The sequence below is a fragment of the Larimichthys crocea genome, chromosome XVII (assembly GCF_000972845.2).
Source record: "Larimichthys crocea isolate SSNF chromosome XVII, L_crocea_2.0, whole genome shotgun sequence".
Taxonomy (NCBI): Eukaryota; Metazoa; Chordata; class Actinopteri; family Sciaenidae; genus Larimichthys; species Larimichthys crocea.
The window spans coordinates 10,153,369-10,297,132 of record NC_040027.1 but is presented as its reverse complement, the minus strand read 5'-3'; the positions used below and the strand labels follow the sequence as shown (position 1 = coordinate 10,297,132).

At 41.9% G+C, this 143,764-nt stretch overlaps 7 protein-coding genes across 10 annotated transcripts in view; 4 read left to right on the top strand and 3 right to left on the bottom strand.

Moving 5' to 3' along the window:
* The first annotated feature begins 27,519 nt into the window (after positions 1-27,519).
* Positions 27,520-74,827, top strand: exoc2 (exocyst complex component 2). 3 transcript variants are annotated; one of them, XM_019271996.2, is made up of 28 exons: positions 27,520-27,605; positions 39,626-39,788; positions 41,777-41,953; positions 43,072-43,198; positions 46,539-46,652; positions 48,250-48,374; positions 54,002-54,082; positions 55,777-55,922; positions 57,536-57,617; positions 57,702-57,804; positions 59,062-59,180; positions 63,415-63,528; positions 63,949-64,073; positions 64,870-64,938; positions 65,077-65,234; positions 65,793-65,914; positions 67,034-67,095; positions 67,288-67,368; positions 67,853-67,912; positions 68,443-68,504; positions 68,594-68,663; positions 70,170-70,286; positions 71,277-71,418; positions 73,299-73,354; positions 73,434-73,556; positions 73,780-73,841; positions 74,232-74,291; positions 74,383-74,827. In XM_019271996.2, exons 2-28 carry the CDS (start codon positions 39,671-39,673, stop codon positions 74,474-74,476), a joined length of 2,769 nt encoding a protein of 922 aa, XP_019127541.1. In that variant the 5' UTR covers positions 27,520-27,605; positions 39,626-39,670; the 3' UTR covers positions 74,477-74,827. The 3 variants fall into 3 exon arrangements, with proteins under 3 accessions (XP_019127541.1, XP_027146167.1, XP_027146166.1); XM_027290365.1 differs by lacking the exon at positions 27,520-27,605 and adding an exon at positions 27,691-27,709; XM_027290366.1 differs by lacking the exon at positions 63,415-63,528.
* A 4,215-nt stretch (positions 74,828-79,042) lies between these two features.
* irf4l (interferon regulatory factor 4 like) lies at positions 79,043-86,406 on the bottom strand. The gene is made up of 9 exons (XM_019277487.2): positions 86,248-86,406; positions 85,864-86,063; positions 85,141-85,327; positions 84,786-84,859; positions 84,109-84,247; positions 83,907-84,008; positions 82,794-83,171; positions 81,559-81,671; positions 79,043-80,110 (listed from the first exon to the last, which is right to left on the bottom strand). The coding sequence occupies exons 2-9, from the start codon at positions 86,059-86,061 to the stop codon at positions 79,946-79,948; spliced, it is 1,356 nt and encodes a 451-aa protein (XP_019133032.1). The 5' UTR covers positions 86,062-86,063; positions 86,248-86,406; the 3' UTR covers positions 79,043-79,945.
* A 1,268-nt stretch (positions 86,407-87,674) lies between these two features.
* Positions 87,675-99,339, bottom strand: LOC104932404 (dual specificity protein phosphatase 22-B). Of its 2 annotated transcripts, XM_027290378.1 has the most exons (9): positions 99,278-99,339; positions 99,076-99,162; positions 96,067-96,092; positions 95,942-95,975; positions 93,979-94,061; positions 91,436-91,485; positions 90,965-91,039; positions 90,242-90,413; positions 87,675-88,684 (listed from the first exon to the last, which is right to left on the bottom strand). In XM_027290378.1, the coding sequence occupies exons 3-9, from the start codon at positions 96,085-96,087 to the stop codon at positions 88,547-88,549; spliced, it is 573 nt and encodes a 190-aa protein (XP_027146179.1). In that variant the 5' UTR covers positions 96,088-96,092; positions 99,076-99,162; positions 99,278-99,339; the 3' UTR covers positions 87,675-88,546. The 2 variants fall into 2 exon arrangements, with proteins under 2 accessions (XP_027146179.1, XP_010745914.3); XM_010747612.3 differs by lacking the exons at positions 99,076-99,162; positions 99,278-99,339 and having other exon boundaries at positions 96,067-96,866.
* Positions 99,340-99,376: 37 nt separating this feature from the next.
* bphl (biphenyl hydrolase like) lies at positions 99,377-103,799 on the top strand. The gene is made up of 7 exons (XM_010747613.3): positions 99,377-99,568; positions 102,158-102,261; positions 102,357-102,523; positions 102,779-102,932; positions 103,038-103,169; positions 103,295-103,418; positions 103,513-103,799. The coding sequence occupies exons 1-7, from the start codon at positions 99,486-99,488 to the stop codon at positions 103,598-103,600; spliced, it is 852 nt and encodes a 283-aa protein (XP_010745915.3). The 5' UTR covers positions 99,377-99,485; the 3' UTR covers positions 103,601-103,799.
* Positions 103,800-105,062: 1,263 nt separating this feature from the next.
* On the top strand, positions 105,063-108,433 carry psmg4 (proteasome (prosome, macropain) assembly chaperone 4). The gene is made up of 3 exons (XM_019277501.2): positions 105,063-105,353; positions 107,178-107,253; positions 108,119-108,433. The coding sequence occupies exons 1-3, from the start codon at positions 105,177-105,179 to the stop codon at positions 108,238-108,240; spliced, it is 375 nt and encodes a 124-aa protein (XP_019133046.2). The 5' UTR covers positions 105,063-105,176; the 3' UTR covers positions 108,241-108,433.
* Positions 108,386-129,904, bottom strand: slc22a23 (solute carrier family 22 member 23). Its single transcript, XM_010747614.3, has 10 exons — positions 128,253-129,904; positions 126,054-126,157; positions 124,517-124,671; positions 114,406-114,592; positions 114,067-114,194; positions 113,181-113,283; positions 112,737-112,963; positions 112,030-112,062; positions 111,776-111,899; positions 108,386-110,338 (listed from the first exon to the last, which is right to left on the bottom strand). The coding sequence occupies exons 1-10, from the start codon at positions 128,673-128,675 to the stop codon at positions 109,918-109,920; spliced, it is 1,905 nt and encodes a 634-aa protein (XP_010745916.2). The 5' UTR covers positions 128,676-129,904; the 3' UTR covers positions 108,386-109,917.
* An 11,469-nt stretch (positions 129,905-141,373) lies between these two features.
* The window catches only part of dspb (desmoplakin b), a 23,959-nt gene continuing 21,568 nt past the window's right edge, over positions 141,374-143,764 (top strand). The window contains exons 1-2 of the mRNA XM_027290028.1: positions 141,374-141,829; positions 143,396-143,489. Coding sequence (XP_027145829.1) covers positions 141,507-141,829; positions 143,396-143,489 — 417 coding nt within the window. The 5' untranslated portion in view covers positions 141,374-141,506. The remainder of the gene's footprint in view (positions 141,830-143,395; positions 143,490-143,764) is intronic.

Below are 143,764 nucleotides of genomic sequence, written 5' to 3'. Positions count from 1 at the left end.
CAGAGCGAGTTTTCCTCAGCATACTGTACTCTCACTTTTCACTTCTGACCTCCGCTTTAATTTCTTTAGTTAGCTCCAGATAATAGGCATCAAAGCTCCCTGGGGATTGTGTTTACAAGGTATGTGACACTCTGGTATACATGACCCGCTTCACACGGCAACACAATTAAGATCAGGATGTGGCCTAAATTGGCAAATCACAGCTTGTACTGTAGCTAATGCGACATCCTTTCTATAGTACAGAGTGAATCCAGGATGTTCTTTGTGACGCGACAATAAAAATATGATCACTTTGTGCTTGTTTTGAATGCTGCAGACTAGTTTGGATGTGAATATCATTTCAGGAGCACGGACGATCTTGAACAATCTTGATTATTCATTAACTTCTATCGTGATTTCTATTTGCACAGATAACAAGATCAATACCCAATGAGAATTCGTGCTCTTGTAAAATTTATAAAATAAACACGGATCTCTGCAGTGACATTTGTCCATATTTGATCACCTAAGGTCTAAAACAAACTATCCCTGAATTACACAGCTATAAAGCAATCAGCGGGAGATAGCATGAGCCGTATTATCAGCCTATTGAGCAATTCTTCCCCTCACCGGGTGTGTTGCCACTGTGTTGGCCCGAGCCTGCAGGTCATCTGTTTCTCTGTCAACACTGATAGGAGCTTTCACAAGGCCAAAAACGCTGCCCCTCGCTCGTCAGCCGATCCATAATGGGAGCCAGGCGGCAGGCAAACTGACACCGTGAAGCCATGGCACACACACACACACACACACACACACACACACACACATGCACAGCTACCGGGTGTGATAGTGAAGCTGCTATTGATTTATATTGAGGTTTACTGCCATTGTTCTAATAATACTGAGTGTAAAAAAAAACTAAAAAAAAACAGCAGAAATGTTTCCTGATGTGTCGTTTATTTAAACATTATTTCTTATAAATGATTTAAAATAAAAATATGAACACAGGGAGTGTTAAATCAAAGAAAATATTCGATTTTTTCCTTAATTTGAAGTCATTTACACGGCTGGTTTATTGGTTTATAGACAACGTTTCAGTTCAAAGGCGGAAAAAATGAGATAACCTGCAAACCTGTTTTACAATAAAACAATCGCGTATAGACTGTGTGTTCACTCGATGTGACAACTTCATCGATTATGGATGATAAATGGTTTTAATGACTGTCTGTAAATGAATTAGCTTGTGGCCATGCATGACAAAGTTCAAAACTTTATCAAAATATGTGATATTACTTTACAACAGCGCTCCTCGACATGTTTGGCGGTTTGAAGCTGTTACATAACGTCTTACATGATCTTATAAATTTAAATAAATAACCTGACCTTAATTTCCTTTTTCCTTCTTATTACCTCAGACACGCCCAAACCTCAAAGGCACACAGTAGCTCTGTGCCAGCAGATTTATTAAAGACAGTCGCTGCATGATAACTGTCTTTTACCAAAGGTCAGTGTGCAGGGAAACACATTTGGGTGGAGACAGATATGTACTGAACACCAAGCGAGCTGTGGTGAAACCAAAAAAAACTAACTATCACTAAAAGGACATTTATTTTCCAGCGATTCAGCTCCAGTCAGCACAAACCCTTAAACACAGATTAGTTATTTGTTGGATAAACATTCATTCCAAAACCACAGATTGGTTAGCGTGTTGATAATGGACGTGACAATGGACGTGACACAGTCACCTCTTTTGTAACATTGAAGGTTAGGTAATGATTAAGTCGAAGCAACTTAAACAAGCTTGGTTAATCGGGGTGTGGTGGAGCTCTAATACAAATTACACCCAGATGTGAATCATCCGAGGTGTAGTTCGCTATCGCGTGATTCACCGATTGCCCGTGTTTAATCAACTTGTCATTTATTAATGACTTGATAACAAAATAATAATTAACAGTTAATTGAACCCACTGAGCGGAGAATGGCAGCACTTGATTTTACATCACGATGCATCGACATTCGGCACGCTCACTACCAACGTGTGTGTGTGTGTGTGTGTGCGTTGGCCTCGCAAATCTCAAGAAAATGATGCAACATCAGAAAAAAAAATGTAAACACAACAACTTAAGCAACAGAACGAGGTTGCAAAATTCATTCACGACCTGGGTTGTTGGAGATCAGCAGCCAGACAAACATTTGAAGGATGATTCAAGCGCTGTGGTTCCTCGCGGCACATCAGCAGCTGCTTAATTAGAACTGAGGTTTGAATCACGGAGCCACAGAGAGAAGGTTGCTGTTTCTGTTAACACGGTTTCGATGCAATAAATTACAGTCACATTGTCCTCCATTAACTTTTTGAGGGAACTTTTTTTAAGAAACCGCACAGGCCAGTTTTGGTTCTGATGACCCAGGAAGTATTTCAGTGATGACCATGACTATTTTTTCCAGAGCTTTCAACCTAAAAAAAAAAATCAAGGTTGAGGCTGGAGAGTTTACGGTAACTTCCAAAAGAAAGCAACATTTTCTGTCAGTCTGTTTCGCCTATTCTATACACTGTTTTTAATTTACATTGAGCTGCATGAGAGTTCATGGTGCTCAAAAACTCCTGCAGGGAAGTTATACAGAAACAGTGGAGGTTATTTTATCCCATAAAAAAAAAAAAAGTATATTTGTGTTTGAGCACGTTATGGAGTGAAAGCTGCTCCGTTTTGTAAGATTTGGTCGTGGGATTATTAAATTATCCATGCAACCGTAAATTACATAGTGGAAAATATACCAAAACACTATTCATCATCTTGCATTGCCTTTGGTCAGAATGTTTTTAATTGTATTTTTTGACATGGGTTAGAGTCCAGGTTACCGGGTGCTGTGCTGGCATTCGCCGGAGCTTTTCTTTAACCTCCCGTCAAGCTGTTATGGTTCTGCTCAAAACAATGAGTCAATCAGATACATTAGTCAGTTACTTGACTAACGCAAGTGTTTCAAACATTTGTCTTTCCACGCTGCTGTCTGGGAGGTGGATTAATGAAGCTGGGATACTCCCAGGTTTCACAATGCCTGGCTAGATATAGAGTATGGACGCCTGAGCAGAAGAAAACAAGAAGAAAACACATGTAAGCATCCAGCTGCAGCCAAGCTTTATGAGTCACCAAACTCTGGAACTTTTCAGAGCCTCGGGAGCTCGGCACAAACATTGATTAATTGGTTTGAGCGGTTGCACACTCTCATAACGTACACTCCATCTGTCGGCCTGGCGCTGCTTGTGACAGGCTGCCGTTTGACTGGACGTTGAAGAACCGAGGCTACTGTGAGGTCGGCGGTCAGAGGAGACGTTTGGGGGTGAAAAAGAAACAAAAAATGTGTGGGCCACTCTTCAAATAGCACACTGATGATGTAAATTGAGGGGAAGTGATTACAAGGGTCAGTCCGCTCATTCTCACTTACCTCAAGCACTGTCTAGCCATGTAGATAGTTATTTTTCCAATCGTTTAAACATCTGTCTCAGATTTCTGCCTTCATCCCAATGCGGAAGGGAATTTAGTTTGGGATGCTTATTGAAAAATACAACGACATGTCCACATTACCGTACTGAATAATGTTAACAGCTCTCGTAGGGATCTTTTACACTTAACGTTTTCTGGTAAATAAACAATGTGTCAAAGTGTTTCTCACTATGACACATTGTGAGATTGTTTCATTTCTAATAAAGCGTTTGCAGACAGTCGTCCTTGCTTTTGTCGCCGCATTACTGTCATCAACTGTCAATCATGGAACAGCCTAAAGCGACAGGACTGTGCGCTGTCTTACGTAGGCGAGCGTGTCTGCAAGAATCGTCCAAACAAAACATGAACCCGCTTCGCTCTTTAGCACCACTAGTGGTCAAAAACATCAAGCGCCATTGACAACCGTTACTATGTATTATCTGAATTATTAAAGGTGCAGTGATATTAACATATTAACACACACTAAAAAGGATGTAATGTCCTTATTCTAATGCGAGCAATAAATACAGTACATATTGAGGCTGTGGCAATATTATAACATTTACAGTATCAGGTGTTAGCTGCACTTTAAAGGGAAACTACGGTAACCATTCAGAGAGCCACTGACAGTTTTAACACTTTGGTTTGGATCCATAAAACTCAAATATACCACTGTTCTTGTCAGTGGAGTCTGCTGGCTTTCAACAGTGTGATACCTTTCCATTATGTTATAAGAAACAATAATAATCTGAGCCTCTCTGATCAAAACAAGCACTCTCGCTCCATACTGGACCAATTTGAAGAATTGTTGTTGTCATCATTAGTAATTAGTATTAAACACAAAAACATGAGATAATCCAGGTCCAGGTTGAAACGATTCATGGTTTGACAGGTGACCTGCAGTGCGTCTGCTTGTGCTCTCCACAACAGAAATATGCGATGTATCATATCACAGCGTCACGTTGCCGCACCATAACAGTAAGTCAAGATCAAACGTGTTTCTTCAAAGTGCGAATATGTCGAAACAGGGATGTTTCCGGAAAGAGTTGCAGCTGTTTATTGATGTGACAGAAGGCTTAACAAATGAAACCAAAACTATTTACATGGTTAGACACTAGACAATCTTTTATTTTATTACAACAATAAACAATACTAAATGTATGCTAATGCATTTTGTAGCGTGGGTGAACCAACTCTTTAAATCTCATTGATTCCCAGCCACCGAGTGGGACATAAATAGAAACAGACAAGGATGTTTTAAGCTTTAACACATGAGATTTGGATCATAGAAAAGATGCTGCAACTTAATGTCAACAAGATGCCTCTAATATTTAGCACATTCAGAGTGTACACAACTGTAAATAGTAGTTTTTTGTTGTGGGAGCACAACAATACACTCAGTCATTTCAAGAAGGATGAAACTTTAATGATCCTCGCGGGGAAATTGGGAAAATCACATTGTAAATATGAAAGGATGTTTTTCCGAGTTTATGAGGGCGCATCACGGCAACAACATAAAGAGCAACTTTGCAGGCTTTGTCATTCTAATATGGCTCGGCGGCGTGTAAGGGTTTGGAGTTCGTGAACAAATTTTCACTCCTTGTCATCGCCGTTGTCTGTTTACCCTCTCGGCTGCTCCTTCGCCCGCCGACTTCTGTTTATGCAGAAGTGGGAGCTCGGCTTCATCTGCTCCCTCACAAAAGGAGAACAGCTTGTGTCGCTCTCTATGTTAATGGCGCTCTCTTTGTGTGTGCGTGCCGCACGTCGATAACTCCCAGCTTTAATCCAGGCCTGTGTCTTGGGAGTGGAACATTCCCGGTGGCGTGCGTGCAAGGATTAGCCGTAAGGGTCGCTGTAACGGCATCTAATCTACAGCAGGCCTGTTCTTCAGCGACTCGCTCGCTTTGAATGCGTCTGTATAGCACACACAATAAGGGTGCTAGACATCCCCGTTCTGCATATGCACGGCTTTATTACCTCTCACAATGAGAGGCAGGTTTTTGTGCGGCATATAGCTTGTCATACGTTTCCAAAACAGTTAGCTGCATGTGTTCAGGTGCTTTCTGGCCTGCTGAGAGTGAGATATCAAATACGAAGGCTGTTTATCTGCGCAAACAATCCTTTCGTGACTGGATTTAGTGATATAATGCATGAGCTCATGCACATTCTCCCACTAACAACAGCTAAGGTCAGCCCTCTTGTGTTAGCAGCAGCAGATAGGCCTGAGTAATGACTGCAGATACACTTCATATAAGCCGTGGGTGTTACCTCCACCCTTTGTTTGCCCAGTCACTCAAACACTCGCAGGTTAAGTGGAGGTACATGTTGGTTTTGGTGCCCTGATTCCACCCCCTCCTCTTTGACTGATTGACCCAGGACCAGAAGTTCACAGATGCCCCTGTCCTGCAGGTGAACCATGAGAGTTGTGCTTGAATGAGGGTGTATTACATTGTAGAGATATTAGGTGTGTCTGAGGGCATCTGGAGTGTGAAAACCTCAGACTGACAGTCAGAGAAAGACAGTGCAAGAGAACACAGCGTCCCAGTCTTTATTTAGCTCAGCAGTTCAGCAGGTTCACCCTTTACCCTCAGGCCCAGCGTGCGTGAAGAGAGTGGAGACGGAGGTCAAGACGGAAAAGAGGACAGAAGGAAACATTCAAAACAAGAAATATTATTTGTGTTTATGTGTCCTGAACCTAATCAGTTTTCAGGTACAACTGGGAAGATTAACATGGAAAAATACTCCAGTGGTCACATGTAACTAAGTACATTTACTCAAGTGCTATAAAATGTACTTGACTCGACTATGCCTGTTTGGAAGCTGGTGACATCAGTTACTTTCAGACAAAATTCATGATCAGTTAATGAAATATGATGCATTGTTGTTGTGGATGAAACTACCCAACCGTGGCTTCCTGCATGAGCCATGCTTTCACTTCTGATAATGAATGCCCATTTTTCTTGTAAAACCTTTATTCATTGTTTGTTTGTCGTCTCTAAAATATCAGATAGTTGTCAACATCTTCCTTTTTTTTTAGTTGATTGTCTGAGAAATAGTCAAAAAGCAGAGAAGTTAAAGAGAAGCGGCGAATCTTTGGCACATTGGCTTTGAAATGACATAAACTATAAATTTATCAAAACATTCTTTCTGTCAATCAGCTGTTCATTTGATCAACTAATCGTTTGGGCTTTAATTGTGGTACTTTAACTTCAGTAAGTGATCAGAAGGAAGACTGCAGTCGATGTAATATTCCTGGATTTATTTGATTAAAAGTGAATAAATATTAGCAGTAGAATTATCCATCACATCAGCTGATGGAGGAAAAATAAAATAAAATAAAGAATGCTGATATCTGCAGCGTTATAAACGCTTATCTAATGTTGACAGTAAAACCCGAAAGTAAATCTGTGAGATAGTAAAAAGCACAATGTTTCACAATGTTTGGGCAGAACAGATGTGTGTTCTGTAGTTGAGTGGTCTGTCCGTTTCTTTCTCTTTCTCTGTGATGGAGATTAGAAATTGAACCGGGGAGGTAAACAGAGAAGCAGAAGAGCTGGAGGGCAGGGACGGAGTAAAAAAACCAGCAGAGAGAAGTTTTCGACACCTCTAAAGCAGCTGGCTCTGCCAGACACGCCATCCTGCGTGGGTTCACTGACATGCATTACTTCACCTGCCCTGTGGTTACCCAGCCAGAGACCAAACACACACACACACACATACACACACACACACACACACACACTCAGTCTTTAGCATGTAATACTGTCACATGGACAAACACCATCTGCTGGTTGATCACCAGAGACTAAAAGATTAATATCAAAGATCGTCGAAACTTCTGAAAATCTGAAAAACCGCTGTCTTAATTTAATGCAGCTCTCTGTAGCTGTAAATCTGATTTTGAATCAGATTTTTTGTGCCTTCAGGCAGTGAGGCAAATTTATTGCTTGTATTAAAAGAAGCTTTAAAAAAACTAATTTATAATGAGACAAATCACATCAATTGCAGGCATTAATATTCTTAAAATTGGGTCTAACAACAGTTTTTCTTTCCATTTTCTTTTCTTTTTTTTTGTCACATCAAACATTTTTCATGAATTATTTACTGACTGATTTATTTCATTGCACTGCACTGGATCCAGACGCACTCTTGGATAAACAACTGAACACTTCTCCTCTTTGTTACGTGACGCCTGTTTGTGGAGAAAGTGTTAAAAATAGAAATCATTATTTCACAGGCGGCGGAGGCCTCGGGACGTGGCAGTTACACAACATATAGACACATAGGCTCTCAGGAGACATCACGAACAAAGACGGCCTCTGGGAACATGACAGTTACACAATCCAGCTTCTGAGTGACTTCTAAGGTGTCACGTATACGTGACATATTATGTACCCGGTTATATAAATTATCTCCGTTACCTGAAAAAACAACACATTTGAGATGAGACTGTGTCATCTATATTGCCGTATCACTAACACGCCGGGTTACGTAAATGAGCATCTACCAACTCAAAAGGACTCCCAGGGGAATCAGTAAGGCGTCATCAGAGTGGTCTGTCAGTATCATGTTTATCCTGTTCAAACACAGTTTAGGTATCAGTCATAAAGATCTGTTACATTTTTGCATATCAACGGCACAAACTGTAATGCAGGTGTACGTAATGTATTGATTCAGGACCTTTGCGCACATGTCGTTTGAATAAATCAGAACCTAAAGGTGTCAAAAGCAAGTGAATAGAAAACATTCTGTAGCTTTTCTACATATAGATTTTAAATCATTTTGATGTGTAATCAGGTTTATGTACGTCTACGTCTGTTCTGCAACGATGTAACTTTGTGCTCCACCTGTGAGAAGTACGCAACGCTTTACAGAAGTCACAGCTGTTTCACAGATTTTGGTGAAACTGGATCATATTTTATTCATGTCATATTTTCTTCCGGCTGCTCCGCCTCAGCTCTCTGTGATTTACAGACTTTCCTGAAGGACGGTGGAGTTTTACAGTAGCTGCTGTAAGATAAATCTAGCTCACTTTGTAAGCCAGGAGTGTTGGTGTTTGTACCAGAGGCGTTTTAGACCACCGGGAAGAAGAAGAGGAGGTTTTCAGGCCCAGGCTGACAGGTGTTGTGCTAGAACCGGAGCTGGGCAAGCAGGCAATGTACCTGTGCTCAGCAGCCTCTATGGACATAATGACAGAAGGGAAGACCCAAGGTGACATTGACGGAAAAGGGTAGTAAATCTGAGACTAACTTTTAGTGGTTGGTGAGAGCTTGGTGAAATAAACGTCTAAAAGACAGATGCCAAGCTTGGCTTCTTGCTGTTGGATTTGTGAGTAATATTAGTCGTGTTTGATGTGTGGGAAACAAGTCATTTCTCAACCAGCTGGTATCTGGCCTTGATTAAAAAAAACAGCAAACAAGAACAAGCTCACAGGAACTACTAAAACCACAAAGCAACAGGAAAAAACAGACAAAGAAATAGTTTTGTATATCTGATAATGTGGATGTGGTGTAGCCCATTTTCATATCATGCTGCCTCACAAAGTCACCCTACAAGCTGTGATACTGCTGCTTGATGCTGTTTTCTAGCCAACAGGTCAGCGGCGTTGCGAGCGGATGAGCAGTTGCGTGACAAGCAGCACTTAATGTTAACTCGATTGTTTTGCAGGAGCTGTTGTAGCTTGAAATCTTTCTGTTTGCTTGTGCCCGTTTGCTGTTCATCTTTATCCGGCAAGCTTCTAGTTGCTGGTTGTCTTTGATTTATGTGAAGAGTAGCTTAGATAATAGCCTAAGGAAGTGGGTAGGGTTATATGAGGTTGCCAGGATTCAGGAAATAAAATTAATCTTTTGCATCGACGATGTTATGAGGCACTTTCAAGTCTTAAGATGTGATAGAAGAATCTACCGGTTGAGTCATCAGGATGAGAAACTGCGTTGAAAACAGTTTGGGTTCACGCAATGTCAAAGGTGCAAGACGTCCATAAAACATCTCGGAACAAAGACAACTCAGAGTCCCATGGAGCATTGCTGTAAAGTTACTTTCAGATAGCACTGCTCCGAACTGCTTTATTTTGAACATAGCAACAGCTGCTGTCGTGATTGTACACAGGGGAGGAAGATGCATGAACAATGCACCGGCAGTAAAAAAAAATGTTGGCAAGTTTCTTTAGCTTTCTAGGTATTATGGGAAATTATTATTCACTTCCTTGCCAGGGGTTACATAAGAATATCGAAACCCTATTGTTGGCAGCCAAGCAAGAAGCGGGGTAACAAAATCAGCCTACTAGCACCTTTAAGCTCACTAAGTAACACGTTACATCTCATTTGTTTCATCTGTTGCAGCTCTAATTGTTTCACTTTTTGGTCAGTTTTCAACTCACTCGTGTGTGTGTGTGTTACTCCTGTGGGTCCTATGGGAATTTGAAGCCATTCAACATGCCAAACTGACACTTATAACATAATTTAAAATATTATTATGACCTTATCATAACCCTATTGTTATAGTTTTTGATTATCCAGGATTATCTAGTGCAGTATCACACTTACAGCCATTAAGTCACACTACCTTTTTATAAAATAAAACATCCAAGCTTTCCCGTTAATTAATCACTTATCTTTACTGAAGCTCCAGGTTCAGTTTTGTTCTTATAAATTAATTAATTATTCCTTTCAAGCATCAATGCAACCAGGCGACTTGTGCGATATCAACTCAGCCTGCTCATGTACCTTACATCTATAGGCTACCCTGTGTCCTTACCTGCACTTTCCAGTCTGTGTTGTTTACATACGTTGCACCAAGATAAATCAGTAAATGAGACACGGCTTCAGCAGAAATATCTCATAATGGGTGTGTAGCCTTAGGGTTAGGCGGTAAACCATGTGAAAAAGGTCCAACCGTTACTGTGTAGCTTATTCCTGCTTTAAATGCTGATGAAAATATAGCTGCTGGTGCAGTCACAAGGCTAATTATGTATGTACATGTACTATTACATAGTGGTAAACATGTTTAAATAAGATTGGTGTATTTAATGAAAAACTGTTTGTCATCTGAGATGGATATTTTGAGTGAATAAGAAATATATGTACAACTTTTACAAGTATATTTCTTTCCATATCACAGGCGCAGTGTGCAATTTTTTTTCTTTCTTTCATGTACTATGTCGGTTTTATTTTGGCATTCAATAAGCATCCAAAAATATCTGTCTAATATGTTTATACAGATCGGTTCAACATCGTGGACTCTTATTTTTCTGTTATACACTAATAAAAATACTGTTGTGCATATTATTCTACAAATGGAACCACCTACATCTGACACACTGGACCTTTAAGCACACTACTAAATGAGTTGAAGTAAGCTCAAATTATAAATGCAGAGTTTCAAAGATGTTTTTTTATAGTTACATCAGTGTTTGCTAATTACTGTATACAGATTTGATAGTACAACTAAAACTTAAAACTTAAATCTTGTGTATTTGGGTGTGAGTTCAAAACAGGAAAACAAGTCTATTTTTTTGTTGAAATGAGACAAACAAAGGATGTACCTACTGACCAAATCCCTAGAACCAGATCCTTTTTAAAATCCAGCACGCTTTGGGCGAGGCATGGTGCAGCTTGGAAAGGTCACCAGTCTATCAGTCTACCAGTCAGGGTGCCTTGAGGATTAATACAACATGTTGACAAAAAAGAATGCGGTATCTGAATCTTTTAAAAGGCTAAATACACTCAGGCTTTGACTAAGATGAACATAATTACCATGATTATTTCCATGAACAAATCCTTTCTCACTAAAGGTCAACCAAGTCAAAAACATCTGAAACAATAAATAAATGTGTGTTCATATTGTACATATAAAAGCACTGTATATTACATAGTTATATATACAATATATTATAACAAAAGCACACTTTGAATAGATTTGCATATATTCAAATTAGCTTTGAATACACACAGCCCTTAACTGCGGTGTTAATAGACATTAGTGTAACACTCTTTCACAAACTTTAACACTTTACTAATTCTAAAGGAATCATTTGTAAGTACTAATTATACTTACACGTTAATGTTACAGACATATTACCGTAATAATGTCATTAAAAACTAATAAAAATGCCAAGCTGTAATTTATTCTCTAAATTCTTTTTCCTTGGTATAAAAGGCTATCCCATCATCTGTCAACATGTGATCATTACCGCTTCTTTAAAATTGCTAATTCATTTTACTGGAATTTTGTTTTTTTGTATATGTTTACAAAAGCAAAGACGAACTGGAAAACCGTCTGGATCTGAAGTGTGACCACTGGAGGAGTTTACTCGACGTTTTCTCGCATTGCGTGACTGCAGACTACGGAAGTGCTCTGACTGTAAACTGAGGTCACCCTGCGTGCTCGGGAACCTGGGCCTTCGCCAAGTAGTGGAGAATTCGGCAATACCTGTGGCCAACGGCGTTTGGGGCCATTAGTGCAGGGTGTGTCTGCATACTGTCCAATTTTCTGCTTTGTGTGAATGACTAAGCGTTCACATTAACCTAAATTAGATGACAGCTTTATGGTTGTCGAATGGAGAGTAAAATATTGATGCAATGTGGCTCTCAGGTAAGGAGCCACTTAGGTGAAGTACGTCTGAAGAGAAGTTCCAAAGTTCATTTTTTTGGTTTGCTGTCATCAAGAACTGAACAAAGTATGAAGTTATGTTGCACAATAGTCTCATACTGAAACTGTATATGCGTTTCAACGAGAATTTGGTTTCAGATTACTCAAGTTTCCACAAAAGCTTCAGAACACAATGCAGAAAATAGTTTATATGTGACTATAGTTTAACTGGAACAATGGCTGAGCTGGATAAGCTTTGGATCAATGTTGTTTCTTGTTTCTAGGTGTGAACATGTCGGCCTATCGACAATCAGAACTGTTTAAACGAGATAAAGGGGAGTCCATTACCAACTCAGGTGTGTAGCCATTCAAATTCGAGGCTTCCAGTCAACATGTGTAACACCTGTACTGATAAGCAACTTGAAAGTTTACCCACTAAAATCTTCAGACAAAGACTGAGGGATGAAAATGGCGTTCTTATCAGCATGTGAAATGACACCCATTTTGCTCCAGTGGCAGTTAATACAGTCTTTTCAATACAACCAGCATTCTTTGAGTAACCTTTGACCCCGGCTAATTACTGCACTACAGGTTCGTTATTGCTTTGTTCCTATGGTTGCGTGTTTAAAAGCTATTTACATTCCTTCCTTTTCACTTGACATGCAGGTACATAAGTGTGCGTGCTATAGATGAATATAGACAGACCCTTCAAATATATCTAATTTAGGAATTATGTCTGCATATCTGTCTGTTCCCCAGACTGAAACAGTTTTAAATAGCTGTCAGGCCCATAACTAATTACACCCTTGTGTGTCAGGTCATCAATCAACTCCTGTTTCATTAACTCAGCAAGTGTTTTTTTAAAATTGAATTTTACATGACAGTTGGCCGCAGTAAACGGATGATTTGTATACGATGCACACGAGCCCAATATTGGTGTCAGGAGCGTATTATCAGGGCGAGACATCTCACCTGTACATTCAAATACATGCAACGGCTCATTTCACAAGCTATCACCTGCTGTTCGGAAGACCACAGAGACCACACCACCACTTTACAACCACACACTCATTACAAGGCCGTTATGTGTGTGTGCAGCTACGCTACCAGATGATTCTGTTATATTCAAAGTGAGGAACAAAGACATATGGATAATTTATAACAACAAAAGAGGAAGTGCGTGCACGAAGAACAGGATCCTTTTCCAAACCAAAAAGACAAGGGCTCCTAATGGGAGTTGCATACATTGTATTGAGAGACAACAGGGTTGCAGAGTGTGCCTGTGCATGCTCGTATGAGCCACTGTATTGGAATGCTGGCCCCGGGCACTCAGCAGCTCACAGCTTTAACTTCTGTAAACAAACTAATAGCAGGAGACTGGAGGACCACACAGCCTCTCTGGTGAAACACTAACTGCAGCCCGTAGCTCCACACTGCTGCCGCTGAGGCTGCTGAAGAACACCAGAAGACTGGTGTTTTAACTGATTTACACTACTGAAACAGGCCTTGAGTACTGGCTTTAAATATCACATAATACTTCAGTTCAGTATTTATTATTGCAGTTTAATTATATACACCAAAGGCAAAAAGTAGAATCAGCTTACTGCTTTATGTTCCAGTACTGCAATATCTCTATCAGTCATGGATCTTTGTCAGACACAAAGTAAGACAAACATTTTAAATCATATGAATCCCCTCTTAGAGCCTCATCATACTCGAGTTTCCCCGGTCTATGCCTCACTGAACGGTCTCGCTGTATGTACCTGGAGGTGGAGGTGAAGTCCTCATGCGGTCAATAAAAACTAATAAAAGAAAAAATATTGAAAATCAGAGCTTTTTGCTTGTCAGGCGCGGCTGTTGTGAGCAAAAGTAAACTCAAACCATGCATGTGTTTAGAGAGCTGAACAATCTTCCAAGATGCGCCTCAGTCATTCCAATGAAAGTGGCTCATCGGCCGCATACGCCCATAAAGCACGAGCATCGGTGTCCTTCTCCTGCAGGCTCCCCACGCTGATTCACCCATCCAGCTTCCACATGCTTTTCAATGTTTATTAGACCTAATGTGATAATACATGAAGTCATGTCAGAGTGTTTGAGATGCCCAGAAACATTTATTTTATGGACGGCTCTTTAGCAGCGACCATCCAAGAGGATCAGCTTCGGAGCACCGCTCTTTGCTCTCACACTGCAGCTCTCGCCTGAGATGACTCATCCCAGAACGCAGCACAGGATGAATTTGACCTAAGGTTGCATTGTTTCATAGATCATGCTCAAGGCCTTGAAGGCAATTGGCTGCAACTTGAGGCAACAAGTTCATTTTAAGAACACAATGGAATAATCATTAGGTGTGAGTAACTGGTAAACAAACACAGTGAATATTAAAGGATGTCTATTTTTATTTTGAACATGATCAGGTGAATCTCCAAGAGAGAAATTTGATTAAAAACCATGAATAAACTAACAGGTTAAATGAATTAAAATCCAGACGTTGCCTGTTTTGGTTGTTGCCATTCAACAACAAACTCAAAAACACATACTGTCGGAGCAAAAGGTCGGAACAGATTATCGAGTACAACATTTACGCAGTCACACGCCCACATAAACACAAACAAACAAAAGAAAATGAGGAAATCGTATCACAAAAGGCTGTGTGTGTCCCAAAGCATACAATAAACAGCATGGCAAGTATTTTAGATATCTGTCAGGTGACTTTAATGGTGGAGTTTTCTTCGTCATTAAACTATTTAACGCCCATTTAAGTTGTCGTATTATTTTGGAGATAAAGTTATCGTCCGATAATAAGATAACATTTAAATAAAACTGTACTTTGTGCAGACAGTTTGTGTTTGATCTTTTTTTTTGTACTCTTGTACGGGCTGATCTCGGGTCAGTGAGCAGCCCACTGGAGGTGTCAGCCTGTCTCAATCCTGCCTTTGTTTGTCTCTCTGATAACAATCCAACTGTCACCTCATTATGAGCTGAAACAGGTTGGATGACATATTCAACATCCAAGAAACCTCCCTGTGCACTCGCCTTCTGCACAGCAGTCACACGCGATGGGCAACCCTTGTGTGTTTAAAGATCACAACGCGGCTCTGCCACTGTGTGTGTGTGTGTGTCTGTGTGTGTCTGTCTGTGTGTGTAGAGAGAGAGCATTGTCTACTGGCTGTAGACCCATGATGGATGCGCTTTGAGGAAATCATTAATCCACAGCGATACTCTGATTGTTACGCTTATGAAATGTATTAACCAATGCAAATGCCTCGCATTCGATTTCCTGCTGCACACCAAGGGGAGGGGGGGTAATTAAATATGGAGTGGTAGATTGATTTTGGAGTATCTACCTCTACTGTCCCATTATAAGGACACTTACAGTATCCTCAGGGGTCTTGTTGGGCTCCGTTAAAGGGATAGTACGGGTTGTTTAAAGTGGGGTTCATCCATAGTCAGTGTATCACATAGAAAATAGATTTACCTTCTTTAAAGCCACAAGAATTCATTGAAAACTTACTTCAGTTAATTTTTAATTAAGCAGCGATTTTACTACTGCTTCCTCAATCACTTCTTTTGTTTCTCTTATTGTCCGACTTATTTATTTGACACATTACTTCAGATCTGAACTAACTTTAGTGGTTGCGGATCAATGCAGTGATAGACCGGCATCTCCCATCTTCTGCAAGGTGAAATTATTCTGCCGGTTTTGGAGCGAGTGATTTAACTGCATCACTTTCCCGTGCGATGGCGAGGTAAAGCTGTGTAAATATTCTAAATATAGTGTACACTTATATGACTGATATGGATTTTTTGATCCACAGCAGTGCATTGCTTCACTTTCAGGCTTGTCTTCCTGTCTGCTTCTCCAAAACTGGGGGCGTATCAGCACCGTCTACTAACAGGAAGACACTGACTATGGATAAAGATCTTAACATTAACAAAGGCAAAGTGAAATAACACATAAACAAAAAAAGACCAGTAGAATTAGAAAAAGTTGATTTCATGGATTTCAAGAAAGTGAGTTTAAAGAAGATGCCAGAGCAAACATTTGAAGTTGTCACGGTAGAAAAAGCACAGACGTTACTAATACTGTGCAATATTAATGATGGCTCTGTTCTGTTCAAGTGTTAGCCACGACTGTGACAGCGAGCCAACATGCACCAGACCAGGACCCTGAAACTGAAGCAGCTAAATTAAAGTTTTATTATTTCCGCCTGTGCTTTTCCTACTGTGAAATGTCAAAATATCTTCTGTGCAATATGTTTCTTTTCTCTTTTCCTCCTGTTTTAGCATCACAGCCACATTTGAGGGCCCCACAGACTTGGGATAAAGTGGTTGATTGAATGGATTCACACAGGGCTTGTTTGTTTGTTTGTTTGTTTGTACCGTTTAGTAAATGTTAAATAATGTAATGGTTGTTTCTCGGGAAGCTGTATATTATATTACTTTAAGGGATTGGTGCAATGTAAAGAAGCTTTTCTGTGAAAAATTCTTGTACAGCCGAGTTTGCCTCTTGGCCGCAAACATCGAAATGTTGACAATGGCAACAGATGATTCAATGTAAACAAGAAATAGTGAATCCTGATCCTAAACTGTGTTTAATTTGCTAAAAGACAATTGCTATATGTAGTGTTACTAATATCTATGCTCCCTTCAGTGCAGCGTTCACCACAGAAACAGAGAAGTGCCACATCTTAATGTTAATTGATTTCATTTATAGAAATATTATTAATGTTTGTCTATTAACTGGACCCTGGGTTCCTCTTGTTTAGCAGCAGTGATCTTTGGGAGAGTAGCCGGTGTAAATGAAAGAGAGAAAAAAGCATGGACTGTTTTCTTTAGAGTTACTCAGTATAATTAATTTATACTGTAGATTTGATTTTACATACAAAGCACATGAACATCTTATTAGATATATTTAGATCATCCATACAATTTAAAATGGTTTTGTTCATTTCCTACAACAGGCAGGAATGTGGGATTCTATGTATTTCTTCTCTATAGAAGCCTCTGAAAGGGCATTTACGCACGAGTACTTTTAATTCATGAGTAGATTTAATTGAAAACATTTCTGTAGTGTACATTTCTATAAATAAAATTCTGAATGCATGACTTGTAAAGGAGTGTTGTTGGGTTTTTTGCATTGTTGCTTTTCTCCTTTTACTTGAATAAAGGACGTTTATACCCCTTTACTGGAAACATGCACAACATCACAAACGCCAGCGAAACCTATTTGCTGCTAATTTCAGACTTGTGTTATAAAAGAAGCTGTTTCTCTGTTTGATTGAATAAGGTCTTTTTTCTGGCCGTGAAGAAGTTGTCAGGGAAGATTAGTTTAGAAAAACCAAAGAGATCCCCAGCTGTTTGGACTTGTCTCATTATGTAATACAGCCGGCGACTCCATCCCCACTTCTACGATGCACGATGCAAAAAAGGTCACCCGTCAGTCGACGTTGTGTTTCTCTTCAGGGCGTAGTAGAAATTTGGGCGTGAGGCATCAATCATGGCTCGGCTCTAAATTAGCAACCTGATGAACAGCGACTATAAATCTTCTTTGCTTTTGTTTGTCATAATTATATTGTTTATGCTAACGTTAATCATGCATTGACTGTTTCAAAATTGCATTCCCTGTGTGCATGTGTCCGTACGCGTGAGTCATCATCGCTTTGCTGATTTGTATTGTAACAATAATAATACGATAATCTAACATCTGTTGTATTATTTACAAAGAATAAGGAGGCAATCTAGAAAACGCAGCGTCTTCTCGAAGCCTCTGTTACTGACGCACTAATTAAAGATGTGACGATGTGTTCCCACACAGTGTAAAAACAATTCAGACTGAATGGGTGCCAGATCAGTTCAATTATTCCCATAATGTCACATCAGGGCAGATAATCTCTCAAGATTTGTTTGAAGCTCCGTTTTATTTCACACATGTCATTTGCATCCTCCCACAGCTGTAATAGACCTCAACGCCAGCACGCACGCTTCACTTACTGTACGAAAATGTTACTGTGCATCTCCTTTTTTTTTCCCTCCATTTGTGATTAATCTAGCTCAGATTTCCACATGACTGTTTTTACTTGCTTCCACGTTTACAAACTCTCTGAGCTCTGACAAGAATAGATAAATGAAAAACATACAGGGGCATTTATGGTTTACTGGTCCAGTGTCAAACACAGGAAAGTGGCCCTCTATTAATCCTCTTTGTTCCTGAGCTCTATTGTATTTGAACTTATAGTTCCATCCTGTCATTTATGTTCCATGCGTGTCTGTTCTTTCCAGTACGAAGAAACGCTTTGAAGTATTTCAGCTCGGAGCAGAGAGGTGACGACAAAGAGAGAGATTGTAAAATGAGAAATGACGACAATCAAAACGAGGATGGATCTTATTTTACAGCCTGTTATTAGAATAACCGGTGTGTTGAATAATTTTGTGTTTTATCACAAGGCTTTTTTTATGCCAGTGTCTGTGTCAGTGATACTGGCGAGGTTTTACACGTGTCATGTCAGGTGATGCAGTATAAATAGTGACAAAGTCTCCGTGGGGAGGAGGTTGAACAAACACAGAACTTTGACCCAGGAGACCGCCGTGCATGTGATACCAAAAGTAACTTACCTAATCCTTTCCAAAACCTAACCAAACCGCAACCGCTTCACAGTGTTAACCCTGTGTTTATGACTGTTACCATGACGAGTGACTTTGTCCTTTCCTGCACATCCAAAACTATAAAGGCAACGTGATATTACATTAGATATTTTTATGCTTTTGGCCACCTTTTCAATTCAATTAAATTCAATTCAGTTTTATTTATATAGTCTCATGACACTTTTCATACAGAGCAGGTCTAGACTGTACTCTTAATAATGTTATTTACAGAGACCCAACAGTTCATATTCATTATGCTAATAATTTATTCACCAAGTCAGACAGTCAGACAGATCTTAAGCAAGTCGACAGTTTAGCCAGATTGAGTGAGCCGCTCTATGAAACACATGATCACACTCAAATTTTTGACAATAATCCCTCGACCAAAGAGTGCAAACACAAGAGTTTTTAGCACAGGTTCAAGCAGAGAGGCAAATATTTTATTTCATCATTCATCATCACTCTGAGGCTCCATCTCTCAGTTATCATCAGGTGATTTCACTTGAATTTGTTTCCTGTCATCCAACGATCATCTTATTCGAAAACTAATAGCGTTAGGGTCGAGGTCCAGTCTATTGTTCTCCACGGGGATCTCTACTGTACTCTATGTCTTCTTAAAATAACGCTTCTGCATTTTAGTTTTCTTGTGTTGTGTCTGCTGATTGAAGGTCAAAGGTTAAACTCTGATGTACATTTACAATCAACAGTTTTTGTACTGATCTTCCAGTTTTCCTCCCAGGTAACTTTAGTTCAACTTTGGCTTGTCTACAACTCGTCTGATTATCTGACTGCTTGTTGCCATGTTGGTCTTTCATACCTTCTCATGTTTGTAGATCTCTTGCCTTTGGCGACCAGGATGTTACCTGATGTTAACTGATATAAATGATGCTCAAAACATAAATCCCAGTTTGCAATAAGCTGAAATGACCAATAATAATCACACCTCCTGACTGGGAGCAGCAGCATCCCCACCTCTTTCCCATCGCTACGTTTGCAGACGTTGTTGAGACACATTAGTGACACAGTGAATCAAGTCTAAACATCATAATCCCATTAAGTAATTATTTTTTGATCACACGCACAGTGATTGACATGACCTTGGATGCTTTTGCAGCAGAGGGCCACACACACACACGCAAACAAGCCGATTGCTCCAGGCTTCGGGTCCGCTGTCTGACAGGTCGTGGGAGGATCAAAGTTCAGATTTTGAATGCACTGTGAAGGAAAACGAGGAGAGAGGGAGTCAGGGAAGAACAGATAGAGAGACAAAGCATTGATAAAGCCCAGCAGGATTTATATTAGCAGGAAAGAGGGGGGATGATTTACAGAGAGGCGTGGGCGAGGACGCGACCAGTGTTAGGCAGAGGAGAGGCGAGACAGATGGAAATAAGAGATTATCCGTGTAATAGAGGAAACAGTTTGTGCTGCATCAAGCCATATTTGTCAGGTAAGACAACCGAGGTCCTCCCCGCCTGCTTGACTCCCCCTTCCTCCCTCCTCGGCGAGGGAAGCAGGATGTCTTTCATCCAGTTCAGCTAAAGGGATCAAAGCTAAAAGGCTACTCGGCTGAAAATGACCTCAATTTGCACCGCTGTGCACTCCTCACCTCTCCAGCATACACAATCCTATAGTTCTCCTTACATCCACTCCACCACCTCCCACTGAACTACACACATGCTATTTCCTTTCCTGCATGCCACACTACCTCATCCACTTAACACGGGAAATCTCTCAGCGCCTCCAGCCCATTAATAGCACAATTTATAGCCTCCGCATGAACATATGCTGTGACATATTCCCTTTAATCTGCAGCGTTTATCACGTTATCAGACGTATGGATGATCAGATACGTCTCAGGCTGAACATAAAACTCGTGTTTGCGTTGCTCGAATAACCTGTTCACAATAGAATTAGCCCGCTCTGTACTTCAAAGAGCAGCCTGTGTTTAGCTTCCTCTCTGTGTCTTCTTTCTCACTGTTTTCACTACAAACAGACTCTCTGCCTCAACTCCCCACCCACACACACACTGTAATGTAATGTATACACATACACTATTTGTGTACACATACACACATACTCTATGCTGGATATACATATATATGTATGTATGCCCCCCATGCTGATTTAAAGGCACGTGATTGGTTGATTACACCTGTATGTAATGACTTTTTTTGCTTCCGTACATATATAGTATTATTTTTATTGTTTTCTATCTTTCTATAATCTACTTCATGTTTTTATTGTGTTTCTATTGTGTTATTTATTGTGTTCTATCTTGTTGTACAGCACTTTGAACAACCTTGTGTTTGCTAAAACCGTGCTATGTAAATAAAGTGGATTGGATTGTTTGCTAAAACCGTGCTATGTAAATAAAGTGGATTGGATATATAATCACAGTTTTGAATCATGCATGCATACTGAAACCAAAATATAGGCACTTATTTACTTAATTTGACGTGCTCCTGTGATCTTATAATATCACAGTTATAGGCTATATTTTATATAACATCACATGTAATAAAATGTACTCACTGATGCACTGAATGGACAAAAACAATCCACGCAGCACTCCTGCGATAAATCTCTCTTTGTGTTGGTTTTTTAAGTGGGAGTCAGAGAGGTGTGGTTGTTTTGTATAATTATTTGACCTTTTCATCTTGTTTTTAAAGATCTCTCTATTGATTTCATTTGTTTGTGTCTGAATTATTTTTATTTTTATACGACTCTTCTTTATCTTATCTCTGTTCTTTAAAATATTCTTATATCTTGCTACTGGACTTTAGTTTCCCCTTCACTTGATTGTTGTAAGAGCTGGATATCGAGAGGCTCAATACTTATATGTACCAAAATATGTCTACGTAGACTACAGAAAGTTGTGTCTGGTCATATTATTTGTTTCTGATTTAATTCCACATTTTATTCATTGTTATTTTGTAAGTATTAAATTGATTAAAGTTCTTGGACAGTGTCAGCTTCCTTGTTGGATTTTTAAAAAATGTTAATATTATTTATCATTTATTGCTCTGTGTGAGGCATTTTAAGAGTAGAGTGTTTTGAATCTGCACTTATTAAATCAAAACATTTTAAACAATAACCACTAAATGTGCTGTTGTTGTTAATGTATTGCATTGTCTTGTAAATTGTTCTCATTATTTTGTCCACCCCCCGTGTAGGTTCATTCTTACAGTGAATGTAAATACAAGGATCAGGTTCTTGTTAACCCTGCAATCACACGAGTCTCTCATGCACATTTTCCATCATCTTCAAACTTTCTGTGTTTGTCCGTTCACCTCTCATCTCCCGTACATCTGCAGCTCTCCTCCTCCACAAACAAGAACAAGAGGAGAAGCAGCCGAGGTCACAAATGACATTCTTGGGCGCCCCCTTCTGGGCTGCAGCCTCAATGTATTTCTCTTTAAATATCTGAACTGCAAGAAAAGAGGGGGGGAAACATAGTGAGGCTGCCGGCCAAGGCCTGAATCCTTACTGTCATTGATTTAACAAAGGGAAATGAAGACATATTTCTAAATCATTTGTGAGCCAATATGCCGCACATTGAGTCCAGTTAATATTCGCTGAGGCCAGTTCAGTTCCTCCAGTTGAGTGTGTTAAATCCTTACAGGCTGATCCATGGGATAGAAAACCCCATGTGTAGCATTAGAGGGCTCATTCAAGTTAAGACCCTCTCTTCCTTTCACACAGTGGAAAATAAAGATATAATGTGGTAATGTGGTGTCTCCTTAAATCCTCTAATTTTTCAATAGGTCCCTTATTTTCCAGCTATACTGTACTCTATGGTTTACTGTGTTATGTTATTGTGAGCACTTCTTAGTGCCTTACAACACTTTATTAAAATCCTTCATGCATGTCTTTCTCCCTCTTTTAGGATTTAATTTACATTTCTCCTAAATAAAAAGTATTTCTCATAAGAGGAATATGCTACAACAACATAATACAAACCTTCTAAAAGCATTTAATGAAGACTACAAAAACAAACAGGTGTCTAAACCAAACAAGTTGCTATTGAACTAAAAAGTTTTAATTTTATATCATAAGATATCATTGTGGTTAAATTAAGTCATGTAGCTGCAGCAGAAATGATATAATATTACAAAAAAACAAAAATATGGCAGCATCAGACCAAAGAAAGAGAGAAAATCAAATCATCTGACCAATGACGACAGAAAACAGAGCCCGAGCGTATAACATCAGCCCGGCCGAGTGTATGATTTTATTGTGCTCTCCTCTTGATTGCGATTGGCTCGGTCCCACGCAGCACACAAATAACCCCCAGCTGTAACCAAGTCAACCTGTTTATAAATACAAACAGTTATGAACACACTCCGACCTGTCACATCTCATCAGAGATAGAACATACACTGCAGCATGCATCGATGGCTTCAGCTGGCCCCTGTGGATGAAAGCTGTTTCCTCTCAGAGTTATGTTACTCATTCAAGGAGGGATGAACAGTAAAATATGAGGGGGGTGTTACACAACAACCTTTTTGGAAGACAATACGTGTCAGAGGAAGTCATTCTGGCTTTATTTTTTACGTCTCCAGCACATTTGTGGATTTTTACATTTTTACTTTCTAGACTTTTCCCAGAGAGTGTTTCTCCACATTTCTGAGGGTCAATCCGGTCTGTGCCTCCTGAGACACAGTAGCCTGTTGTCTGGCCTAAGGGGGGTCGAAGGAGTGGTGTTATGAGAAGGCAAGGAACATGTTGTGTTAACCTGGGTGGTAAAAGCCTGAACATATTTGGGAAAATGCCCCTTTATACCCTCTCACACCCAGTCTTTTTCTTTGGATTCTTACACCTAGCTGTGGGAATTCTCCAACCGTCATGGTGTCTTAATAATTAAAGGGTCAGTTCACCCAAGTTACAGAATACATTTTTTCTCAGTTTGTTCCTGTGGTATTAAATAGTTTTGGTTTAATTTAGTGAATGGGATTTCATTTGAGATACTTAAAACACAAAGACACACAATGACAATGTCCAAGTTTTCCAAACTACAGTTTGAGTAGTGATCTAAGGCACTATTAAATCTTCACATTTAACATATTTGGAGAAGTCGCCAGTTTGTTTAATTATATTTTGTCTAAATTTGATCTCCACATTGGTCCAATGTTTCAGATCCATTACGTTCGTCTGCTGGGCATTTAGTGCACAGTGTTTTTTTGCTGCTTGCTGTGGCTGAAAAAAATTGTGTAAAACCAAAACAATGAGCTGAAAGACAAAAACAGTTCGTGCAGCTGAGGGGTAGAGTTGGGTGATTAGTCTCTGTGAGTTTGTTCACTACAAGTAACTCCTTTCACATTAGACAGAATCATTTGATCATTTTTTTAATATGAAAACACTGACTGACACTTCTAGATCTTACAAACAAGGCCTTTAAATACTAGGAAAAAAACATGTGTACTGTAACTTCTCCTCAGGATGGTGAAGCCCACAAACTCCCAAAGACAATACCTTTGATGGTGTCTTGTGCCCTGGCTGGTACTTGCTATGGTCCTGGTCTACAGATCTCGCTATAAATAGTTTTCATCAGAACTGCTTTATGGGGAAACGGTTTCTGTGAAAACGGTTGACAGTAACAGAGACACTGTTTCTCGGAAGAGTTACTGTTGCAGTTGAATCTAAGTAAATACAGCCTCACAGAGTCAATAAATTGGCTGTAGGCATTACTTTTTAATATGGCATCTGCATGGCAAGGTACCATTGGGTAAATGAGAAAATGTGTTTTGTTTTTTTGGCGGGGAATTTTGGTGAACTAACCCTCAAGGTCATGGGAGAGATATCATCTGAGGCCACCTTGTTGTAAAATCATTCCCATACTCCCACCTCCCCCTCCTTCATCTTTCCATCCATATACTGGTTGTGTTATCCAGCGACTGTGTCAAGCAATGTGTCAGCACTCAGACTGAAAGGCTCTCTGTTCCCCTCTCCCATTGTGTTCATCTGGATGCTTTTCCAAGCTAAGCCTGGCACAGGCCTGGATTTCCGGATCCCAAAATGTGAGCCCAAGGAACTGGATTCCTTCGGGAAAGGGGAGCAGCGGGAGATGGAGCGCCACTCGGAAGCAAAACAAACCCAAATATCAGGGGTTTATTTAAGATCTCCTCGTCTTATATTAACAGCAGTGCTACAGGCTAGTGATTAGCCACACATGGGTCATGGGTTGCTCACTTAATTTCCCTTGGAATCCATATTTTGTGTATTTTAAGAGATGCAAAATACTGACAGGGATCGGATTCATGCCTTTTTGTTACTCAACAGCCACAGAGAAGAGCAGCTATGGGACAGGTGTGCTTAACATTCTTCTAATAAGAAAACATTTTGCTTTTTGATGGCACATATGTAGATATCCTGCTTCACAAAGAGCTAAGAGCTGCTCAGGTTATTGTAATGTCAACACTGAGCATATGATCTCACTGCAGCGATCTTTGACATTGAAGGATTCATACTTGTTTGATGTCTTACAGTTGAAATGCCCTGCGCAGGAAGGAAGTGCTCACCCACTGGTTGCCTGTTCCATCTTCAGGAGCTCTATGGGAGGGAGGGAGGATTTCAGTGCAATATTTACAGTGACCTTTTCCTCTCACTGGCCAGGGGCCCATGGGAAAAAACTGGAGAAGACAAACAATGAACAATAGGGTTCAGGGATGAGCAATGGTGCCAGCGCAGCATGTGCCATTACGGGATGTGGATTACAGAGGGTCGGGGGTCACAGCAAGGATCAAGGAACCAGCGGAGTCCCTCTGGAGCACACCTGGGACACCTGCTCAGAAAGCATGCACTATTTAAAAACACAATATGCCATCACGTTTTCCTCTGCTAAATGAGAATATTGTCAGCAGTGGGTATTGTTGTTTGAAGGAAAAGTTTGTGAAATATGCTTATTTTTGATGAGAAGATCAATACCAGTCTCTTATCTGTTCATTAAATATGAAACTACAGCCAGCAGCTCTAGACTTTATGCTCAGATAAACATCTCGTGGCTTCACCTTCATATTTAATGAACAGACGCATAAGTAGTATCAAATGTGAACTATTACTTCAACTAAAAACAACTTTGCATATGTAACTCTTGCTCTTCTGTACTGTGAAATGTTAAAATTGGCCTTGGTAGTTAATATAAACAATATTTTATGAATATATCCTCGTGCATTACATTCATATTTCAAAACATGACACATGTAATCTTTCAAATAACCCATTCATTTGTTGATTTGCCAGTTGGTATGTGTGATATGCCACTAATCTTCTCAATCAGTGGCAAAGGCTGTACCACTGAGACCAAGATCAAAATCTTCCAGCGTCATTGCTGTAAGCTGATGTTTATATAGACAAACAGCCCCTGTGTTGCATCAGCATCTGTGCAAACTCCCAAGTCACAGTTTGATCCCTCAATTATCAGATTACCCCGTCTAATTGGACAATATGGTTTCCCCGGGGATTGGGCCTTGCCTTATCACAGAAATTCTTTCTGCCCTGCACAATTTGGTGAGATAAATGTAATGGTATCAGTGTTCTAGTGTGTGCCTGGGTGGTCTCTGTTGCATTTCTAATGATGCTGCGCCTTTCCCAGAACAAGTGGAAATACCTCAATGATGCACCGTGAAAAGAGAGACGAGGAAAGAAGCAAAGCTCCCATCAGGGCTCAGAATTCTCACACAAAGGACATCCAACACTTCAGAGCAGCACGCAGGCTCATAATGCTGTTTTTACTGCATTTACTGTAGCCTTACATCCAGTCTGAGGACAATCCAAGTGACCCACAGACCAAACTGATCATTAGATGTTGTTACAGCACGTCAATATCTTACACTGATTCTCAGAGAAGAGCCAAATCAGAGGTTTCGAACCAACAACCCACCAAACAAAATGGCATAATGTCAAATGTGAAGATCATGGATCAGTCTGGTCAGGTAACAGTAGGGTGTCTGCAAGGCTGCAGTAGGAGAAGAAGTATTCAGATCCCTGACGTAAGAATCAGTATCAGTAATCAGTATTATTAGCAGATTGCACTTTGAGCTGCATTTTAATGAGGCAGAGCTCATTTTAATTGCTTTATACACTTTTGGGAAGTTAAATCAACAACACATCACATTTTAAAAGATGATCATATGATTTATCTGTAAATTCTTGAACTGTACAATAATTCCAAATGTCAAATAAATGTAGTAAAATAAAAAGTACAATATTTACCACTGGAATAGCAACATAAAAATAGAAATATTACTATGAAATGACTAAACCATAAGTTGAGTAAATGTACTTACTTTCCACCACTGCTGGACAGAGTAAAAGGTAATGTGGGGGGAAAAAAAGGTATACTCACAGTAAATTTCTGTATATTAGTGTTTCTATTCTTTTCATTTTAGCATTTGTTGTCATAAAGATTTATGTATGAAAATGGGACAAAGAATATGCTAAAACTATAAATGCTGAATACATACTCTGTGCTCAGTGTGGTGTGTCTAAATAGATAGATGTACAGACAGATAGACAGACAGACAGACAGACAGACAGACAGACAGACAGATAGATAGACTTTATTTATCTCAAGCTGGGAAATTACAGTGCAGCAGCAGCATTACACACAGTGACAATAGACAACATAAGAATAAAAATATAAAGAACAAAACTATACATAATAAAATATGAAAATAGCAATAGTAAATTGTACAAAAGTATATACAGCAATTTAGTAGTGTTGATTTGGTGCAAAGTGATAAATCAAATGACAGTGAGAAACTGGCAAATTAATTTAAAATTTGAAACCAAACTTTTATCACTCTGTTTATTTTTCATTATTGTCTTTTATTTTGAAGGCTCAGGCTGAGAACGGAAATCCCGAAGTAGTTGACAGGATACAGGAAACTGGTCGCTGCGGCTCGTCCGTTGTAAACTGTAAGTTTTCCGTGTTTTCTCTCAGGTATATTTGTGTATAAATGTTCACCGGACGGTCCCGGTGACTCACGGTGGGACAGGTGAGAGTACGAACGGTGTGTGAGGTGAGGACAGCCGTTAGTGACGCTTCCGGCGTAACGGACAGCTAACGGTTAGGCTAAGCTAACGGTTAGCTGTCAACAAAGACTCATATATAATATATGATAACATAAACAGCCTTAATGTTAAGTCATGCAGAGGCTCAGCTCAACCAAACTCCATTTAAATTTCTGTCGATTTAAGGAGATGTTGTTGTTGTTGTTGTTGTTGTTGTTGTTGTTGTTGTTAGTGAGGAGGAGCCTGTACCTGCTGTCCTGACTAGCTGTGTTTAATAACTGCTTCATCTTTCAAACGTACCACCTCACATGCCTCTACGTCTTTATTATTGTTCTGTAGTGTGCATGTCTAAATCAAATCAAATCAGGTTTTATTTGGTAAATGGTAAATGGACTGTACTTATATAGCGCCTTTCTAGTTATAGAAAGTGTGTAGAGCGCCTTTCAAAGCGCTCTACACTACATATCTCATTCACCCCATTCACACACATTCATACACTGATGGCATTGGCTACCGTGCAAGGTGCCAACTGCTCATCAGTTTAAGGATTTAAGCATTCATACACATTCATACACTGATGGCACAGCCTTCGGGAGCAACTTGGGGTTCAGTATCTTGCCCAAGGACACTTTGGCATGCAGACCGGGGAGCCGGGGGATCGAACCGCCAATCATCTGATTAGTGGACGACCCGCTCTGCCTGTGTATAGCCCAAAGTCACAAAGTACATTTGCCTCTGAGGGCTTTACAATCTGTACAGGGAGTGACACCCTCTGTCCTTAGACCCTCGGTTCGAGTGAGGAAAAACTTTTAACAGAGAAAAATAGGTGGAAGAAACCTCAGGAAGAGCCACAGAGGAGGACAGACAGTGCAATAGATGTCACGTGTGCAGAACAAATCAACACAAACATATTGTACAATTACAATGACTGACAAAATGATTACAGTAGCAGTGTGACCTGTGATGGAGATAGAGAGACACACAGATGCACAGCGGCGGCAAATCATCAACTAACTACAAACTGTAATGGAGAGATGGTAGCAGAAGTAGTGAGTCATATGAGGTTTATACACAGTCAGTGTGGTGTTTTAAAAAAATCATCTGTGTGCTCAAAGCACCAAGAAGTGACACCTGACTCCACAGCGACTTGTCTTTCCAAGAGTGTCTCGGTTACTCTGGATTGTTGTGGAGAAATTGCTGAAGTCAAAGATCAATGGTGAGGTCAGGAGAGAAGAGAGTTCAGAGAGTCGCTGTATTATTTATTGACATTTATTGACGCCAAGGGGATTAGAGACACTCTCAAAGTTCATCAGAAGTGCCTGAGTCGGTCTGAGACACTCTCAAAGTTCATCAGAAGTGCCTGAGTCGGTCTCCCGTTCTGCCATTCTCATGCTGGTGGTCAGATGAGTGAGGTAGGAAGGAGGCTGTTACGAGAGTTTTTAAAGAAGAACCCTTGAATAAGGAGGACTGGATTCAAAGTATCAACGTTTAAGTTGAATTTATTATTCTTGTACAAGAAGGAGCGTTTAACAGTGCAACACACAAAAAGGGGTTACAGAGAAAAGGCTCCTCGAGGAGCTCTAACAGTTGGTTCTTATACAATTTTCTTAAAATGGGCTGTCTTGGACACCTCCCCACTAACAATTTCCTTTTTTGTTTTCCGCTTAGTAATGAACATTGTGTTTCTTTTCCAAAATGACACTTCCCTCAACCTGTCTCTCTTGTCCTTTAAATTATTTTTCAATTATCTCTCCCTACCAGCCTCAGTAAACACAGGCCAGATAAGGGGAGTGGGCGAGATATGCAAAAAACAGAAAACACACACACTCTCTATAAGAGTTAAAACATCTGCACCCCAGTATAATCCTAATTTTTATAACAGAAGCCTGGTTATGGAGAGCTTTGTGTGTGAGGAGGAGGATGACCGGGGGCCAGTGAAGCTTCTGGAGGACAGGAGTGATGTGGTCATGGGTGAGCAGACGTGCAGCAGAGTTTTGGATGTACTGGAGTTTATTTCCAGTTTTGGATGGTGTTCCGTAGAGGATACTGTTGCAGTAGTCGATTCTGGAGGTGATGAAGGCGTGGATGAGGGTGAGAGCGATGGGCTAAAAGCACCAAGAAGTGAGACTTGACTCCACAGCGACTTGTCTTTCCAAGAATGTCCCAGTCACTCTGGATAATCTTCAGACTTTTGAGAAAGTCTAAATCACAAAGCTCTCTCTTCCATCCCTCCATCATATCCTTCAGCCAGCGTTGAATACATCCCTCGCATCAAGTGAAGCATCTACGATAGCCTGTGATTGTAATAATTGAAACAGCACAAGTCGGTCAGGAGGTGTTGTGTGCATGAGAGGACCTGCAGTCGTTACTCATTGCCAGGTGGCATGATTTCTCTCCCAGCGTCTATAAACACAGTGCAGTCGATTCCAACATAAATAGATTAAGTAACCGCCTGTTAGCTCAGAAATAATGATTGCTTATGAACGGCTTTATTAAAACAAAGAGGATTTATTGGACTTAATACCTTGCTCGTACTTGGAAAGCATTTACTTATACTGTACACAGATGTGAACGAGTGAAAAAGAAGAAAACAATCACACCAACATGAACTGGAAAGGCCTTCCACTGATTGGAAAACACTTGGCTGAATAAACATTAGAAAACTATAAATTAGGTTTTTAAAAATGCAAGTTGTGCAATGATTGTAGATGACAAATTACTGGTTTGTATTGAAGGTCCAATCAACGTTACATCAAGCATCTTGATTACACGTGAAGCAGTTTTCAACCTCGCCGAATCAAGTGATTTGTTTATCATTGACATCGATTCGTAGGCTCGTTTTGCAGACTGGAGATCAGTCCAACTTTTCAGGAATCGTCTTGTAACATTCTCTCAGCTCTTGTCAATTTAAGCTCGACCATGTTAAGCTGGAGATGATGTTCCCTCTTTGCCCCACAAAGAGATGGTGTCATCTCTCATGAGGCTTCAGTGTGAAAGCTTAAACTGTATCTGATCGGTGTAGTTTGAAGTCTGAAGTTTGAAGTCTGATTCATCCCTCAGGCTTCCAAGAAGGGAGTGTTGCTTCTCTTCTGGGTTTTAGGGAAATATGCAATCATGCAACTATGAATGGGCGACGTGGGCCTGCAATAATATTATGATATTTCAGGGTATTTCTGTGAGAATGAGGTCAATATTTTGGGTGTTGAACTCTCCTTGTTCTTAGCCGGCTGCCTCTGCGTGAGCTTGTGAAATCGTCACTTCTAACATGCGGCTATATTTTGCTCTACATCTGCTCTTTTGTAACCAAACCACTTCCACACTACACTGATGTCGTTCCCCATCGCTGGCAGCGATATAACTTTCTCTTTCAGCCACGCTCGTTGTTGCTTTGCATAACAGCATGACGTCGTTATATCAACAAGTCGGAATATCGCCAATATCACATTAGGGCTGCCACGATTAGTTGATTAGTCACGATTATGTCGATGAACAAAATCGTCGACAACTAATTAAGTAGTCAACGCATCGTTTTTTAATTTTTTTTTTACTTTACTTTTCTTCTCTTTTCTCTCTCCCTGGTGCTGGCTGGCCTTTCTTCTGCGGCGGCTCTGGGTCGGCATGGAAAGACTTAGGGGCGAAGGTGGCTCACGGCTCCGTCCGCGAGCTTTACAGCGCCCGCCCACATGCCCCTCTCCGGGACAGACAATTTACATATGATCCGAATAGTTGACTAATCGAAAAAATAATCGGTGATTAGTCAACTATCAAAATAATCGTTTGTGGAAGCCCTAATCACAGTATGATTCTTTTAAAATAAAGTGGTGTTATTGGGAACGATAGGATTTAGAACACAACTATTAATTCTTTATTCTTTATTGATTCATTTGCTGATTATTTTCTATTTGTTCTGTTTATAAAATGTCAGAAAACAGTGAAAAATGTCTGTTATAACTTTCTAAAGGAGACGTCTTCATATCGCTTGTTTTATTTGCCCAACAGCCTAAAACACAAATATATTCAGTTTGCTGTCATATATCTTTTAGAAAGAGTAACATTCAGGCGTCATTCAGCTGCAGCTCTATAATTTAGTAGTTAGTATTTGTTTTGACCTGTGATGAACCAGATTCAGGTTTGATGTTCGGTCCTCTAAGTTGATGTGAAACAGTTCTAACATGATCCTGTGTTAGTCTGATCTGTTTGAGCTGTGGTCGCAGTCTAGCAGGTCTTGAGGTTAAGATATTAAGACCTCCGTGTTGTGGTACAGACACTTCTCTCAGCTCAGCCTCATTAAGCGGACTGTTTTCAAACAGAACAGAGTCTAAGTCTCTATAATCCACACTCCTGTCAAATATTGTTTGAGCAAACTCTCTTTAAATCGGCTTTTTTTGGGGGGAAACCATACCTTACCTTGTGTGCTTGTGTAACTGACTGATTACGTGAGAGAGTGAAAGAGAGTAATTGATTGACAGGAGGGTTAAAGGAATCAGTTGTCGTTGAGCTCCTCCATCATTTGCTTGCGAGTTGTCAGGCTTTCAGTGAGAGCCTGCAGAGCTCGCCGTACCTCCTCCTCCTCCTCCTCCTCCTCCTCCTCTTCCACAAAGTCAGCACTGCTTGGCTCGGGGAATGACGGGGGCAAGGCTACACTGATCCATTTCCTGCCCCCCTCTCGGGGCTCTAATTGAAAAATTTGGGTGGCCCTGCTTGTTTGTTTTGGTGGAATGTGGTGGGTTGTGTTTTTTTTTTTTTTTTTTTCTAGGCTTTTCCTCAGCGCCGCTGCTCCGTAGAGTTCGGGGTGAGCCCAGCGCCGGGGGTCAGGCCGAGCCTTGTTTGTGAAGCGGCACTTCTCTCTCACCCCCGTCTGCTCTCCGCAGTCTGACCCACCTGGTAGTCTCCTCCCCGCTGACAGGCTTGCTGGGCCACTGGTTTTCACAGTATGGTTTCTGTGACCCAGTCAGACCTGGACAGACAGACAGAGAGACAGACAGAGACAGAGGAGCTTTGGGCTGGGAACAGGTCACAGCACAGCTTGAAGAGACGAGCTCAGATCTAAGGGTCAGCTTATTTAGTGCAGTGAAGATTCAGACCTAATGAAACAATCAGCTAGTTGATGACAGAGTGACACAACAACAACACAAAATTTATATAATCAATTAAATTGTTCAGGTACTTTTTAGTTTTCTAAAACCGTTGCTAAACATCTTAATATTTAGAGTTTGGTTTGGCACAATTTTTCAGTTTTTATGGAACAAATGATTGTTTGAAGAGCAAAGTAATTATTGATTTCAGACTCTTTAATTTGTCAATTTCCAAAACAATAAACCAACAACAATTTGAATAACTGGTTACTCCTTGTAGTTTTAAAACATTTGGCAGCTTCTCAGTGTGTGTGAGGATTTTCTGCTTTTCTTTGTGCTACACTGTAAATTGAATATTTATCTTTTTAGGGTTTGAACTGTTGAACTGACTTTGTGGGGAAAAAAACAAGCAATGTTAAGACATCAGCTTTCTGCTATTACCGCTTCATAACATCTATTGAATCAAGTAAATTGTTAGAAGATCATTATGCGGCAATGTTAATAGCCTGTTAATGCCAAACAACGATTGTAAAAAAAAATGTTTTTTCACATTCTGTGGTGGTAAATTGAACATTTTGTGGGTTCTGGACTGTTTGCCAGAGCAAACAAGAGTTTCACTTGAACTCTGGGAAATTGTTTTTTTTTTTTACATTTATCAGTATTTTCTGACGCTTTATTGAACAAACAATTCACGATTAATTGAGAAAATAACTGGCAGATCAGTTGATATTAATTAGTTTGAACCCTGAGTAAAAGTCCTGATTTGTATTCTGAGTGATATAATTCATAGTGAGTAAAAGTCCTGATTTGTATTCTGAGTGATATAATTCATAGTGAGGATGGTTCTCACGCTGCTGATGTGTTTTTTATGTAAAGCAGCTGGGGCAGCCTCGCTCATGAAGGTTCAAATCTCTCCATTTCGCCATGTCATTGGGCAAAGCCGCCTGTCTCCAGCCTCTTAATCCTCTGCAAACATCTTCCTGCATTCGCAGGCCTATACTTCATATTTCTGTTTATTGTTTCAAGATTTTTTTTATGGGAAATTGGGGACTTTGCTTCGTTAGGCCTTATTTCACAAAAGCACTTGAGACCGACAAACAAACAAACAGACAGCCCTAAAGATTACAAAGCCTGTGGGCAGACATCTCGATGGTCGGATAGCGAGCCAGAGGCACACATCTGATCACTTGGACCTCTCTCTCTGTCACGGAAGACTCTCCGCAAAGGCAGGAGAAGCTGAGTCATGGAAGAACTGGACTGGACAGTGGTCCCAGCATCTGTTTTCAAACAGAATCCGCACAGTTCATCTCATTTATGATCCATTTACTTGAAACATGATACAGTTGACACACATTGCGGGCAATCTTTTTTGCCTATCAGCTGCATTACCCTCGCCACATCTTAGAGGCATGTGGTGGTCTGGGTGCGAGGGAACACTGTGGAGGATTGTTCAAAGCTTTCGCCCAGCCCGTGTGATCAGACCACTCATCTCAGGCTGGGTGATGTTTGGCCCGCTCTGTCCATTCAGAGGACTCGGATCTTTGATGGAATCTGGTGTTTGTGTAATGTTGGGGAGCACGGAGTGAAATGGTGTTAGTGTCGGGGGGTGCCGAGCCGCCGGCATAGTGAGTTAGCTGCTCTGATGGAAGACGGAGGGGGTGAGGGTGATGAACTGTCTAAATGGGTCCCTTTGTGCCCTCTAAACCCATTACACTCTCTCTTACACACACACACACACACACACACACACACACACAAGCAAGCACGCTTGCCAATCACTGCCATATGCGAGTCACCTTTGAGCTCAGAGCAGCGTATGATCTAAGGTATGAACGTCTTATTCATGAGATAGTCATGTGGCAGTGTGTGTGTGTGTGTGTGTGTGTGTGTGTGTGTGTGTGTGTGTGTGTTTGTTTATCTGGCAGGACGGGCAGATAGATCCTCGTGTTCGCGGTGCTGCAGAGAGTTTGTCGTGTTTTCGAGTTGTTTATATAAAAAGCCGAAAGGTCAGAGTTTGAGGACTTGTTGTGTGCGTGATCTAAGTTGAGGTTTAAACTTGTAAGATTAAGATTCTTGTTATCCAGCTCAGATATTTGTTTGAGGTCCCTTTATTTGACTGACAGAGTGCAGAAAGGGTGGGGTGTGATTTGAGTCTCAGATAAAGTCGAGGTGATCATTTTAGATTTGCAACTAACAAATATGATTGTTTCCGATTAATCTAACACATTATTTGTATTTTATTAATTGCTTCAATGTCAGAAAATACAGAAAAATATCCAAATAGATGCTCTCAGGTGTCTTTTTTGTGTGTAGCCAACAGTCTAAAACCAAAAATACTCGATTTAAAATAATACAGAACTGAGAAAAGTAGAAAATCTCATTGGAGGAGCTGAAATCACCAAATCTTTTTGCCATTTTTGCTTTAGAAATCATGATTATTTTTTTGTGTATCAAATAATTTGATCACTAAATAGTTTCACTTCTATTAATTGACTTTTAATGAAATCATATCGTGTTGATAAAATGATCATTTCTGCGAAATTCTGCTGTCTATTGATGATTGCAATCTGTAATTAAAACCCCTGAAAAATGAGTTAATTAATATGTAATGTCAAATGTATTTGTAGAGCACAGAGACGGCATGGAAAGATCAATCAATATGAATTATATTATTTTATTCTTTTTTTATTTTGATCTAATATCGTGTTGTATACCTTTTTATGATGTACACAGTATGAAAATTTACTGTTATTAACATTATGTTGTATGGGATTTTATTCTCTTTGTGAAATTATAATCAATCGCTTCTTTGACCAAAAATATTCTGTTTTCATTCCTTAAAGGATCATTGAAACTAATAATAATATTAATAATAATAATAATAATAATAATAATAATAATAATAATAATAATAATAATTGTGTAATATCATGAAACCATTATACCAAATCTCATACTATTGCAACCCTAATATTATGATTCTGATTTGAACTATTTAAATCTTTATTCTAATAATTTATTATCATTCAGTTGCAGCAACAACTGAACTGAATTATTAACTTTGCAACTTATTGTAAATCTTCCCTGCAAGCCGGTTAATCACTGCGTGATTTGAAACAAACACCTGTGATTGGTCGGACGGTTGCCTGGTGAATAATAACACCTGATCTGATCTGAAGCATCAGAGCGTGTACCTGAAACATAAAGCATCAAATATCGACAGCTTCATCAATTTTGCGAGGTTAAATTGTGATATTGAAATGGTCTTCTAGTTTGTTCTGATGCTGCCATCATCTCTCTAAACCTTGTGTTATTATTTTAACTTGTTATGTAAAATCGAGCACATGCACTAACCTACAGGGGAACTGAACTTCACTGAACTTATTTATGAAAAAGACATCATTGCTGCCATCTAGCCCGGACCAGACTGTACTGTACTGTAATGAAACAGGGTTTCACATGACAAAGAAAGATTTGTTTGGAGCTTTAATAAAAAGACTTTTCCTTTTGTGTCCGCACGCTCCAGCACAAAGCCAGAGAAGGGTTGTCACTTATTAACAGCGCTGCAAGAAGATCCCAAGTCTCAGACTTCCACAGCTACCACACAGATTAGAGCCAACCCGGCTGTTTGTTAGTCCGCCTCCAAGGAAAACAAACCTGCCTTTTTAGCTCTATTACCAGAGAGAGAGGGAGAGAGAGAGAGGTTGGGGCTGGGGGGCTAACAGCATCATGGTTGGAAGAGAATCGAGCGAGAGAAAAAGGGGGCTAAATCTGGCTGTGTGTTGTCATTGATTAAATTTAGACTTCACAGTACGACACGGCTCGACACATGTTGGAAGAAAGTGGGGTATGATCTTACGGGGATCCTCTGATGCCCCCTAGAGGTTAATACCTTCATGCCTCGTGGAAAAAAGCTGCCGACCTCATGAGTTTCCAGTCGGAGCTTCAAGAAAGCTCTTCTTTTGTTTTCCTCTTCATGCTACTCTCAGGAAAAATTCATTCATTTAGTCCATATAAAGTTATAGTTTCTATTACCTAGTTTACAGGGATTTGTGATGGTGTGTGACACGAGACTTGTGCAAGAGTCCCCCCCCCCCTTTAGTTTCTGCGTGACTTAGTGCGTGGGTGTGTGTGTATGTGTGTGTGCACGCTGGTGTTATAGAGAGGGGTCTGGGCAGTGTTCCCGTGTCCATGCACAGCCCCCAGAGTAAAGTAAACACAGCGGCTCTTTTCTCATCCCAGCCGTCAGCAGGCTCTCCCCAGGCCCGCGCCAGAGACCACACACCCAGACCACACACACACACACACACACACACACACGCACGCACACACACTGCCCAGACCTCTCTCCGCAGATCCTTCCACATACTCGCATACACACAGACCACACAACACCAGCTCGGGCCCCTCGCACGCAACCTAGCTGAGCTGTCATTCTGCCCAGCGTGTATGTGTGCTTAAGTGTGTGTGTGTGTGTGTGTGTGTGTGCGTGTAGGGGGAGGTGAGGGGGGCTATCTGTGTGTTTGTGCACGTGTATTTCCAAGATGAGAGAGGTTGGGGGGGGGGGGGCTGGGGTGGGATAGGCTAGAAACACTCCTGGAAGCAGAATCAGTACAAAATAAAGATCCCAATCCTCGGGCCCTCGCCACTCCCACTCTAAACATATGGCATTGATGAAGGTTATACCGAGCTCTTGTTTTAGGCCTGTTAACCTCTTATCTTCTTCATGTCAGATACATAGCCCCCTCCATTTCCTCTGACAAGCGCAGGGCCGCAGCAACAACACGAGGTAAATCCCGTTTGAGTTTTCTCGATAACTCCGGGACGTTAGGGCGATGGAGGAGGGGATGGCGGGAGGTTTCTAGGTCGATACAAGTGCTGCTGTCCCACTGCTGCTTTTCATGCTTGATTTTTCTCGACATGATTTTCTATAATTTCAAAACCGTTTTAAGGATGCCGTCATGAAAATCTGAGTGCGATATTTACTTAGGAAAAATTCAATATTATGTCAGTATTTGTCGCTGGGATGCGGGCGAGTGCTGATGGGGAACAGAGCCAGTGTCGTGCCAGAATCAGAGCTGTGCAAGCGGGCAACGTAACCGGGTTCATAATGGTAGATGAGAAGAGACCAAGGAGGAGAGAGAGGTTGTGGGTCAGGTTGTGCAGGTGCTTGCATATATATGGTGTTTCTGCATAAAGTCAGAAATAGAGCTTAATGAATTAAAGACAAATTAATAAGATAAAATAAAATATCAGAAAATAGTGAAAGATGTCCATCAGTCCATGGTGACGTGTTCAAATGTTCAGATATAGAGAAAAGCAGAAAATTATATTAAACCATTCATGCAAAATGGGAATTCATTTTCTAATCAGCTAATTGTTTCAGGTTTATAAAGCTCAAAAGTCATGCAACGTGTGTAATCTAAGCAAACTTCATTTAAATCAACTTAATATTTAGTATTAAAAAATCCTCACTGGGTTTTGACCCAATGTTGGGAAAGGACGGAAAACTAAAAACTATCCCAGCTTCTGCTGATTTATATGAATTTATAAACTTGACTATAATTGAACAATCAAACAAAAAACCCCTAGATGATATATTCATATTTAATGAATCATATGTTACGGGCCTGGTTTGTGGCTGCTGCAGGGGTTAAAACTGATTCTTTCCACCGGAAAGTCTCTTTAACAAGTACAGTAGACTAATCAGTGTTGTTCTCCGTCAGTCCTGATTTCCTTTGATGTGGACGCCCCCCCATTGGCTCTTGGAAGTCTTCTTGCACCTCAGTTGTACGCCTACTCTTAATTACCGACCGTATAACCGTGCAAAGGGTTAGCACCATGAACTTGTTGCAGGTCCGGTCCGTGTGAACTCCTGCATTGTTTGTGGAGAACGTGTTTTGGCTGCGGAGCAAAAGGGCGGAAGCCTCGAGCCTCAAGCTGCTTCACAGAGTCTAGATTGGTCAGCCCTTTTTCAGACCTGGCAGTAATTTATTAGCAAACATCTGTGCTGCTGAAATACATCCTTTCATTTTTTCATTTGGAATCTTTCCCTCTGTTCCTTTGCTCAGACCCAACATGAACTGATTTGCATGGGTGCTCCTTCGCCGGTGCCATAATCTGTACTGTATTGTGTGGGCTTATGTGGAATGATTGGGGAGTCCAGGTTTATTTATCCTTCGCTGTGAGGTTTACATTCTTCCTTTCCTCCCCTGCTCTCTGTCTGCTCCTTCATTCTTGGCTCCCTCTTCTATTTTTCCTATTATCTGAGAGATAACTGCTGAAATGCATACATTGTTTGGAGACCTACAGGGTGGGAAATTAACACTAGCTGCCAGCCAAACGCTGCTCGGATTCTGCCGTCCCCGCTCAGTCGTAAAAACTGAAATATCTCGTCGGTAAAAGCAGCTGGTGAATTTTAAAAAATAATTTACCGTATTCATAATTAGGAGCAGGTTGAGGTTTTACCAGCTACGCTTCAGTGTTGACATAAGGATTATTTTCACCTCGTTTTCAGACCTGGTGGATGTTGTTTACTGCAGATGTGTGTCGAAGTGTTTTGTGTAACTGTTCGTCTCTACAGCGCCACTTTACCCATATTATATCTTCATAACTTATTTCAGCTTACAGATGTATAACTAATATTTACTTTCACTATGAGTTAGATGTTTTTTATTAATAAATCGATTAAACAAATACCTAATTACTTCTGTAAACAGACATATGTATTGATACTCTCATCGTTTTATTCATGTGTTAGATGAACGTTCAGTGTGCACTTTGTTGAGTTTTGCATCAGTCACCATGTTCCCTAACGTATGCCTCCCTCCGCCGTGTCTTTTTTTCCAGGTGCCGATCGACCCCGGTGTTCCCCGTCTGCTGCCTCAGGTCACCATGTCTCGTGCCCGTCAGCCCCCGTTGGTCACGGGCATCTCGCCCAAAGAGGGTGCGGCTTGGACCAAAGTCACCATCCGTGGAGAAAACCTGGGCACGGGCCCAGCCGACCTCATCGGTAATACATTTAGGACCACATGACTAACCGCACACGCAGCTCTGTCCTGGTACAAATGTTTGTTTAATTTTTTAAAAAATAAATTACTGCCCGGCAATATTGATTTTCATGGGGAGTAAAGACATCCATATTCATCCTTTACATGTCTCCCCTTAATATTTTCTCTTTCTTCTCCTTTCCTAATAAAATATGTATGTAGTTATATACATAAATGAACATGTGAAGATAAATACACAGTACAGTATACATGTGTTTTTTAGATCAGCACACAGACATAGATATACCTGTGTAAGATGTCAGCACATTACTTAATTAACATTTATTTGTTTCATCCTTAATAATGATTCTTAGGTGCTGATTTTTATTGTTTTCTCTCACTGATGAGTGAATGTAGCTGCTTTATTACAGCCACTTAATTTCTGCAGTATTCTGTAACTTAAGTCGTATTAGCTGATTTTATGAACTTATCCATCAACAAACCACAGCGACCCCTTTTTTTAAACAGGCTGGCGTAAAGTTTGTTTTTGTTTATACGAGACGTAAGTGGACAGGACGCCTGATTCTTTTCCCCGCGGCTGGAATAAGAGTTTCATCACTTTTAAAAGTATTGAGGTTTTATTTTTATGACTGTTTGGTAAGTAAGAATTAAAAGCAAAACAGTTTAGACTCGAGCAAATTCAATTACGTTGAGCGTTTTTGCGGAGAAAAATTGTTTATTTCTTTATACACATCGGCAATAATTAGCTATTAATTTAATCTGGCTGTTTACATAAATGTTTAAAATGTTCGGTCCGTGTGTGAAGCTGAAAACGTAGACACACAAAGTAGAAAATTGGTTTTCCCGTCTCATCGTGTAATTATAATTTGACATCTATTCTCTAAATTATTGTACGTCCTCTTTTAAGCTCATACCAATAAAAATAAACAAACCAAATAAAATATTGAGATATTTTACCGCCATGTCATTCAGTTTATCTTCTGAATTCTCTCTGCAACACACTGAAGACGCACATTTTTCTTTTTGTAAATATTTAGATTACCGTGTGCTTCGTTTGAGAAGAGCTTATCAATATGCATTAATATGAACGAGTTGATTTTTCAAGAGCCACGCAGCTGGACGACCTCCATCTTGTTCTCATTATGTGTTTGAGCGTCACACTTTTTCTATACTGATATTTTCCCCTCGTGTTCGCCAGCTTCTCCTCTCCCCTACTTATTTGGTTTGAGTGGAGGTGGGTGTGTGGGTGTGGGGAGGGCAGTCCACAGGACTCACACACACACACACACACACACACACACACACTGCTCCATGCTTGGCATGCCGTGCTCTGGCCCGTGATACAGGTCTATTTCTGACCATGAACGTCCCTCGGGCCCGGAATTAGACAATTAGATATGCACAAATGTGTGTGAGTGCTTATGTATTCAAACAAAGTGGCCAGTAGAGAACAGAGGCAGGAAATGGGGCTCTAATGGGCATATTATTCACGGTTTTATGGGCTATTTGTTGATCAGTTTTCACAGGCTTCTATGATGTTTGATTATACACACATGAAGCTTTCTGAATCCCCCCCCCCTGGCTGGAAACGTCAAAGTAATCCCCCCCGTGTCTGTTATCTAGTGTCCAAATAGTTTTCGAGAGGGTTTAAAAAGCGGACGACAGATGTAGGGGCAGAGTGCGCATTGTGCCAGTAATGGGCCACTTAGCACCGAAGTGACACACGTTAGCTTAGAGGAGGTGAGTGAGAGGAAGGAAGGTCACGGCCACCCACGCCCATCCTGACCCCAACTTGAACTTTGACCCCCCACAGTGACAGTTTGACTAAACTCGCTGATAGACGTCAATTCCGCGTGAGTGAGCTCCTCTTGTTATAAATTGTCTGTGAGTGTTTCGGTGCTACATTCTGTTTATTTGCTCTGTCACTGTGTGGCTGTATCTCTCACCCTTTTCACCTTTTCCCCCCCCTCTCTCTCTCTCTCTGTTTCAGGTCTGTCGATCTGCGGCCATAACTGCCTGCTGACAGCCGAGTGGATGTCGGCCAGCAAGATAGTGTGCCGCGTGGGTCCTGCCAAAGATGACAAGGGAGAGATCATTGTCACCACCAAGTCTGGAGGTCTCGGCACCTCCACGGTCTCTTTCAAACTGCTCAGGCCGGAGAGGATTGGTAAGACTCTGCAGCCAGTGATTATTTATATTATCTTAAATTATCTTATATTATTCTCAAATGTCTGTGAAAAAAAAGTTAGAAAAAAGTGCATGTCACAACTTCCAGAGTGACATCTTCATATTTGTCTTCCTTCTAATTCAAAACCACAACATGTTCAATTGACAATGAAGGAAAAATACTCAAATTTAGGCTAAAACCAGCATTTATATTTGAGAGCAAGAAATTAATCGATTATAAAAGTAGCTGATTAATTTTCTATTAAATAATTGAGTCATTTTTTTCAGCACTAGTTGCAGCTACTCGGCCTGAAATTACAAGTTTCTCCTGGAGGCCTTGCATTATGTGTCTGACAACCTCTATGCCTCCAAACGTTGCCTCAAAATTAATATATTTCACAAAAATAAACAGAATAAATAAAATTAGGAGAACCATCGGGAAGAGCAACAGAGGAGGGATCCCTACGGCGGGTGAAAGAGCTCCATGGATGACAACACAAAAAAAACAGTGAGATGAACAAACAGATGAAGCAAAGAAATTTTTCATCACTTTGGCAACACATGCATAACATGAATAAAAAAAAAAAAGAAAACACATGAAAAACCCATATGAAAAACTGTCAGTGATGTCGCAGTGTAACAGTTTGATTCCATGATTCCAATATATATATTACACTTGCCGTACACAGTCTTATGACTTGTGTGTCCTCCGGAAACGTCTGTTTCTGTGTACGACTTGAAGCATTTCTTTATTTGCGCTTCTCAAGCGGCTGTGTTTTTATTTATCTGCAGGTTTTTCTAAATGTGATGCGTGTGTTGTCTAAGTGAGAGGCTGTTTTCTTCATTTACTTGAGTTTCGTCCATCTGCATGTGTTTTCCGACCTCGCAGGACCCACAGACATGTAACGGCCGCTGTACGTGCAGAGTAACAGACAGAATTTGCACTAGTTTATTTACAATACAGAGAAAAATAGTCTTTAAAAAAAATCTGTATGTGTTTGTACGTGTGCAGAATATGTTTGAGAGACTCCGTGTGTGTCTGAGTGAGCGCACATCTGGGATGTGTTGTTTAACTCAGTGATATGTGTCTCGCCCCTCCTGTCCTGCCTTGTCCTGCAGGTATCCTGGACCAGTCTGCTGTGTGGGTGGATGAGATGAACTACTACGACATGAGGACCGACCGCAACAAAGGCATCTCCCCCCTCTCCCTGCGACCCAGCAATCCACTGGGCATCGAGTTAGACAAGTACGGACCGAGAACATACGAACACACACACACACACGCAAAAATCACTCAGCACAATCACACCACCATAAACACACGCGCTCTAGTTATTGAGTCATGGTTTACATCCCTAAACAGAAACAAACTCTCCCCATATGCAGGCGTTTGAAATATTATGCCAACACAGCAATGGCTGAACTGGCCCTAACCGCTGCTCACAGGGAGTGGAAACAGAATAATTGTGTTTAAAGCAGAGAGGACGACGATAGAAAGGGATTTGGAAAGAACTAAAGCAGCGACCCACACACGTTTGTATACCGCCTCGGAGCAGGCAGCACGGTGCTGCCTCCCACGCGCCTGGCAGGGAGTGCAGAAGTTGTAATATATAGTTTGTGTTGTCGGGTTCTGGCATTTCTAGCTTAGTGTCTGTTTGGTTTAGAGGGGCCGGGGGCAAGTGACCGCTCGTGGCCAGAGACGAGACCCCCATAAACAGGTCGTACCATTCTCCCCGTCTCTCAGGGTTGCAGTAAACACCCGGAAGAAGTCCTTTGACAGCATTTTATGGACACGCTGTCATCTGTTTGTGTCGATGTGATCCAGCGAGAGTTTCAGAGTGACATACGACTTTTTAGCGTTAAATCAGAGGAGCTTGTTTGTTAGCTGTTTGCATCACTCTCATGCACATCTTTCTGCGGTGATGTCACTGGATGGTTATTCAGCTGTAGCCTTTTCGGTCCAGCTGTTTGTAGCGTCATACTTGGCCTCAATATAATGTAACTGTTTAATGAGCGGAGATAGAGCAAAACAGGTTGCACCGGAGCTTAGTACCAGGTGTAAGTACAGAAACATAATGTCAAGGCCTGCATAAAGTGAGTAGATGTAACATGGACAACATATTTTAACTATCAGATTTAGATACTTACCAATAATAAATGAAGATCTCATGTGCAGACTAATGTATAGTCTGCACATTAGATCTTCAACATCAACAATGTCAGTGCTCATTGAGCAAGCAACAGAGGTGAAGTATTTAAGGATAACTTTAGATTCTCTACCGTGCTAAAAAGATTTAAGGCTAACGGTAACTGTTTTAAGATGATAAGAAATTGACATTAGACTGTCCCGTGCTGTTTGTAAAATCAGTGATATTCTCAGGGATGCCCTATGAGTATATTTACAGTCGGAACAAAAAGCAAATAAGGCACCTTTATTGCCGTATTTTAAGTAAATAGAAGATAAGAAGCTTTCCATCGCTAAATTGATTTTCATTTTGTAAATCTTGTGTTTAAATGTCAAAACACAAATGTAAACTCCTCGGCAGAGCTGAAGCAGATCCATCGGAGATGGTTTTTCTCAGACAGAAAGAAAAAAACAAAGTCCTGGAACTCGCTAAATGCTCACTTGAAATTTGCTGCAGACTTCACCAGAGCTATCAAATCCTGGTGAACTCAGCAGCAAACCTGCACGTCTGTGGAGTTTTTCAATGTGTGTGCTTTAGAGTCTACCCTCTTTTCACTTTGCTGTTTTAATCTCTTAGTTTTTTAATTATTATTTTTTAGGGACAGGTGTTGCAGATTACTGTCTGCTCTAAACCATGTTATACTTGTGTTGGATAGCTGTTTTCAGTGTAAGTGTACTGTTTCTATGCTTATCAAAAAAATCCTATTTCAAAACAAGGACACACAATTAGCACAATTCATTATTCTTATGATAAAATACATATAATTCTCCATGTATCTATGGAGTAGAAAACAAGTACAACCAGGTTACGCTGAGCCTTGCAAGTACGTTCAGTACATTGCTTGTTGCAGACAAGGAGTTTGTATTGTTGATTTCTCTGTGATTGGACAGCACTCCAGATGTTTCCTCACAGCCACACATGACTAAGGCTTTTTCTAGCTGAGACATTTCTTAAGTATACAGCTACAAGTTCCTGAGAACTGAGGTAAGGACTCAACCAGTGTTGTTCTAGACAACTAACACTGGGTGTGAAGAAACATTTCAGACAAACTAAAATCAAAATATCAAAAATAAAAATGTCTTTAGTTTTAGTCTTATTAGTTATTTTCTTACATGTTTATTGAGATCAGTTGCCATCACAAAGTGTTGTGTTTGTATTGTGATACATATTCTGAATAAATGAAATCCTGCCCCCCGTATTATAATAAAAAAACATTTTAAACAATAAAAAACTAAACTGAAATGAGCACACTCACTCCAAAATCAACAATCACAAACTAGATAAAAATAGAAACTAGAATATAAACCTATAATAACTCCTGTCATTTAGGTACATGCTGCGGTCTCGCTGTGTGTCAGAGGTTTAATGCTTGAATAATGATGTAGTGCATCGCCTGACGTCCGCTGAATTGCCAAGTCTAAATAGTAAAAACGTCTCTACTAGGGAAGTGCCTCAGCCTCCCTCATTTACTTTAATACTAACACAGAACTTAAAGGTTCAGGAAAGGACTCAACATTGAATGTTAAATTAGAAACAAATAGTCGCACAGCTGTTGAACGGGACTGTCTTCAGTTCAGTAACCGTCTTCAGTTCGGTATCTCCTGAGCTAAAGCGAAAACAGAATGAGACCAGCAGCATTTTGTCCTCATTTACACTCACTTCCCGAACATTTTTATCTTTTCTGGAGCATGAATTTAAAACGCATTGAGTTTAAATGAACTGTGATCTTTGATGCAGATGCTTTTAGATGTTGTAAAGTGCCCAAAATATCGTATGTCAGCTTCACACAGTGAACGTGTGTTTCTACCTGCGTGTAATTATGTCCTCTTATTATGAGGAAACGTCACTTGGTCATAGTTTGTTTGTTTTAGTCTCATTTAATGACTGCAGCGGTTCTGCAGAATGATGTCATACACGTGAATGAGTGTGTATGTGGTCTTCTGTGCATGTGTTTGTGTGTTCTTGGATATTTCTGTTGCAGACTTTAATACTGTACTGTCCATGCGTTGGTTTTTCTACATGTGTGTGTGTGTGTAACTGCAGAGTGGGCGGTGGTGGTGGTGGTGGGGTTTGGTTTGTGTAGGCCACGGGTCATTAGCAGAGATCAAGCTTCCCTAATGAGCGCTGGGTCCTCCAGGGGCACCCAGGCGTCACACACTGCACTTCCCACGCCAACCTCTCCCAGCCTGGGTACTTTTTGACTGCACACTGCCCCCTGCTGGAAAAGCTGGCCCCAACATCACATTGAAAATGCATCTTTATATTTACACAAATCTTTCTGTACTGCACAAAAATCCTCTGTGTATTTCTGTTTATATACCGTACATCTTTAATACAGTGGGGTTCTTCTTTGTCGTGCCGTTCCTCTGTGTTCATCTTTGTTTATCTCTCTTCTCCCAGAGGCAAAATCCCACAGAAAGACATGGAGCTGACATTTCCAGGAATGAGTGGAGACTTCACCAGTGAGAACTTCTCAGCCACCTGGTACCTCATAGAAAACCATTCAGGCTCCAGGTAGGCCTCCCGTTATCACTAACCTGAAGCTACTAACCTTAAAATCTAGTAATCAGGGTTTCCATCGGTCCTTGAAATCCAAAAAATCAAGGTGAAGAAAGTTTTTAAAAATAGACATAATTAGACCAATGACGGTATAAAGAATAGACCTGAGTCATATAAACATATCGTGCAAAAATAGAAATGAAAGTTCTTTTTTTGTTTTGTTATTAAATGTTCTAAATGTTCATCTTCACGAGGGTCTCTCAGTTAAAAACTCTTAGTGTTGTAATTGTAGTTAACCTTGACCCATGTCTCAAAAAAAAGTCCTTAAATTTGACAGAATTAGGCCTGGAAAGTCCTTGAAAAGTCTTTAAAAATTATGTTTAAAAAGGTGTAGGAACCCTGACCAATAACCAAACAGGCAGTTAAACATCCATCCCTTTGACCCAAACTTTATAGACGCTAATGCACGTTTAACTGGAGCCCCAACAGAAGCATCTTTCCAGTAACACGCCTTCCTGGCAGGTGAGGTCAGTGGCATGTAAATCCATGTGCTGCGTCTCTACCCTCACCAAGCCAAACAGAAGATTACGCTCCAAAAGATTGTTTAAGTAATTATTCAAGATTGCAAACAAGTTTCTCAAATGTGAATATTTTCTCTTTCTTCCACTCTTCTGTGATAGTGTGCTGTGTATTTTGGAGTTTTGGATGAAAGGAGACGTTTGAAGACTTGGACTCTTGAGAAAATGTCATGGGCATTTTTCAACATTTACTGACATTTTACAGACCGAATGATTCATCGCGTGATCGGTTAATTCAGACAATATGAACCCACAAATATGAGGCCCGAATTAAAAATAAAATGAGTTAGACAGAAAGAATAGAAAAAAACAAAACAGAATTTCTTCAGCTTGGTTTCATGACGTTAATTTTTTGAGGTTATTGTTTCTTCACATGGACTTCTGGTCCAGGTCGGCATGTAGACGAGGCATGCCGTTGACCCAGATGCCCTGAGCCCAGTTGACTGTCATGTCAGGGCAGAAGAGAGTTATTTTGGACTCTCCTGGCTTCCTCTCCCCCTGCTTAGCCTCCAAGTAACCCAGACCCCAGGATCCAGCATGACCAGGGGCCTCTGTTTGGACCTCGATTGGGTGACTGTTTCTTCCTGCGGAGGAAACCTCACTCAGGACACTGACACACAGACACACGTACTCACTTCGGCCAAAAAATGTGTGCGCGATTGTGTTTCTGACATGCACGCTGTGCAGGAAAAAGAACGTGTGACAGCAAAATACTGAAAATATTAGTGGACTAATGGGTTAGAAAATTCAATCACAAAATGTATCGACAGCAGTTTTAGTAATCCGTTAAATCCGGTAATGAACAATTCTGAACATGTGTCGGTTCTGGCTTTTTAAATATGACGATTTTCAGCTTTTGTCTGTTTAACATTATAAGTTTGAATGTTTGAAGACGTCATCTTGGGCGCGTGTAATGGGAATTTTTCTAGTTTTCTAGACTAAACAATTAATCAATTAACCAGACAAATAACGAAAGTAATCACAAGTTTCAGGCCTGACGTAATGCCTCGATGGTTTTGTTTTTGTTTCCCCAGTTTTGAACAGTTGAAGATGGCCGCCAGCAACCTGAAGAAGCAGGCCACGAAGAAGAATGAGGGGAGTCTGGCCTACGTGAAAGGCGGCCTCAGTACGTTCTTTGAGGCCCAGGACGCTCTGGCAGGTGAGAGGGATTAACACATTTTTGTACGCTGCAGCACCGCACTGAACGCTCGACAATTAATACACAACCTCCCCGAATCATCACTCTTCATCTCTGCTGAGGAAAAAAAAAAAAGCTCTTGATTTTTTGGAAAGTGTGCAAATGTTCCACCCACCCCGCACTCACACACACACACACTCACACACACATGCGGTTTAGCAGCGGTTGATTAAAGAGGTTCATTTGGACGCTGTGTGAAAATCCCCTCCGCTCTCTGCTACAGTTACACCAGCCAACCACAACACGGCTAATTCACCTTCATCAAAATGAGATCAGCTCTCACCTGTCACACACAGTTTCACTCGGGTCTCCCTAGAGCCGGGAAGTGGACACACACACACACACACACACACACACACACACACACACACTTGGCCACACTGACTCCCAGATGCCAAAAAGATTTTAAGGTAGCTGAGACTGACTGCTGTCGCTCTGCCAGGTACCTCAAATCAATTGTTTGCTTCATCATTCATACTTTTGTCTGTTTACTCTCTCCTCCCGCCGTAGCCGCTCAGTTACTTCCCCTTTCTATTTATACGTACACTTTTTTCTGCCTCCATCATTATTATTATTGCTTTCCGTATGTTTGTGCCCCGGTTGGGAGAGAGGCAATGTTTTCATTGTTAGCGTCTGAATCTAAATAAACGGAGCAGACCAACACAATGCAGGCCAGAGTATTAGGGCCGATAGCGCTGATAACAGACCCAATATGACCAACGGGAACAATGCGCAGTCATTCTCACGTTCAGACTGAGCGTGCCTACTGTGTGCCCGCTGCCTCCAATGGGAAATGTGCAGTCTCTACAGATGGAGGAAGCGCCGTGGATGGACTCAAGTGACCTGTGAACCCAGAGGGCATCATGATGGCTTATGATTTTATGTAACCTGAATATAAGACAGCTTTAATTACAAGATGTGGATCTGTATGCCCGCCTGGGCGCCCCTGGAGATATAGCATGTTTAACACATTTTAAATGCATTATTGAATTTATTGAAGTGAAGGTAATAGTGTAAAATTTAAAACAAAATAACTAACAAACAATATTTAAGTGCTGTTTGATTTCTGCCCTGTCATTTGAAGGAGAATCCGCATTAATCAGTCGAAGGTTTGCAGTTTACCTTTAATAAAAACTCTGTTTGCAATTTTCCAAACTCAACAGTTAGTCTTCATCCATAAAATATTTCTCCTTTAAAAGTGGAGCATCAAATAATTCCATTAAAGCTGCAATAATTAATATTTTTAATTTCTAAAACAGAGCTAAAAGGAGAATTAATATATTTCTGCTTTTTGGACACTGCTCCAAATGAATGTTAAGACTCTCTGTCTGCTGGACAAACACTTCTAAATAAATAAGCATCACAAATATATGAATAAATATACAACTGTCACCATAACAACTTTATAAAGTGAGTGTTTACCCTCCAAACACTCTGCAAAGTGAGCAAAAAATCATTATATCCTGCTTTAAAACATAAATCTCACAGCTGTCCAGTTTGTGTTTTCAAGTATGTCTAACAAACCAAACTTTATGGTCAGCCTCTTTGGAAGAAGTCTGATTTTAGATGCTACTATTTTCCAGACTGTCCTTTTTAATCTGACAATCAATGTGCTTTTAACCCAGTTGCACTTCACTCAGAGGCTCTAGTGGGTTAAACTGGGTTAAACTGGACTAATTACATTATCTAGCATATCAACAATAAGGCTACAAACATGTGACATTATCATAAAGGAACAGGCTCACTCTGCATCACGAGAGAAAGTCAAACAGACTCCCACTTTTCAAATGTCATTTTCTTAAAAAAAAAACATTATCTCATATTTGGACCAGTAATCTGACTCAAAAGTTGATTTTTAAACTTCCTGACTTCCGTCTTCTCACCATGACTCATTACAGCACTATAACATCCTTTCTCGGCCAGGATTTGGCCCCGAGTCATACGAAATGAAGTGGTAGCCCAGAATGGATAGCTCAAGTGGAGATATTCTGTATACTAGGTATGGTCAGCCAAACCGACATACCAGCCGGCACGCTGCTAGCAGCCAGCCAGCTCGAGACAGCTCTGCAATAGCTCACTGCCAGGCCTAGTTAGCACAGCTGTCTGAGGAACCGTGAATCCCTTCTTTGTCCCTCAGCAGCGCTTTGGCTGGTCTCTGTTGTTCCGAGTCGTTCCAAATGAACCTCACCTGAGATGTGGCTGTGAAAATGTAGAAGAAATGAGCTGTGTAAAAAAAAAAAAAAAGGGAAGAAATTAACAGGGCGCTCGTGTGTTCTCCTCGCTCTGAATTTGCCGCGTTAGAAGTTGCCACAGTGCCTCCAGCCCTCTCAATCACCATCAAGTCATTTTTGTCTCCTCTCTTGTTTATTTTCAGTTCTGCTTGCATGTGAGATTTTTATTGATGACTTTAATAGGAGTCTGGAGTTATTTTTTAATACAAGTGTACTGCTGCCGGCAAGGTGGAAACAAGGAGGAGAAGCCAACTCTGGGAAAAGAAATGAGGCGGATAGAAAATATTTAGAGCAAACAGCAGAGCTCCATGGGGTTTGTCTCCCTGCCTCGTTTTTTTTTTCTTGTCCCCACTAATTGCCTCTTAATTGCTCTCCACTACAGCTAACCATCTTCAACAGAAATAGCAAAACAAAATCCCATGTCTCTTTTTTTAATGAACTATGAACTCGGCTTAAGCACACAGTTTGCATGCAGACGCTTGCATGTGCAAACCACAAATCTCGTTAATTACAGCGCTGTTTGGGTTTGTTATGTCGGCTTTTAGCATATGGAGAAACGAGACTGGTGGACTGCAGCCGGGGCTGTAATCTTAGAGCTTCAAACGGGAAACTCAGAAGTGCATCATCAATTTGCATGGCCTCCAAAGATTTACATGGAATGAGCTGCACCCAGATCAGCATCGAATCTTTTAGCATCTTATTAGTGACTGTATTTTTTTATTGACCTGGTTAAATATTGATCAGTTCCTTTGTCAACGTCATTATAAAGTTTTTCCGCTGTGCTTATTAAGTCACGGTGAGCTGCAGACTTTTTGGCAATACAGTAATTGCTGACCTCACGTTACTTCACATAAACCTGGTGGTGCACAGATGTTAAAATCTATTTGTATCAGTCTGAGAATCTGAGTTAGAGATCCAAAGTTGAGCTTTCTGAATGATTATCACGAGTAAAAAGGTGGATGGGTGCATCATCCAAAAAAAAAAAAGCTGCTTATGAAACATTAGACAACCTGGAATATGAATGAAGACAAAGTGTTACTGATGTATTCAAATCAGGATTTCATGTATTTTCTTAGTGTTGTTTTGCGGTTTGCTGCAGTCTGAGTTGAACCCTAACTCTGGCCAGTGTGGACAGACGGCTGTACTTGAGGCTTCGACCCAGAGAGGTAATGCAATATCACTTCCACGGGGTCTGACAGGGTAATGTCCTCTAAATGTACACTCTTCTGACCTTTGTCTGATGGCGTAGTTACTGGAGGTAGAAAGTTGGTAAGTATTAAAGTAATAATATAGTTTCAAGCACCTATATGTTGAAAGTCTTTCTTACTAGTTTTGAAGTGACCAGATCTTGATGCTTTTTTTCAAGAAATCTTGTCATCAAGTCATTTTTCCCCATTGGCAATTTTTCCTTCAATATAATATTTGATTTGTTTATAGAAGAGATTTTTTTTTGTTTATGCAGTGAGGACATAAGTGGTCCTGTAAACACTCCATGTGAACCGCCACAGACTGTTGAAAGAGATGGAGGGTTTTTCGGGCACGGAGCCTGTTTGGTTGCGGAGCCTCGGTGACAAACAGAGGCCGTGCTTCTGAGACAGAGCTCTGACTGACTGACTGACTGACTGACAGTCTGTCAGGGAGTCCAGGGTTGTTTCTACTAAAATGTTGAAATTTGTGGTTTTTCATTGTTGTGTGAAAAGGAAGTCTCCCAGTAATGCAGGAAACTGAGCGGCTACCGTGTCCTAAAAATGCCAGATTCCCAGGGCCTATTCCCTGAGCCCCCAGCCCCGGCAGGAGTCAAAACATCTCCAGCTTTAGAATCCAGGGACACTGTATTTTTATTCTTATTCATTTTTTTTTCCTCCTCAATGGTTCCAGGAAGTGAAGCGGGGAGCTGCAGCTCTTCCTCGGGTCCTGGCTGCGTGTGTTATCCGGACTCTGACCTGATGTTTAGGTTAGCTGTTGCGTCATCAGCCCCTTCAGTGTGTGACAGATGCAGAGGACACACAGCTGGCAAGAGGGCAAAGGGGGGACTGTGGAGACGTGAAGCAGACCTGCAGCGTGTGTGTGTGTGCACGCGCGTCTGTCTCAATCAATCCTGTGCTCTCCCCGTATACACTCCCACGTTTACGTGCCTTTGTCCGAACCTGCATCTGGCTGCGCTTTCTGCCAGTCGGCGAGCAGCGAGAGGTCCACGAAAGGGCCGGCGACGTCCGTACTGATTAGGCCATGGCATGTTTGAACAGTGTGTTTTAGGAATACCTCAGTCTCTGCCTTGAGGCTTCTGTCTGTCAGAATGGACCCACATATTTATTTACAGAACTCCCCCCCCTCTTCACTTTGCCTCTCACTCCCTCTGCTGTGTCCAAGCTCCGCTAACAGCCAGTATTTGTAGTGGAACAACTGTGGGAGAAGAAGGTAGGCAGGGATGTGAAGCGAAATGAGAGGATCAGGTTTTTTTTTTTTTGCCTCCATGTTTCTGTCTCTTAACTTCATTCTTGAGATGTTTCCCCGTTGCATATTTGAATCGCTCCGCAAGTATGTATGAGAAGGTCTCCTAAGCCTTCTCCACCTTTCCTCCACTCTGTCAATAAACCCCACACTGCAGCTCTCAGCACCCAGCTGCCCACTACTGCACACCATTTATTTATTCACTGGGGTAGCCACACCACTCGCTCTGCCTCTCTCTTTCTCTCTCTCTGTTTTCTCCCCCCACTCCCCGGCTTTTCGAATTCCCCTCTCCCGCGTAAAGCTCTTCACGCTAAGTGATGGATACAAGCCATCGGAGAGTTCCTCCTACTTCCCCTGAGCAGCAGTCATTTTTGGCATTCAGACCTCCAGCTCAGCTCTCCCGACTGTTATTTTTCTGAGAGTTGAAAACATTTTCGATTCACATTACCTCCAGGTCAGAGGGCTCCAAATGTCCCAAGACCACAAAACTGTGCTGTTAATGGCTTAGGTGAATTGATCCAATACAGTCACCACTGGAACAAGGTCAGGTCCCTGTGTTGCGTGGGAACAGGCAGAAACAGGGGGGGTTCAATAGCAGCATCTGGGGGCGGAGATCGACAGGGTTATCTCCCATCTACCACTGGGGTAGGGCCTGTTTATTGTTTTACCTTCGGTTCCTGAAATTGAAAATGTTCCTGTCTCGGGGGATTGCACGTAGGTTACAGTATGGGGAACCGTTCCCTCCTTTTTTTTTCCACATTACCGACATGACTGTACTGTCTGTGCATCCACTCAACATCCATGCTCACGTTTATTATTATTATGATTTAGTTTCAGTAGATATCACTGTATTTTGTCCATCACTGTCCTTCACAGTATGAATTAATACTGACTTGTGTGTTGCAGCGATCCACCAGAGGCTGGAGTCTGATGGCACAGAGAGGGTGGAGGGATCCATGACCCAACGACTAGAAAACATCCTCAACAGTAAGCATGAGTCCGACCACAAGAGACACTGAAGATGGTGTTTGTTTATCGCACTCCTCGTGTTACTGCACAGGTTCAGTTTTTCGCTGAAATACATCACAGATTATGTTACTAAAAAAACAAAGTCACTTCTTGTATACTCTTTATTTCTTAGAATTTTTGTTCTCTAAACATTTATAATTATATTCAAGGAGAAATTCTTCCAGTTCACTAATTCAGACGTTACTGATCCACTCACAGTCATCTACTCTTCATCTTCCCAAATATCTTTCAGTTTTCAGTTTTCAGTAGAATACATGATTCTTACATGTGATAAAGTCCTCCCAGGTTCAGTAAACTACATCTCACATCTTGTGGAGCCATGAGTCATTGAGTGTGGGTCATATGAAAACATGATAACAAGTGGTCGTATACAGGGGCGCATTGTGTTCTCTGTTTTAAAGATGATCATAGGTGTCAGAAAGTGAATGGTCGTGATCTTTCTCCCAATATTAGATAATAATAATTATCTGCATCTCATGACAAATGATAACTGATAATTTCACATTTTTGTATTTTAAGAATAATTTCATACTCTTTAATTTATGCACACATTAATGAAGGGCACAAAATTTGCACCAGCCACCAGACAAATGCTCGCAACATCTGAACATTCACTAACCAATCAGGGGTGATGGACAAAAAATGTGCCATTTTGCAGAATTCGGAAAAATATAAATTATTAGAAGTGACCGATAATATATCTGCTGTGATTCACTGTGTTCATTATCTGAATAAGACATAATAATATACATTTCCCATTACTGTTATATATCAAACATCCCTAAATATTTCTCCATTCTCTGACATCTTTTACCATATTCTGTGTTTTTGAGGTGGAGATTGTTTTTCTGTCTTTACGCCTAAAATCTTATTTTTTGCACTAACATTTAAAGAGTCAGAGTAATTATCAAAGAGACAATCTGATGCTGTGCTGGCCAACTTCGCCATCCACCATTCATCACACCGTTCGCTGCCTTTGTAGATCTTCCCCTTTTTAACGAGCAGATCCCTCAGCAGATCCTGTGTTCCCACCCTCTCATCTCATACATGATAATGTGACTTTTCTAATGGAGGGTCAATAAGCAGGTCCTTTTCCCGGAGTCTAGAGTAAATAAACCTCCCAGCCGGACGTAGCTTTCATCCCCACAGCCCTAGACTTGTGGGCCCATGGCCCAGTGGGCCCAGGCCACCGTTCAACCCCCTTAAAAAAAAAAAAAAAAAAATGCACCAAACACACACAGCACCAATCACAAAATGGGAATGTTCCTTTCATGACGACTCAGATTTGCGAGTGAAAAATGTGAAATATTCCTCTGTTCGGTCCCATGCTGTTTTTCCTTCAGGGATTTTGTGTTGGGGGTGGGGTTTTGTTTTGATTAGGAGAACTTGTTTCTTTTTTCTGTTTGACGGCACATCCGAGGCCACCCACGAAGCCGGTTAGCTGTGCAAAGGTTCCACTAAGCTGCCTGACTAAGAGATAGCTGTCACTTTCTCCTTAGCAGCTCGGCCTCGGCTGTGTCAGATAGCATACAGAGCAGGAAGAAAACCAGAGACCGACATTAAAAGTGAAATGTGGTATCAACATTTATTTTCATAGTATCTCAGTTTCTCTTTTTCTCACTCACTCTTTCTCTCCCCCGTCCCTCTCGTAGGAGCGAGCGATACTGCAGATACTCTTTTCCAGGAGGTCTTGGGGCGGAAAGACAAAGCCGACTCCACACGCAACGCACTCAACGTCCTGCAGCGCTTCAAGTTTCTCTTTAACCTGCCACTCAACATTGAACGCAATATCCAAAAGGTACTATCCACAAATAATAATAACCCTAACACTTCCCTTTGCCTCCACACCGGCACACTTGTAGCGCTGCGGTCTGCGTCCTGACTTGTGTCTAGTGAGATATTGGATCATTCATTAAGAGGAAAAGCTCTCAGAGTGATGGTGGAGATGCAGTCCGGACTCTCAGAGTGTTTAGCTCTGGTTATTTGTGAGGCTATTGTCTTTGTCTCAGTGTTCATAAAACTAATCGCTTAGCTGTCATAACAGGACATCGTCCTCTCAAACTATGGGAACATGATCAGAGAAGTGTTTGCGCTGAATCTGTGGGTTAATATTCATTAGTTATTTTATAGCCCAGCAGAGCAATCATAAAACCTAATGGCTCCCATGAGAAGCTTCAAACGGCATAGGGTTCACCAGCGTGTTTAACTTCACCTCGTTTCCCTTTACTTCCACAGGAAACCATCCCAAATACAAATATTTTAAAAAGATGAGAAGCAAATAAATATAATACATATAAACAAGAAAATAACAACCATAAACATGTGTGTGTATAAATACACGTATATAAAGTATCAGAATAAGTTGTTTGTAACTCAGGCTTCATCTGTCCAAAGCTCACTAGTCTCACTAGTTTATTAAATTATAGTTTAACTTTAAATTGTGCTGCACCAACCTTTAAAACCAGCTTAAAATTAAATTCAAATTTAAGCATCTTTTTGGACCTCAGTTTATTTTTCACTCTCTAGATTAAATTCAAATATTTTACACCAAAACTTTAAACTCCACTCTAAAACTTGATCCAGTTTTAACTTTAAACTGAATTAAAATGAACTAACTGAACTAAAATGGTCAAGTTTCTTCAAGGAAGTTGAGAGACGGACTCGACCCAGTGAAGTTTAAAGATGCTGCTGAATTTCTGTCAAGATGCTTGTTCAGCAAAGGAAAGCATGTAGGATGGAGCTGAAGGGGAAGACTGGACTCACACACGGCTGTCAAACAGCGCCGTGAACGAAATGCAGCTGTGCCACCAATTCTCCCAACACCAACCGGATGTTTCCAGAGGGTGGATGTGGATCTGTTTGGCCTACGCAGTCCACAGCAAAAACAAGTCCAAGAAGGCTAACCAACCTTTTAACTAGCTAGTAAATAAAGTTGTATTGTCCATCCATTTTTTTATACTTATTTATATATTTCTTATTTAATTATTTTGATAAAGCAGACATCTCCATATCAATTAGTTTCAGTTTACATCAATAAACTTAAATTAATTAATTAATTGTGCAATTAAATGTAATTTTAAACCAAAATTTACTCATTTTAAACTTAGTTTTGCTAAACTATGGTTTGAACTAATTAAAATTTAATCTGTGTTGATGCATCAAAGTCTTAGATCTCTGAAGCTGCCTTACAAGTGAAGAGCAACCGGCATCATGGGATCCTTGTGGAGCAGCTCTTTTAATTATTAATTGTTATTTCAAAGTTAAAGTTGTTTTTAATGCAGTAAGTGCAGTATATTTGTTTAGGCACAGACTGGAGGTCTGTCATCCAGAGGGTGGAGCTAGAGAGGCTTTTACACACAGTGTGTGTCATTATTAATAAGTTAAAAAACTGAGGTGTGTTTTCTCTCTCAGGGTGATTATGACGTGGTGATCAATGACTACGAGAAGGCCAAATCTCTCTTTGGTAATACAGAGGTCCCTGTTTTCAAAAAAGGTATGAAATAAAGGAAAACATCACTCTTTTTTTTTTTAAAATATCCTCATCATGAATAAAATTGTTGTCGTTACTCTGCTCTAGTGTACGCCGAGGTTGAGACGAGGATCGAAGCTCTGAGGGAACTCTTATTGGACAAACTGCAAACCGTGCCATCAACACTGCACGACCAGAAGAGATACATCAGGTCTCTTTGTCTTTATGTTATGCTGCCATGGCTACTTCATACCGTCTGTCTTTATTCCTCCCAGTCGTCACGTTGTGGCCTCTCCACATCTCATACGCAGGTTCATTATCTACTATCCGGGAGCTTTACGTTTCTCAGCCATGTGTCTCACAATCTCTACAGTCTGTGTAGATATGAAGTCATGACATATCTCTTATACTCCTTCATTACACTCCTTTCATGTCTGTCTGTGTCATCGTTTACCAGAACTCCATCCTCCATCCACTTTCTTCTGTCTGCCTCTCACTTTTCTCAGAACGTTCACCGATCTTCTCAGCTCTCTGTTGTCTCGTTCTTTTGTTTCTGTTTCTATTTTTCCCTCCTCCCTGCCTTTTATTTCCCTCTTTTTTCCCCCCTTCTCTGTCCTTCTATCCATTCATACTTGTGGTCTCTCCCGATTTATTATTGTTAAGACCGACCTGTCAGGATCACAGAGACCAGTCCTCAACCACACGGCAACATCTTTCATCCTGCTGCATTAGGCACAGCTCTGAACGCCCACTCAGCTCCTGTTTACTCTTGCCATGGATGGTTGGAGCTGTGTGTGTGTGTGTGTGTGTGTGTGTGTGTGTGTGTGTGTTTTGTGCCTGTGAGACTTGCTTAAACTTCTGAAAGATGCCACCTAATGAGAAACAAATGAGCAGTATGCTGGTAGTTTGTTGTCAGGATGACAGTAGAGGGAGCCAGGCCACAGCTCAGAGAGTGAGTCATCTGTCATCCCCCAGGTCACTGAGTGATGCGCAGGAAGTAAACTCCTGGGAGAAGGATGATTATGGGAAGAAAGTCTGTAGATGGATAAGTGGGTGAAGTCTTTGTGGAGTTCAGGGCAAGAGGGTCAAAAAAATCTGCTTTAGATCTTTGCGTTTTTGCCTTTTGCTCCAATAACAATTGAGTGTAAGACTTTGGCCAGATCCACGTCAACGCTCTCCTTTCCTGTACTTAGATATGCTGTGTGCTAGCTCGTCTGTGCTGAAAAGACGAGGTAAAAGATACTGGTGGCTTGTGGTGGTGCAACAACTCACCAACATATTTTTGATGAATCTTAAATTTCCTTTGGGATCAATAAAGTATTTATCTATCTGTCTATCTTCAGAAGATTTGTCTCCTTCCTCTGATGTCTACTGTGCCTGCAAGCCGGCACCTCACCAGAATGTGTGTGGGCTTTCCTTTTCCTGCCTTTTCTCTGAGTGTAAAGTTTTTACACCTGTGTTTTTGCAGGTACCTGTCTGACCTGCACGCTGAAGGCGACCCAGCGTGGCAGTGCATCCTCGCTCAGCACAAGTGGATCCTGAACCTGATGCAAAACTGCAGAAATGAGTTCATCAGTGGCGAGAGAGGTGACTAACTCACATGAGCACACACACGCACACACGTCTGAGCTGAAGTGAAAAGCCTGTATTTAGCATTTCCAATCAAGCGGCTGGTAGATGTCATGTGAGTCTGAAGGTAGCCGAGGGAAGAGAGAAAGCCAGCTGCCTCTCCGTCGTACCAGCTCTCTCTGCTTGCATTCCCCCTCTCCGTCACCGCCCTCCTCTGCCTTGAGGCCCGACTGTTTATTTTTTCATGAATGTATGAATAAGATGAAAGTGAGGGAGCATTGGCTTTGGATTTGGATTTCAGAGCTTGACATGTTGCTGCACACGCACACATACAAACTCTCTTTTCTCACTCACACACAGCTTCACAGATGGATTGGAACAATTAACCCCAATTAAGCTGTTCCTCTGTTAAATCAGCCAGCAGAAAAATGTGAACGTGAAACCGTCCGCTCAGGAAGAACAGCGATTCGCCAACCACGCTTAGACACACACACACACTCGCACTCCTCCACTCACACTTACACAAAGGCACCCATACAAATACATTGTGAGTGGGTGGCTGCTTCACATAGTGCAGCTGGAACATAAACATGTCTAATGCTAAGGGTAACAGTGGTTTCCGGGGCTCAGGCTTGATGGATCTGGGGGTTGGTTCTCTCCCTGCTTCTCCACAGTAAAATATCATCTTGATTATCATGTCAGGGATGGCCCCCCTCCTTTTTTCAGTCCGCAAATGCATTCCACAGCAGAGCAACATGTGGCAGGGAGCGAATCTGAAATTGCATGCAAATCACATGCAACCCAACAATTCTGGAAATTGCTGGGTTGCAAGAATGCAAGAATGAAGCACACACACACACACACGTACATTAACAGTTGGTTTATTCACGTTAATATAAAGAGAAAAATGTTAACACTGACACCGACGATGCATAAATAAACAAACATTTGTCCGTCCTCCGTATGACTTTCCCTAACAAAGCAACTCGAGGCAACTAAAGCTGCTTGGCGAAGGTTTGAGGATTTCATTTCACATTTAAAAGAAACCAAACTCGACTGCTTCCAGCAGGCAGGACATGAGTTGCGGTCTGCACTGTTGAAGTCAGGTTGTGTAAATCCCCCCCCCAACCCTCACTCCTCAGACTTTTGTGCGGTGGTGTCAATAACATGACGCTACCCTCTGCCACCGCCACCAAGAAGAGGACAGTCATCATTCACGCAAACCACATGAGGTCACTCGCATGGAGAATGTAAATGTGGGTGTTTTAAAGGTGCCCTGTGAAGTTTTCTGCTGTTGTAAATAAATGTGATTCTGTTTACGTTTGGTGTTTCTAACAAGAGATCAGCAAAATGGATTTTTTTTGTTTGTTTGTCGTGTACAGCAAAAAGTTTTTCAGTGTTCCCACTTGTTGGGCATGCTCAGTAGAGAGTCTTGGAGTTTAGCTTCGCCTTTTTGGGCCAGTGGTCATCATGTGACTTGCAGATTTACATCAGAAACAGCCCAGCGTTGTTTTTTGGGGGGACTTAGTCTTGGCACACAATACAAACACACTAGTCAAAAGCTTCACAGGGGTACCCTGAAGTGTTTCAACAAATGGCTGACACTGACATCTTTCTGGTGAGGACCGTCTTCGTATGCATAATGACAAAAACGCAGTTTCCTGTCATCTCTGCTCTTGTTTGCCAGCTGTCTCCTGTCCCATCTGCTGTCACACTTTGGAGAGCCCCTCTATCCCCACCTCTTCCCCTCGCACACACACACCTGGTAACTATTTACCAACCCCACTCCTCGCTGCTCACCTCTCGCCCAAGTACGAAACCCGTGCCTCCCTCCACCCAGGCAGCCCTTGAACAGCCACCATCATGAAACCACATCCACTACATTCCCCCGACCCCACTCTTCCTCCCTCCCTCCCTCCCCTCTCAAATAGCCAGAATCCCCCCTTACCGGTACCTCACAGCCTCACCCCCCCTGTGTGCTGGCGGCCTCTTCTTCCTCCTCGTATCACATTAACCATCGCAGTGTATTTATAAGCCATCTTTTATGCTATTGTCAGCATCACACGTGGCAGGGATTATTCTTCTGTGATGGATCAGTCATGTTTGCAGCAACTGACGTCATTTTCTTCACGTCTCTTGTGTTTCTCAGTCCAGAATATGAGGCCAGAGGCCGTTCTGGTGTAGTTATGATTCCATTAATTACCATATAAATTGCCTTAAACGTGAAATAGAGCCATCCATCTCCGTAGGAACAAAAGCATGGAGCCCACGAGGAAGCCTTGTGAGGAAGCAGAGCAGCGCAAGTTGCTTCCGTATGTCTAAACACTCCCATCATGCCCCAGTGCTGCAATCTGATTCTGCCCAATTGAGTTATAAACTGCAGTATTCTTACTTCCTTGAATGGTGCTTCTTCTGCCAATATCAATACAATTAGCGGGGAAATTTTGCTCGTAGGAAAAATAGGTTTGTCAGTGAACAATTACAGCGATTCTAGTGTTCGTACGTTTGGCTGGACTACATGCGGTTGTGATTTTAGGCCGAGCCAGCACCACTCGTGGAGAAACGTGTTAATTATTACACTTCAGTTAGCATGTTAATCATGTGTTTGCATCAGTGCAGGGTGATGTGTTCCAGAAGTCTATCAGTTTATTTTTATTTTTTATCTGTTATTCTGAAAAAGACAAACGCTTCTTTAAAATAAAGAACGGAAAGATGCAAAATTACATTTTTAAAACTTCAGGTCGCAGGTGGAAAAATGGTTGTAATGTAGCAGTTTCTTTTTCTTTGTCTTGGAGGGATTTTGAAGTTCATTTCGTCTTTGCTTTTGGTCACCAGATGCATCTTCTCAGCTGTTAAAGCCTCAACAGAACTTTGTTTGCGATAAAATACGACGGTCAGTGTCTTGCAGCAGGAAGCATAACAGCTTTTGGATCTGTGAGGACATAAAATATGTGAGCCGAACTTGAAAACAAAAATCTTTCGCGTGGGAAATGAACTAAATTTAGGAGTCCGTATGTTGCGTGTGTGTGGTTATGAGTGACCCCTCAGGGAACAGGAACTCATCCAACCAGCGTCAGACCTGATGAGGAAGCGAGCAGGTGACACACATACACAGCGGTTCCTATATTTTAAACTTTTAGGAAGAAACAGCACGGCCAGCCTAATGTATAGTTTGAACACCTAAATCAGCGGCACACACACACACACACACTTGTGCATTCTGAAGACGCCGGGGGTTCAGCTGACACCTGGATCAACAGCAGCTCTCATCCCTGTAAAAAACATCACAGAGACAGACTCTGCACAGCTTCATGAGGGGCTGTGTGTCAGTGTGTGCGTGTGTGTGTGTGTGTAATGTGAGAAAGCTTGGTGTGTTTACAGATAATCTGACTCAAATGAGAATTTCCTTACATTTTCTAGTCTGGATGTCTGTGTTGTGTGCACGGCCGGCTCGACCACATTTGCTCCTTCGCTTGGGGATTTCTCAATACTTGCTTACACACTACATTCAGTCTGTGACTCACCAGTGCGTTTCTCTCCGTGTGTGTGTCAGACACATGTTTTGGAAATGTGGCCATCCATTTCTCTTCGTTTAGACAAACTATATGTAGGCGTATTGCAGCGTTGCACGAACTTGTCCTCTGAGTTTCATTTTCATTGTAGTAAGTTTGATCCCCACTCGCACACACACACACACACGCTGTTTCACTTTCATTCCTATTTGTCAACTTTCACCCCTTCTTGTCTTATCTTAAGTTATCTCATAGAGTCGTTTGCACTAAAGTAATCTCACTGGCCGAGATAGAAGTGTGTGTGTGAGTGTGTGTGGTTGCAGAAGGACTCGCTTGTCGCTGCTGCAAAGCTCCCTGTTGCCATCTAGTGGAGCTCTGGCTCTTACCTAAAGGCCAGGCGTGACTGAGCCCAGTGTGGCCGACGTAAACCCACTTCACCCCAGCACTCACAAAGCCTCGGCTCTGTTTCCTCACCCTGGAAACAACGGGACATTCTCTCAGCTGTGGGCCACGGCAGAGACGGATCAGAACACAAATAAAGAAAGGCCGAGAGGGGCGAGAGAGGATTGTTTGGTGTGAAAGCCTGCTGAGCTTATTGAGGAATGTGGAATTATGAAAATGGCTTATTTGATTATTTGATATCTGAAGTATGTGTTTCTTTTTCATCCAAGTTCATTTCTCATCTCTCTCCTCCCCCTCTCTCTTCCCCCTCTTCCTCCTCCTTGCGTTATGTCTGTCAGTGGGTGTCGGAGCTCTCGGCCCAGAGGGGGATGCCCGCCCGTCCGCCCTAGGCAGGCTCAGTCACACGGCGTCTCTGAACAGAGGGGGCAGCCTGCGAACACCACGACCCAGCAGTGAGCACCACAATCATATTACAACCCAGCCACACATTCGGTGCTTGGGAGGGGCTTCCCTGCCTGAGCCTCACTCTGACTGTGCATTTGTTTGTTTGTGTGTGTAACACTTTTGTTCCCACTTACACTGCTTAGGGGAATCACAGCATATAAGAGTTATGCGTAAAGGAGCTGCAGCAGATCTCTTTACATCACACAGTCCAGTAAAAGTAACCAAAACAAACAGATGGAGCCTGGCGTGCCTGGAAGTTAAATATTTCCTTCTGTGATTCTTCGAATTACAGAAGCACTCTGACATTTTTTCAAGTCGAGTGCGGTTTGCTAAATCATCCTTTTAAGACCCGCATCACCTTCCCCAGCACGGCATAGATACGTGTGTGTTGGAGTGTAATGCAGTATGTGTGTGTGTCTTTGTTGCAGCCTGGCGCTTTGAAACCCCGCAGCAGGTGCAGTTTGTGGAGAAGCTGTCAGATGTGGTGATCGGTCAGTTGCCCAACTTCTGGAAGCTTTGGATCTCTTACGTTAACGGGAGTCTTTTCAGTGAGGTGAATACAGGAGAAGCTTTTACAGTGACAAGAACGCAATCACAGTTTTTCCCCCCACTCACCTCTCGTGGTTTGTAACTCTTCAGATTGTTCTCCCTCTATCCCCAAAACAATGGAGATCACAGTGCCAACGGAAATATCCATTCATTATCTGTAACCCCTTATTCTCATGGTGGGGCTTATCCCAGCTGACCGGGCGAGAGGCCAGCTTATCCTAGAGACAAACAACCATTCATACTCACATTCACACCTATGGCCAATTTAGAGTTACCAATTAACTCATTAAGTGCATTTCTTTGGACTGTGGGAGGAAGCCGGAGTACCCGGAGAGAAAACGTCCACACAGACACACAAACTCCACGCAGCCTTCTTCACCCTATGAAGAATGTAAATTTAGAAAATCATGGATATAATGGGTCCTTCAAAGCTTGTGAATTTTTTCAGGGAATAAAATCAGGGCCTTGAATTTCTTTTAAAAACAGATGTCGGCCATTGGAAGTGCTTGAATTTATATCTGTTTTTGTAAATAGGCTTTGTTCCACTGTCTGCATCTGTATCTCCTGCAGTTGCGTCATTAGTTCACACTCAAAGTCTCAGTCTCATTAACACTAATTAACCTTGGCACTGTGTATCAAACTATTCGGTGTTGGGTCCTTGAATTTGAAGGAATTGGGCCTGGAAAGTCTTTGGAAAGGCCTTTTAACTCTATTGTTACTGAGGAAACACAATTGGGGTGACTTGTTTTAATTTCCAGATGATATTTAACATTAGTGTTTCTTGTTTGTTTCCTCTGCAGACTGGAGAGAAATCTGGGCAGGTGGAAAAATCCAAGAAGAATGCCAGACAGAGACAGAATGACTTTAAAGTATGCCTCACTGCTGCTGTTTACACAAAATGTTATTCTGAGAGTCTTACTCAACATGTTTGTCATTTTTTTTAAATGAATGCCACATAAACTTGTTGTTTGTATCTTTACTCTGTTTTTTTGTTTTGTTTTTTTAAGAAAATGATCGAGGAGATGACCAATCAGCTGGTGAAGCTCATTCGAGGGGCTCTCCTCCCCACCACCCTGCCGCAGGCGGAGCTGAGTCTTTGCGGAGGCTGGGAGAACAAGACGGAGCTCACTGGAGCCTGGCTGACACAAATCATACACACCGTCAGGTTCTGATTGTTTGAATATGTCTCTCATTGATTACGTGCAGTTCTGACATGGTTATATACACAGTTATACCGTGACATTCATGCATTGGTCAATTTTGAGGTTATGGGCTGTTGCACAACATGTACATAACGTCGTCTTCTTTCAGACTAGAGGAGAGAAAATATACCACATTGAGATGTTTATTTGACTTCACTTTGTCTGTTTGTGTCTGTAGGTTTCACCATAAATTAGCATTAGATGATGATGCCTTATTTGCATGTTCAAACTTAAAATATCAAAGTACTTCACCTGTAGTGTCTCAAAATGTCTGAATGAATTTTCCAGCCAGGTTTTTCTCAAACTCTGAGTGAGAAATCTTGATTTCAGTAAACACATGCATCAAACCTTCCAGTTTTATTCCCATACATACTCTTTACAGAGGGCTTTGTTTATATATCATTTATAAAATCATTGTTTTCAGGCTGTGGTCAGTCACATGACTGACTGTTTTCTGATTTATGAAGTCCAAAATTCCCCAAACATTTGACTCTGTTGTATGTAAATTAACACATTTTTAGGGCTTGTCACGAGGCTCTGTCTGCTCTGGAGATCCCCAACGATTTGCTGCAGGTGATCCAGGATCTACTGCTGGAGCTGAGAGTCCACTGCCTCATGGTGACTCTGCTGCACACCACAGACGGTGAGTGCGACAGCTGGAACAGTAACGGAGGGAGGAGGGTAAAAGTAACGCTTGGACTTGCAGGTTGCAAGACATTTTTGAATCGGTTTCAAAAAATGTCCCCGAGCACATCATGCATGTTATGTTATTGTAAAATAAGCTGCTCCCTGAAACTACAGAACATAATTTGTGCTATGAATGGTATTTTTGTTGCACAGTTTTCACCTGGAATTTGGCATAATCGATATTTAGATATATTTTCTCATTCAGTTTCTCATTTTAATTTTAATAAAGAACACACGCTGTCTCCATAGTCTAACCTACATACGGATTCTAAGCGGGTTTTAGGTTGATTCCAAAGAATAAATGTTAATTCTTTAGAAAGACGGCGTGTGTTTTTCTTGTTAACTTCAACTGTGTGTCATACTGAAGTCGCAGTTTGATTGGCGTCTGTTGGAGCATGTATCATTTCCTGTAGTCACAGAAATGGTAAAGCTAAATGATAAAGTGCGTCGGCTTCTTGTGCTCCAACTGCACAAACGGTACGCTATAACTATTAGTGTAAAAAAGGATATAGTACACACTGCATACGAGTAGTATGTCGCGTGGAATTGCGTAACCAACAGATCAGAAGTGAAGATATATAATGAAACCATTCTTTGATAAGAACCCAGCACAGACCGTAAATAGATTTATCTGCTTATGCTGAATTATGTCATTCAGCATTTGGTGGTCACTGTCTTCAACTGTCACCTTTTACCAAATTAAACTTCCAGGGTAGGAATGGAGAAAGTGTTATGAGACCAAAACCAGACATGCTCAGTTTCACTTGTGGTTAGGCATGGTCATTTTGAGAAGAGTGACTGGTTTTCACTTAAATTTCCACCCCACACACACATCAAATTGTGGTCTTGACAGAAAGAGTTTGATTTTATAAGCAGGTTGCGGTTTTCCCTCAGAAACCCTTAATTCTGTTCATATTCAATCGTAATGACCCTGTATGAAAGTGATCACCCTTTATTTATAGAGAAGTTTCTTTTCTTGTCTCTGACTTCAATAAAATGTGGAGAGGTTTCAAATAATTGCACTTTTGATTCATATTTGTGTTTTTTTTGTTTTTTTGTTTTTTTACACACTCAGATGTCAAGAGGCTCGCTGAGAAGGAGGACTGGGTTGTAGATAACGAGGGAATCACCAGCCTGGTAAGGATGCAATGACACATATGTGTCAGCTATGCACACAAATATCAGTATTGCACTCTAAATTGTCATTTTTCAAAGCTCAAAAACAAGAAAGACATTTTTACGAGTATGATGTGTTTTTAGGATGAAGTTCAAATTGGAGTTATTTTTTATAATCCACGTGTTCTCCTTCTCGTGTTTTTTGTTTTGCAGCCTTCACAGTTCGAGCAGTGCATGGTTCAGATGCTGCAGTCACTCAAAGAGCCTCTGGAGATCAAACCAGGAGAAATCAACGTGAGATAATCACCTGCACAGTCACAAGAGCAGCAGAAGCTTCCATATGATCATTTTCTCTTTGACTTGCCGTTGTCATCTTGTGTTTTGAGCGCTTGCAATGGTTCATTATTGTAATCTGTTTCTAATGCAGCTGCACTGTCCCTGCACGCTGCTCCTTTTAGGATGAGTCGAAGGACAGGATGAATAACTGAACTAAAGTCAAATCAAACGTCATTCTCTGCAGTATATTTTGTTTGTTATTACACTGTTGCTGTTGTTATCCCACGTATGGTGAATCATCATCAGCGAAGCAGCTCTGATGCAGTCTAACGATGAATAAAGAAACCGCGAAGGCATCATATGAGACTGTGCTTCATTAACTTTTAGGAATAAACATTTAACTGCAGTAAAGACTTACAAAACATAAACCATAAGCTCTGATTGTAAGGGAAGTTGGACTTTTCTGATTCTCTCGTTGTTGTTCCTCTGTCTTTGATATCAGGTGCTGCAGTTGGACCAGGTCCAGGACCAGGCCACAGAGCTCAGTGTGAGCATCATGAAGGTGAGATTTATCAGCATGCAGCCAAATGACAGACATGACACGCCAAATAAGTCCCACAAAGTCCCACGATGTAACATTGTAATGGGATATAAGAAAACCATATCTACTTCAGACTTTGCAGAATCAACATGTTATATTTGTGTGTTTCTCCTGGCCACGACAAATCCACTCTCCTGCTCTTTTAAGGGTTTTTCACACACTGAAATGTTACTTAGACTCAACCTTGTTGATTGTTTTGCTACATATTGAAACTATGACTGTCTCTGCTTCCATCTGTCTGCTTTGTTTCTATCGTCGTGCTAATCGGACTTCATTCAGTCTGACACGGATTGCCTCAATTTTTATTTGTCGATTTTATTTGTGCCATCTCGCAGTGGATACGCCGTCCACTGAAGCTCTGACTCGCCTCGTGTTGATCTACCTAACATCTAAATCTGTCATGAACTGAGCAAGTTGATCATGAAGAGTCAGATATGAGTGTGGTATTAGTTTGTTCTGCAGGTCATGTCTGACGTGTGTGTTCATCTCAGGTTTTCATAAACAGCTTGGAGCAGCTGAGCACTAAAACAGATGGAGACATTAATGCAGCTCAGTAAGTATTTGTATGATTTTCATATTTTCTTTGTTGATAATGTACTCAACTCTAAATTCTCTCCTCTGTGTGTGTGTGTGTGTGTGCAGCAATATTTCAGTGGACCTGTCCTCTCCAGATCGGTTTCCTGGCGTTCAAGAGGGCTTCAGTCCAACATCTGTAAGCGTGATGTGTTTTTTTTAATTTCCTTTAAACTGTTTGGGGGCTAATACACCTGAAATCCCACATCTAGCGGCTGCCAGCGTCACCAAAGCGTGGGCTCTGTCTCCATCACACAACCAGATAAACACGTGTCTCACTCATTCAAACCACGAAATGTTATCAGGCTGTTTCCTGGTTGTGGACAAGACGCAGATACGTCCTCATTTCCTGTAACTTGTTTGAGATGTTAGTGAAGGGGGTTAAACGCAGGGGAGGAGGACAAGGAGGCTGAGGAGGAGGAGGAAGAGCAGGGCGTCGAGTGATTCTGGTAAAGGGAAATGGAGCAAGGTGCAGATGGGGTTTCCCCGGCCCAGATATGTGTAGCAGGGGTTACGCAGCCAGGCACGGCAGAGTGCAGCTGACCAGAGTTAAACTGTCCCTCATGACATAAACTCTGATGTTTGGCAAGTTAGAAACCACCACATACAGACGAGGAAGGCGATATCTGGCTGTCATTACTACATCAGCCCTCTGAAGCCTCTGACCTTGTCTGGAGGGAGGCAGTGTGTGAACAACAAGCTGCTGCCAGTGACGACATCATTTGTGGTTACATGTAGGCTAACCATCCTGCCATCTTGCCTGTTTGTGTGGTTATGTTCGTTCATTCGTGTGAATTATTGTGTTTGTGCTCTTGTACTAGAACCAAATTTAGAGGGCGAGGACACTTCAGCAAAGTGAGAAAGACATTTTAGGAAAATAGTTTGAAAATTGGGGAAAATAATTGGATTTTAGGAAGTGAGGATCTAAAGACATTTTAGAAATGTGAGGACAATTTTGTTACATAAGGACCTTCAGAAAGTGAAGACAGTGTTAGAAAGTGAGGACCTAAAGACATTTTAGAAATGTGAGGACATTTTTGGAAAGTGAGGACAGCTGTGAAAAAGCAAGACAGGTGGAAAAAAATTTGGATAGTGAAGTGAGGACACCTTTGGAGTTATTTTAAGAAACTACAAACATTTTTCCAGTTATCTGACAACAATTTTGCAAAGCAAGAATATTTTAGTGAACTAGGGACATTTACAAAGTGAGGACATTTAGAAAGAACAAAGGTGAAGAGAAGTGACACTTGCTTGGAGCAAACTTTTTAGGAAAGCAAGCAGCATGTTTTTGCAAAGTGAGAACAAGATTTGGAGCCATTTCATTAAATTTACAGCAGTTATTTAAGTCAGGACGTCTCTATTAAAGAGGACGTTTTATGTAACCAATGACTATTTTGTAAAGTGAGGACATTTAGAAATGTGAGGACAAGTTTGTAAATTAGGAACATGAGAACATTTTAGTTAAGTTGGGACATTTGGAAAGGAAAACAGAAGACATTTTGTCTGGTCTTTCTTCAAATGGCTTCTCAAGGGTTAATACTTTAAGGGTTCTGGTTAGTTTTAGGGTTTCTCGTGTAGCTGTGAGGGTTAAAGTTCTGAGACTTCTCACAGTTCATAAAGTCTGAACGTGTTTGTGTGTCTGTAGGAGCAGCGTCTGCTGATCATCCTCAGTAACTGCCATCACCTGGAGAAACGCACCTTCCTGAACCTGGCCGACCACTTTGAGAAAAACGGCTTGACGGGGACGGAGAAGATCACGCGGGTCAGTGCCGCGCTCTGTTGATTAATTAAAGCTGTGAAATAACTGTAAGAAGGTCAGATGCTCTCAAACTGTTGATGAGAAGTGTGTTATCACTAATGATAAAGCTGATGAGAGATGCTCAGATCTCTTCTGAGCAGAGATATGACTCTTTGGTTTAAAAAAAAAAAAAGAAAAGGTCATTGTCTTGGAAGCTTAGTTCCCGATTTTCAACCCCTTTCTCTTCACACACACACACACACCAACTGCACACAATGACTAATGGCTGAATCACCAAGCAGAGAAGTGTCGGGTTGGTTTTCCTGTAAAAATAAGTGATCATCTTCTTTGAAAGGTCCATTTTGACTTTTACTTATCTTGCCTTTTAATAGTTAAGAGAGTGAAACGTTGATGACTGTTTGTCTAGATTTTAATCTCTGAATATCAACGCAGATGTTGCGACTTTGAAAAATAAGAATTCCCCTGCCGTGTCCCTGCTGCCACTGTGTGGCACATGAACACTGCAAGCGATATGATGATAAAACTCTGCTCTGAATTAATAAAAGTCAGTAAACAAATAAATAATAAATGACTTGCTAATGTAACGCATGGGACTGAGACATGGTTCACGTGTGTCATACGGGTAGTTGATTAGTCAATGAACAGAAAACGAACCGTTTGATAAGAAATTAATCATTAATGAAGGAGAAATACCTGAAATGTCACAGTTTGATGCCTGTTTTTCATTTTGCATCATTGTCATTGATTGTGCGTGAGATTTGGACTGCTGTGCTGAAGCACTTTGAGTGGTCGGTGGTTTGACGTGTCCACACGCTCTTTATTTCTGTCATGATATTGCTTTCAGCCCAACATACAATCAAGCATCAACACATACAAGGAATTTGACAACGCTGAAGAGCGATAAGCAGCCTCAGATGGATGTGTGTTTATTTCTGCAGCCCGAAGATATTGTGTACTTTCTTGCGGTAACGTAACGTATCCTCGCCCCACCAGGTGAGCGTGGACGCTGTGCGGCAGCTGGACAGGAATCTGTTCGAGGCCTACATCGAGAGGCGAGCTGACCCGATCGCCGGCTCACTGGAACCCGGCATCTATGCCGGATACTTTGACTGGAGAGACTGCCAAACGCCCACAGGTACTGTCTCAGTCTGCACACTCTCCTTGTCGTGATCAAACCTTAGGGATGCAGGTCTGAGATGACAGGAGGGAAATCACCCGCAACAATCCCTAACTGACCCCGTTAATGTTGTTAAATTAGCCCCGGTACAGTCCTGCGGCATGGGAACTCGACATATCTGCTCTGATATGCGTTGTTGTGGTTGTCATGTGTCATGTGTAAAGTACAGCTCTTTGATGGCTGACTGTAAACACCGCTGAGATCACTCTTGTCGCCCCCCCCCCCTCCAGAAGTCTGTTGGCCTTTTGTGTTCTGCCTTCTGCTGCGGGTGTGTGTGTGCAGCAGCAACAAGTGTTTGTACATGTGTTTGACTTTTTGTTCACCAGATGCACTCCCAGGTGAAACTTAAATGTGTATATGTGGTTTACCTTAGCACAGGATGTGAAGCAACATGTCAGAGAGAGTGTGTGTGTGTGTGTGTGTGCGCGCGCTCTGGGTAACTTTTCAGCTGGGCAGAAGCTTTTCACGCAGTTTTTTTTTTTAAAGGCAGCATTGATCGAAAGTTTAGCTTTGCTCTGGTTTGTTCCTGCCGGTGTGAGCTTGTGTGTTCAGGCTGCATGTGAAAGAGGAACACTTGGGACACTAACCACAGATCTAGGATATGATACTTTCACTTGTTGCACTTTTTTCTTGTGTGGGACTCTTGTTGGTGTGTGGGTGCTGAAGGCATTAAAAATCCAGTTGCAGTACTTTCAGTCTGCTGTTTCGCTGTCAGAGATTCTAAAACTTCCAGGCGACGCATTAACTCGAGTCTGTTTTCTTGCTCACAGAACGTCAACTAAAAATAATATTGTTTCGAATAAGAACAATGCACAGCTCCATCTGTTAGCATTGTTCTGATGTTTGGGTGCTTCTTTTTATACTCAAAAAAATTAAGGCGGTGAATGAATAACTCACCTTCACAGTTCTTAATCTAATTTAAAGTTTGATTCATTTATTTGGCTCGTTTTTAGACTATCGAGTCTTAATTTAGATAAACACTTCAGTGGTTTAATGCCCTGACAACTGTCATTTACATTTTAAGATTTCAGATATATAAGGTTTGACATAACCACACACTTTTTGTGTCACACGATGGCAGACAGGTGTATTACAACAACAGCTCACCTGCAGAAATACGGTTTACTTCGAGATTCGTCAGTTTCGATTGAATTAAAGGTCCAGTCTGTAGGATTTATTGGCACTTAATGCTGAAGTTGCAAACTGCAACCAAATGAAAAATTGACTTGAAATTGAAACTCCTGAATCTTAAAGGCTCGTTTGTACGGGAATCCTCTCGCTGACGGCAGTCCAGATAAAATTCTTCATCGTTCAAACTCACCTTCACTTTCACTGTTAGAAATCATGTTGACGTGATACTGGTGTGGGCAGAGCTGTGACCATTATTCAGTGGTTTTGACATAAACATATAGATGAAGCTCATGCATGACTTTTCATATCCGCCCCCAAACTTATGTTTTGTTTGATACTTTTATTTCACAGACATAAAAAATCCACAAAACAGAAAACACGCCGATGAATCTCCACAGACCGCATAAACACATTGGCAGCTAATGATGCACATGGAAACCGCTTCGCCCGTTGTTTCCCGTACAGGCCCACACACACACACGCACACACGCACACACACACATACTGTAGCATGCACTCCGGCATGTTCCGTGGGCATCAGTTCACACACGTGAAATGACGTAACACTTTAACGATACATTTCAGACGAGCTCCACGCACTTTGTAATTTTCAAGAATTTCTCTTTCTATCTCCGCGGGGACGTCTCTCTCTCTCTTTGCATCTTTATTTATTTATTTTGCTCATGTTGCGCCTTCTTCTCCCTCAGGTGTGAGGAACTACCTGAAGGAAGCTCTGGTCAACATCATCACAGTGCACGCCGAGGTACAAACCGCACACACACACACACACATCACATGAACACTTGTCTTGTTTTCGTCTTGACTAACTTTGCCTGTCTCAGGTCTTCACGGTCTCCAAGGACCTGGTTCCTCGAGTTCTGTCTAAAATAGTTGAGTCTGTCGCGGACGAGATGTGCCGCCTTATGCAGTGCGTGTCCTCCTTCAGCAAGAATGGAGCCCTGCAGGTACACACCGACTCCTCACGCACACACTCAGCGTTACAGAGCAGTTTATCACTCATAATAAGACCCTGACTCATAAGTCGACCCCCACACTTGTCGGGGATTTACCTGTCGTTTCTGATAATGCCACATTTCAGTTCGAGCGACCAACTGCTGACAGTTGCCGTTCTTTGTTTGATTTTTTCTTTTTTGTAACCCCACGCCCTCGTTCATCCCTCATCCTCAGGCTCGACTTGAACTCTGCGCCCTGAGAGACGCCGTAGCCGCGTTTCTAAACGCTGAAAGCAAGTAAGTGCAAGGCGGCACACACACACATTCACACAGTGCCACAGACGGGAACTTGTGTGTGTGTGAGTGTGTGTGTGTGTGTGTGCCCCAGTGATTTATGGTAGCAAATGTCACAAACATAAATCTTGGCAGTCGCACATCCCTCACTACGATCCCTATTTATGTTACTTGGTGGGTTATGGAAAGGAAGTGAAAGTAATCTGGTTCTGCTGTGTGCACGCACTGTGTGTGTGTGTGTGTGTGTGTGTGTGTGTGTGTGTGTGTATGTGAAGAGGTCAGTGTTCATGCCTGGATACACACAGACTCATTCTGATCTGTATTTTCAGTTTAATAAACTTTTTTTAATAAAGTTTTAACCGAGCGTCTCTCTGGTTTTTTTTTTTTTTTAAGCGCCAGCTTCAAACTGGCTTTGGACGCTCTCCCTCAGCTTCACAGCGGAGCTGATAAGAAGTGAGTCTCACGCTGCTTTGTGTTACTAATAAGTGTGATTTAGTGATTCATTCCACACGATTCACGTTTGTGTTTCCGTCTCTTCCGTCAGGTTATTGGAAGAGCTGTTGAACAAGTTTAAAAGCAGCATGCAGCTGCAGCTCACCTGCTTCCAGCCGTCCTGCGTCCAGCCGCTGAAGAGATGAACTCCGGTCTTTAAGTTGAACTATGTGCAATCAGCTAAAGAACTTAAACTCTTTATCTTTTCAGTTATCACTTTATCACTTGTTACTCATCGCCTTTTTCTCAGTGTCACTTTCAGTGTCTAGATTGGACACCAAAAAAACGCCTCGTGCATCTAATCTCAAAGACACTAAATGACTTGATTTCATTGTTACTGTGCAGGACAGTCCCAATCATGTTGGTTATGCTAATCACATCTGGCCCCTCACGCAGCAAACAGACAGTGAGATGGAGTCTGTGCTCAGACTGAAGTAATCTGTCCTGAACGTGTTGTGCCATCTCTACTGAACCAATAAAGTAAAACTCACTGGTGAGGTGGCGTGTTTTCATTCATGCATGCTGGTTCAGGTGCGTCTGACCGTGTCACACAGTCTTCATCAGCAGATTTTCTTAGTTTTCATGAAGATGTTTGTGTTGAGTCTTACCAGGACTTATTGTCTTCCATGTTGGTGATCAGAGAGGAATACTGTAACCGTTTGCAGTAGCTCGGTGTTTTTTTTTGCTGTCACGGGACGGTAATTAGTGAAACTGTAAAGCGCTTGGTAGAAAACCACATGGTGGTGCTATCCACACCAAATTCTGTCACTTGTTCTTTGGGCCGTGGCAAAACGCTGCCACCAAATTTGTGAAATCGGTTGAGTAGTTAGTCATCAATATCCTGCTAACTGACAAACACATGAAACAGGAAACGTCCTCGGTTGGAGGTAAATAACAGTGTGATCTGTCTTTGTGCCAGAACAGTCGTCAAACATCAAATATGACTCCATGCACAATTTAAACAAGACAAATTTAATTTGTGCTGGATTATATCATATTTTTTTAATCAAGCTTTTATTGTATAGAGACAGCTGAGGAGTAACAGGAATGTGAGGAGAGAGATGGCTGCAGGTGGATTCGAACCCATTCGTACATGAGCTCAACGATCCATATTTTGTGACATTTAACTTGAAAAATGCTTCATGTATATCTCATTTAGTGTCATTTATCCTCATACATGTAAGCAGTTTATCAAAATATTGCTTCTCTCTGAAGTCAGGCTGTAAAATAAAGTTTACACTGCATGTTCCACCGATACAGACAGAAGTAAACTCAGATACGGTCTCAAAGGAAAAACGTTAAAGTTTCTCTGCTGACCTCGATTAAACCTTAAATATTCATCTCTGCTCTTTTAGAATTGCATATTTCAGATGGAACTCTTTGCACCTTTACCTTCGTGTGCAGATGTGTGAAAAGCAAATTGTCCCCCACCACCTTCATCTTCACCTGCTCACTTTCAACTCTGCTCATCAAACGCACAGCACATGCACTTCAGTTGGCTAACTTTATCTTGCAGACGCCGTACTGGTAACGTGAGGCAAACCTTCAGCACGACACGCTTCCTAAACCACCACAAATTATTGTTTTTCTGCTCAGCAGCTCGGCTCGTTGCGTAATCGACATTATACTATTATTATATAGTATAGTATTTATATATACTATATTGTACGTCTTGTTCTCAGGATGCAGCAGCACAGACTTTCAATAAAAGTTTAAATCTGTTTTTTTCATAGACGGCACCCATTCATCCTCGAAGTCGCAAATTCTCCTCTTACAACTTTGCGACCTGAAAAACGAAGCACGTCTCCGCCTTTTGCTTTGTGAGACAAACTCAGCTCCACACCTGACTTCACCTGGCGTCTCCTCCTCGTACCTCCTGAAAGCTCCACCCCACAAGGTGACGGCATTGGTTCCATAGGTGTGAGACGTATGAAATCAGTTTTTGAGACTGTCTTTACTTCACTGCAGCCATGGTGATGACTTGCTGACATGTTAACAAGTTTTAAACTTAATTTTCATCTTTTAAATCCTCATAAATGAAACATTCTTTGCAGAGCTCTTGTGTTATCTTGGATATAATATTGCACCAGTGTTCACATAAGCAAAATGTTCACTTTTGTATGTTTCCATCTAGTCTTTAAACTTGCCTGCAAAACTGTTTGTCACACACACACACACACACGCTGAACCGCTTTGCATTATTGCATATTTGCAGACAGTTGGTGTTTGTGCATCATCGTTCAAACCAGCGAGGTTGAACCATTCATCTCTGGAGCTGCAGCTCACGGGTTCACTCATGCTGTCTGGCATCTGAGCGTCTAGCATCTGCAGGGAGGAGTTCAGGGCGTATGCAGGGTGGGGACGGTGTAGCAGGCCGTTAATTCAGGCCAGCAAACGGGCAAGAGCGTATCCCAGAGGAAGACGGCGGTGACAACAGAAAGCGTGATTATGATCATGGGTGTAGGGACTTCCAGACCGAGCAGGGACGGTTGTGGCAGGTCTAGTCAGTCAGGCAGACAGACCGACACGCCTACAGCTCACATGAGAAAGTTCGACAGGACGTGAGGTTATCTGAGGACAGCCGTCGTCGTAGCAGCAGTTGACCCATTCACTCTCAACTTATGAATGTACAATTCGGTTATCTCCTGGTTACAACTTTCTGTTGTCGTCTACATTCACACACCCTGAACCTTTTGTGTGTCTGTCTCCGTTTCCCATCTACATTTAGGGGAAAGCCATGCACGGCAGGCAGGAGTTGTTTTGATTCTCTGTGAGCTAAACTTAGCTCTCTGTCCTCCCACGGATTCATTCACAAAATAAGTTCAAAGCCTGAAGCCTTATCCGTTCTCTGCCAGCTCTCTGTTTACAGTAACAGAGGTGAGAAGGGGGAGTTTTTTTTTTTTTTATGCTTCTTTTTCTTTTTTTGTTCTGTTATTTTTATTCGTTCCATTCAGGAGACGATGATGACAAAACCTGCAAAACATATTTCGACTTTGATCTCTCTCTAACGTGAGTGGGTAATTAAAAGAACGGAGAACTTTGACACATCAGAGAAAATTTGACCGAGTTCATCTTAGATGTTGATGAGCAGAGGAAGACTCACTGTTTTTCTCACACCTTTAATTCATCAAAAAAAAAAAAAACAGCAGACGTCAACAAGTTTATCTAGAAACATATTTTACACTGGAAATGTGTTGACATTAACTTAATAACACATTGTAATGTTTAATATACAACACTTAGTAACTGTGACTTAAAACACTTTAATCTTACAACTGCATTATAGTTTGTTACAAATACTGAATAAATCTTAATGTAGTGCTTATAAATGGGGGTGGTGGAGTTAAGTTACCAAACTGTAACGTGACCAATACATGGACGGAATATTTCAGGCCTAATATTCATATGCTTGTGTAATCATCTGATAATCTTTTGAGTTATTCTGTGTGTTACGTAAAAAACTTAAAGGGACGTCCAAACCGAGCAGGTTTCCCCCATTTTTCTTTGAAAAACATGTTTTCACTTGAGGTGACATGACCAGACTTCCCCTTTACTTCCAGAGTATTTGCTCTATTTGTGTCTATTAAAGCGACATTATGTAGTAAATTCAACAGCCAAACATTAAGCAAGGTCAACAACAGCAGCTAATATTACTGACTACTTACTTATTTGTCCGTTGACCTTCTGCTTGGTTCCTCTTCGGTCTCTTCGCCTCTGCCATGTTCTGTCTGAAAACCTCCTCTTCTTCTTCTTCTTCCCGATGGTCCAAAACCCCTCTGGTTCAAACACTAACACTCCCCCGGTGCTCTGAGCTCACAGCCCGACTAACAAACTGACCTAACGTTAGCTAACGGCAGCTACAGTTGGCAGCAGTTCCCTTCACTGTCCGTCAGGAAGCAGACGGAGGACGTCCGAAAACATTTCCTCCATAAAATATGATCCAGGTTCACCAGAATCAGTGAAACAGTTGGTGGTTATGTACTTCTCCCGACCCGTTCACCTGATCACAGGTCAGTGTAGCATCAACAGGATTTTAAATTTTCTGATAGAAAAGTTACATAATGTAACTTTAACGAAGCATTTTCTATAACACTGAAACGTTTTGATAATTAATCGATGAACTGCAGTTTTAATTATCAGTCTAATCATTTAGTAAATGGAACAAACATCCACACGTTTTTACTACTGCTCAAACTTCATGGACTTAATGTTTGATGTGAATTGAAACCTCAGTGAACACATGAATGGACGTCGCCCTGATGTTCTGCTCACAGTCATTTTAACTTCGAAGCTCTCTTCCTGCTGAGGAGGAATCATCATTCAGAGTAAAAAAAAAATGTTTTTCACGAACAACCCTATCGAGTGATGACATCTTCCTCGCTCTTCTTGTGAATAATTGTCGCGGCGGTGACAAATGTTTTTGTGGGTTTTCGTGACTGTTTTCCATGGAAGTGGAAACAGACTCTAATCTGTGAGCAGAAACCAGGAAGGCTTTCTCTCCGGCGCGGAAAGCGTGGCCAACCTCTTCCTCCCTCTCTCTCTCTCTTTTTCTCTCTCTCCTCCCCTCGTGATGTCAACACATTGTTTGTGATAATGAAGTGTTTGATTAACCAGCCTCATCCTGCATCTGAACCACGCTTCCTGTTCAGAGTGCGTCTGAGCAGATAGTACCCGAAGAGCTCGCTCACACAGTTACGAACAGAGGTCGTCACTCCTTTTGCACTTTTATTGTTTTTTAAGGACAGAAATGTGCTCATTCAAAGGCAGAAGAAAAAAGAGCTCAGAACATTAAAAAACATTCACTCTCTCTCTCTTTCTCAGATTTGGTTTATGACACTTAAAAAAATATATCACGCAACTGAAATATATGACACAGTTTAACAAGCTTATCTAAAAATCAGCTTCCTGAGAGATCCACACAAACACAGCCCAGCACAACAATCCATCCATAAGTTATTAAATGTTGGTGATAGTGTCTCCTAGCAACAAAATGATCCAGAAGAGTTAACTAAGAAAATCAGTACCACTCAAACAGGCAGCACAAAGACTGCAAAGCTGTGTTTTGTTAGGTCCATGAGTTGTTGTTGTTGTGCTGGGCTACTTCTTGGCTTTCTTATTTCCAGGAAGTTTCCAAGAAAAAGTTTTTGCACTTCAGTTTTTGTTGTTGTACCGATTAAACAAACAATCCAGGCTAACCTTTTCCACTTATTTCCAGTCTTTGTGGACCCCCCTCGAGTGAGGCGTCGATCTTCTCGTCTAACTCTCGGAAAGAATATTTCACTAAAATGTCAAACTATCTCCTTTAAGGCACTAAAGATTCATCAGTTTTCCTACAGTACAATCAAGCTGTCAGTTTTTTTTCTTTTTTGCATGGTATAGAAAATATAAAAATACAGTAAGAAAAAAAAACAAAAAATTAACACTGCAACTTTGGTTCCAGCCACACGCACTGACAAACACACACAGAACTCTACAGGGGAAATAGTAACCGTCACTAAATGTCCATTATTTTATGTACAACGTCGTCCTCTTTGTCTCAGAGTTTCCTGGTCTCCCGTGTTTTGTTTTTTTTGCTGCATCTCGAACTTTTCAAAAGTCACTTGAACCCACTGAGATCACTCCTGCAGGCTGCTGCTGTGATGATGTGTGATGGCCCTCTGGTAGTCCTCAGAGGTGTTTATGTGATCCGTGACTCCCGGGTGCTCGTAGCTGCGGTAGTAGTGGCCGCCCATCTGCTGGGCGGCGTAATACAGGAGCTGCCTGGCGAACAGCGGCTCCACCTGAAACGACATGAAAGTCAGCGAAAAGACGCTCAACATCCGAAAGCCTAAAAAGTGAGATTTTGAAAGTTTAAACTATGGTTTGAAGAGTGAAAAATGGGATTTGAAAGTGTAAAAATAACACTTGAAAGTCTGCAGGAGCTGCTCTGTTCTCTGGGTTTTCGAATCGTTTCATAACTTTAAATTCAGGTTTGACAAGAAATCTTCACCACAGGGTCTATTTACGAACTTTTTCCAGAGCTTTCAGCTGTAACTTGTAATCTTTCTCCTGGACTGTTTGCTCAGTTGTAATGAACTTGGGTTACCTAGCACAGGACCGAGGACCCTGAGATGCAGTTGAAAGCTTTGAAGAAAAGCGAGTAAGCGGACCTTAAGTTTCTAAGATTCAACACACCTGTCTCGGTGCTTAAAATCTTTTCAAGAGATCTTCAAGATCTTTAATTGGAGCTATGGCGGAAATCAGCTTGTATGATAGTTCAGGCTTCTTAATAACTGTCCACGTCTCAGATGTAGATTTCAGAGACAGGTGTGGGTTTGGTGTTGTGCTCATCGACAGCTTGGTTGGAAAACCAAAAGGCCAATCTGAATTTTGTAGGTGGGATCAGGAATGGGGGCGTTGATTGAAAAAAATTCACAGAAATGTCACCAACTTTTTGTATCAGTGTGGTTGTCATTGTAGGCTTTAAAAAGTCCAATGTGATGGCAGCAAATGTCTTGTTTCCCCGACCAACACAACAGAACCTAAAGAATATTGTTAACTTCCAAATAAAACAAAGTAAAGCATGAGGAATGTTTGATGTTTTCACTGTTGATCGGCTAATTGTTTGAGCTCTAATCTTCTTGGATTGACATGAAAAACGACTTCTTTTGGCAAACCGCCACTGCGGTTTCTGTGCTGACTGAAGGTGATGACAGTGGAACAGGCGGCATCACTCGATACTGATTGTTTAAGGAGAAATACCAACGGCAACAAGAAATCGGTCAGACTGAGTAATGAAGTGAAACATTCAGTCTGATTATCGGGTCATATCGGTGACACTACTAGCCGAGAAATGCTGGAGCACAATTAGTCGAGCCTCTGCTTTTTTTGGGGTTTCTGGGTTTCATATCTTCCCAAGTTGAAATGGAGTCACACATCCTATCATCTGAATCACCGCAACACGTGGGCGGTGGTTCCGAGGTCTGGAACCAGGCGAGTGCTGAATCTCTGCTCGACTTGTTCAGAAACCGAATTTAAAGTCATGAAACGCAGCGAACATTATGACTGAGTTCTTTTACAGACTTTCAAATCTTGTGTTTTAACTTTCAAATCCTATTTCTCACTTTTCGAACTTCTCTGAGCTTAAATTCCCAGAGCTCGAGTGCAAAAGTGCCAAAAATAGAAGTGGAAGAAGAAGATGTGAGATGAGGGCTTTACTGAGTGTTAGTGTAACAGTGTGGACAATGACCTGGACAGTGAGGGTCCGTCTTTGTCTCTGCGGGTCCAGACACTCGTCTCCAAAATTCAGCTGGACCTGGAAACGAGGCAGCGGCCGACCGTGGAGCCCGTAACTCTGGATCTCTGATAGCCAAGAAAAGGAGATCAGATCGAATCAGATATCAAAAATACATCTTGACTGGTAAAAAATTCAAATGAATTCAAATGAATTTCACTTGAAGTTATTATGACCTTTGGGGTGATTCGAATGGAAAGTCCTGGTCACACCATGTATGCAAATACACTGACGCTGTGTCTTCTACACAGCTGGGGCTGGCTTAGCATGTGGGTGGGGATGATGTGGCTGTGAAGAAGTCATGTGACTGTTGCCTCATCATGAAATACAACTCTCAAAGGTTTGTCTACCACAGTCTTGTGATATCAACTTTTGAGGGGTTGTATTACTCTGAAGTGGTCTTCTTAGGTACTCAGTGACTGACGGTAAATGAGCTGCAGCTGAAGATCTGCTGTTGACTTACTGTAAAGTTTAACCCCAGCTTACATTCAAGTCACAGAGCTAAACCGTCCACAATAAGGTTGATTAACAACACTTCAAAATCATAAAAGACTCTTCCAACCATCTGGATGTGACAATATTGCAGTTGCAACTCTTTTTCCCCAACAAAGATTATACCAAAACAACTTCTGATTTACTAAAAGAGGAAAATATATGTCGTTTTCATCACCAGCTACAGCTGTCACATAGGAAATAGATCAAATATCTCTTTTATTGTGCAACATGTAAAATATGTTTTCATCCAGACGGTTGAAAAAGTCTTTTTGGATTCAGAAACTACGCTTAGTGTCATTGGATGCTGGCACAAACCTGACATCAAATGTCTGCTCATGTTTGTAGTCAGTCAGTTGATTTATTCAAGTTTTAGACTTGTTTATGTTGGTAAAGTTCTTCTTCTTCTCTTCAAAGTATCATATCGTGAAAGAAAATGTTTTTTGGTATCAGTACCGAAACTCAGGTATCATTTCAGCTCTAGGACTGAAAAGATTTCGAAAAGTTACCCAGCGAAAACTTTTGTTTACGTCAAAATCAAAATTCAGATCGATTGCACAGCTCTCCTGCAGTGCGTCAGGCTTATGTACCAGAGAGGAGATTGGTTTGACGTCCAAGCTTTAGGACGTTGACTTCTACAACATGGACAGTTAATGAAAAACAAATCAGATGAAACGCGTCGTCGGTCACTGTCTCACCTGTAAGGCAGTCCTGCATGTGGAGGATTTTGCAGTTGACATCTCTCTCCAGTTTGTTGGGCTTGTCTCCGTACTGGGACAGTCCTCCCTGCCAGTACACTCTGCTCGGACACATCCTCCGAGCGTAGAGTCCGTCTGGGGTCATCCACAGTAACACTCCCCTGTCCAGGTGGGACGAGGGACTCGCAGGGCCTTCATCTGCCCTCCTCTGGCCTGACAGACTGTCCACGGGCAGACGGACCACCTCAGGATTTCCAGGCTGCGGGTACTGCTTCTCATCTGGGGAGCACGGAGTGATGTGGCACCCCTCCGGACTGGAGATGGTCGCCTCCTGCACCAGACTGTCTCGGAAATATACCGACACGTGCAGGCGGTAGTCTGATTGGAGAAGAGGGACACGGGCAGAGATCACTGAGCATGTTTTCGAATCAGTTTTATCTGATACTGCATCCTGAGGTTTGTGCTTCTCTGGCCAGACTTAAGGTTACAGTCAGAGAATATTTGGTGCAAGACTTGTGTCAGACTTTAAACTTGAGGTTCCTCCATCAGTCAAAGAACTCCTAAAACATGTCATCCCTTCAGATTTAATTTAGGTTCGAACAATCTTTTCTGGTCTCACCAAAACCTTTAGATCTTAAACTGAAGCTACTTTAAGCGTATGGTATGTTCTTAATGCCAAAACACTTTAATTAAAGCTGCATTAATTACTTTCTGGCGACTAGGGGGCAGTAAATATTCAAATCTAGCTACCTGATACATGGTGGGTAGGTGGTGTACATCGAGGCCAACGGGTTTGATGCGAACATACAATAAATGTAAAAATCAGAAAGATTTCATTACAGCACTCTTATTAGGCCAAAAAGTGTTTTTTATTTTACAGTTGCATTAACCTTCCAAGTTTTCACAGTTAAACTTAAAGGTCCAGTGTGTCAGATTTAAGGATGGAATATAATATCCACCATAACTTCTCCTTCACACTAGGAAGGTGAGCGGCTTCACAATCAACAACTACACCGCTAAATAGACGTCTACATCTTTAGCTGTGATGATGCATATGAAGCACAGTCTTGTACATTTGGACTTACATGTTGCAGATTAAAAGCGTTTGTCTACCTGAGAGCGCCTCGGCTGATCTGATGCCGGCGTCCAGCGTGAAAGGCGAGGGCTGGCTGTCAGCCGGACTGTACGAGTAGATCGAGGCTCTGAGCTGATATCCTGCACACAGAGAAGAAGAAGAGTTTAACAAAAACATTCACATGCCGTAGTTGAACTGACCACAGTGGTAACGCTTGTACATGAACGTGGAACACGGTACCATTCTCCATCGACGGGGCCTGCCATGGCAGGCTGCGGGGGGGACAGGGGCACTGAGTGAAGGGCAGCTCGGGCAGGGAGGTCTGCTCCTGACAGTAATCTCTCCAGCTGCATTCTGCTGTGGGCATGTACTGTGGCATCTGCACACGGAGACGGGAACAGTTCACACGTAGGAATGATGATGCAGTGATTCATGTTTTAATTAGGAAAGTTAGTGTCTTACATGTGATGTTTTTTAAAGTCAATAACTTAAACTTTGACTGTTTTTAGACCCCAAAAAAAGTAATAAAATAAAATAAAATAAAGGAATTTACTGTGCTGCAGTAAAACAGGGAGGTAAATCTACAAAAATATTATTAAATAGTCAAATTAGAGTTTTATTTTTGGTGATTAGTGCTAAAATCCTGGTTATGACCTTGAACACTAACATACGTGTCCCTCACATGCTTCATGCAACCTAAACGTCACATCCTTGTAACTTTTCCAGCACCTGTGCCTGAAGTCGTCATCCCCAACCCTGTGACTTACACTCTGGCATCAGCTGTGTCCAAGGTCATTCATGCATGCACAGTATGCCTCTCCATCTACTGTTTCTGTTTCAGCCTCTCTTTCTCTCTCTCACTCTCTTTCTTTCTTTCTTAAACCCATCCCACTGGTTTCCATGTGTATGAAAATCACCTGAGTCTGCAGCGGGTACGAGCTGTGCACCTGAAAGCCCATTGAGCTCAGAGGACTGTCCTCCTGTCGGGGTCCTGGATGCAAAGACAGACATAAAAGAAGAAGAAGAAGAGAATCTGAGAAAAAAGTTCACATGTGTTGACATCATCCAGTCTGACATTCACTGGTTTCACTGGTGGGTTTTTTTTTTACAGCCCTGAGGAGTCAGCGACCTTTGATCAATCAGCATGTGCACTGAGAATTTCCAAAATTCCCACAATAAGACATTTTTTTTAAAAGAAGTACAGTCACTTGCTGCTTTGTCATTTAAAGAACCAGCTTTTGATCAGCGAGGTGTTTGATAAACGGGACTGACTTTTCTTAGCTCCCTCGGGGATGATGCGGTACACTTTGTACGGGTCTGAGATGTCCAGCTGGCTCCTGTCCACCAGCTCCTCAAAGTCGTTGCTCTTGTTCAGGGCGCAGCGGAGCCGAGTCTTCCAGGTCGGCGGATCAGGCTTGTCGATCCCCTCCCGAAACTTCCCCTTAAACAACGCCCATGCCTGCACACAGGTCACCGGCAAAAAGCTTAGAAAAGAGACCTGACAGAGGACGAGACAACTTCTGGGTTCTCTCACGTTTCTCAAGTTTATTATAGAGCTTATAATAAAAAATAAAACTAAAAAGATTAGTGAAAAATGAATCTGCATTCATTTCCAAGCTCTCAAATGTGAATATTTCCTGTTTTTTTCGTCTTTTATGATGTTAAACTGATTATATTTTAGATTTTTTAGACTAATTGTGGATTTTAATGAACATTTCCAACATTTTCTGACATCTAATCAACCAAAAATAATAATCCACAAATGAATCGATGATGAAAATACACAATACTTCACATAAAACATTAAAAAACACACAAAAAAAATTAGATATTAAAAGATCAGACTGATAAACGTTTATAAATGAGTTATTAATCTTGAATTTTGTGTGAAAATCATCATGATGACACAAATACGAGCTGCTCTCTTTTATTCTGAAAGTCTCACGTTGCGCTCGTGCTGGATGGACACCGGAGGATGCGGTGCTCGTGTCTTACCTTGAAAAGCGCGGCATCCTCATCCCGGTTGTAGTCCTGTTTCCCGGCGTGTTTCCACGGTATCCTGAAGATGGTCTTCTCGTCGTTCTCCCACACCAGACCGGGATATTTGCCGCAGTCCACCTGCTCGATGAGCCACTGGCGCAGCTTTCCGTTGCCGCTGCTCCCGGAGCCTCCGTAATCCAAGTCTGCGTTCATCTCTGTCCAAACACACGCATGCAAGTGCAAGTGTAAATGTTTTGAAAGTTTAGCGGAGAAGGATGAACTTCTGTAAAACTTCACTAAAAGGTTAAACCCCCCCACCCGCTGCGTCTCCCACGCAGACGAACCTGACCCCTTAATATGTGCGTGCGCCCTAGGGCGCGTTTGGAGCTGAGCTCTTACCTGGCTGCGAAACTCGAAACCCGTCAAGTTTTGAAATCAATCAGTCTCAGAAAGCCCTCATCATTACGGCGGGCCCGCTTAAATCCTCCCAGCCTATAGCGAGCAGCGGGAGGGCGGAGACACGGCCGGGGGATGCTGAGGAGGACGCACCTGCTGCGCTCTCTCTCTCTCTCTCTCTCCTGCGAAGCTTATCAGCGCGCACACAGCGGCCGATCTCCAGTAAGACACCGGGGGAAACCCTGCCGGCGTCAGTCAGAACTGTCACACACCCGCACACGTGGAAAATGATGGACGGAGACAAAAACAATTCTTTGAAATGATAAAGCTTTACGAAAAGTAACTGTAGAGTGGTCCTGCCGGAGAAACGCTGCTGCGTTTGTTCCCAGTGGAAGGTTATGAAGAACAGCTGTGCGATAACACCGACAAGAAGCACACACGATTATTATAAATAATGTGTGTGTGTGTGCAGTAAGCACAATGTGAGGACAGCTGAGGGTCACAAACAATGAACCGACTGATAAAACAGCCTCACTTTAACCATTTGGCAGCAAGTAAAAGTATAAAAATCAAATTGTACTCGAGTAAAAGTATTAATACTGCAGTAGTGGCTCCTGTCAGTGTGTTAAAGGTTATTTTAAACACAGAATACAGTAAAATATGTTATGTTTTGAGTCTACAGTTCAGCTCAGAAATATTTGATTTTGAAATATAAGTCACTAAAGAAAACTCTAAATGAGCATTTCCAACTTTTTTTTAATTCTTATTCTGCACTCAAAATCTTTCAAATTGTACTCAAGTAAAAGTATTTGTACTGCAGTACTGGCTCCTGTCAGCGTGACATAGTACATATAATAAATTATTTTAATATCATTCCTGATGCATTAACAGGTTATACACTGTCGGAGGGTTTAAGTTACAAGATCAGCATAATATATTTAATATATTCATCAGTAATTATTATTAACTGTAGTCTATTTCCGTCTGATAAGTAACTAAGTAGAAGAAATATTCATGTAAAGTGTATCAAGGAGCATGTAAGCTGTACTTTAGTGTTGTAATTTAACTATATGTGTCATATTTCATGAACCGATCTCCATCTGTGAAGCAACTTTGTCCAATAAATGTACAAAGTTAAAAATCCAGTTATAGATTTGACCTGAAACCTGAACAGCAGCTGAGTAAATGTACGAGCACCTCACTGTGCCGCTGCCCTTTGGCTTTGGCTTCTGATCTCTGTCACCGCTCGCAGCCGGTGGGATACATCCATTCATGTTTTATACTCAAGAACAGCTCAGACAGAGTTATACTTCATAACTTTATTCACAAAAACAAAGTGAAAACAAAAATGAATGAATGTTAATAACAATAAACAACATTAAGAACAATCACAAATGTTAAGAGGAATAAATATGAATGTTTTCAAAAAAAGTGTGATCAGCTTATTGAATACAGTACAATGGATTGATACATAAAGCACTTAAAATTCCATATTAACCAACTATTGCTACTTTTACTTACATAAAGTAACTAAATATTTCTTCCAGCACTGACCAGTTGTGACCAATTTAACCAAAGTCTGTTTTTTTTCCTTATTTTGTTTAAATATTTTATAAAACTATCCAAACTAATCACATTTTGTGCAGTAAAAACACTTCAATTTACTTTTTGCTTTCCAGATGAGTTAAAGAAATTCTCACCTGACAAATTAAATCTCACGTTAATTAAATAAAACATAAATTCACACGTGTGTCTGGAGCAGGAAGAGGTGTGAATCATAAAGTCCACTAACAGAAATAAACGTTTATTAAGGAATAAAAGTGTCATAAATAAAGAAATGCTGCTTCTGACGCCGTGTTACTGGAAGATGACCGTGTTCTTCAGCTTCCACACTGTCTGTAGAAAGTCATACTCATATTTCAAGTAGAAGACACAGCATAACATAACTGATGGGGAGTGCACACGGCTAAATGTGTGTTCACACTGTGGACTGTATGTACATATTTCCTTGGTGCCATGCTTGACTGCCCTTGCATGTTGTTTTGACAGTTAGAGGCAAGGACATGACATGACGAAGGGGACAAAGATAATGACATAAAAACCCCCCTCCCATCACATGACTACTTAGCCAAGATGAGAGTCGACGTATCATATCGATAAAGAAAGTTTCTCAGCAGGATCGACAGCGACAGCAGTTTTCTGGTCTGGCCTCAGCGGGTTTAATGGTCCGAGAAGAAACCCCGCAGTCCTCAGCTGGCTGCTTGACTTCAGGAAAGATGAAACTGACAGAAGCGATTTCATTTCAGAAGCCTAGGGTCGGAGCGATGCTGGACCTTATGGTGTTGCTGCTGCTGTTAGACTTCTTGGTTAAAAGGTTCTCCACCTCCTCGTCGTCATTGAACGAGTTCTTCCCATATCGGTCTTTCCACCAGGCCTGATACTGGAGGAGAGGGGGGGAGAGCAGAGGGAGTGTGACAGTGAGTCAGAAGAGATGGAGGGTATTTTCAACTGAGACAATAAAGGCAAAGAAAGTTGGTCAAGATGCTTCAAATGACTCATCCGACCTTTAGAAACCCCCTGACAACACGCCTTTCACATGTCCAAACTGTAACAAAACTGACAATCAGATGTACAGAGATTGACCAGCTGTGCCAAGGTGGTTTGACATTTTCTCTCAAACTATTCTCCGTCACACAGCTGCATGCAAACGAGTGCGACGCCGAGAACGTCTTTGAGGAGAGACTGTCCGAAGGAGATGTCCTCACCCTCCAACTATCAACGTGTCTGAAATTTGTTCCAAGCACTGTAGAGACCTACAAAGTTGTATACATGCTTAACGAAAAGGTCAGTATTGCAATATTTGTACAAACCTGTATATCCAAGTCTTTCATAAACAGGTGTGTCGTTTATCTCTATTTCAGCCTTTCAAACTTTAATGTACAGACCTACCTGTAAACAGGTAGACTGCATAAAAACCCCCCAGCTGAGGTGCATAGTCCAAAGAACGCTCCTAAAACCTGAACAATATCGGCATATTCTCCACGTCTTAGTCGGACATGCTACACTTCAAACTAAATATTGCGCTTCATTACCTGTGTCGAGTTCAGAATAGACACATTTGGACTAAAAATGTAAAGCAGTCATTCACAACGATGTCTTTATTATCCAGTGGGAAGAGTAGACGGGCTTTAAAGAGCTACGCTCGCTGCAGTGATGTAGAAATGTACTCCGGGGCGTGTCAGTGCGTGGTGACATCACTGCTGGGCGTGGTTACAGGTGCAACAGAGCCGAATAGTTACAGTCCAGCCGTGGACATTTGTTCCATGTCACACTCTCTGACCTGACCCAAATATTCTATTAACATAATGAGGAAATGTTGTTAATTAACATACCTGGTAAGGTATGGCTCATAGTGACTAATTTGTTTTATGGTTACCTTTAGGCACTTGGCAAATGTTAGGGAAAGATCATGGTCTGTTTAAATAGAGGAAAAAGTCAGAAGTGACTTTAGATATAAGATTTTTTATTAACATTTAAACAAAAAATCCTGATCTTTACTTAACCTTAACCAAAGTGCTTTTGCTGCCTAAACTTAACCAGAGACTGGAGAGTCCTGATGTGAACTGCAGACACACTTTGTGTGCCCGCTATCCATCCCAACCGCCTCCCTGTCACTCCAGTGCAGTCGATAAATGTAGTGTTTCATTCACTCATAGAAATGTTGTAATTAGTTTGTCATCACAGGGTAATCTAGTAATATACAAGTCAGGAGTCTGGGTTAAAGTTACTCTTTAAGCAGCAAAAAGAATCTGCATCAAACCTAATATGTGTTTCCATCGTTTCCTGTGAATCCCTTATGCATAGATACACAATCTGAACCCCACATAGTTATGGCAGACCCCGCCAGTAACAATGAAAATATACAGAGAGACAATTGCAGAAATGCAAGATTTGATTGAATAATCTCAACCTAAAGGCGAGATCAGCGTTCGCTCACTTCTGCCAGCTCTGCGTTCTCGAACTCCTCCAGCTGCCGGAGGAAGCCCAGGTTCGGCCCCGCGCAAGGCCGAGCCGCCCTCACCGCCGCCAGAGATTCCACCCAGCCGCGACCCGTCACCGTCATGATGTAAGCCACCACCAGAGTGACACTGCGGGACACTCCTGCAACACTGAGAGCACGGGGCTTCACAGCATCATGCCAGTTGTGGAGATCAACACATTCACATTCTCTTATTTAGTGTACAAAGAAGTGAAACCCCCCTTTTTGCTAAAGTTGTGGTTAAATGCTCGATTTTGCATGTTTGATATATGAAGAGATGAAAGGTGATGAAATCTACGATGAAAGCATTAACCAAATGTTCTGTTTGGTGACACTGATGTGGCTGAAAATGAAAAACTGGGTTAATAAAATCTGAGGACCACCTTGAGCCGAATACTTTGAACAGAAATCAATCAACAAAAATATTTTTTGCTGTTTCCCTTCAACATCCTCATATGCAAACGACCAGTTTCATAGCACCTACTCTGATGTACAGGATACTGCGACTGTTAAATTTAAAGAATGAACTAAGCGGCTCAAACTACGAGAAAAACAAATATATTGTTTTCAAAATGATGAATCCCTGTTTAATATATCAAATTGAAATATTAGTTTGGTTTATGATTTTAAGATGAAGAACATTAATAAGGAACGAGCCAAGTATTTTTATTTGTAACTCACCAGTGCACGAGGCAGCCCTCTCCTTTCAGCCGGCACTCGTGGATAAACATGATGCTGTCTCTGAAGTACTGAGTCCTGGTAGAAATGAAACACAGGGCTTGAATATCTTATGTATATAAACATACATAACCTACTGATATTTAGTCTGTTTATATGGATTTATTTGATTCCACTTAATAAAGTAGTGATTATGTATTCTGCAGTGTCGACTGCTGAACCTCCCCTCCATCCACCAGACATTGTACATTTTCTCATGTATTAATAGCTGTAAACTTTGTATAAACATAATTAATCAGTCAGTAATCAGACTGTATATGTTTGTATATGTTAAATCGAGTTAATGGGATATCAAAAAGTTCATTTTAAAAAACACAATGTGTGTCGTGGAGCTCTGAAAATTAAAATGAGCCTCTTGTTTCTTTTATTTTGCCACAGATCATTAGATGGTGGATCTATCATATAAATACTCACAGGTTTTGCTTCGAGTGGTCTGCGGCAGATATGCACAGGTATGTCATGTCCTGCAGGGTGAAGGGGGGAGAACTTTAGACCGTACAGAGAATTTTTGTGCCTGTTGAATGAATTCATGTAGAACTGGTAACAAAGTGTAACACCAGGTCAACGCTGGGTCTAACACACTTCCTGTTTCTCGGTTGGATGGGACGCCCCCTGAAACCTTGCCCATCTGACCCTGCCATTGTGGCAGGGTCATGACATAACGATGTTCTTGTGTGTGTTTTTTTTTTGGTACTGTGCACCTGGCAGCTGATGGTACATGCAATGGACAGAAACTACCTTGTCCCGTTATGACTGCGAAGCTGCAAAAAAACCCCAGAGCCCTCTGGGACACACCGAGACCTGGAAGTGCTCCAGACAGGTTAGCTCGCACACACCAACTACAGAGACACTTTAAACACCGAGAAGACGCGTGTGCATCTAAGTAGCGTGCATACATATATCGATAAGATTTCACAACTTACAGAAAACGTCAGACCGTGCAAAGAAATACTTATAATATCTTTGCACCATCGCTCCTCACAACCATGACTCAGCGAGTTCTAAAAGCACAGACAAACAGAAAGTACGAACCGCACTCCCAAACAATTTGCATGCAAATTGTGGATAGGTGCAGAAATTAATTTACCCGCAATAAGACCACAGATTTGCTCTGTGAAACTGACCTTGTCATTTTATTATTCAGCATGTTAATTAGAGACACAAACTGTACAGTAAATGGCACAGCAACGACCTCAGAGACTTGGTGGTTGCAAATTCTACCCTCCTCCCTCAGGAACCTTCGCAGCGTCTTCCAAGAAATCTATCAGTCAACAGTTTGACTGTTAGGTATGCAAATAAACCATCCCATCTGGCCATTTCTTTTTTGGGCCACACCAGTAAAACAGACCTGACTCATCATTATGAGGCTGAACTGAAAAAAAAAAAAGCTGTGTCATCCATCCATGTATAAATGTGAGAATCATCCTACGAGTGAGATCAAAGATTTGTACAGCTGAGCTGCTGAGTGAAGGGCAGAGCGCTTCATTCGGGAGTCAGACGAAGATTTCAGGCCCAAAACCTTTTACAAAGTTTTGGTGGTTGACCAGTTTTGGTAGTGATACTGTAATACAAGTTGCTGTTTCTCTTCACTCTTAATGAAACATACATGGACGGAGAAAGTGTACAGAAATCTCTGAGCACTTTTTCATGCCCACTTTCAACAAGAAAGAAAGATGAAAGTTGTGAAAGCGGACATCGAATATGAGGATTTTCAAAAACAGGTCAAACGGACGAGGAGACGGTGACGGAGAGAGAGAGAGGGCGGCTTTCGCTCGGCTAAAATGGATAATTCATCATTATTCTGGAAGGATAACGCCTCAGCTCGATTAAAAGTACCAAATTAAACTTTATTCTCTGAAAAAACAGATTTAACAGATTGTGCAGAGAGCATATTCTTACATCTGTCACCCAAAATGGAAATCAGTGACAGCAATTTTCTACTTTCAACCTACCCGGTTCTCACACTAGAATCACCTCTTGCTCTCCTTCTCACACTCACTTGCTCACGTACACCGTTCCCGCTCTTTCATACACAAATCAACAAGTCTAAATGCAACCGTGAAAAAGCCAGAAACCTTTTTTTTTTTTTTATGTAGTTCCACTTTCAAGACTTTTATGGACTTCAAGCTGCTGAGCTAAAATCATCCTGTGTGAAAAAAAAAAAAAAATATCTTGCCGTGACCTGTATCTTCATCACGGCCAGCTGCACCACACACTGAAAATAGCATACAAATTATTACAGATATTAGCTGGGATCCTACACAATATTGAAGCGTCGCAGGCGAACAGGAGACCGCTTACTTGGTAACAGCTGGTGAATTCCAGGTCCTGACTGATTTAAGACAAAAAGGACTTTCCATGTAAAATTGAAAATAAGAACATCTGACTTTCACATCAACTGAAGTGATCTATTTCAAAAGCCTGTGATGACAATCTAAAGAATATTACTCTACATCCTTTTTTTCTTATTATTTAACCCTTGAATATGCAACTACAATAACCTTATAATAAATAGGTGCAGGACAAGGATGTAAAAGCTGAAACAATTAGTTTAATATTCAACTAATCAGACTCATTTGATAGAAAATTACCATGTTTAAGTGTTTAATCTAGTTTTTAAGCACAATCTGCTTCTTCAATGTGTGAAGTCATCACTGGGAACTTCCTCAGACTAAACAATGAATCACTGAACTGGAAAATGAATCAGCAGATTAATCCATGATGCAAATATTGGATAATTTCAGCTCTAATTGAGACAAGTTGGATAAATGCAGTGCATCTCCCGGGCCGACATTAAACACACTTTCAGAACGAGTGCTAAGCAGCAGGGACGCTGAGGGGGAAGCACTGCAGTGGTGAGTTCAGGGGAAGTTGTGCACTTCATGGGTGGGTTTGTGTCGTCCGTGGGGCTTTGAGGGTCACACGGGATCGAAATAAGACTCAGAAAGACAGCTCACCTCCAGGACGGGTGCAGCTGTGTCATGAATGGACAGGATGTGGGTGATGTTGTGCTGCGCTAACAGCTCCTTGTCTCGAGCATCTGCGGATCACAAAAAAGAAAATCAGAAAATCTCAAATATTCCTCCCGTCCAATCACAAATCGCCCCACGTAAGTTTGAGCCTAAATTAAGCTTTTTCTACCCAACAACAACCCCCCTCCTCTGATGTCTCCCAAGCAAGTGTGGCCTTATGGCCTTAAAGTGTTGCTCTTGTTTGGAACTGAAAGAAAAACCGGAAAACCAGTGTTTCTAAAACAGTCCAGCTTGGGCCAAAAGCAAGAAACAGTAATTGTTCTAATCAAATTTTGTTCTTTAAAAGGAAGCCAAATGTTTTCTACTTGGGACAGATGTGTTTTCAGCACTTTTTTTCTCATGCTCTGCAAGATTGCAAAATATCTTGATGCCACCTTTACAAGACTGAAGCCTTCTGTCACCTAAATCAGTTAAGCTGACCCTAAATATATTTCACAGCTTTTTATAAACTACAAGACAGAAAAACACTGCTTATGATTCATGTATACACATCCTGTATGTCTGTATACACTTCATATAAATCAAAGATAGTTGCAGGGGAAACACAATCTGATCATGTAACTTACACTGCAAGTGACCTCAGGGTCATAAATTGAATTGGTCGTGAAGTAAATATTTTTATGGGGTGTCAAGGTGCTGACATGACATTAAAGCTGGTAATAGAGAGCTGACTTTCTGCTGAGCAAAGGTCACTGACACTACAAAACCAAAATGGAGTCACTACATAGTTAATCTAATCTGTTTTTTGTTTTGTTTTTGTTTCATATAAAAATGATTACGTCATAGAAATGTATAATTTGAAATTAGGAATTAGTAAAATTAGGAATAGCTACAAAAAGTCGATAAAGACAGAGAGCTGCAAAAAGCTAAAAGTAAAGTGACTTATTGATATTTCCCCAAGTTGTTCACTGTGAATATTTGAATATATTTTTAACATATTGCGGTTTTAGTTAAATTCAACTATTATGTAAAATAAAAAGAAAGGTAACACTAAACTTCTGCCAAAGCATAAAGCAACGTATCAGTAATCTGTGATGCAGGGGTGGAAAAGCTACTTTTAAATGACATATTTAAGTTCATTTAATATATTTTGTGAGTTTATTTTCTCTGTAAGTTTGTTAAAATGTACAAGAAAGCTGTAATGTTTGTAGATATTCTCCTTCGATCCCCAATTCTGTAGGTTCTACAATAGTCGGGGGATTTTTTAGTCTAAAACGATGTAAAACAAAAACTGAAAACTTTTACCAACTTCACTGTTTCTGTACTGATCTGACTTGTAATGTGGATATCTTTTAGAGAGTTTTACTCTTTCTCATACTCACTTGCACTTTCTGTTGTATGAAGACAAAAGGTTTGAGAGGATATATACATACACGTGTACGTATATATGTGCTGTAAAGTATTCCAGGCAAAACTGATAAGCGATCAGATGCCTGAATAATAAGAAAACATGTCAGACTTCCTATTTGACAGCGATTTCCTGTGCGGTCACTGTGTCATGTGCACACAGATTAAAAATAATTTAAAAAAAAACTGTTTTATGGAAAGATGTGGAATATAGTTTGCAATGGGGACACCCCCACACTATGGGGCATTCCCTCCCACATCAACCCTCACATGGCCTTCCTCCAGCTGCTGACAGAGAGCTACACACCAACCCCCTGCACAAAAAAACACAATGTAATAGTCTTTTCTTTTTTTTTAACATCAAGAAACACGACTTCAATCATTCTGCTGTACACTGTGACCTCTCCACTCTATAGAAACTGAGCTCAGTGTAGCATCTCACCACATGCCTCTCCGTATGAGGAACTGAAACATACTCTACTAAATAATCCTGAAAATAAATCAATTGTTTACTCAAATGACACAAGGTAGGACATCTTACCTTTGATATTTCCTAGATAAAGATCGGGCAGGACCTAAAGAAGGTTAGAGGTTTAGTCAAAAGAATGACGCCGATGTTGTAAAAGTAATTAAGCTTTGTTAAAGTGTAGAAAATGAATACCGTACCTTGTTTATTCCATTACCCATGTCAGCTGAAAGTCTCAAGAAAAGCACAATTTAGGATACAGTTCTCAAGGACAATCCGTCACTGGCGTCCCATCGTTTTTCACACCACCCCTGACGACTTTTTTGTGCGTGACCCAGAATATCATAAAGCCATTTGACGTGTTCACAGCTTGTGTCCCGACTGCTGTTGAGACTATGCTGCTTAGCATGACGTAATGTGACCTTAACAGTGGAGCACCGTGCTTAGATTGTTATATTTAGACCAGGAGTCGGTCATGGGACTGTGGATAGTTGCATACCAGCCAGACAAAGATGGTTGAGGAAGGCCAGAGGGCAGAGAAGAACAGATCCAACAGTGGGTCACGCCTGGATATCACTATCTGCTGAGGTGTTACACCATACAAGGAGCTCTTCTGAATGGGGCTCAAAATACACTTGTAATAACTCTCTATAATAATAGTTGTTTGATTACAAACATGTCCTGTACGTGAACACAAAATTTCCAAGCAGTTTCCGTTATTTGCCATGAAAGCTTTGCTGTATTTTTTTTTTTCATTTCGGCTTCTTGCGTTCGTCTCGTTGGTCTGAAGTGGGCGGGTGGAGGTTGGAAAAAGGTGATGTCACACATTTCTGCGTACCAGTCAGGATTTAGCGATATTTGAAATTGTAGATTTCGATATTAAAATGCGGTGGCTGCTGTGGTGAGGGGAAGTTTGTTTATGGTGCCAAACTGCAGTCGATTAAATCTGATCAAACCACACTCAAACAAGCCTGATTAAGCAGATGAGTTTCTAAGCACTACACTACTGATAAATAATAACTTATATTCCTTGCAAACTTTAACTAATTTGATTTTATAAACAAATACTCAAGACTCAAAACCGTCTTTTCAAGGGAATTAATCTCACTCAATGTAATTCTAGTAAACCTTTGACATGACACTCTGGGCAATTTGTTTTTATTTCTCTACCACCTTGCAGTTTAATTCAAATTACTAAATGAATAAGTGAAAAGTGCAATGGGGTCAACAGGGTTCATCCTCTGGTCATCACGAATATCAATCCACACAATAGTTGTCACAATAATATTTCTCTCCAAACCAAAAAAAGGTCAACCTCTTTGTGACACTAAAGGAAATTTCAGTGGATCACCAAAGTCAGTAGGGTTCATCCTCTTGGGAACACTAATGACTGCGCCAAATGTCATGGTGGTCCATCCAAAAGTTGCTGATTTATTTCAGTGGTGGATCCACCAGCCGACATATCTGAAAGCTTGATGCTGACGCAGCTAAAAACTCAAAGAAAAGCAGAAAAGTAATAATACTGATTCTGTAAGTATTGCTCATAAACTTGTTTGTCTGTTTTCAAAGAATCTTGGCTAGCGCCGTTTATTCTAAACGCCGTTGACACTCAGTGGACATTAATTTGAATACAGTCACTGCGTTTCCAGTAAATTCTGCTGCATCTTCAACACATCTCGCTGAGACGATCGAGGTATTTTTAGCCTGGTTTTCTCATCTTGTCTTGTGTTCCTGTGTGTGGTTCAGTGTGTGGCACAGCTCAGACGCTCTGACAGGCAGAGGAGAGTGGAGGCGTTTACTAAAAACTGCCTGCCTGCCTCAGAGAACTAGGTCTGAACAGCTCATCGCAAGTGGCGGGTCAAACCCCATTGATAAACAGATACATCACACGTTTAACAAAGCGTGTATGAAAAAAAACAACAAAAAAACACCTCGTCAGAGCATCACAGAGTGCGTTGGTGTGTGTCTGTGTGTGTGTGTGTGGGTGGAGGAGGTGGGGGAGGATGTGACATGCTGATGATTAAATCTGTTTTTAAAAAGTGAAAGAGGAGACGTTCACTCAGAAGTTACTTTCAAGTTCGATGGCAGTTTGTCTGTTATAACAGGCAGATAATCCATCAGAGCTACTTCTGCAACAAAACACTGTAAAGACGGCGACTGACAGTCATTTTTTTGTTGTAGATTAAGCTGTTATTTTCTTAATTACTTGTTTTGTCCGGTCCAAACTCCAGAAAATGTTTAATTCACAGTGACGTAAATCAAATAAAACAAACAGATCTTTAAATTTGAGAAGCTGGAACCAACATTTGGTGGGTTTTTTTTCTGTCGGTTCCCTAGCTATTGGATAGCTGTGAAATCTACAGGTATTCGTGTTCCCCAGAGGATGAACTGACTCTCCCTCTAGCGCCACCATGAGGTTAACATTTGCGTTTTTTTTAATGAAACATCTCAAAAACTATTCGAATGGCTTGCCATGAAATTTGGTTCGTGTTCCCATCAGGATGAACTCTAATAACTCGATGTGTTAACTCAGGTGTTAATCCTGATGTCCTGCTTTGGGTCTTAGAGGTCCCGACGCCCTCTTCATGAACCCCAAACACATTTATTCTTTTATCAGCTTGATACTTCATGACTTCTAATAAATTGAGAGGAGTTTTCCTCGCCACCGTCGCCAAGTGCTTGCTCATGGCGGGAATTGTTGAGTCTCTGTAAACAATATGCAGTCTAGACGTGCTCTATATGGAAAGTGTCATGAGATATCTTCTGTTATGATTGAATATGACTGTATTCGTGAGTAATGCCACTATGTAGGATAACATATTGTATATTTCGCTCGTATATGGCACAAAACAAAGGGCATATGTGTCTGTGAAGATTCTCAGTCATCCGGGTCATAGTATCCATTGACGATCTACGATGGAAAGTTTATTCATGCATAGTAAATATGTGAAAAAGTTACTATTTTACAGGTCCCATGATTTCAGATAATTTCCTAGATAAGAAGATACTCTAACTTTACTGTAAGCACGCTCATAGAAGTTTCCTGGAAAGGACTAGTTTGGTGTAAAAAAAAAATGTTGGTGCACTTCTAATAAATGTATTCTGAATTGTTTCAGTGTGACCTGTGGGTCAGGTCAGGCAGAGAAACAAGTGAAAACACAAACAAGACTGAATTTTCCAATATAAAGAATGTTTGTGTGGAACTTCACCTGCGTGGAAACTCCTCCTCCTTGCTGAATATTTTACTGTTTCACATTGTCTCCACTTCCCCCTGTCACAAACAGGAACACGCGTCTCTAAAGGAAATGTCCTCGGAAATGATTTGGAAATAAAAAAAATAAAAACACCAGTACGTTACTAAAAATATATATCAGCAGTGTGATTTACGTGACTCTCGGTTCTTTTTCGTACTTTCGCTTTAAAAATATTTAATCATTAAAAGAGGACACGTGGAAAGTGCCAAAGAGAGTGCGAGCTTCCCGGAATCCCTGCAAAACACACACACACACACACACACACACACACACACACACACCGTGTGGCACAGATCAGGATTTCATAACTCTCTGTTCACTCTTTAACCACCTGCAGAGCTGCACAGACTCTCTGGCTGTGCGTAATGGCGTTGTTTTTGCTCGGAGGACGTTTGTTGAAATGCAGGAGTGGCGCACACAGAGCCGTGACGGTGACCCAGCCTTACTGGTAACTCTTTGCATTGTTGTTAACCGTGATTTGCATGTTTAGTTTAAATGCGCAACTGTGCAGCGAGGAAACAGGAAACGTCTGCCCCTGCTGCTCTGAGTAGACATGTTAGTCCTTCTTTGCACGAGTTTTCTGAAGGATTTCTGTCCACTAGATGGCGCAGTGCTCCATATACAGTATGATAGATAGATAGATAGATAGATAGATAGATAGATAGATAGATAGATAGATAGATAGATAGATAGATAGACAGACTTTATTTATCCCAAGCTGGGAAATTACAGTGCAGCAGCAGCATTACACACAGTGACAATAGACAACATAAGAATTAAAATATAATATAAAAAGCAAACTATACATAATAAAATATCAAATAGCAATAGTAAATAAAATAAAATATATTGTACAGAGGTACAGAGGAGAAATGTGAAGTGACTGTAAATTGTAGATTATGACCTAGCTGTTGTTATACAGTGTGATGCCATGTGGCAGGAAAGATTTCCTGTATCTGTCCCTTGGACAGCGGAGCTGTAGCAGCCTGTGGGAGAAGCTGCTCCGCTGTCTGTCCACTGTGTGGTGGAGAGGCGGCTGCTCATTGTCCATGATGGAGAACAGTTTATTCAGCGTCCTCCTCTCCACCATAGTCTACAAGAGACTCGAGTCTCAGTCCAAGAACAGAGCAAAGCCTTCTTGATGATCTTCTCAAGTCTGTTGCAAGTCTGATGCACGCAGCACTGTAAATGATCTGCAGGGTATTTATTTATTTCAGTAACTGTGTGTGTGTGTGGGTGGAGGAGGTGGGGGAGGATGTGACATGCTGATGATTAAATCTGTTTTTAAAAAGTGAAAGAGGAGACGTTTGCTCAGAAGTTACTTTTCAAGTTCGATGGCAGTTTGTCTGTTATAACAAGCAGATAATCCACCAGCGCTACTTCTGCAACAAAACAGTGTAAAGACGGCGACTGACAGTCATTTTTTTGTTGTAGATTAAGCTGTTATTTTCTTAATTACTTGTTTTGTCCGGTCCATTGTCCATGATGGAGAACAGTTTATTCAGTGTCCTCCTCTCCACCACAGTCTCAAGAGACTCGAGTCTCAGTCCAAGAACAGAGCAAAGCCTTCTTGATGATCTTCTCAAGTCTGTTGCAAGTCTGATGCACGCAGCACTGTAAATGATCTGCAGGGTATTTACATATTTCAGTAACTTCTGTGATATATGCTATGTTTTTATTTAGCTTCCCTACAATGTAAGATTGACAAAGACAAAGAAGGAAATGGAACTAAACTGTCAAACAAACAGAAATCATTAGATCATAACTGCACCCTTAAAATCAGTGATTGAGATACATTTGTCCAGTTTTAGTGTTTTGTATTGAATTTAGGGATATTTACTCTGATGTGCATCATACTGCAATAAATGACTTAAATACAGGGGCGAGTATCCAAGAAGGTTTTGTAAATAAGTGTAAACTAATGTGCAGAGAAACCCGAGAATACAGAAGACAGTGGTGTGTTTTAATGTGTGACAAATAGCAGGATGATAAACTGTGTCAAGCTTCTGAGATGCTCCTTTGCAAGTTATTCTGTAAATTGTATCCTCATGATCAAATATGGAGAGCATGGTCATTTCATCAATCTTCTGTTTGGCAGCAGACGTAAAAGAGAAAACCAGGTTTTGTGTTGACCTTAGACTGCAACACGGTGACGTGATTAGAAAAGGTCGATGCACCATCAATCCAGTAAACTCCAGAAACTTCCAGTTCTCAAAGCAGAGAGAGACACAGTTCCAGATTTATAAAAACTAACATTCCCTCTACAGTTAGGTACAAGTCCTCACAACTGGAAATTTTCCAAACAAGAAAGAAAAGTTTCCCAAAAATCTCCAAATATATCGACCTACCCAAAAGAAAGAAAATACATTTTGTGTCACACTGCTGTTTTTCTTTCACCTCAACCATATAACTTTTGAATCATAACTGATAACTCAGTTCAGTTTATACACACCACAGTTGATCCAAAGTCTGTACAGGTCACAGAGAAATACAAGAAGTTTACTTTAGTATGAAATAACAAAGTCATTCCTTCAGGATATTTTTTTATTAACTTAGTGGAACTCATTCAAAGCAGTCACTGTCGTCGTCCTTGCTGACACGTTTCAGGACGCAGGATGAGTTATGTTCAATGTCACTGTGAAACCGCCACATGCTGCAGGTACAGACACAAAATGCCCTTACATTTCCTGTGGATCTGAGCCAAAGTAGCTGTAACAATCAAGCCCGGGCTCCATCTGAGAACAGGAATACAACAACATCACACAGGGTTCAGTCGAACGAGCTCTCATTGAGGGCTGTGGGCATCACTGTGTTGTGCGTCTATCAACTATGATGACGAAACTTACATTTCACGCTTGAAACACAAGAAAGATGCCGTGTTACTATGCCTGGTTTGTACATATAATTGCTGTAATTGTTATACAGAATTGATTTTGCCGTCGCTGTGAAATCAAAGTCGATGTTTTTCTCTAGACTCTGTTATTTTCCACCTCGATGATCAGCACTGCCACAGTCTGCCTGTCTTGTTTCCCTGCAGCTCCTCGGTGGCCTCGGGCAGGCAGCATGTTAATGGAGTGAATCTGTACTACGAGCAGACGGGCCGAGGGAAACACGCTGTGCTGTTGCTCCCTGGTGCTCTGGGTAAATTCAACAACACCCCACAGAGAATATCTCTCTCTCTATCTGCCTCATGTCATATAAACCTGTGCAAATCATCTTGGTCTCTTCTACCACAGGAAGCACTCGGACTGATTTTGGACCTCAGATGAAGTCTCTGAATAAAGAACGCTTCACTGTAGTTTGCTTCGATCCTCGTGGTTACGGAAAGTCCCGCCCTCCAGCCAGAGACTTCCCCATTGACTTCTATGAGAGGGATGCAAAGGACGCAGTGGATCTGATGAAGGTCTGATCTGTCTGTTGATCATCCAAGAGTGATGGTTATTATCAATAAGAATAACATAGAATACTATGTGGATTATATGGTCAAAAGGATCATGAGTGTGTAAATCTGAGAGCTAGTTTACTTTGACTTGATCCAAACGATGTTATTCACCTTCTAATAAGCTTTAATCACTTAAATTTGCAATGAGAAGAATGGATTTAAGACGATATTTGACACTTTGATAGTGATTTACAGTATTTTTCATTTCATCTGCAGGCTTTGGGCTTTGGAAAATTCTCTATGTTGGGGTGGAGTGACGGAGGAATGACAGCTCTGATCGCAGCAGCGAAGAACCCCGATCTAGTCAACAAGATCGTTGCGTGGGGATCCAATGCCTATATCTGCAAGCAAGACCTCGAGCTTTACGAAGGTACCGCCAGCAGTCTTAAACTGTGCCAACTGTGCATTGTTTAGTCTTTATTAACTGCGTATTGTGTGTTTTTGTGCGTGCATGGGTTTCTGCGGGAACACGTAGCGGTCCGTGATGTCTCCAGGTGGAGTGCGAAGATGAGGCAGCCCATGGAGGAGGTGTACGGAGCAGAGCTCTTTGCTAAAACCTGGGAGGACTGGGTGGACGGGATCGCAAAGTTCGAAAACAGACCAGAAGGTACTGAACTCATGTGGGAGGGAAACAAGAAAATCAAGAGATTGAGGAGAAGGAGAGGAGCTTATATTAATGATGTTGGTAAAGTATTGGTAATATTTAAAATTGGTATGCTGTCCTCTGATCAGGGAGCATCTGCATGGAGTTTCTGCCCTTAGTCCGCTGTCCAACCCTCATCATCCATGGAGAGAAAGACCCCATGGTGCCTGCTTTCCACGCACATTGCCTCCTCAAACACATCAAGGGATCGCGGTGAGAGCACACACACACACACATTCTAAAAAAACAACAATATTACATTGACCTGGAGTTCACGTGTACAAATTTTTGTTTGTCCTGAATCTAGACTGCACCTGATGCCAGAGGGTAAACACAACCTCCACCTGAGGTTTGCTGACGAGTTCAACAAACTGGTTGAAGACTTTCTGGAGTGATTCATTAACACCGTTAAATAACACAGAGAAGCACGAGGATGACGAATAGTTACATATTAATACTAAGAGCATTAAAGATCAATTGTGTCAAAATTTAGGGGGATTTATTTATAGAATATGGCAGAAATGAAATATAATATGCATAACTATGTTTTCATGTTATAACCTGAAAATAAGAATGAATTAATTTTGGAATTTTTTACAGTTTCCTTAAGACTTAATTGAAAATTGTATATTTTCCTTGAATAAAAATAAAAACCAAATAAATTTTCAATGTTCATTTTTTCATACTTTTTTTTAATTAAGCAAATGGATGACTTATTTCACATGCTAATAACTGAGGCCCGAGCGGTCACACATTCAAACATTTTATTCCTGTTTTCTTATGATAAAGAGTTGTTTTAATTTTGATCTTGGATTATATATGTCATTATGTCAACAAATGTTGTTTTCCCGAGATAACGGGGATAGTTTTCTCGAGATCTAAAGATAACCAAACTTTGCTTTCCCAAGGTAATGCCGTAATTAATTTGAGATCTCAAGAAAACAAAAGGTTAGTCTTTATTGCAACACTCTCCTGCTCCTCTGACGTTGCTACACTGAATGATTTAACATACTAACATAATATGTGTGATGCCCTACGTGGCATCCTGAGTGTGTCCCTTCCTCCTCTTCTCCTGTGTGAGGTTTTCTCTGTTTGCAGGTGTTTTCTATTACTTATCACTTTGGACTGGAGTATCGTGGTCTTCTCTCTCTGGCTTTGCCTCTGTCCTTAGTCAGGTTTGGTTTGGCTTGGTTTGGTTTGGTTTGGTTTGGTTCGATTTGATACTTTAGGTTGTCCTCTGCGTTTGTTTCAACACTTGCACACCCTACACCACTGATACCACTGCTCTGTAACTTTAGATCCTTTGTGATTGTTTAATTTGGTTTGATTCGATTTAATAAAGTATTGTTTAAATTAATGTACATGGTGTGGACTCTCAGAGCCAGGTCATGACACATGTCATTTCCATAATGACAGAAATAACTCGAGAAATAAATGAAATTGACTCGTTATCACAAGAAAATGGAGGAAATACAATCTATGAATGCACGAGCACTGATTGCACTGATGGCACTATTTTCACTGTACAATACATCCTGCTGATACATTTCTGTGCAAAAAGTCACAATTTTATTCTGTTTGTGTTTCTTTTTATATTTTATATTTCATATACTTTACATTTATACAGTTATTACCTTGACTTCTATTTTTATTCTGAGTCTTTGCAACAAGTTTTTTGTTTACATGTGCATTGACTGTGCAGCTGAATAACAAAGTCTGAATAAGTGTAAGATAATTAAGAAATCTTGAACTACATCTTATTAACCCTTTATTAAAGTGCCTAATTATTATTTAATGTTTAATACACATTAAATATCATGCATCATGCAGCTCATGGTTGATCGGTTGCTCTGGTGCCTCGCTCCTGATCATCGATGAATCGATTACTCCTGGCTGCCTTTCTGTCTCCTACCCAGGAAGTGTGTCAGTGTTTACGGTTAGCACGAGTCCAGTTGTCCCGGGTCAGACACCATGACCGAGACTCCGAACGGAACCGAGTCCGACGCGATCACGGTCCATAACTTCTCCGAGAAGATCCTGGAGCAGACCGTGCACTTCCACGTCATGAAGCTGAGCGGCGGGTTCTTCCTGTGGGTCGGTTCGAGTCCGGTCCTGGAAAACCTGGCGGTGTCGATGAGCAGCAGATACGTGAGGGCAACACACACGCACACACACACACACACACACACACAGAGCGCACGCACACACACACACACACACACACACACAGAGCGCACGCACACACACACAGCGCGCGCGCACACACGCATGCATGCACACACACACACGCACACACACACACACATGCATACACACACACACACACACCTTTATGAATGAACGAGCAGGTTTATGTGATATAACGGAGACTAACTTTGCATCCAAATGGCTTTCCATCATATATTAATGTTAATGTAGACCCTGGTCCACTCTTGGACCGGAAAGGCTCCTCAGGTGCCTGTTCTTCAGGTGCCGGCTCAGTCTCTTCAAAGTCTGGATCAAAAACTGTGTCTTCCACTTCCGAGACATCCTCCTCTATCTCTATTCTATTACAGTGCCCTCTTCATCATGTCCACTAACCTGGGCCAGAACCTCTCGGACAGAGAACCGCCTGGTCAGTCGCCTGCTCATTGTGCTCAGAGTAAAAGGCAAACATCAAGCTATATACACAGACATGCAAGAAGTAAATAGACACCTTTGAATTAGAATTTGAATGAAGGTGTCTGTTTACTTTTTGCACGTCTGTGTATATCAGGGTCTGTGTGGGTTCACATAACAGACCACCTGTGTAGTCTGTGTGAAGATATGATACATGCTGTATCAACGGAAAGTTGGTTCACATGGGGGATAGGAACATAAGCAAGGGAAAGAGATGTGTAAAGACATTGTTCAGTTTGAAATGTGTGAGTTGGATGTTTTCTGTCTGATGGATGAATATAGTCCGGATACCCATTCATTTCCTGTGGCGGTCACTTTTGACTGGGAACACAACAGGTGTAAGAAGGTTGATTAAAACACTCAATGAAAGAGGTGATCGTCATTTTTATATGTTCAAGTGCATAGTGTGGAGGACATCATACGGCCTTGTGGCAATCAGATGTAAAACACAAATATTTATGAGTTTTTCAAGTTGTTAACACCACAGGAAGGTTAAATTGCAACAATAATAATATTAAACTTTCTATGTTTATATACATTTAACAGCTTCCATACTGCTTTGTTGTTCTTTAGTTGTTGAAGTGTGTGTGTGTGTGTGTGTGTGTGTGTGTGTGTGTGTGTGTGTGTGTGTGTGTGCAGTTTGCAAAACAAAACTGAAAGTGTCTGCACGAGGAGGCGATGTTACAACATATAACTTGAGATGATATACACTGATCGAGTCATCACACTTTGTGACTTTCTAAAAAAAAGATGTCCCGTCTGTTTTCACCATTAATACTTCATTTATTTTATATATGATGTCATACATCGAGCCCTGTGGTGATTTGTCCGTGATGTATATCAGCTGGGATTGGCTCCAGCCCCTCTGCAGCCCTCATAGAGATAAGTGGTTATAGAAGATGGATGGATGGATGTTATATATCAGGCCACTTAACAGGTTCACTGGTGACTCTGAATCGCCCGTAGGTGTGTACGTGAGCGTGTTTTTATGTGTCAGCCGTGTGATGATGAACTGTGTACCCCGCCTCCTACCCAATGTCAGCTGAGACAGGCTGTGTAACCCTGATAGGGACAAGCGGATGGATACCATACATCAATGCAATGATATAAAACAATAGGAGACTTTATCCATGTTGCCACATCGATCTGACCCCTGCTGTCAGTCTGTGGAGGTCACGGATAAAAGCAAACTAGAGGAAGACATGATCTAATCCTAAAGTCACTGAAACATCATCTGATAGCAACACAAACAAATGAAAACATGTTTTTGGATTTATCTCTTTGTTGGACTAACCACTGTTTGTTTGTCTGCAGGATTCGATGCCTTTATCCACATTAGTCATGGGGGACCCATCCAACACGGCTCCAAATTCCTTGGCACAGAGATTAGGTATTTATGACTCGTATGCTCAACTTGTAACAGATTTGATTTGCTCGGTTATCGTAATATTGTTGAGAGGGCTGAAGTAATGTCTCCATGACCTCCATGGACTATAGCTGTAGTCAAAGGAGTTTCTAAAATAGACATGTTACATATCGATGTCTGGGAGGAAGACGATCGATTTGAGTTCTCTCCATCTGTTTCTTCCGTCTTTGGTCAACTCTATTCTTCGTTTCTTTGCTGATCCTGCACCAGTTTCAGCCGTAAGCACAAAATATAATGTCCAGGATAAAAATTCTCCAAAGAAAAATCTCCACCTGCTTCAACTTTGCCTGGAAAATTTAAACATAGGGTATTTCCCGGAGACAGGAATTGAGAATAACTGTGTAGAAATAACCACTGATGATTGCTCATATACTGTAGATCATGTAGAGACTTATTAAGTCACTCTCTGTAGTAACTTTACTGTTCTTCCGAATCCCTTTCCTCTCTTTGCTTCGAGTCTTGTCAGAGTTTGTTGTTGCAGATTAATTAGAAAAGTCTAAATAAAAATTAAACGATGACAGAAGTTTGACAAAAATAAAAGTGATAATGATGTTTGCTGTTAGGTTACGGGTGTCAAACGAGTTTCAAGCCTTCACAAGTTGATATTTATTCATACCAACCAAAATTTAATTAGAATCGGTGTCTGACAAACACACACTGTGATGGGCTGTGGAAGATGAAGCCTGCAAAAAAACAGACACGGCCCATTAATCTAAAATAGTTCCAGTTTTCAAAACTGACGAGTTCAGTGTAATTGTACACAGCGAGCCGTTTAGTGTGTTTTCTAAACTGAAAGTGAAATAATTTTCTGTTTCTGTCTGTTCTGCAGCAAAGAAGACCAAAAAGCAAGTGTACGTGAGTTACAGTCTTCCAATGACGGACTCCAACCTCGGTCTTTTGGTGGAGAACAGGATCAAAAAGGAGCTGGAGCTTCACCCCGAACACTTTTGAACACGTCTGATTGTTTATGGAGGAAGGAGCTTCTCCTGTTCTTTGGACGCTCGTACCGTAACCGCACGGCAACACAATAACCACCACGAACGGTCACATCGAGTGTTCTTTTATTGACATAATAAATTAAGTGGTTTATTATCAAAACATGTAGGCCTATGGCTTTTTGTACAAATGCATCATATTAAAAAAATAACACTTAGAAAACAGCATTAGTGGTTGAGTTCTTGTTTTTTTTGTTTTTTTGTGTTTAACCGTTGAAAACATACAAACTAACAAACCATACAGGGTGTCCAAAATACGTGCTGTGTACTAAATATGATTTTAAAAAATGGAGGATCTGTGGATTCAGGTACATTTGGACAAAAATGCTTCATGGGATGTTTTATCTATTCAATGTGCTTATATCCTATAAAAGTACGTCCGACGGTCCAAACATTATGAATGAATGGCACATGTATGCATACCTTACGTTTCTATGCAGTCCTAACGGATACTCACATAGTAAAGTGTGTAAATGTACACTAATCAACAACTATGCCAGGTAACTGCAGACAACTCTGCTCTACTCTAATCGTCACAAACGTTTATCTCAAAAAACCTGTAAAATATTGTGCTTGCTGGCTAGAGTTACACATCCTAAGAGCAGGATTACAACACTACCACAGTACAGAGAACAAGGAGTGAGAAGTGGAGTGGAAATATTTGCTAATTAAGGAGGTATTTCAAGCGACAAATTGCCCTTGGCAGCATGACAAAATAAATACTGTTTTTTGTTTTTTTTTTCTTAAATTACATTCTCTGTTTTGTTAAAAAGAACAGAGCCATCGCGATAAAGCCATTTTTTAAAAATGCTGAGATGCGTCATAAGACATACAGAAGTCCGTTCAACTCTCAGATTCGTTCAGCACGACCTACAGTCTCTATAGGCTACACGTACAGTCTGCCAAGGTCGGTCTCCGGCTGTTCGTCAACGTCAGACAACCATCATACACCCACAACGAGAGCAGTAATGCTTTCTTAAAAAAGAAAATTTAAAAATCAGTGTCTACACTGACCTCACCTCTGAGGATAAAGTGCCACATTGGACTTCTAGTAGAGGGACGACGAATAAGAAGAAACAAAAAAAAAAGCTATTTGTGCCCTTTCATGCAAAGAGTGGTAGTGGTTTAGCCAATCCCTGGATCTCCAACGTGTTGGCTGAAAATCACAAACACTTTGATTGTGTCTCTGACATTTAGTGCAAAATAACTTATTTATAAGATGAAAGATCGTTTCCTCGACGAGTCGAAACTACAAACAGAAAACTCAAAAGAGCGCACACGTTATTGAAAAAGCTGGTCTAGCTCTACTTTGTCTCTTCGCTCGCCTGCGTCCGGTTCTCCGCAGAGCGGACGGCAGTGCAAGAAAATCACCAACACCACTGAAGACTTTCATATTATTGAACACACACTGAATTCAGATAAACTTAGTCCAGTAGAATATTTTTTTTTGGCAACTCCTGAATGAATCATAGTCACTACAAACTACACAAAGGTTCTATCGTCACCATCTCAAAAGTTCATCTGGTTCATCCGAACAATTCTTTTTCCCTTAAAATGTTTTTGTTCATTGACCATTCAGTCGGGTTAATGCTCGAGCAATTAAAAGCACAATAGTCAACTATTGCTATGATGCTCACACCCCATTGGCTATGGCACGATTTCCAATCACCTCCCCACCAGTCGCCAGGGCGTATGAAGCAGGTACCGCTGCCAGAGCGGTGGCTACCGCCACTGTCGCACCGCCAGTGGCTGAGAGGTGTAACGGCGTGTCGTGGACGCGGGAGTAGTCCCCGTCATTCTTGGCAAGAAGGAGGTGCTGCTCTCCCGGGTGGAGCAGGGTCTGACGGGTGAAGGTCTCTCCATCAGCCAGGCTCTCCGGCAGGGGCTGGCCCCGCGGCTCGGGCAGCAGCAGCAGGCAGATGATGCACAACAGGGTGCAGCAGGCGAAGATCACGTGATGCAGGAAGTAGCCCTTCTGGTTGTGGAGCTCCATGATGGGTGCGGTGAGCATGCCGAAGCCGGCGCTTGCCAGGACCAGACCCAGGCCTCCACCCCTGCACAGAGAGAGAAGATCCATCACCAAGGTCACACTACACCACTTTCTGTCTTGTAATCTCAGTCTCTGTTGCAGCTGCAGGATTGCATTTCTGCTTGGTGGAACAGATACACACCAAATCAAACACCAACTGAGTACACTGTTAATTCACTGTTTAGTATGCACAACCATATTTTCAGCAGAGTAATTGCTTCGCTCGTTGTTGGTCTCGCTGGCTGCTGCTTGTTGCATGGCTGCCCGACACAACCAGACATTTAGCCTGATGGATTTCCTTCAAGTGTCTGTGAGGCATCGTCGAGCCCTCTGATCAGTTTACACACGGCGTCCTCACGGGAGGAAACGTCGATTAGCTTCTGAACCGTCAGCGATCTCGTAAAACTGTGTAAAATGATGTAGTGTGGACTCAGCAGCTCTTAAGGCATCAGTGAGCTTCAAATGAAGCTGAACTGTCGGACAGTCTTCTTTCTTTGGGAAGCTGTGTCCGGCAATTTTGTGACCAGATGTGAACCTCTCTCAAATTCTCTTTTCTCATTCTTTACACAACAAGTTCTGCTATTTTTGTGACTGAGACTTTTCAGATAAACATCGAGTATGAAGCCTTTCTCTATTTCAGACACCCTCGGATGACACTTTGTACAAACCGAGCGGCAACCTCCAGTGTTGGGATATAGAGCCAATGTGCCAAAAACTGCAGTTCCTCTAACGTCCACCAGGCTGTCTCCAAAAGTGAGTCAGTCTCCATAAGTCCCCATGTTCAAATGTCCACAGCAGAAATAAACATGTTTACAGCCTGGTACAAAAAACAGTTTTGGTCTCTGTAGCTAATTTCCCCGTTCATGACAACTGTAACTCACTTGTTCAGATGATATTAAGGCTCGAAGTTGCACATAATTAATCGTGACCGCATGATTGACAGGCACATGCCATTACAGATGGCTTATTGGAGCACCCAGTCCTCATTCGACACGCCTCAGGTCCGCCGATGATGTACGTCTTTACTGATATGTTACATCCAACATTCAAACAGCGCTTCAGAAACCTATGGGTGACGTCACTCAGGCTCTGTCCATTCTGCATACTGTCATTGGTACAAACTAGTTCAACTGAAGCATACTGAGCCCTTTGTGGGCACGAACTCCGCCTGTTGGTCAAAAGTGCACCACAAGATGGAGCCAATAAGCAACATGAGAACAAGAGAGAGAGACTCCATACATTGTAATAATAAACAGGATTAACTATACAGTAATAGTCAAAGTATATGTTTTTTACATTTAGTGCACAGCTGTACTTTACAGAGTTCACTACAGGCAGAGATTACGGAGACACAGGATGGAGCTCGGCTATCGTGCTTCCCCAGCTGCTGTAAGAGTATTTATGTGTGCGATAAAAAGGCCGAAGACATAAAATATTACATGTTTATGACCTCCAGGCTCACCTGATGACAGTCGGAGTGATTTCAGCACAGAAGAAGATGCTGAGCGTGCTGACTGCGTGAGAGGAGAACATGCCGATGATGGAGAAGGCCACCGAGAATTTCCTGTTCAGAGAGTCTCGCAGAACTGTCCGGAGGAAGGGAGGACGAGAAAATGTGAGTAACAACACCGTCAACAGCTGATTTCACATTAAACCAGGAGCGTTTATTATGAGAATATGGCACAGGGATGTTGAAGTTTCATTCTGGAGCTGTACCTGTGTCATGGCGAAGGCTGTACTTCCCAATCACTGGATTTTTATTAGCGAGCATTGGAGAGTAGAAGAGAGGACACGACATTAGTGAGCACAAAGGGCAGCACAGTGCTGACTCAGACAAACACAATGAAAGGAGTTAACCACTGAAGCCTGAAGTAATGACTTCTGGAGTGCACATGTAGGTCGAAAAAAGGGAGAACGAGGAGGAGGCTCCTATTAGACTGAGAGTTCAACTGCATTGTCTGTTTTAATGACACAGGGATTTCTGTTTTGCAGTGTGTGTGTGTGTGTGTGTGTGTTTTGTTGATTTCGTTTCTTTTCCCCAGGCAGCAATTGTCCAAACATAGCTCAACAAACCTAACAATGCACCGCCGGTCTGTCAGAGCTGTGGCGGATTCTCAACATGCCGATTTAGCGGCAGCACAATAACGACACTTTTAAAAAACAGTTTGGAGGGTTTGTCCTCGACTTTTCAAACCAAAAAAACTCAAGAACATAAATGTAAGAGATGAATAACAACGTGGTTTTCCTAGTGTGAAGGAGAAACAACACTGGATCATTTTTAAGTAACAAAAATATAAAGATATTTTCAGGTGATTATACATGCATTTTCTAAAACTGCAATTCATTTCGAGCGAGTTTTCACATTGTACACTTGTAAAAAGAGGTGCAAGCATTAGTAAGTTGAGTCCTGTGTGGTCACTCACAGTTGAGTAAACCCAGCTGTAGCAGCGATGCCAGGGCTGTTATGATCATGAAGGTGAGCAACCCTCCACGCCGGCCCATCAACCCCACCGCGGGGCAAAGCGCCAGGCAGGTGGCCACGGCGATGCCGGCCATCGTGTAATAGTCGGCGTGGCACAAAGCGGTGGGCTGGGCCTCCGGGTCCATCATACTGCGGGCGAAGCAGTGGTGGATCCCGTAACCTGTCAGCCTGCGCACAAACAACAAAACCAACAATGAGGAAGGAGGACGGTGGTACCTGAGACATGCGTCTGCCACGGGGCGGTGAGCTTTACATTCACATACATGTCTTCATTTCTCTCTTGGGGAGGTGCTCATGTGTAATTCATGCTCTCTCAACACAACGGATGTTGGCTTTGATTAGAAAAGAAACTGTACAAGCCCAGCCACAAGCGCGACACACTTACGAGTTGACACACAGCACCACAATGTTTTTCCACAGGTTCCTGGTGCTCATCATCTTGACAATGCAGGTCCTCTGAGGTTTCTTGTGCAGCTCCTGCTCCAGCTCTGGTAGGAAACATGAAACGCACACCTTGAGACCTTTTCCTTTCAGAAGGTAATGAGAGACCGGCCGCTAAGGGACCTTTACCACTGACAAGCTAATCTTCTGAGGGGGGCCTGTGGATAGATATAGCACATCCCTTTGCCCACTCTTATCTACGTCTGCTTGGCCACTGAGAGAACCAGAAGCAGAGAATCAATCACGAAGACAGGGGAGGAAGAAATGTTGGTGACACAGAGAGGAAAGGTCTGAGTAAAAGTAATCACCAACATGTCACTTCTTTGCACAGTTGCCAGAAATGCACTGGTCTGAGCTTCTCAAATGTGATCCTCCCTAGCTTCATCAGAATATTTTTGGGTTTTATTCTGTTCCTCGGCTCTATGTTTGGCTCTAAGACATCACGATGGGCGGTTTTCACTATTTTCCGACACACAGATTAAACTCTAACGAAGATGTTTGTTTGATTTCGATGATCTCCTGCTGAGAAATCACCAAAGATCTCGAGGAGCTTCTGCGTGTTTGTCTGATTGCAATCGCATTTCATCATGTTAAAATGCTGCCACTTCATCACGTTCGCCGCATGGAGTATGTGAGTCAGTGTCTGTGCTGGTTGCGTGTCCGTTTCATCACACACCAAGAAGCTGCTGCAACATAACGCAGATGACGAATTAAAAATAATTTGCATAACGAAATGAATAAAGCAAAATAAAAGTATACATGTAAGAGCGAAAATGGATTTTTTTTGGATCATTCATCATCTTGCTTAACGTCCTGAAATCTCCCCTCACCTGCGAGAACCCCGCTCGGCTCGGTTGTCATGTCAACCTGGTTCTTCCTGGCGATGCGCAGCATCATGGCTTTGGACCGCCTGTAGTGCTGGGTGGCCAGCAACCAGCGCAACGACTCGGGAAAAATCCTGCAGACAGAGAGAGAGAGGGAGAGAGAGGGAGATGGATGGGAAGCACATGAAGAGAGCAGACAAAGAAGGATGAGAGCAGAATATGTTGAAGAAACAGAAAGGGGAGAAGAAGACAGACGACAGGAGAAAGAGAGGATTGTTTGTACTGTACAAGCCATCGCCTGGCTCAGACTTCCTGCTGTGGAATTCCTCGGAGGGTGGGACTCACCAGACGTAGGGCAGCATCAGAACGAAAGGGCTGATTATGACAATCTGCAGGACCTGCCAATCATCGCGATCCGGCCAATTGCGGCACAGAGCTGCCACCCCTGGCATCAGTAGCTGCCCGCCCACCATCAGAAAGCTGGCCACCATGGTCATGGAGAAGCGCCAGGCTGGCAAACAAAGCTCGATCCCTGAAAATAAAGAGACTTCATGTCAGATTCTTTTATTGCCGGTGCACCAGAGTAAATTATGTGTGTGTGGATGTGATCATAAACTGAGCAGCAGCCTTTAATGGCCTGGAAGAGTGTGATGTATGTGTTTGTTTAATGGTGGTGCCAGTATTGGATTTCCTCTCTGAATTATTGAGGACTCCTATTACTGATCCTTCCCCCGAGAACGCACTAGTTTAACACCAGACCTCTTTAGAAACTTCCAATGGACTGCACGGCAACGCTTTCGAGAGCTGCTCGATGAGAGTTTCGCCGTAACAGTGCTTTAATTTCCCCCCGACTGGGCTCCCATCCCCTCCTCTACTGTCTGTAATATGGTACAGTCCAGATGGCCTGGCCCATATGGCAAGGTCTTTTTGAAGGTGACCATTGTGGGTGGGTGAGGAGGGAGGGGGGAGGCTCGCTAACCTGGCCTCATGTGCCGTCACTTCTTATTGTGGTGGTGTGAAGCAAAAGAGGGGGAGGAAGAGGGGAACGCGAGGGAGAGGGAGAAAGTGGGAAGAGAGGGGCAGAATACAAATTACTTTTCCCCCCCGAAGGACACGAAAAAGTCCTGCTATTCACCAGAGGAATCACCAGAGGAATGATAATAAAGACAAGCACGAGGGAGGCCGAGAGAGACAACACACGGAGAAAGAGCGGCGCTGGGACGGAAAGAAAAACACGGAGAGAGATGATGAAGATTTCCAGATAAGAGAAAGACAATCACAAAAAAACTAAAATAAAAATCAACCAGTTAGAACAAAAGAACAAAAAGGCTGGGAGAGGAAATATTGGAGGTATTATTGGAAATCCCTTAATCTCTGTTCTCTTCAGACGCAGACAGACAGTTTTAGAGTTCATGTCTTTAAAAATCCTCCAACAACAGCGGAAATTACACTGAGCCGGGATCCTTAACCCGCCTGTCTGCTTTCCACAGTCTGTCTGTCTGTCTGTCTGTCTGTCTGTCTGTCTGTCTGTCTGTCTGTCAGCCTTTGGTGTAAAAAGTATTTAGATCCTTTGTGAGATTTAAAGCAGTAACACAACAATGTAAAGAATTTGTTCACTTAAAGAAGGAGAACTTTGGTTTGTTATGATGGTCAGGGCAAGAAACACGAGCAGGCAGATTATTTAAAGCAAACGCACCTAAAATATCAGTCATGACAACTCTATATGTCTGTTGACTCTCATGGATGTTTCATTCATAATTTTTCTTTGTTTTCCCTCAAATTCCCAGTTGTAATGAACCAGATTTATCATTTAAAGCTTCACAAATCAATATCATTGTACAAACAATAAAGGACATCAGCAACCAGTGAGTGAAGGCGGAGCATTAAGCAGCTAAAGAGGATTGGAGGAGACCAAAATAGAGCTAAAAGTAAAGTGAATATTGGCATTGGCATTTGAGAAAGTTAACGGAAGGACAGACGGATCTTAACAGGAGATGGAAACAACTTTTCCGATAAAGTGACATAGATTTGATGTAACCTTCCTTACATTAATTTTACATCTTCTACATTTTATTTACATCCTGGTTGAGATTAGCGCTCGGCATCTTGTTGCACCCTCTTCTTCTGGTTTTCCAACTGGAGAATTGGTGCCACCTATTGCTTATCTAATGAGCCGACTGTCTGATAATGGCATAACAGTAATGGAAAAGCATTTATCTGCATTTTCTTGTGCAGATTTACTCGAAATTTGTTTAAAATTTAGATACATTTGGATGGAAACATGGCTACAGTCCATGAGTGGGATGATAATGTTGCATCTGTTTGCTCAGCCAACCTTATAAGTCACCTATATGAACGAATGAGTAAATGTTTTGATGAATGCAGCTTTGAGTAGAATTATATGCACAATTCTTCATATTATTCAATCATGGTTGATGTTTTTCATGTGAAACCTTTATCTGCAAAGTAGCACACAGACCTCTGACGTGTAGTGAAGAAGTAGGAGTAAGTATGAGTAGCATAAAATGAAAGTGTGGTAGTAGAAGTACCTCCAAATCATACGTAAGTACAGTGTTTATTTTCAAGTACTGCATTTAGTTACTTTCCACCACGGCCGGCTCTGACAAACAACACAGCGCCGTGTCTCTGTGGTACCCCTGTTCACAGCAGCCAATCGGCGTCAGACAGCGCTACACACACACACACACACACACACACACACACACTCAGACTAGAGAAATCAACTGTGCCTTATTAGAGGTAATGCTTTCCCAAACCTGCCTCGCAAAACAAAAACCACTCCCCAATTCTCTGGAGGGGGGGTTCTTGATCACGCCGACTCTTCTGGGATATCAACACACACACACAGACACACACACACACACGGATACGCTGGCAGGGACCTTTTGTTCCAGCTGAGTGGGAGAATGGTTCTCCTTGTGCTGATTATCTCACTGCCCCCCCTGTGGGCCGATCCTCCTTCACCCCCCTCCTGCCCACTCTTCCCTCTCGCTCATCAGGGTTGAAGTGGCTCCCTCACCCCTTTGTAAAGCCACCATCCCCCTCCTCCTCCGCCTTACCCCCTTTCCTCTCCCTCCCTCCTCCTCTTCCTCCGCCTCCTCCTTTCACCAACCAGCTTCTCCACTGTCTTTACATCTGAAAGCGAACAGTTGCAGAGGGCGTTAAAGTACAATGGAAGAAAGGGAGGCTAAAAAACAAGAGGGCAACAAAAAGCAGCTGATCTAATGACCTAAGTCATGCTTGATGACAAATGGCTGAAAGCTCCAACACACACACACACACACACACACACACACACACACACACACACACACAGTTTGTGTTGTCTGCTGCTCCCGTGCTAACCTTGCCTGGGGCATGAGAACAGAGTGGAGAGACAATTGGCTCGCTAACAGCATGAGTTCAGAGTGAGAACCACAGTCTGTGTTCGTGTGTGAGCGTAACGTGGATACGGATTTCTAAGAAACGTGGTCAATCATCTTGGCCCGACAGAAAATGAATCTGTGACTATTTTGGATAATCAATTAATCGTTTGAGTTCGTTTATAGTTTTCAAGACTGGGCTGAACTTGTTCTGATCGAGTCTAATCCAGATTTAAGCGATCAGAATGAAAAGTGTTTAACGTCGGGTTCGAGCTACACAATGTGTTTGTCGGTTCAGATGGTCACCATGCCAGATTTGGTGATTATAGTCAGAAATTCTTGCTGTGACTCGTGACTCATAGCTTTCCGTCTTTGATAACCTGCATGGTGTCAACTTCCATGAACAAACAATGACGTCTGTAGCTGTGTGTGTGTGTGTGTGTGTGTGTGTGTGTGTGTGTGTGTGTGTGTGTGTGTGTGTGTGTGTGTGTGTGTGTGATACTGGCTGTCTTGCAAATGTTTCACAAAAGCCTAAAAAAGGAATAAAAAAAAATAGAGAGAGAGAAACAACTGTGACATTTTCTCTGGCTCTTTTTTTTTTTTTTTAGATAGCAGTCGGCACCTCGCATGGCAGCACCTGTCGTCAGTGTGTGAAGGTGTGGGTGAATGGGTGAATGTGACAAGTAATCTAAGGTGCTTTGAGAGGTTGGTAGACCAGGAAAGAGCTGTATAAATGCAAGTCAATTCACCATTTATCATGTAGTAAATGATGACTGACTTGAAAAATGCCAAACAGCTTCTCCGGTTTGAGGATTTGTGGCTCTTTTACCGAACGACGAGAAGATCCTGGTTTGGTTTTGGACTGACAAAACAAGAAATATGAAGACGTCACGTTGGGTTGAGATATTTCTGTCTTGCCCAAAGTGACACAGTCCAGCTGATCTACAGAGTCTCTGGATTAAAAATACCAAACATTAGCTTGTTCCAACTTGTCAAATGTGAGGATTTGCTCCCTTTCTCTCTATATCTATATATTTGTTCCGTATTATAGCCGACACAAAATGAATCAATAATGAGAATAAGCTTCTGTTGCTGCCGTCGGTGGATGGGTTTATAGACAGGCATGGATGGGAAACAGAAGGTTTGACAAGGGCACAGCGTGACAGGACAGCAATTCTCCCCAGCTGAGTCAGCAGTAGTCATCCCCCCCAGCTCATAAAAACACACACACACTTACACACATCCCTCTAAGGAAAAGAGACAGATAGGACGAGGCAGAGATATTAACCTTGTCTCGATGGTGTAAAAAGAAACTGCAGCTTAATTCCTTGGGGTCCGTGCAAACCCCATTCGCTGGAAATCTATCTTTTGAGTACCAACTGCTGACTCCCTGCAGGCCTTGAAAAGTGGCTCTGATAATGTACCTTGCTGCAGCAGCTATAGGCAACTGGACCTCACAGGAAGTACAAGGATTAAAATGTTGACAGTTTTTTGCGGGGATAAACATCCCAAAACATATCTGTAGAAACTTACAGCATAATCCACTCCTGTTAACTGTCCTCAAGTCTTTTGCAGCTTTTAGTTTAAGTCCAAATATGTGTCTGAACAAGTCTCCAGTCCTTGGGGGGTATTCCAAATCAACTTGAGTTGTCAACAGTCAGTCTTTGAAGAGAAATTCAAGTCTTATTTGGGTCCTTTAGGTCTCTAGGTGGTCACAATTTGGCAAGGCCTGCCTTGTTCCAGTCAAAACTTGAGTGATGTCTTATGTAAGGTCACATTCAGACTGAATAAACCAAAGCCTCCTCGTTAATTTGAATGAAACCAGTCTGTTGATGCAGAGGGCTCCACATCGTCCAATAGGTCGTGGTTGCATTCTCCAATCAAATATTTGCAAGTGCACATTCCTGGTAGATTATGGATGTTCTATTTATCTTGTTGACCTGATGATCATCACAATGAAAGATAAAATTATAGCGTATCCTTCCTCATAATGTTATAAACCATTGCAGAGTTGGAAAGCCTCCAAACTTGTGGATCTTCTAACGCGGAGCTGTTTTCGGTCTGAACACCCACCACGTCGAGTCCTTCAGACGTTGGGTCCAAGTCAAGTCTCAAGTCTCCTTTATGTTCACAGTTCAAGTCTGACTAAGTCTGTCTACCTCTGTGCCACGCCGTCGCCTCTTCAGAGCTCTGAGACTCCACAGGAGTGAGAAGTTTCTGCGGATGTTTGATGTGTTTTGTGCGGCTGTAAAGCTGAACACATGCTGTGAAGAAGCAGCATTTCAAGCCAACAGAAGGTGAGTATTTAACACTCAATTGATTTTCAGCGGAGTATTCCTTAAAGGTTTGTCTATAAATACTTCCTCGCCCAAGCAGCACCTTGGAATTAACATAATATTGTCCGTATGAGTCTGGATAATGGACAGCCGCGATAACGAGATGAAATTGCACCCAGTATGTCCTCGAATTTAGAGGAAAAACAAGCAAAAGGAACGAGGAGACGGAAGCTCTTTCCTTACAGCTCCCAGAGGACGGCCTTAAGGTAGGTGCTAGATTGCAAACTAATAAACCCCGTGCAACAACCAGATATGCAAAAAACACACACACACAATCAGCAGAGCAAACTAAAGCTTCTGCTGGCAGCTCCAGTGGACTTTATTATGCGCTGCGTGCGGCAAAGAGATAACCCAACGATGAGAGATTTCAAATGAGCCTCGAGAAAATGAGGGTGAAAGTGCTGGTGGTAATAATAAAAAGGTTGCAAAGGAGAGAAAGAGAAGGAGGACGGGGATGAATGGAGCAGAGGAGAGTGGATGGAAGCACGGCGTGAAAATAGAAAAAGGGGCTGCTGGATTTAGAAAATTCAGTGTTTGCTTTTACAGCGACAGAGTGTGAAGGAAAGAAAAGGCAGAAAGAGTCTTTCTGTGGGGGGAAGGCACAATAATACAGATGCAACCACAGCGTGTACACAAGCTTACTGTACAGTCATCCATAATACAGTATATGTTCGCTACATGCAGATTTCTCTGCTTCACGCTGCAGACTCGTCTTTCCGCACGGTTCGATTTGAAATGATGTTGAAGTGCCGCCTTTCAGGCTTTCATTTGAGGCTGTTTACATCCATAATGGGTGTAAACATCTGGCCCTTTTCATCCACGGGGCCACAGTTTTAGCTCAGTGCAGCAGGATAATGATACTTAAAACAAAAAGCATTCAGCAGGACAAACGGTAACGGGGCCAAATCAGCCACGTGACCTCAGTCCGTCATCGTGTTTCACCTGCCGAAGACCAGATGGAAGCCCTGAAACAAGCCACACGTGAAATTGGCTGAAGTACAGCCACTGGAAAATCCCTCAACCACACAACTATGGTAAGTACAACGGGTCAAAGTCGAACATGGGGATCGATTTGGTTTCCCGACTGTGATGGATGTCACCAGTCGGACAGTTTGGAAAGATTTACAGATCAGCTGTTTTTTCTCTTCTAAGCCAGAACTAAACTGCAGATCAGCTGTTTTTTCTCTTCTAAGCCAGAACTAAACTGCTTATCTTGTTTAAAACCTGTGTGACCGTCTGACTGTTGGTGTTTCTTGCCCTGCAGAGAGATCGCAACCCTCATCTTACGGCCACAAGACCATAAACACACCTGACCTCGTCTGATCTCGACATCAGGGTTGGTGAGTACTCGAATGAAAGACTGCCAGGTGAGTCTTATTATTAAGTTTATCACCACATTTGTCGCCTTAAAGCAACATTATCTAAGATTCAGCATTCACTTGATAACTGTGTAGCCCCAAAATGATTTAAAATCTGTTGTTTTAAGGCAGAAAAGTCACATCATGTCGCTTTAAAATGGCGCAGACTGTTCCTCTCATGTGAATAGAAACTGTCCTTGGTTGCCTTGTTGTATGCTTAGGATCAATATGAATGTGATGTCGGCACAACACGACCAAACGTGCGTCACTGTTTCAGTCCTTCAGGGCGAGTATGCACATCTCTCATGGCAAACAATAAAAGCAGAAACAAGATACATTAATGAGAGATTTCATACTCGGCGTCCACGTGTGCATTCCCCTCCGCTCGTGTTAGTACAGTATGTATTCAGCCTGTGGCGATGTGTTTACTGAAAGCCTCTTTATTGAACGCTGTGTGCTGTTATCCAACATGTTTTTTTGCTGTTAATGGGTTGGCAGCATCTATTATCTGCCATGATGTGAGTTTACTTCAAAGCGAGTCACTCTGTGGCAGCGAGCCGACTCTTCCTCCTTCCACACACACACACATGTGTGCTCATCTCATTACCATCTACACCAAGCACAGAAACAGTGTGTTAACAACAACAAGTGTAACTCGCACCAACATCTTTTTGTTGCACTTCAAAGTGAATGCATACGATCTGCTCTCTCACGCAAACAGCAAAGACACAAGTGAGACGTAGAAGAACCACCTGCCATTACAGGAAAACTGAAGAGAAATGAGTAACGTTTGTCCGTGAATGACGAGAACAACAAACTGATTTACAGGGAAGTCAAGTATGTAAAGTATAGTAGTAAAGAGTTTTTAGCTTCAGGGAAGGAACTGAAATAACGACTGACCTGAGATTTAAAAGTGTTTGTGCCATGCTGAAGTTTCCATCATAACTGAATAAGCTCTGATATACTCGACTTTTTAAATTTAAATCCATCTTTGATATTTTCCTCAAATCGTTGAACCTCACACGGACGTGAATACCTTGTGTAGTTCCGAGTAATTAAATGCTAATGTGATGGATATAATGAAGTGCTATATTGATCTTTTTCTAACATTACTACCTAATAAAGGAGTGAATAATTTGCCAGCCAGGTAGCATTATTTTTGATGTATAGCATATAGCTTTATTTGTTAATGTCGTCATGCAAGTCAAGCAAAATATTTGGTTAATTGGTTCTATCTTTAGACTCACCTGAGGTTTGGTTCGATATGAGTTTCGAGTCGTTAGTGGACCAGTTTAAGATGCCGATTTTTGTACTTTCAAACAAATAAATGTTCAAGAACACCTTCATCTCTCTTGGTGACTGTAGTGGGTTTTCATAAGAGGATTAAGTTCACGGACACGCGTCTAAAATATGATTACTGCGTTGACTAATTGGCCGAGGCACCTGGACCTTTGGTAAACGCCCACTACAGCTTCTGTTTCTATTTTGTTCATGTTTACTGATGCTGATTTGTGTCTGTTTTGGGATCAAAACTGAAAGTAAGACAGTAAAATCTCCACTAATAAGTGAAAGTGGAAACATAAGACTAGCAGCCGTCATCTTGAGTTGTTTCATACTGGATCATACGGGATTATTTGTCATTGCTACCTTCCGTGAACACTGCACATGTTTAAGGCAGATTTTAGACTAAATATATTGGTATTTAACAACGTTTAGGTCTATAAACAAATAAATACATTCAGTATTTTCCAAAAAAATGTCATTTCTGGCAGTGTAGAACAGAATGGATGTTGGATGTACGTCTCGGCCCTGGCTGCAACACGACAATCAAGAACATTCACCACAATATGACCAATATGTTTTTGTTACAGTGTTGTCTTCATCTCCCAGAGGCTCCTCAAAAAAAAACCTCATTTGTGTCTGTTTGCATACATCGCAGATTAAACCCGACTCTCCGGAGTCTCCCAGAGGCAGAGGCGTCCATTTTGTTTGTTTGTTTTTAGAAGCAGTTCAGCGGAGATTTATCAGGAACCCCCGCCGAGCGAGACAAAACCCGCCCCACCAACGAAGCTCAAAAGTCTGCCCTCGCCTCACGCATAATGTATGACTAATCTCCTGCCCGGCCTGAAAGAGAAGAGGCCAGCAGAGGGTGAGAAAGCGGGGGACTGCAGCGGGAGAGAGGGGGGCGGCGGTGAATGCAGTGCCGAGTGAGGGTTATTCTCCCGGTTATTCTCGGGAGAATTGAAAATGCTGCCGGCCAGCTTGGCGTCATTAAGATCACATTGGCCGCTGGCTATTGTGTGGAGCTACAGAAGGGACTGAGAGGAAAATATTCCCTACATACTGTACTGTCATGTTTCTGCACCACAGACCCTAAGAATTAAAGCAGATGATGTTAAATTGTTGCAGTGTAATTTGGTCATTTGAAACACTTAAAGCTGAAGTCCTGCTCCGCTCTGTGAGATCTCTTATTGAAAAAATGAAACGAGCTGCTGGAGTTTATTATCCATGTGAGATAAATGAGTATATTACTGCAGCTGCTAATAGTCTCTTAGTTATTGTTTGTTTATTGCCGCACAAAAAAGACCCTGCAGCTTCCAACATATCAGTGTGTGTGATACATAATCCTAACTGTTAGTTTTAATCCTCATTTATAATATCCACCAACACCTTATTCCAACGTTGTTTAGCTGAAATCGCCCGCCTGCACAGGCCCGACACATCCAACAAACTCCAAATGACCTGAGGACTTCCTCAATCTGTGAAGCTGCTGACATTTAAACCACAGTGGTATTAAGACACGCATGACAAACTGTGAGATTAAGTTCCAAGCCTGGATTTGTAGCAGTTTGCTGTATTACAAATGTCACTGTGGTTTCACTTTCACTAATAGGTGTCCCAGAAATAACAAAAATATTTCATTATGCAATATTATTAACTGAAAAGGCTCATAGACCAACAATATACTGGGAGAGGACTGTGGATTATTGAGAATATTTTTTATATATTATGAATTGAAAAGACTTTGCCTGTGATAAAGTCATAAAGCCTCGGACTCCCTGATTTATTTATTCATTTTATTGCACATTTCTTGTATTGCAGCAGATCGAGATCAAGATCAAACTCAAACATCTGACCAAACAAACATCGAAAGTAATAACTGAAAAACTGGAAATATGAATTATAAAAAAGAAACTAAACCTTTTTATGATGCAGTAGAAGGTAGACGCAGAATATTTCACAAAAGTATGTTTTTTCCCCTCAAAATGGATCCCAGGGATCTGTACTACTACTCATTAATGATGGAGGACGAATGAGGAAATACAGAAAGCAGATTTAAAGCGCAGGCAGCGATGAGGAAGTGGAAGCGTGTACTTACTGAGCACGAAGAGGGAGAGAGCGAGGCCCGCCAAGCAGAAACCCTCAAAGAAGCGCAAGGTGCTGAACATGGTGACGTTTACAGAGAAGGCCACACTCAGACCAAACACCAGCATGAAAAGCACCGAGAGAATCAACACCGGGTGCCGACCAAACCTTCGGGAAAAAAAAAAACAGAAGCAGAAAGAGAAAGAGGCAGCGAAGCGTTTAGAAACAGTCACAAACAGAGAAATTACGTCTGATGTGCAGCCGGGTGGAAGAGACCATCCCGGTCATTGTTTCCGTCAGAGTCTGGGGACTTCCTGGTTTAAGGGGGGGGGGCAGTAGGTCAATGGGTCAGGTCAGAGCCGAGGACTCTTTGGCCCGCACATTTCTTTACATTGTTTCCATAGTTACTGATCCCAAACACAATGCAGGGACTTCTTTCCCACGAGCCAGCTCAGGTGGTTGCAGACGTGACAGACACCAACCGTGAAGGGTCAGTTCCCCCGATTAGAAATAAACATAACATGACGTAAACATTTAAATTTGTGGTTGAAATGTAATTTAAATCATTTCATAGCAACATGTGTGTGTGAAAAACAGTCTCCTGGTAAAGTCTGTGGATTAGCCAGATTATTCAGGACACCGGGCCTCGTGTAAGAACCACTTGTACCAACGGATTTGTCCCTGTGTGGCACACGCAGGTGATTCAAGAGAATTTGTGTCATTTGCCAATTTTAACATTTATTAGCTGTAATTTCTCTCACGGAGCAGAGCAGGCAGCCTTACGCTGCAGTTTCAGGGGTTGTTAAATGTCCTGGTTTCATGACTTTGTCTTGTTAAGAGAGTTTGGTGAATTCGACTCAAAAAGTGAGAAAGTCTGACGGGGAGAAGAAGACCAAAATATGGCTCATTGTTTCTGTAGAGAGGTTTTTTAGCCACTCTAGTTGCATGGCTTCAGGGATGTCAGTGTTTGGTACAGGCATTCATGGTTCCCAGGGGAAAGATAATAAATATATCCACCTCTAGATGTGTTGGCACAAAATGTTTGATACAGAGTGAAATGTTTCAGTAACTATGGCTGGATTTCCATTCAGACATTCATGTCCACCACACGACGCACTGAAATAACTTTGATGATTCCCTGATTAGAGCCATCATCGTGAGAAAATGTTTAATTTGTCCAATATTTTTGGAAAGGTTGGACCAAATACCTCCACGATATTGGTACGTGGTAAACATAATTGCTGAAGGCTGTTTGCATTGTTACTGTGAACTTCTTAACATGTAGACTTGACTTGCTTGGTCTTGTTTAAATGTCATTTTTCAAGGTTTAAAGGGCAGATGTGTAGGATACAATTGAGTACGGTAATCGTCAAATGCAACCCCTCACCTTGTCCTCTCCTTTCTAGGATGATGGAGAAATGACGGTGGCCATGTTAAAAGTGTGTAGAACCAGTGTTCAGTTTGTCATCTGCCTGCTTACCAGCAGTAGTGATGAACGGATCCTTTAGGGTTAACTAACAGAAGCACGAAACACAAAAGAGGTAACTCACCAGTCGGCCATGACACCCATCACTAGGTAGCCAAATATGGAGCCCACCAGCAGAGAGAACTTGGCGATGTGAACTTTCCAGGCTGAGTCACACACCAGGTTCCACTGGAACAAGACGGAGGGAGGAACGTTAGAGAGAGAAACCACCCACAACGCGATCAAAGGGAATCAAACATCATCAGCTGAGCGCTTTTAATCTGAAAGCTGCACAGAAACAAGGAGAGAGCTGCGGGATTCTCTCATGGCGAGTGTGTCAAAACTCTGACTCAATGTTTTGATCATTCGTGAGGGTTGATGAGCGCGCAAACACGCTGCCAACGTTTCTGAAATATTCAAATATGTGTCTCACCATGGTGTGTGTGTGTGTGTGTGTGTGTGTGTGAGAGAGAGAGAGCAGCATGTGTGCGAATGTGGGCGCGTGTCTATAATAACAGAAATCAATCGCTTTCCGCTCTTTCCCAAAGGCCCCGTGGGTCAGTGCACACACACCGCTGCAGCTCTCAGCATCTGAAGCTCAGCCAAGGACACACGTGGAAGCACACGATGTGTACGACCCTGAACGCATCCACAGTTCAGCCGTGTGTGTGTGTGTGTGTGTGTGTGAATACAGCGGCTGGTGTTTAACAACGATTTACAGAACTCCCCGCTGAGCCTCCTCTGAGACTTTGCAGAGGAGCAAAGAGCAAGAGAGTGGAAGGGGATGATTATTGGTTATGACTCACGGTAATGGACAGTGGTGGTGTCAGTGTGTGTTTATTATGTACAGACTGTGAGCACATGCCAGAGCTGGGTGATGTTGTCGTGATGATATCACCGACAATAACCAACAATGATTTCAGCTAAATTAGATTCTGAGCAAATATCGCCGTTATATTTTGCAGTACAGGGCAGGATTCACCTTCTGGGGGTCCCGGGGGCCCCATTCCTTCCACTTTTTGTACAACATGTACCGTTTTTCTTTGCTGGACTCGGCTCCAGATTGGCTCCGATGTGATTAAACTCATTGCTTTAAGAATAGTTGACATGTAAGCACAAAACTGACGGTTTTAAAACTGGATTTTGACACAGCAACATCCTCACAAGTAGCACGAAGATTAGGTCAGTGTTTTAATGTGGCATATTCCTAAATACCCACATAGAGTTGCTACAATTAGGCGACTTATCGATTAGTGGAACGACAGAAAAATAATAAAACAAATATCTTCGATAATCGTTGAATCGTTCATGTAGTTTTTCATGCAGAAAATTCTGTTTACAGCCTCTTAAATGTGAAGATTTCCTGCGTTTCTCTGTTTTATATCACATGTAACTGAATGTTTTTGAGTTTTGGACCGACAAAACGAGACACTGGGATGGAAATCTTTCACTATTCCCTGACGTGTTACACAACAAATGATTAAGTGATCGATCTAGAAAGCAATCGGCAGATGAATCCATGAAGAAAACTGCTGTTACACAGTCAGAGTTAAATTACCACAAGAGACTGTTAACGCACAGTAAATCTGGAGCTTTCAAGGCCCCTGGAGTTCTGGGCAAGGACGCACCGATACTCATTAAGCAGATCGGGATATCGGCCAGACTCGGCGCTGCACGTTAAATGCAGTTCTTTCCTCAATGTCTTTATGAATTTGAGTGTTTCTGCTTTGAATTACAGTCGCCACATGAGGGGACACACACTCAGCTTGTTTTATCGGCTTCGAGGTGAGATAATGGAATCAGTATCGGGAGGAGAAAAAGGGTTTATCGGTGCTACTGTAGTTCTCCAGCTCTGGGACAGTTGCCCAGTTTGCCCAGTTTCTTTGTGTGAGCGCAGTTCAATGGATTTGATTATTTTAGATGTGATTTGGTGTCGATTGATCATATTATGATGTATGGATGTGGAAAAATTGTCTTGACGTGGGGCTGGCTTATTACCATATCACAAAGCCCAACACACACACACACACATTGTGCATCCTACAACATAGCTCTAGTCATCAGCTGCCTCTTCTCTGAGCTCACACACACACACACACACACACACACACACACACACACACTTGTCCTCTCATATTGAGGTCAGTGGGTGACTTGTCCATCAGCTGTTGTGTAAACTCAGCCTGGCAGTGATGATGAAGACTCATGGTGGTGATGAGGATGAGGATGATGATGATGGTGAACACAGAGCAGATATCACTGGGGGTCTTATCTCACTCGTTACCTTGGTAACCACATTCTGACTAAGTCCCGTCTGCAGCTCCAGTCTCCACTCCTTGCAGGCGCACAGCATCCCGCTGCCGTCGCCGTATCCCTCCCCGGTGCCGTTGCCTCTGAGTTGCAGCAGCGCAGGCGCGGCGGTAACCGGCGGGGACGCCGCGGTCCAGTTACTGTGGTTCGCGAGGGGTTGCACGCACGTGCCATTGGGTTGCGCCAGGAGGAAATAATCCGAAAACTGGCTAAAGCCGATGAACAATGCCGGGATCCAGGTCAGGACCACGAGCTGCTTCTGGTGTTTCCCAAAGCCCCCCAGAGACGGCAGAACCGAGCCGTCTATGTGCGGTAGCAGCCGGGGCGCCGGGTGCTCCAGCGGGGTGAAGCCGTTCTCTGGCGGGTGGTCCTGCGCCTCCGGCCGGCCGGCTGCCATCACGGCCCCGGCCACAAAGAGAGACAGCTGGGCGCAACAGCGGGTGCAGCAGAAAGCCCCCGCTCCGTTGCCGTCCGCGCACTCTGCGTTAAGCCCTTTGACACAAAGAAAGCCCACAGCGCAGATAAATCCTGTGTGTAGCCGAAAAAAAGCCCCGGTCCAAAATATGAGCTCCGGTCCGTGCAGGCGTGCAGAGGCACCGAATCACCGAGCAGTCGTCCTCATGGCGAGGGGACCCGAAGCGACCAGGGGATGTCCGAGTAGAGAGGCTGTGTCAGGAGGAGAGCGCTGTGGAGAGGCTCCCGGAGAGGAGTGGACTCGGACAGGCAGGCATGCTCACCAGCATGGGCTTTGTATTCCATGAGTACAGCTCCTACAGCGGGATCCATCCATATGGAGCTGAACTGGGCCAGGCCTGCTGGTGGTGGTGTATGAGTGGAATATGGAGCTACATCCACACTGGGATCCTTTAAACATCTGCTGGTGCTTCATCCATGAGCGCCACAGGTCTCATACCTGTCCAGACCGTGACCTCCTGGAGGTGCGCATCACTTCAGTCTCTCAGCTCCAGAACATCCGCGCTCCCAGTCATCACCTGTCCACTTTGACGCGCAGAGACGCTGGTGGACGATGCTCCTCTGTTTGTCGCCGTCTAGTCAATGGGACACGGTGCCAAAGTGGGGCTTGGAGCAGAGAGAGATGGGTGGAAGGAAGGGAGGGTTGGACCAAGCCCCGCCCTCGCTCGGTCGCGCTATGGCTGCGATTGGAGAGCCTTCAAAGGGCGACTGCACCACTGACGGGCATCTGCAGGCAACAATGATCCTCTTTGTGCAGCCTGTGCCCTCTCCACTGAATATCAACCCTTTTTATTATTCAATAATTCACGTTTTCCATCGCTTGGATGAGATTTATGATGAAATAATCAAGTGGAGAGCTTCATGCAGGGTGTTTTTCTGGCTGTGCGTCCCACAGAGGCTGCTTCACGTCATGTGATTTTTTTTTCTTCCATAACCGTCATATAAATCGGCAGCGTTAGTTACTGGTTTGAGGAGACAATGGGAGGATGTCAGGGGGAGCTTTTTGGGATGACGTGCTGCCTGTCAGCCGCGAGGGGGCGTCAGACGATCACCGATACGGGTCCTTGTGAATCCATTAATTAGATTTTCAGCATAATAACAAGACGCAAAATGAAAACACAGCTCGTCAGAGGTGCAATGAGGCGTGTGAGTGAGATCCAGAGTGTGCGTAAACGGACACACATGTTGGAGGTGGAGGTGGTGGTGGTGGTGTGGCTTGCAGCTGCTCCCAAATGACTGAGCGTGAGTGACCTTGAGATCCAAGTGAGTGACAGATTTTCCCTCAGCAGTGGATGGAGAGGCCTGCAGCCAAGATAATGTGAGGAGACGTGTGTGTGTGTGTGTGTGGGTGTGTGTGTACACACACAGCTTTGTGTGTATTAAACTGACAGCAAAGCGTTTAGTCCTGATGCCTCTGAAAGACACGGAGCTGAGTATTCAAGGGTGCAGCTGATGGTGTAACAGAGAGGTGACAACTAGTGCACAGCTCTCACCTCTCTCCTCCCTCACCCCACCTCCTGCTCCTCCTGCTCCTGCTGCTCCTCCTTATTGAGGTTTAAGATCGAGGAGGAGGAGGAGGAGGAGGCCCAGAATGAGCCTAGGAGGGTGTGTGTGTGTGTGTGTGTGTGTCATCTGTTACTGTCTGCCAACCACACCCATATTATGGCACATACCAGAGTTGGCGGCATTCTTGGGCCCTGAAACAGAATGTGACCCCCCTCTCTACATACAAGCACTGATTCAAGAAAGTAAAACAAGTTTAATTAAATCTAATTAAACGTCATTGCTGTTGATGTCCAGGGTGGACCCCACATCTGGTGCAGTGCTAGTTGGTATTGGCTCCAGTCCCTGCAACCCTGATAAGGATGAGTGGTTTTGGAAGATGGATGTCAGCAATCACTTTATTAGTTAGTTAGTAATTTAATATATCCAAATAACATGATGATTTATTGATGTTTTGTTACACACAGCAGCTCTGAAGGAACTGCGACGAGAGTGAGGAGACCTTGAAATGAGTTTCCTGCATTCTGGTGTGTGCACTAATCTCATTTTTATGTTAAATACATTTTTATGTTAAATACAGAATAATTTGTTTCCTCTGGCGTGAACTTCTAATGACTTTCATTCATTCATTTCACTTTTTGAGCCTGTGCAGTCTCGCGTCATCGTGCGACACGGCAGCTGCTGCAGCGTGTTTCCCTTTTAATCAGCAGAAGCTGAAGTAATAGTGAGTCCCATGTATTTAAACACACTTTACAATGCCAGCATGAGGTTGTGAAGATCGAAAAAGTAAGAAATGAGGAGAAATGTGGAGGTATGGATTAATTTATCTTAGCATAAAGACTGGAAGCTGTGGGGAAACAATTAGCCTGTCTCTGTCCAAAGTTCAAAAACTCTCATAAGCACCTTTAAAGCTCATTAATTAACACATTGTATCTCGTTATTTTAGCACGTACGCCAACAGAAATATAAGTAAAAATGACTCAGTTGTGTTTTCAGTGCCACCTGCTGGACATTATTGCGGACGTCTAATTAAAGTTGATGGGAAATGTAGTTCATTAAGGCAATAAATACAGCGTGTGCTGTACTGACTGAGGAGAGCTGAGTTCTCGTGGAGCCTTCATGTGACAGAACACATTGAACTTCTGATTACCACACCCACTTATGAGCAAAGCTAGCTGCTGGGTGACGCGCAACGTTACACAACGTTGGCAAGCGAATGAATTCCTGCAGTTTAACAATGTGAATATTTCCCCTCTAAGTATATCATTAGCTTCAAGCTGAAATATCTTGTAGTTCTTCTTTGACAGCGCCGGTGCCGGATGATTTTGGAGCTGTTTCTCGGCACCGAGGAATTTGCTGCTTCAGCTGACTGCATATAACACTGACTGGACATCCACATAAAGCGTAAATAATATAAATATTCCTCTAGTATGCAGAGTTGTCATTCAGGGACGCTGTAGTTGTTGATTGCAACCACCTTGCCTCACTCGCCACCTTCCCAAGCACAAAAGAGAAACTACAGTGGCTGCAAAACTCACGACAAACATGAAAAGGCCTTCTCTCTCTAGTGATTATACACCAATGCAAACATAGTTATGCATATATTCAGTTTCTGACATAGTCTGTAAACAGAGCCCTCTAAACCTGACACGCTTAAGACTAACAGGTCAGTTCAGTTGAGAAATTGCTGCAGTCCTTGTCCTTGTCTTTTCTCTCTGTATGTGTGTGCAGCCACCTGAAGCAAAATAATATTAAACACTTACAGAAGTAACACCTCCAAACACATGCTGTAATTTTTTATTTTTTGGCAACCACAGCTTCTGGAGTTGTCAGACAAGCAGCAGATCGATAAACTGTTGTCGTATTAATATTAAATTCAACCTGTGCACCGCGTTGGACACAATGTTAGGATACTAATCCAACACAACAAACATATTTTAACATGGGACAATAATATGCATGTCAAACATCAAATATTTGCCATTTTTCCAGTATTATTTGGAATGATAAATAAAAGAGGAACATGGCTGCAGACTCATTGCGTGTGACGTGGAAATCAATAGAAGGTTGGTAAGACACATTAAAAAATCTAAACCACTTCATCAGCATTTGGAAATAGACACATAACATGAGTATAAAGGACTACAGTGGTGTTTAACCGTTTGAGCTCCTTCACGACAGAAGTCACGTTACACCAGAGTCTCCACTTGACAGGCCTGGAGTGAAAGAATTCCTCTGTCTACGAGGAGGTGGAGCAGCATCATTTGTCGCCATAAAACCATTGACCCAGATTGGTTCAGGTGTCATGTGACAGCTCTCTGATGGCCTGGCTCCACCCTCCCATTCACCGCCACCGCCGCCGCCCTCCCCCTCCTCCTCTCCTCGACTCTGTGTCCATATCCCCAGGAGGCATATCCATGTCACCCTGCTGCACAGGTACATTTCTGTCACAGGATCGGGGAGCTACAGCAGGCTGCTCTCTTGCCTAATACTACACAGTTGACACAGAGTATACAGTCATTTGTAAAAACTTGAATAGGTATACTTAGATGTACTGCTTTTTTTTTTAGCACCAACAGTGCATAAACATGACAAGATGCCGGTGTTGAAAGCGAGCACAGAGCTCCTCTCACTTCTCTGTTTTCCTGCACAGTCACCTCTTTCACCTTTGATGCAAAGTCCCTCAGGCGATGAATGCGTCTTGTCTTTCTCTTATCCTCCCTTATATGCTCATTCTCACACTGACACACACACACACACACACACACACCTGCACAGGTGCAAACACAAGAATAAGAGCTCAGTGTCTCTTTCTCCTCACCCCCTATGATTCAGTGTGCTCTATTAAAAATGTATGACTGTCAAACCAGCTGGAATAAAAGTCCTGACTCTTCTCTTTCTATGACTGTGTGTGTGTGTGTGTGTGTGTGTGTGTGTGTGTTAGTGTGTGTCTTTTGGTTTCTGGTTGCTACATACCCAGCTCCACCCTACCCTCCACCACAGGGCCAGTACAGTCCATTTAAAGTGTATGCAAATACAGCTTGTACACACAAAACAAACCCAAATAACGAGAGCAAATTCAGAACTCACAAGCACATTGATAATTAAAAACCATGTATGAGTCATGCATGAAGCAGGATTGTTCCTCTTTGTATTTTTCCTCTTTCAAATTGGGCGTTTATTCTTTCACACAGGAAACACAGTCAGTGTAGTGTTGTGCATTTGTTACATCTACAGGAGACCTTCTCTTCCACTAGTTTTTGGTTCCAATAGCTGGTTGGATTTTGGATCCAGTTCCAAGCTGATAATAAAAATACCCAAATTCATTAAGCTCAGAGTCTAATTAATCTCCCGTGTCCTCACTGTGTCTTTTTTTAGCACCAGCAATGAGGGATGCACAAAATATTCACAGAACCACTCTGAAGTGATACGCAATCCGCACGAGGAAAAATAGATTCAAATACCTGGAACGTGAATGTTTAAGTTGGAGTTATTTATAAATGTTGCCACCTAAAATCAAAAATCCAAACTACCATGTTTACACTGGAAGAAATTGAACTACAGCAAAGCCACACTAGGTAGAAATCTAGTTTGGTTAAAACTACAACTACTTTGTAAAAAGGTATAAAAGAAATACAAACAAGTCTTATGTCAGCAAACATGCAACACTCCATTTAGTTTATTTATTTCCCTATTTATTTAGTTAATACCTCATTACTCACTGGAATGCAGGAACGCCAAGTCAGGTTTTTGGTGAAAGCTGCATGATGAATGTAGGGCTGGTTAAAGGAGGCCAATTACAGCAGAGAAGCAATGTTAAAATAAAAATAAAACAATCATTCCTTTACTTTTATATCCTTTTTTTTTTGTAGTTTTAGCAGTTAACTACACAAAAATGTAATAATAAATAATAATAACAACTTGAATCTCTATGCAAATATGTATATGGCTGAACTACCAACAAGCTGCTGCTAAATGTTTAATTAAATGTAATTCACTCCTCAACACTGTTAAAAGATAATTTCAAGTTAATAATTGTAAGTGTTTGACTTCAGAGTCTGTTTGACTTGAAGTCAAAGAACTGCTGCGAGGTCATCCAACTCATTAAAATACATTTCTAAAGACACACGATAAGCATATCAGCAGACTTCACAGCATGCATTGTTTCAAGGGTTCCTCAAGAAGAATGCACTCATGATGGAAACCTGCTGTGTGTCTTTAACATATGTAAAGATAAGTCATGAGCTGCATAACTGCAACTTCACACTGAGAACATGTGATTTAAACTAATTCACATCCAATGTGACAACTGAACAGTTGATTTATCTTGAATGAATTTAGTTTGACATCTTTGCAACGAGTTCAGTTTGTTATTTTTCTGTCAGCAGAGTGACTTGTCTTTCTAAGTTGAATCAGTTTAAAGGTGCAAACATCATATCAGGTTGAACACTGTCACCAGATCTGTGTTGAACTCTGTCAGTTTGGAGAAAAGGTCCTGACCTGAGGTCAGATTAGCCAGACCGATAAACTAGAAGCATGTCAGAGCTTAATGGTCTAGGCCAGACTGTTAAGCAAGCAATTGTATAGAAAGATAGTTGGTTGTTGAGTCACATTCCCAGGTTGTCACATGCCGACACTTTGGGTTTGTCTCACAAAATCTTGCCAACCTGTGATTGGCCAAAGTCTCTTGTCACGGACTATAAAGCATATTTACATTACATTAAATATATATTAAATTACAATAAACACAAAGGTTATCATGGAAGTTTTGCTGATGACAAAAATAAACTGGCTATCACAGCTTTAAATACTTATCGTCAGTTATGTAATGAACAGGTTAGTAAAAGGTTTTTACTGCAGGATTGTGTTATTTTTATTTCGTGTTTTCCTTCTCAGATTGCCAATTCACCTAACCTTGACAACTTGCCGACTGATACTGACACTTCTGCAGATAATTTATTTTGCATCAGTTGTCTTTGCACTAATTGCTTATTCAGGTGCAGCCATGGATGTTACCTTGACATGCCATTAACCTTGAGGGTAGTGTCCCAGCAGGGCCGTGCCCATGCCTCCAGAGCTTTTTGTTCGTCATATGAACTTACATCAAAGTTAGTCATAAGCTGGACAGATGCTTGACATGTGTTAGGCTTAAGCGTGTGAACTACAACTGTCTTTTATCGTCTTACCTTACTGGAAATATCTCTGCAGGCACTGATTGGGTGATTATCAGATGCAAAGATGTCTACACTTCTGGGTTAAATGTGTTTAAAATGTGAAAGCTTTTAACTGCATTAAGTGACTTTATTATGATGTGAAGTGGGTCTTAACTAAACGATGAAATCTACTCATAAAGATTGTTATTTCTTTGAATCCTGAGAACAATGTTAGACAAGCAGCCACACCCTGAACGCCAGCTATTATCATCATTACTCATCACCACTTCTAATCCTTTGGTGTAAAGACTGAAAACTTTCCCTAGGCACACACACACAGACACACACTCACATTGTTCAGGACATGTTGGCATAAGATATCAAGACCAGACAAGACAAGACAACCTCTCAGACAGTGAAAAAACAAAACAAAACTATTAAGACACTCCTCCTCCTGTGTGTTAAAGCGAACTTGTGGTTATGCGGTCTGAGTCATCAACATGAGATCCTTCTGTTTTATGTGTGTTGTAGTTTCACTACATAGTAGGATTAATAACAGACTCCTCCCTTGATTCCAGTCAAGGTGTGTTCATGGGTGTGGAGCCCATATTCGCTAAGGAGTTTCCCTCAGTTCAACCCATGACAAACCCAAGTTTAAGCTCCCAGAAATGATCCCTGGGCGCTGTTATGTTAATATTAATCTGAAAAGTTCAGCTGAGGAGGGCAAGTGCAGGTTTACACTTTTGTTCCATTTTTTAAAACAAAGCTTGCACACAACTGACATTTAACATCTGTTACTTCAGGCTGGAGGTCTTCAGTGTTTTGCAGACTAAGTAACCCGCGGCTGACAGGGACTCCTACTTAAAATTGTATTGCATATTAAACCCAGGCTGCAGTAATGTTTAAAAAAAATGCAACAAAGTGCTTTGTGTGCATTAAAACTTGAGCAGTTTCTGTTTTTCCCATATTGGTTCTTGGTTTTTAGAGACCTGAAGTAGTAAAAGTATAAAGTATAAAGTTTTTATAAATGTAAGTATTTGCTTTCCTTTTAGCTCTATTTTGGTTTCCACCAACTCCTGAGACATTTCCATTTTCATATATTCCACATTCAAAAGTGAGCTGCAAACATTGTCTGCTGTTTGCGACTGAGCAGGCAACATACACTAGGTTATCAGAGATTGTTTGCTTGTTTGCTAACGAGATATCTTAGACTTAATCATAAGCAAATAAGCCGTGATAAAACACTAAAACATCATATATTGATGAGATGTGTCTTAATGTATGGAAGCTGAGAGCAGCTGTTCATGCTATCATTTTTTTTAAAGGGGCTATCTTGAGACTTGAGATCGTTCAGGCATAAGTCTCTCTTTTGACTTTATAGTGTAACGTTCTGGCACCGTTCAAAGTCAGATAAAGATACCAGGGTGAGCCAAACAACAGTTCAAGTACTTAAGAGGGAAAAGATATGAAGGCATGATTTCCTTTCTAAGATAGAACTGAGAAGAAGTGCCTGTCTGAGAGAGTAATCTAGATTTAAACAACTTGATTTGCTCCACAATAGTTTCATTTACTATGCCTGAGCCTTTCAAACAGGAGAGTGTCTCTACATACACACCTGCAAAATGTCAGGCAGCCTTACAAACCCATTAAAGTGTGCAAGCCTTATCCTGTCTGCAGCCATCAGGACTCAGGAAGGTGGGAACGCTGAGACTACGCCTCAAGATACACACCCTGAAATTATTAATTCAGCCAGAGAACAAAAAAGACTCACATATACGTATGCGCAGTGAGCGTATTGAATTTTTAAAAGGCTTTTGTGCAATAGATTAAATGTACACACAGCTACGACAATCCCCTTCTCTGTTTCCTCTCAAACATCTCAAACATGCTCGTACATCACTCAAGTTCATGCCAACTCTGAGTTCAACGCCTCATTATTTTAAGTGACAGAAAAGCTTTCAGAGCCGCTAATTAAAGCGCAAAGTGTAGGTTTTTTTTTTTTTTTAAAAAGGAGGAAGACCAGCACTGGAATGCTGTCTTGGCAAAAAGCGTGTATCTGTGTGAAGTTAGGTGCAGGCAAGGGCGTGTTCTCCAAAGTAATTTGCCAAAGGGAAAAACATGATGTTAAGGTGGGACTTTCTTTTTTCCCTGAGAAAAATGTTAGAGCAGTTTATGATCTCCATGAATCACTCGAGCGCTCAAAACAGGCTGCGAGCAGAGCTGCTGGATTTATCGTCGAATCCCGGTGTATGATGGGTAGAAAATTCTTCTGCACTCAGTCATCCAGTCCAAGGGTGCAATTTTGTTTGAGTTAATAGTAAACAACTGTTTACAATAAATCATAAACAGCAAACAAAATATATAATCTACCCCCCGTTCCTGCTTCGTTCTCTCTCTCTTTCACACTTTCACTCTCACCCACACACTTACAAACACACACTACATTCCTCAATAGCTGCTGAGTTTAGTGGGTGACAGGGAGGTGTGCAGGGCCAGAGTTCAAGCTCCTGGCAATCATACATTATTGTTATGATTTGTATTATTACAACTTGTGTTAGAGGACCGTGTCAGGTCAAATCAGACTCAACACCTATAAAACACTGGCGTCTTGCTTGTTTTTCTTCCCTTCCCTTGACCTCCTGTCTTCTTCGTTACGTTGGTGTAATTGGTGCTGCTGTTTTGGCAAAAACTCTCCATAAGAAGAAGCTTTGAGGAGAACAAAGAAGTCCCTCACAAGACGTTGTTGTATGGAAGTAATTATGAAAGCCGCTATAGCCAGCGTTTTATAATTTCATCCATAAATTGATGTGCAGTGGAAGCCACAGATTTGTGAGCAGCTGAAGATGAGGAGAGAAGAAAGCCAGATCTGGATCGAGGATCAATGAGAGTACAGCTCAACATAAAGAAACTGTACTGGATTAACTCAGCAATCAGTAGTGAAGTGTGGCTGTAGGGTGGCTATGAAAGTGTATCACGTGAATCAAGGCTGAACTTAACGATCAAAATCAAACAAGACCAAAGAGCCTGAAACACACCAGCTCTCGAGAAGGGAACAAGAGTAAAATGAACCTCTCTTACAGTTTCTGTCTGTCTGCTTCAGGAACTCATTGACTGTGATAACACACTGCAACTTCAACATTTTATGGCTATCTGGTTATCCTCTTACTCCTGACACATGCTCAGACTATGCAAAAAATGTGTGTGGGTCGTTTGCACCCAAATTTAGACATGATGCGAGCTTTCAGGAAAACCAAGAAAACACCTGTAGATTCATTTCTACCACTGACAGTCAACAACATATGTGCTTCTCTTATCTTTATCAGCTCCAATTTCAAGTGTTCCACCTTTACTCTCTCCCTTTCTAAGACTACCTCAACCCCCCATCTCTCCTTCACCACCTGCAAATACTGTTCAAATGATAAAGTCTCACCACAAGACTCAGGAATGACTGTAACCACTGCAGCATGAACTCCCTCACAAAAAGCTTGGCAGATACAACTTAGCCCCTCAGCAATGCCTGATCCTGCTCTGTGTCCATGTTCAACACCATCACATTGACTATGCAGCCGATCCATTGAGCACATCCAGGAAAATAAAACAAAGCGGTTTGAGTCGCACAGAGAGCAACCATGGGGGATTTAGTGATTATAAAGCAGCCCCTCCTAACTGCCAAGCCTAAACAGACTAACCCGGGCCTTTATGTGTGCACTGGTGGTGAGTATTTATGCACCTATAAAACATCTGAATTGGGGAGGACAAAATGTCCCAGCCAATACTTTGGGATGCTCCAAAGCCAAATGCTACTAACTGCACTGACAACACAGAAAAATAAAAAACTGCCCTGAAAACAAACAAACAAAAAAAAAAAAACACTTCATGGGGGGTGAATGCTGCTACACCGTATCTGTGGAAGACCAAGACAGCACAGCTAGAATCCTCCCCACAGTTGGATGCTATATAACTCACACTCGCCATTATTATCGGAATCGGACGGGCCCCCACTTGTTATGCCTGACTCATTCAGGAACAGAGGAAGTCCACACAGCAACCCTTGATGTATTAAGTACAGCACAATGGGACAAAAGTGTACTGGTTGGGTGCTATGAAACCGTAGGTTCTAACAAAAACTGTGTGTAACATGAACCAAGGCTAAACTAAACATGATCAAAACAAAACCAAAGCCTTTCAGGATGCAGCCAGTGAAATCACCCCACTGATGAAGGCTGCAAGCAGGCGACAGCAATCCCTCAGTGAGGTGGTACAATCAGGACGACCTGAAAAAGCAACACATGTAGCATCTTTCAGCATGTTTACATGGTCACTAGCATCCTGATGTTCAGCAGGTATAATGTGATGATCGACTGTCATTAGTGTTTGATCTAATAATCACATCAGATGAAAAAAGGATTACTGAAGTTATCACATATCATCCTGAGGAGAACGTGAATATCTGTGACAACTTTCATGGCAATAAACCAAATAGTTGTTGAGATATTTCAGTGGTAGACTGACTAACAACATGCATCTGCTAAGTGAAGCTTTTTAATGTGTGTGTGCTTCATACTTTATACTTTTTCCATCGTGCCAGATGATTTCAAGCTGCGGGAGAAGATCACAATACCTGCAGACAGACAAAGACTGTAAATCAAACAATGAAGTGATATTTAAAAGTTGTTTAAATCATTAAATCGTCTAAGAAAGCAACAAAACCAAGACTGCATCAATGAATGTATGGGTGGACTGAACGCACATCGCTGTTGTATTCATCAGCATAAAACTCCAGACCCCTGAAGCCACTCTTACAGGATGAATTACCATTTGTCATATTAGCACGTCTTCAAACTGTGATCATAAAAACCAAGAGAAAGTTACTGTCAACTTGAGAGCAGCTGTCAAACTTGTTTTTCCTGTGAGTCCCACCTATTGGCTGGAGGCAAATGTCAAAGTTGTGTGTGAGTTTTTTTTTTTTTTTTCCCCTGCTTGTTGAGGACAGACCGTGAGTGAGTTGGGTGTGTTGAGTAAAGGAGGCGAGGTGCAATCTAGACATTTGTTACTAATTAAAATTGGTCATGTGGATGCATCATTGCAGCAGTTTGCCTTGAAGCTCTTTGAGCTTTAAAGGTGGCAAGAGTCAAATGCATATGTGATGCATAAAGAAATTAAATTAATGCATGAATCAAAAATATTGCATGAATTTTTCTCTCCCAACTTTGTTGTATATTCATTTCATACATTTATTTAAAAGTTGTGCATACTAGGGTTCAATGCCTACTTCTATATGTGTGAGGACGTAATGCTTTCCAGGTCCTTACCCAAAGTTTAACCATCTCGACGACTAACACAAACTCATTCTTAAAATGTGCATGTGCATTAAACTTGAATAACAGGCTCTTTGAAGCAGTACCTGGCTCCTCCAGTCTGCATGTCAAAGCGTCCTTGGGCAAGATACTGAACCCTGGTTATGGTGCAGCCAGTGCCATCAGTGTATGAATGTGTGTGAATGAGACATGTAGTGTAAAAGCACCTTGAGTGGCTGGAAGACTAGAAAGATGTTATATAAGTACTGTTTTTACTTTCTGAAATGCACTTTATTTTGAAAAAGTCTCCACCTTTCATAACTGTCCTGACTTTTACTTTGCAAAATCTGTCCTCACTCTCCAAATGATCTTGAATTTTCCTCACTTTCTAAAACTGTAAATGTTCTCACTTTGTCCCACTTTCCAAAAACCTGCCCACTTCACTTCAGACACATTCAGACTAAATTAAACTTTTTTTTTTTAAAGTCCCGACTTGTCTGAATACCAGTGTGGTCCCCACAAAGATAGAACAACCAGAACGCGTACGCCTCCAGCTGAGTTTGGAGGAGTGGCAGAAAGAGGAAAGTTTTTTTGTTTTTTTGGCTCAGCAGCAGTTTGTAGAGACAGAGAGGTGTGGTCACCCTGCTCCAAAAAGCGGTCCTCCCCTGCAGCTCGCTTGCAGTCTGCAGGAGAGGGACCCGGGCGCGCAGGTGGAGACAGGCACACCTTTCTGCGCCTCGCTTCAACCTCACGCCCGGTTAGTTTGCGCAGAGCCGCTTCGGCTGCCGTTTAGCTGTCAGTATGAGTATGTACGGGTCCCAGAGCGGTCTGAACAGTATGAGTTTGGGCCGCAGGGTCGGGTCCAGAGGTGACCTGGCTGGCGCCGGGAACGTCCAGTACTTTCAGGGAGGCGGTAACGGATACGAGGCCTCCATGGACGGATACAACTACAACTTTTCAAAGTCCTCTGCAGGCGGAATGATGGGAACCATGGGAGGCGGAATGATGGGAACCATGGGAGGCGGAATGATGGGCAGTAGCAGCGGATCGATGACCGCTAAAGGCGGCGGCGGCATGGGCATGGGCATGGGAGGCGGCACGCTGCCCGGGAAAGGCGGAATGAGGTATGGATTCATATTTTACTGTCACCTGCTCACCTGCTCACCTGTTGTGTACATGTTGTTCCCTCCCCCTGCTCTGAGGACGCTGGTTACTATTAAATATTAATCATGACTGTCTGTTTTGTCCCAGTGTTCATTTCCTGCACACTCTGAGATCTTAAGCCAATAAGAAGCTCTTAAATTTGCAGCTCAAACATCAGATCTACCTACAAGCACATGCATGAAAATATTTGCAGGGATCATAATGTGGTTCATGCTCTGATGTTTTTGTCTGCAGGCTCAATGCACAGCGAGGTAAAGCTGCAAAACAAAGTTTACAAAGAGCCGCTGTGCATCCAGTTTGTTTGTCAAGGGAGTTTCCAGTTACTCTTTATCACATAGCTGATAAGAAAACAAAGCTGCACTTTAAAACCTATGGGAATCTTAATGATGACCGTGCTTCTGCAGAAATTACAGTTCAGGTTCTTCTTTGCACAGAAGCGTTCCCGTCCCCTGGAGGGAAATACTGAGTCTTGATTTATAGCTCACAATGAACTGCTAAGTTCCTGCGGCTGCAAACAGCTTAATGCTCACTTGTTCCAGAAACATGAAACTGTTTCAGACCTTCCACGCCGTCACACACACAGAACAGAGGGACTATGTCACCGTGGTATTTTAGAAAAGGACAGAAAGCATCTGGCCGACATGAACACAACATGTTTAACACAAACACTGTGCTGCTCCTGTCGAATGAAAGATGTTTGATTGTTTCCGGGTCCTTCTTGTTAAAGAGTTGTGTACAGTTCTTTAAAGAGACAAATAATTAATTAGTCACTAAATCTAGACGGATATATTAACTGATATCATCTTACAGCAGATATTATCCTCTGGCTTTGATGAAGGTCTTTAAGCTTTTTGCAAAGGAGAACAGTGTGCAGATGTCTGGGTCTTTTCTTTCATGCAGAACCTTTTCCCCTCGTGTGCCTTTGTACAGTGATTGTGCAGGTATGTTGTTATTGGCACGCAGATCGGCTGATGAGGATCAGGAAGTTGCTGTACGACAGAAATCATTTTTAATAAAAGGCGGCTGTCAAAAATCTTTGTTTACAGAAGAGAGAAAATATTTCTGCAAGAGTAAATGAGTTCTCAGACACTGAAAGCCATTGTCGGCCTCAAAAATCCAGGATAGTTTTATTATTTTTTAAGTTGCATAATCAAATACATCTGTGTTTTTATTTGATTTGGACTCTTATTGCTGCCTAACTACGTGCTCCTTTGCAGAAAAACTTTTCAGTTACATATAAACGTCCTTCTAGGAAATTATTTGGACCCCCAAAAGTTTTTTTAAAAGATATGTAATGTTGTATCTGATACGCAGACCCCAACATATGTGGTATCACTCAGCAGCTCTGTTTTGAAGCCATCTGAGAAGAGAAATGATGTGCACCATTAAAGGAGTCACATAATAAAGAAGTTGGGAGCTGCTGGTCCAAACTGTGATATTGTGGTGCTTTAATATAAATGATATATGTGAAGATTATATTAATAATGAGCTTGAAGCTGATGAGTTTACTCTGCTGCCCCCTGCAGCGGCGCCAGCCTCGCTGCCATCCACCAGAGAGCCATGATCCTGCAGGGCCAGTGCCAGGAGTACCTGCAGAAAGCTGAATACGCCCTGCAGACTGTGAGTCAGGATTTTTTTTTTCATCAGACGCTGCATGTTAGGTTTCTGTCCTCCGGCCGTGCAGATAAAAACACGTCTGGGTCAGACTCTAAAGGTTTTTATTTCAACGGAAAATAGCATCGTGTTGCAGCTTCACTTCTGTTGACAAAAATATGCAGAAATGTTGTTTGGCTGTAAACTGAGTGACTCGATGAGTGAGAACATGCGATAGGAACCAGGCGGATAATGAAAGCATTTAGTTTATTTCTCTTTTGGTAGCCAAACCACCTCCAGCA

What these genes read in the sequence shown, in the direction of transcription:
- exoc2 (XM_019271996.2), top strand. Translation starts at nt 39,671, where the DNA reads ATGTCTCGTGCCCGTCAGCCCCCGTTGGTCACGGGCATCTCGCCCAAA. An exon ending in TTGAACGCAATATCCAAAAG is followed by an intron (nt 55,923 to 57,535) that starts GTACTATCCACA and finishes TTTCTCTCTCAG; the next exon opens with GGTGATTATGACGTGGTGAT. An exon ending in GCAAGAATGGAGCCCTGCAG is followed by an intron (nt 73,557 to 73,779) that starts GTACACACCGAC and finishes CCTCATCCTCAG; the next exon opens with GCTCGACTTGAACTCTGCGC.
- slc22a23 (XM_010747614.3), bottom strand. Translation starts at nt 128,675, where the DNA reads ATGGCAGCCGGCCGGCCGGAGGCGCAGGACCACCCGCCAGAGAACGGC. An exon ending in TCTCTCCCTCTTCGTGCTCA is followed by an intron (nt 114,593 to 124,516) that starts GTAAGTACACGC and finishes CTTTATTTTCAG; the next exon opens with GGATCGAGCTTTGTTTGCCA. An exon ending in ATCACTCCGACTGTCATCAG is followed by an intron (nt 110,339 to 111,775) that starts GTGAGCCTGGAG and finishes CTCTCTGTGCAG; the next exon opens with GGGTGGAGGCCTGGGTCTGG.
- irf4l (XM_019277487.2), bottom strand. Translation starts at nt 86,061, where the DNA reads ATGAACGCAGACTTGGATTACGGAGGCTCCGGGAGCAGCGGCAACGGA. An exon ending in ATCAGCCGAGGCGCTCTCAG is followed by an intron (nt 83,172 to 83,906) that starts GTAGACAAACGC and finishes TTCTCCAATCAG; the next exon opens with ACTACCGCCTGCACGTGTCG. An exon ending in GACGGACCCTCACTGTCCAG is followed by an intron (nt 80,111 to 81,558) that starts GTCATTGTCCAC and finishes ATGTCGTTTCAG; the next exon opens with GTGGAGCCGCTGTTCGCCAG.
- psmg4 (XM_019277501.2), top strand. Translation starts at nt 105,177, where the DNA reads ATGACCGAGACTCCGAACGGAACCGAGTCCGACGCGATCACGGTCCAT. An exon ending in TGTCGATGAGCAGCAGATAC is followed by an intron (nt 105,354 to 107,177) that starts GTGAGGGCAACA and finishes GTTTGTCTGCAG; the next exon opens with GATTCGATGCCTTTATCCAC. An exon ending in TTCCTTGGCACAGAGATTAG is followed by an intron (nt 107,254 to 108,118) that starts GTATTTATGACT and finishes TCTGTTCTGCAG; the next exon opens with CAAAGAAGACCAAAAAGCAA.
- bphl (XM_010747613.3), top strand. Translation starts at nt 99,486, where the DNA reads ATGGCGTTGTTTTTGCTCGGAGGACGTTTGTTGAAATGCAGGAGTGGC. An exon ending in GTTGCTCCCTGGTGCTCTGG is followed by an intron (nt 102,262 to 102,356) that starts GTAAATTCAACA and finishes CTTCTACCACAG; the next exon opens with GAAGCACTCGGACTGATTTT. An exon ending in AAACACATCAAGGGATCGCG is followed by an intron (nt 103,419 to 103,512) that starts GTGAGAGCACAC and finishes TCCTGAATCTAG; the next exon opens with ACTGCACCTGATGCCAGAGG.
- LOC104932404 (XM_027290378.1), bottom strand. Translation starts at nt 96,087, where the DNA reads ATGGGTAATGGAATAAACAAG. An exon ending in TGGGTAATGGAATAAACAAG is followed by an intron (nt 95,976 to 96,066) that starts GTACGGTATTCA and finishes AACCTTCTTTAG; the next exon opens with GTCCTGCCCGATCTTTATCT. An exon ending in TTATCTAGGAAATATCAAAG is followed by an intron (nt 94,062 to 95,941) that starts GTAAGATGTCCT and finishes TGTGATCCGCAG; the next exon opens with ATGCTCGAGACAAGGAGCTG.